Source organism: Medicago truncatula, chromosome 7, assembly GCF_003473485.1.
Source record: "Medicago truncatula cultivar Jemalong A17 chromosome 7, MtrunA17r5.0-ANR, whole genome shotgun sequence".
NCBI classification, from domain to species: domain Eukaryota; kingdom Viridiplantae; phylum Streptophyta; class Magnoliopsida; order Fabales; family Fabaceae; genus Medicago; species Medicago truncatula.
In genome coordinates this window covers 52,737,575-52,849,976 of record NC_053048.1, presented here as the reverse complement: position 1 = coordinate 52,849,976, position 112,402 = coordinate 52,737,575, and the positions used below count along the sequence as shown (strand labels likewise).

Below are 112,402 nucleotides of genomic sequence, written 5' to 3'. Positions count from 1 at the left end.
AGCTCTAAAAAAATAAAAACTTTGTCACTAAAATTCATTTTATTTCTTTCTTAAACTCGATTTTGGTACTTGATGAATCTGAAATATTAATTATTTTTACAATTTGGTTGTCAGCAAGCCGACTCCCTTTCATTCACCTTTGGGGATATAGATCTTTGTGAACTTTAGTCCTGTAAATATATAATTTTTTCGTTTTTAGTCGTATAATTTTTTTTCTTCAAATGATGATCTTTCAAATATTTTTTTTAAGCAAATTTGGTCTCGTATTAAAATAAGTAAACGTGTCATTGTATAAAAAGATTAAAAACAAAAGATGATATTTGTATAGGATCAAAAACTTAAAACTTAATTTTAAAACAAGTTTTTATCTCTATAAATACACCGTGTTTCGTTTTTAATCCATTTAGTGTCACATGTACAACCATGAAAAAAAATCGTTCAGATTCAAAACTAATTAATATAAGATATATGATATTTACATATAGAATGCAAACGAATAACAAACTGCGTTGTTAATTTTTTTGGATGACAAAATATATTCTAATGAAAACAACATTATTACATTTATGGGATACAATATTGCTATGCATGATCATTTGAACTCTTTTATAAGGGATGAATTATCTATGATATTAGGAAGTCAAAAGTTTCACAAACAGATAATATTAAATCACTCCCTAAAAAAAATCAAATCATATTAGAAAGGAAGAAAATCGGAATAGAGGCCTAAAAAAGTTTGGAAGTCAATGGTTCAAATTTAGGAAAAAAAAAATCGGGAGGGGGCTATGTGAACCTAAGGATAGTGGGGGATTATATATCAAAGATTTTGTAATTTTGAATGTGCCTCTTCTTGTAAAATGGAGATGGCGTTTGTTAAGTGATGATAAAACTTTGTGGAAAGATGTGCTAAAGGCAAAATAGGTTGGAAATTGTGATTTTCCTTCAAATCTTCTATTTAGATATACTTCCTCCGTTTTTAAATATAAGCAAATTTTACTTTTTAGATTCATTCAATTAATGATGTACGTAGTCCATATTATGAACCACATACATCATTAATTGAATGAACCTAAAAAGTAAAATTTGTTTATATTTAAAAACGGAGGGGTAAGTTCAAACTAACACCGAAAAATATAGCTTACATCCCTTTGGTGGAAGGATTTATGTGCTTTAGGAAAGGGGTTGAAAAAGTCATTTATTGGTTCGTAATAAGGTTATTTTTTCTTTCAAAACTTGGGAGGTGTAGGAGATCTTAGAAGTGATCAAGTCACATCTCTTGTAATTTTTTTTGAATTGTGAGATAAATACTACTAGATCCCCAACCCGTGCTGTCGCACGGGTCATATATAATGTGTAATAAAAGAAAGCAAAATATAAACATATAATATTTGCTGATGTCAAAGAAAGTCAAGTACAAAATAAGTTCAAAGGCTGTCATAAGGAATCAATGATAATCTTTGAAAAAGTATCATTTTATGCTAGGACCAAGCCATCACTACTCAGGTTATGTAAATGCTTTCACTACTTAGGTTATGTAAATTTATTTCACTAAAGAGAATCACAAATAAATCTATCCTCTTTTCAATTCACCACTTATATTTCAAATAATTAAAGGCAATGGAGCACTCTCTTTTTAATTGAATCATACTCAAGATAAAACAAAAAGAATTACACTCCCATTTCAGACAGTGTTGAAAAGTAAATATGTTTCCTTAATTGCTGAAAACCATCCCAAGTAAAAAATATTATTATACAGCTCCATACAAAACATAAAGAACAAAAATCAAATCCTTATTAAGAAACGCAAAAGTCAAACACTTACTTATCAATGATGTTTTTTTCTCTAATAATAGGGAGGCCAACATCCAGATTGATGGGTTCAATTGTTGACAAAATTGAAAAAAAAATCAACTAACTTGGAATCCAAATCAAGTTTACATGATTAATGACTTTAGATTAAGGAACTTTAGTTTACATGAAACTTTTCAAATCTCAAATATCAATCTCACAAATTTTATGTAAAGCATAAAAATTCTGATATAATTCTTCATAGATCTTTTAATTTGTAAACTTTTTCTTTCAAGCTGCATAATCATTCTTTTTTCAAGCTTCACAATATTGAATTTGGCTACTGCATAACCACATAACCTGCAAAAAGAATTAATGAAAGTGTTTATCTGAGATCAATAGATATGTCATAGAATTGTCAAAAGACACAAAACTGTGATTTTGCATAAATTCAATCAGATTTTTTAAAGCAATTGCTTCTTTAATTGGTTTCTTCATACTCCAAAAAGACTATTCCAATCCCTCACCAACCTGTATCATTTTGAAGTCACAAAATCCCTATGAATACTCTCTGTTGAATCCATATAATCTAAGTTAATTCCCTATTTGTTTTTCACCACAAATGTGGCAGATCCTGTTTCTTTCCATTACAATAACTGAAACGTTGAATCTGAATATTAAAAAGAAAAAAGCATTGTCAGTAGCATCAATGTAAACACTGTCAAACATATGATCAGAACAATATAAGCATGTACCTTTTGAGGCCTAAAATGTCTAAGCAAAGATACTTTTGAGGATGTGTTTGCAATTTTGATACAAATAGGGATTATAATGATATCGCATAACACATTCAAGGAGAAAAATTGCGGTTTACTCTAAATCAATCAAAGCCAACGAACCAAAATACACACTATGCCCATAATAGAACCAAAAAATATCAACCACAATATACAATAAATTTAACAAAGAAAGTAACACTTTGAGGACCATGTATTGTAGGTCGGCTCTCCAATTCTTAAAGACAAATTCATGAATAAATGCTTGTTTTCTTGGTAAATATCATACATAAATTGGAAACAAAAAGTTTGAACAGAAAATCCAAAAACCAAATTGAATATGTGAACCATAGAACTTAACCAATAGGATCACAAAGCCTTAAAAGTATGATATAACTCTTCGTATATCTTCTAATTGTAGCTTTTTCTTTCAAGCTGCATAAAAATAGAACCATAGAAAACTTTCGCCAATTCCCACTAAAAAACCAAATTACCTCTTTCTATTAAAACTATGAAGATGGTACAACGATACAAACACTGGCATGTTAATTGCTACATTTTTTAGTAGAAATAGCCTTTGCAATTTATCTCTCTTCTAAAAACCTTCATAGGTGGTGTTAACTATCCTTCTAGATGACTTTTCAAGTGTTTCAATATCAAATCCACATAAGATAAAAACAAATCTCATACATAAACCTAAAGGATAGTAAAACATATTACCTTCAAAGTCTGAAAGCCCAATGATAATTATTTGTTTGCAAACACAACAATATTATCAGAACAAAATTGAAGAGTCTCAGAGGTAGCTATATCAAAAGCAACAAAATTTATCAGATCAAAACAAATTTGAATGGAACATGTGCTGTCGGAAATTTCTACTAAATCATCTCCTCTCATCAAATGCTTGCATAACAAAAGGCAATAATATTCAATCTAGAAGTTAAAAAAAAGTAGACAATACCATACCTCTACATTCTGAACGTCATGAATTATGATCTATCAAACACAAAATGGCATTGATCCTCGAACTGCAGCAACACATTAAAAAATGATTCAAAAATTTTGTAATCTCAATTCAATATGAAAAATTACAGTCCCTTAATTAAACATGAAGAACACCTCGTAAAGAAGTAGGATTAACATATATACTCGTTGCAAAATGTAAGAACCTTTGTGCAAGAAACACCATCCATTTTGGAATCACATCTCATACACAATTTCTGAGTTTATTTAGATAAATCTTAACTCCACATTATCAGTAATTTGTAGGATTTAGAATTAGCCAAATTCTCATGATTTTTTTTCAAAGCACATGGTTCAGGCATGAAATAAGCTACTTCGGTGAAGTTTCTAAGAAAATTTAATGATACTAAGTAATTAAGCATCTCAACATAGTTCAGAGCCATGAATATTGGAGTTAAGACAGAGCACATATATAGTTTATAGTCATTGGTTGACACTAAGCCTCTAGTCATTGGTTGCATATATATAGTTTATCTGAGGAAAAATGTAATTCAAAATTCAGAGTCTTTTCTTGTATGATTTATTGTTGATTATATTCATTCAAGTGAAATATTTTACCATAAATTCTTTATAGTCAAGAACACCATTTCCATATATGTCGGCTTGGACCCACAACTCCTTTCTCTTCCTCATTCAACCCATGAGAATGGCCAATTAAATTGAGCTGCAAAGAATTGAAATAAGAAAAAAAACTTATAAACACGTGGATTTTCAGATAAGCATGTGCGCTAAATGGTCTTTTAGCGTGCTAATGGCACAGTTAATGCTGCAACAAACCTGTCGAAGTGCTTCACAGAACCCAGAATATGTAATACAATCTTCATTATCGGCCCTTAGAAATGCAAATGCATCACTTTCTGTCAGTGAAGCTCTCCTCAATAGACTGAAAAAATAGAGAAATTTTTGTCAATGTCCATTTAGTTCCATGAAACTAAAGAACTAAAGATTGAAATTCAATGAGACATTTCATCAAACACATAAAAGGGGAAGATATTGAAGGTGAAAAACTTACACAAATCTGGATTTAAAGATGAGGGAAAAAATATACCAACGAAGAAGGAGAAGGAGAAAAAACTTACACATGGGAGTGAAAAGGAGAAGAAATCATCCCAGCTCTCCTAGCCGCGACGGAGCGTGTCATATAAACCAAAGGATTGAATGATTCCGATATTAGCAGTGGTGTGTTAGGAGTCTTTCACTGTTATCGCGGTGGTTTCCGGTGAGGTGGCCGGAACTGTAGGCGATGAGGATGAAGAAAAACAGCGATTGAGAGAGGAGAAGAGCAGAGAGAAAATCGAAAATGAAAAGAAGAGCTGAGGTAGAGGTGTTGAGTTTTTAGTAGTTTGTTTCCTTAATAAATTCCTACTTGTAAGGAATACTGTTGCTTTTACTTATTCCTTAGGAGAATCCCATGTTATTAGGAATTGTCAAACGTGGGATTAGTGGTTCCTTTATTTTCTAGCTTTCAGTTACTTCCTCTTGTATTTAATTACATTTCAAGTCAATTAACCAGTATCCAATTCTACAGTAAAAGCTTAATAACAATTGGTATCAGAGCTCCCTACTGGGGCCTGATTTGAAAAAGCCGCAGCTTTCATTCTTGCAGCAGCAAGAGTTTTCTCTTTCCTCTTTCAATGACTTCTGAAAACAGCAGTTTTGTTCAACCTGCTATTCCACGCTTCAATGGTCACTATGATCATTGGAGTATGTTGATGGAAAATTTTCTGCGATCCAAAGAGTATTGGATTCTTGTGGAAAATGGCATCACTGAACCTGCAGATGAATCCACTTTGACAGAAGCACAGAAAAAGGTGTTGAAAGATCAGAGATTGAATGATTTGAAGGCAAAGAATTATTTGTTTCAAGCAATAGATCGTGCTGTACTGGAGACCATCCTAAAGAAGGACACCGCTAAAGACATTTGGGATTCAATGAAGAAGAAGTACCAAGGCTCTGCACGGGTAAAACGTGCACAACTCCAAGCTCTTCGCAAAGAGTTTGAAATTCTTCACATGAAGGAAGGAGAATCAGTCAATGATTATTTTTCAAGAACATTGTCAATTGCAAATAAGATGCGCATTAATGGAGACAAATTGGATGATGTTGCAGTCATTGAGAAAATCCTTCGCTCAATGACACACAAGTTTGACTATGTGGTGTGTTCCATTGAAGAATCGAATGACATTGATAGTCTTTCGATTGATGAGTTGCAAAGCTCGTTGCTAGTTCATGAGCAAAGGATGACTAGATATGATGTGGAGGAGCAAGCCTTGAAAGTCACTGCTCATGAAGGAACCATTTCTCCAGGAAGAGGACGTGGGGGATTTCGAGGAAGAGGCAGAGGTAGAGGACGTCAACATTACAATCAAGGAGCCCGATTTGACATGGCAAGGGTGGAGTGTTATCATTGTCACAAGAATGGCCATTATCAATATGAATGCCCAGACAAAGAGAAGGAAACCAAGGTAAATTTTTCTGAAACTGAAGAAGAGTTGCTCTTGATGGCTTACATTGACAAGAACAATTCACTAGGTAATACTTGGTATTTAGATTCGGGCTGCAGCAATCACATGTGTGGAAACAAATCTTTGTTTTATGATTTGGATGAAACATTTAGAGAAACTGTAAAGCTTGGTAATAATTCTTGCATTTCTGTCATGGGAAAAGGGGATATTAAACTCCATATGAAAAACAACATTGTGCATACAATTTCTAGTGTGTTTTATATCCCAGATTTGAAAAGCAATCTCATCAGTCTGGGACAACTGCAAGAAAAAGGTTACATCATCATCATCCAACGAAGTAGGTGTCAAATTCAACATCCAGAGAAGGGTCTGATAGCTGAAGCAGAAATGACATCCAATCGTATGTTCCCTCTACACATTCAGCATAGTGTTCAAAAGTGTTTGTCGACAAGAGGGCAAGATCCAACATGGTTATGGCATCTGCGTTATGGTCATTTGAGTTTTAAAGGCTTAAAAACACTATATGAGAAGAACATGGTGGAAGGACTGCCCAATATCAACAATCCTATAGAAATGTGTGAAGACTGCATTGTTGGTAAACAACATCGCGACTCTTTCCCGCGAGGGAAAGCATGGAGAGCTGAGCAACGTCTACAGTTGTTGCATTCAGACATCTGTGGACCAATCAATCCAACCTCGAATGGAAACAAAAGGTACTTCATTACCTTCATAGATGATTATAGTCGAAAAACATGGGTTTATTTTTTGCAAGAGAAATCTGAAGCTTTTATGGTTTTTAAAAGCTTTAAAGCTCGAGTTGAAAAAGAGTCTGGAAAGTACATTCAGATCCTTCGCACAGATCGCGGCGGTGAATTTAACTCACATAACTTTGCAAGTTTCTGTGAATCGCATGGAATACGGAGGCAGCTTACTGCTGCATACACACCACAACAAAACGGCGTGGCTGAAAGAAAGAATCGGACGATTATGAACATGGTGCGAAGCATGATGGTGAAAAGGGGTATTCCAAAGACTTTCTGGGCAGAAGCAGTCAATTGGAGCGTTCATGTACTCAATCGAAGTCCTACCCTTGCTGTGAAAAACATAACACCTCAAGAAGCTTGGAGCGAAGTCAGGCCATCAGTTGATCACTTTAGAGTTTTTGGATGTAGAGCGTATGCACATGTTCCAAATGAAAAGAGAACAAAACTTGACGATAAGAGTGTGAAATGTGTTTTTATTGGGGTTAGTGAAGAATCCAAGGCGTACAAGTTATATAATCCCATTACTGAGAAAATAATCATCAGTCGAGATGTTCTCTTTGATGAAGAATATAAATGGGATTGGAGCATCACCGAGCAGCAACAAACTTTAATTGATGTTGAAGAAGATGGCGAGAAAAGTCAAGAGTCCGAATCAGAATTGCAGCTTCCTACTCAGTCCCTTGGAGAAATTTCGCCAAATCCTTCATCAAGTGTCTCAATTCCAAATGAAGATCAGCCATCTGTTTCAGAACCACCACGACAAAGGACAAGGCCAGCTTGGATGATAGATTATGTGAGTGGCGATGAATTATCTGATGAGGATGCTACTGCACATTTTTCTTTATTTGCAGGTTCCGATCCTATATTGTTCGCAGAAGCAGTGAAAGAAGAAAAATGGAAAAAAGCCATGGATTCAGAAATTGAAGCCATAGAGAGGAATAAGACTTGGGAGTTAACTGATCTTCCTAAAGGACAAAAAAGCATTGGTGTGAAGTGGGTTTATAAGACAAAGCTGAATGAAAAGGGAGAAATCGACAAATTTAAAGCAAGGCTGGTTGTGAAAGGCTACAAGCAAGAGCATGGAGTTGATTATCAAGAAGTTTTTGCCCCTGTAGCAAGACAAGATACAATTCGATTGGTGGTATCATTAGCTGCACAAAACTCATGGCCTATATTCCAACTTGATGTAAAGTCCGCCTTCCTTAATGGTGAACTACTTGAGCAAGTTTACATTGAGCAACCTCCTGGTTACGTGGTAAAAGGTAACGAACATAAAGTTTACAAATTGAAGAAGGCCTTATATGGTCTAAAGCAGGCACCTCGAGCTTGGTATAGGCGTATAGAAGATCACTTTGAGAAGGCAGGTTTCATAAAATGCCCATATGAGCATACTTTGTTCATCAAAACCGGAGAAGGAGGTAAAATATTGATAGTTTGCTTATATGTTGATGATCTTATTTTCACCGGTAATGATGAGGCTATGTTTTCTGATTTTAAGAATTCTATGATGGCTGATTTTGACATGACCGATTTAGGAAAAATGAAATATTTTCTTGGTATAGAAGTAGTGCAAACAGGTGCTGGTTTGTTTATTGGGCAAAAGAAATATGCTCAAGAGGTTTTGGAGAGATTTCACATGGAGAATTGTAATCCAGTTGGGACTCCAACTGAACCAGGTTTGAAACTCTCAAGTGATCTTGATGGGGAGAGGGTTGACAGTACTTACTTCAAACAAATTGTTGGAAGTTTAATGTACTTGACAGCCACTAGGCCTGATATAATGTATGCTGTGTGTCTGATTAGTAGGTATATGGAAAGACCAACAGAGTTGCATCTCAAAGCTGCAAAAAGGGTGTTTCGTTACTTGAAAGGAACAATAGATTTTGGTATTTTCTATAAGAAAAATGGAGGATCTGTTTTGACCGGTTTCACGGATAGCGATTATGCGGGTGATTTGGATGATAGGCGAAGTACATCAGGTCATGTGTTTATGATGGGATCAGCTGCTGTATCATGGGCATCAAAGAAGCAACAAGTTGTTACTTTATCCACAACTGAAGCGGAGTTCATAGCTGCAGCAACTTCAGCATGCCAAGCAATTTGGCTAAGAAGAATTCTTGAAGAGTTACATTTTTATCAAGAGAGGCCAACTGTGATTCACTGTGATAATAGTTCAACTATCAAACTCTCCAAGAACCCAGTTTTACATGGGAGAAGTAAACACATAGATGTGCGATATCATTTTCTTCGTGATCTTGTTACTGACAGAACCATAGATTTGGTATATTGTCGAAGTGAAGACCAAGTGGCAGATATCATGACCAAGTCTCTAAAGTTAGAAGCTTTTGTGAAGCTGCGAGCTTTACTTGGAGTTTGTTCAAGTTTAGTTTTAAACTGATTCATAGATATGATTCAGTTTAAGGGAGGGTGTTGAGTTTTTAGTAGTTTGTTTCCTTAATAAATTCCTACTTGTAAGGAATACTGTTGCTTTTACTTATTCCTTAGGAGAATCCCATGTTATTAGGAATTGTCAAACGTGGGATTAGTGGTTCCTTTATTTTCTAGCTTTCAGTTACTTCCTCTTGTATTTAATTACATTTCAAGTCAATTAACCAGTATCCAATTCTACAGTAAAAGCTTAATAACAAGAGGAAGAAGCTTCTTCCGATAGAGAGAGAAAAAAAAGAGGGATAGAGAGAGTAAAGGTTGTAAATGACATAGGAAATGGAACAACATTTACTAATAGCATTTGAATCTGAACTGATTGGGAACAAATGGATTAAATGGAGATCTACACAGATGCATCCAACAACCGCCAAAATAATTTGGAGCCAAAACTATCAGAATTAGGGTTGGCACAAATTGTTAGCAATGCTATTGCTATTAGAAACTAGAACGCCGACAAGTTATAATATATAATTTTGACAAAAATAATAAACTGATACACCAAAACTATCAAATGTTTGGATACTATTGTATTACTAATAAAAAATAATAATGGGTTAATAGTGTTTTTCACCCCTGTAATATAGGATATTTTTGGTTTTCGCTCCTATAAAATTTTCGGTTAAAATTGCATCCTTGTAAAACTTTTTTTTTCGGGAAAACACCCCTACCCCATCCAACTCTGCAAATTCGCTTACGTGGCGCTGATTTGACATTTTTTTTAATTGGCCATGTGTAAAAAATATATCCACATCAGATTTTATTTTTAAAATATTTAAAAAATAAAAAAAATCATAAAAATATTAAGTTTTTTTTTCAAAAATTAAAAAAATCGAAAAATAAAATAAAATCTGATGTGGATATATTTTTTACACATGGCCAATTAAAAATAAATAAAAAATAAATAAAATGTTAAATCAGCGCCACGGAAGCGAATTTGCTGAGTTGGATGGGGGAGGGGTGTTTTATGGAAAAAAAAAAGTTTTACAAGGATGCAATTCAAACCGAAAATTTTATAGGGACAATAACCGGAAATGGCCTATATTACAGGGTGAAAAACACTATTTCGAAAAGTTTGAGATAGTCAAAACAACATAGATTACAACGCAATCATACCCTTACATTTCGAAAAACTTATTCGTATACTACGTTAAACGTCTCATCCGTATATTCATTTTCTTCATCAGTTATAAGTATCTTGAGCCCTTGTCTTGACGTAACTCTTGAAACAGCTACATATAACTGTCCATGAGAAAATACAGGCGTTGGTAGGTATACACCAACATGTCCGAGTGATTGCCCTTGACTTTTGTTGATAGTCATTGCAAATGACACAGAAATAAAAAATTACCTTCTTTAAAATTTGAAAGGAATTCGGACGTCGGAAGGTGATAATGATAATCGAGGTATATATACTTTGTCTCCAACATTACTTCTCTCTTTATCTAATAAATTTTTAGCAATGTTATTGCTATTAGAAATAAGTATGATATGCACTTCTCTCTTTATCTAATAAATTTTGGTTAAGAAAAAAAAACTTATTAAAAAGATAAAAAACGAAAAATAAATTTCCTAAAAGAAATATGAAAAATAAATATTTAGAAAGACATTAATTTAACGGTGCATTTAAAAAAAAAATACTAATAATTAACGGTGCAAGTTCCAATAATATCTTATTCGCGTATGTTTGGTTACACGGTGACAAAAATTGATTTTGATTGAATTGATTTCGATCAAAAGTGAGTTGAATGAAATGTGATTTATGTTTGGATACATTTTCGATAGAAGTGATTTATACTCCCTCCGTCCCAAATTGTATGTCACTTTAGAAAAAATATTTGTTCCAAATTGTATGTCGCTTTACAATACCAATGAAAAATTAATATTACTTTTCCTATTATATCCTTAACTATTTATTACTCTCTTCTTTCAATTCTTTCATTGTATCTTTCCCATATCATTTATTGAGGACAATTTTGTAAAACAACTCATAATATCTCTTTCTTACACAATATTAATTATATTTCTTAATATGTGTGAAATGTCCAAAACGTCGTACAATTTGGGACGGAGGGAGTATGAAAGATGTTTATCTTGTGTCAAAATTGCTTTTAGTTATGAAAATGACCAAAATGGGTTTTTTCCTTTATGTGCATTTAAAACAGATTTTATCTATTTTATTTTTATTTTTTTCCTACAAACTTATTTCCATTTTTACGTTTTGTAGTGCATTTCCATTGTTAGTTAGTTATTTAATTATATGTTTAAGTTTAATACAACTGTGTAAAGATTATTAAAAAAAGTTCTACGAAAAAAGATTATTAAAAAACTATTAGTTATATAGTGCCATTAAAAAAGGCTTTTTGATAGGCACCAAAAAATCAAACAGTCGCAACAAAAACCACCGTTTCTTCCATCCTCAACAGTGTCTTCTTCAACTTTGCCTGAGATTTCTGCAATAACACATACAACAATCAACTGATTTGTCATGTAATTGGAGGATTAATTGTCAAATATAAACAGAAATTTGAAAGAAAGTGATAAGATTTAAGGGTAGAAGAGACAAATGAGGGTGTCTACTTTCACGGCAGAGAGAATCGATTCTATAAAAATTGAGTTTGGAAATACAAACGTACGACGGCGTTGAGTGTTGGTGGAGAACCAAACACCTTGAAATTGCTTTTGCCAAGCAGAACAAAGAGTTTGACCGTTGAGTTGTATTCCCGCCAGCCCAGCCAGGTATCGTTCCTTTCAAACCGGATGTCATGTCATGTCATCGTCATCAATGAGCAGCAGCAGTAAAAGCACGGCTTCCAACTTTGAGAACCCTCCACCACCACCCACTTCCCTTGATTTATGGTCACAAATCGTCGCCGAAGAAAACCAACACTACGATAATCAAATCGACATCGTTTTCCGCAGAAGAAAACCTCGCAATGACCCAAATAATGTTAACTCGTTAGTAACTAACTCCTCATTCTTCCTCTTCTTCACTGTTTTTTATTTTATTTTAGGGTTATGAAACTGTTTTTGCTTTTCATTTTTGCAGAAAAAACTCCCATGATATTCCCCGGCGTCCAAGTCGAGTGAGTTTCGCTGACCCAATTAAGAGAGTTAGTTGGAAACGCTCTCTCTCTACCAGGTTTGTTCTCAATTTATAAAAAGTTCCTATTTTTCAGTAAACCCCATTTCAATTGTTGAATGTGTATGCTTGTTCCACTTTTGGAGGTGCACAATTGTTTTAACATGTTTGGATGTTTTTCCAGTAGAATTGATTTTAGGTTGAAGCTATGATTTGTAGCTTTTGATTCCAAATATGAATTTTGCACTTCAAACTATTGTTCAACTTACTTCTGTAGATATCTATACAAACAAAAACACTTTTCATTCAAAACTCTATCTTAACTGAAATCAATTTTAAATTCAAAATCAGTTTTTCTCATTGTGGAACCAAACTTGTTCGCTCTATTTCTTGTTTTTCTTTCTAATTTATTGGAAATTCCTTTCAACAGAGGGAGGACAAGTATAGCAGTTGGTGCTTCTTTGGTTTACCGACCTGAGCTAAAGAAAGACCGAAGAAAAGGCAAACCACCTACTCATCCCAAAGTATGCTTTTGTTACCTTACGCTTTTCTAACTTTATATTCTGCATCTGGTTTTCCAATTAATAATCTTAGTTTTTCTGAGGAATTTAACAACTATGAATTTCTTCTCATTTAGAACAATTATGTAAGATGATATCCAAATCCACGCTATTCTACTTTTGAAGTCTTAAACTATTTGTTTATTGTTATTTGTTGGTTTGGTATATATAGGGAAATAATGCTAAACCTGCAAATTTTGATAAGGAGAGATTGTACTTTCAAGAGGTTGATGCTTTTGAGTTGATGGAGGAGAGTCCCTCTCCGAAAAAAGTTGGCTCATGGATTGCTGGCAATGTGACGGATGATGTCCCATTACCATCAATATGCTCCAGATTAGAAAAATGGTTACATGCCAGAAGATTAAACCCCAGAAGCGGTCCCTCTAGCACACTATCCAAGATCCTTGACACCCCAACAATGAAATTAGAAACCATTTATGATCGCAATGATTCAGATTTCAGATTGAGATCATTGGATCGAAGTGAAATGGAATTCGAAACTATTTATGATCTTGATCACAGTTCTTCAGACTTCAGATTGAGATCAATGGATCAAAGTGAGCTAAGCAATTCACAATTACAGAATTTAAAAACCAGAGAAACTAGAAGTTCAAACGATGCAATTCTTATTAGGAGTGAAAGCTGCGAAGATATTGAAGCTGGTGTAAAGAAACTTTCTCTGACATCAACATCATCCTCATTTGATGACCATAATAATTCGTTTGCTGTTCTATTAGAAACTTGTGGGCAGTCTGCACCATCCATGTTAGAGGATCTGTTTTCTCGGTATAGGTATGTTTCTTGTTTCCTAGTAATGGTTTAATCTTGGTTTTTGGGCTACAAAGGTTTATGTAAGTTAGTGCTTAGAGAGACAATTTTTTTCTACTTCCTATGCCACGCACACAATAGATGCTTTTTTTTGGTGCTTGGTATTCTTATTATTAGTTTTCAGTTTCATGACAATTTTGTCTACAATATAATATTGGTACATGACATTACAAAGTTGATTTGATGTTCGGGTAACTAATTAGGTGAATATAATTTTCCTTTATGTCCATTACAGTTTTCTGATGACGCATCAGCTGTTAAACTGGAAATAAATTTCATTTTTCCCCTTCAAGATCACAGGGGGACTGTTTTACAGATCTTAATTTGTTTTTAATTTTTCCTGTTTGTGTAATTTCCATTAAGGTGCAAGGTTCATTCGTGTGCATTATTGCCCTTGGCGAGTTGAAAATACACTCATTGAAATCATGCAAAGCACCTCAAATCTAGTGTACTAGATCCACTTTAGTCATTTTCAATTGAGAAGTTCCTTAATTGTAATTAAGAATGCTATAAATCCCATTTTTTCTTCCATCCTAAGTATTTTTTGTTTGTTTTTATTATTATTCTTTGTCTTCATTCATATAGGAAAGCCATTTTTCGTTTTCCAGTGGTTCAGAAACAGTTGTGAAAGTTGGTGAAGGAACATATGGAGAGGCTTTTAAGGTTGGGAATTGTGTATGCAAAATAGTTCCTTTTGATGGGGACTTCAGAGTGAATGGAGAAGTCCAAAAGGTAATTGTAATTTGTAATATATCGTAATATTATTGTCCCCAAGAGGGATTTTTTAAATAAAACTATGTTTACCCTAATTCAGTTAGAATATTTGATGAAACATCTTGATCAATACATTGTTAAATTTGATTAAAGTGGTTGGATCTTGGATGTTGTGATCACAGGTAAACTACTAGTATTGTTATGTTAATGAACTATGTGGCTTTATGTACTACAGAGATCGGTAGAATTGCTGGAGGAGGTGTTTCTTAGCCAAACTCTTAATCAATTAAGAGGAAGTGATGGAGTTTCTAATAATCTATGCAGAACATTCATAGAATCCATAGAGTGAGTATCTGACTTAAATAATTTTAAGGTGCTGATCAAAACCATTTTCTATGGGAAAACTAAAATTTTGTTTCCAATTTTACCACTAACCATAATTTTTGACTTTTCCACCATTGGGTTTGTACTTTTGCCATTGCGGCATGGGTGACTATAGAAATGTGATGGTTAGAAGAGCCTTCTCCATAATGCATAGCTTAAAAGTTGTTTTGCTCTATATGCCCCGAGCACAAATTTTTACTCATTTGCCTATAAGTACTATGGTCTCATCTATATGTGGTTCGTCTTCTGTGACAGATTTAGGGTGTGCCAAGGTCTTTATGATGCGGACCTGATTCGAGCATGGGAAGATTGGGATCGCAAGCATAATTCAGAGAATGATCACCCAAAGGAGTTTCCAGAGCAACAGGTTTCCTGATTTACCGTGTTGATTATGGACTTGTGTGTATTTCTAATTTAAATTTCACTTGCCGTAATATATTGTTTTGAACGAATAGACATGAGGATGCTCTTTGGTTGCTCACTATATTTTTTGTATTTACCGAATAATCCATTATTCTATAGATTAAGAGCCAGTGTGGATAAACTTGTCATCACATTTATATTACGGGACGAGAAAAATAAAATATTACAATGACTATAAGTCTTCTATATAATAGCTTCTCGTCGTTGAAATCTGTTTTTGCACCTCAAATATATTCAAGTTTGTCAGAACTTTTTTTAATGTAAATTAGGAACCAAAGTGGGCCCTAGCGACTACATTTTCCAAGCAAGAATATTTGCATTTAACAGTTTAATGTGCATTAGTATACTAACTTATGGTCACATTTAGTGTTACATGGTCTTCGTACAACAACATGGGGGCAAGGATCTTGAAAGTTTTGTGCTCCTTAATATTGACGAGGCAAGGACTTTACTGGTTCAGGTATGTATTACATGTTATATTATTACTGTACCTGTCAAGTGCTTGCAGCTTAATGACGGATTATTTATTTTGATTTCCATTGTAAAATACAGGTTGCAGCTGGGCTTGCTGTGGCTGAGTCTGCATTTGAATTTGAACATCGAGATCTTCACTGGTGGGTGTTCATGTAATGACGTTATATATGCAATCCTTGTATTTGTAAGATTACTAATTTATGAATATTCAATTGGTTAGGGGAAATATACTTGTCAGCCGAAGTGATGATTCTGCAACGTTGCAGTTCACTCTTGACGGCAAAAACTTGTTAGTCGAAACGTATGGATTAATAATATCTATTATTGACTTCACTCTATCAAGAATAAGCACAGGTGAGCGCTGGAATTCTTGGTTTAGGTATGCTATTGGGCCTTAAATTTGTCACTTGCTATGATTAACTGCTGTCATATTTACACAGGTGGTAGCATACTGTTCTTAGATCTTTCCTCCGATCCTGACCTATTTAAAGGCCCAAAAGGAGACAAACAGGTAGGAAATGCTTATTTTGGGTTGTAAAAGTTATATCTGATTGAATTAATGGATCTAACTATTACATTCGCATGTATAGTCGGAAACATATCGGAGGATGAAGGCGGTGACTGAAGATTGGTGGGAAGGAAGGTTAGATTCTCATATTTATTTATTATAGCCAGTTTTCACCCTACTTGGATAACAATAGTTTGAATGCTTGGTTATAATAGTCCCATTTTGTGTGCGTGCGTGTGGATTGTTCATTTGAACATAAAAGAGTGATTAAGTGTAAAATACCTCTTTGTTGTACTATTCTGGGAAAGAATATACCTATGTGGTGTATATGTAGACTGTAGTCTTGTACACATGGGATTCTTCTCAAGTCAAGTCTTCCTTGTAGACGATAAATCCCCTCTTTTGACATTCTGTCTGCATGGAAATTTTTGGTTGTGTACCAAAATTTTTACATGCCATTCAACTGATTCAAGAATTATTCGACAACAATATGATAATTTGCTTTGATATTATAATATTCGACACATTGTTGGCATTAGTCTTGGTTTAGAATTTGCAATGTTCTTTATTGTTTTTTGTATTTCTCAGAAACTAAATTTCCGTTGCTTTTTCAAATCTGCAGTTTCCCTAAAACAAATGTGTTATGGTTGGTCTACTTGGTAGACATACTCCTCACGAAGAAATCATTTGTAAGTCTTGTCTATTTTTAGCAAACCATATGATGCTTGTTTTGCTTATTTTCCCTATGAACATTTTGGAATTGCAATTTTCAGGTTTAGATATAACACTCTTAATCATGCCATGCATGATTTTGATGTTATACAACTTTGCATTACTCGTTTTCAATATATGATTCTGTTATATTAGTTAATGATGAAAAAATCAGTCTTCTGATAGTTTAATAAAGTTTTTGGGTGCTCATAAACTAGTCTTAAATTAACTAAACAATGTCGCTCAACAGAGTGGCTGAACTGATTTCTGATGATAGCAAATGATTGAGCAAAAAGAAGGCAGTGTATAATGAACAATTGTTATTGCATTTGCAGGAACGAACTTCAAAGGATGAGAGAGATCTACGCTCCTTGAAGAAACGTCTTGACAAGTATGCTTCGGCCAAGGAAGCAATTCTTGATCCTTTCTTCACCAACATGTTTGTTGAGTCTGACATGGCTTAACAAGATAAACTGCTGCTATTTACTTGTTAATTATGACAGGAGTTAGTAGAGCTGGTGATTTTTTTGTTAACTTGTTAGATTTCTAGCTCATCTTTTTGTATATATGCATCCCTGGTTTTAAACTTATACGGGATCAACATAATTTACTGGGATTAATTTAAATTTCAACTAATGTAGGAATGTGTTAAAAAATGTATTTCATTCATGTTTTTTTCCCTTTATTAATTAGTTGGCATTATATATTTACAACTAATGTAGGAATGTGTTGATATCCCTCAGACAATACTTTTGCTTGGTTTTCTTTCTTGACTTGTAGATGTGGTGGCTTATTTCTTAATAATCATACAATTTCAATTGCTTAACTCAAGAGGAAAACGATTCATGGATAGTTGCCCTTGTTCTGTGTTTTATAGGATTCAGTGGACCCTTTTGATTGATACATATACCACTACATTGGTTCCATCACTTGCTTTGCTTTCGGCTAGTAGCACTTTTTTTTTTAGAAGGAGCAGCCCCAGAAATGTAGAATAGAATATTCCACGTGGGTCGTCCCCGTTCAATATGCATTTTTGGTAGAAGATTTTTATCATCTTAGATAGAAAGAAAAATGATATATTACCAGTTTAGTTCTAAATAATTTTGCTATATTGACCCCCTTGGACAGCAAGAAGTCAAGAACTAGTTAGCAAATTACTGATTGCTGAGCGAATATGACTTTTTATTTTTTATTTTTTTTATGTCGACCAAACTAGATCCTCAATAGTTATTATTGTCTACTTTTCGATCGAATCCTCAATAGATACTTTAAACCGACACCAATGCACATGCTATAATGAATCAAGGTCTCATCATTCAATTAAATTATTTTCTAAAATAGAAACTTTCTCCAATTTTATTTTATTTTTATCTTGTTTTTCCTTTATCACCACACCGCCCCATTACATATCTTTTTCTTTTCTACTTTTTCTATATTATATGTTTTCTATATCACTCAAGTGAGACATTTAAGAAATAAATCAGTATACAAAATGGCGAAACTATTATTACAAATTATTCAAGAGTTTAATTTTTCATTTTTTTGACAAACAGTTTAAATTTCATATATCCCTAAAAAAAAGTTTAAATTTCATATTCTTATTGAGTAGGATTACCCCAAAATAGAATTTATTTACTTTTTGTCTTAATTCAACACGTGCCACCACTTTGTTCATAAGGTTGGTACATTAGCCAGTAATCATTCATGACTGGGTCAGAAGGGAATCCAACGGCACATAACATAGTTATGTGTGCATACTCTATATTAAATATTAAGTGGTCTCGTATGGTTCTGCCTCTTTTAAATCGAACAAAATCGTCCTAAACTATCATGTTTTTTTGCAGTTTTAGTTCTACCTCTTATTTTCAACTCCAGAAACGCAGAGAATAAGAGGTAAGACTAAAACTGCAAAAAAACATGATAGTTTAGGGACGGTTTTGTTCGATTTGAAAGAGGCATGACCATTTTCAGCTGGTCAAAATGCAAGGACCAAAAGTGTAATTAAGCCTTAAATATATAAAAAAGAGAAATGATATTTTGACAACCATTTTGTGACAATATATGTGACAACTTTATCTCTCATACTCACATTATTTTTTTACTTTATTTCTCTATTACTTTGGGTTCCGTGTCACTATCTACTTTCCTTTGTAAATTAGTGGTCATCACAAAAGTTGTTACTCAAATGGTTGTTGAAATACCGCAACTCAAAAAAAATCTCAACATTAACCATTAACCATAAGCCACAAAGTGGTTTCTGTGCTCAACAGAGAAAAAAAACAGGCATGTGTGTCCCAGTCCCTCGTAGACCAACATCTGTTCAATTCAATGCACATGATTAATTTGTGTCAACTATATAAAGAGAAGCAGCTAGATAATGCACTTTGTATAAAGGAGTATTAAAGCTTTAGAAAATACAAAGAAGGAAACAATAAAGCCATTTTGATTTTGCTTCTTTGTGCAAATGGTACTGTGAAAAAAACCAGACCAAAAACATTTCCTTAGTATCAAAGAAACATATTTTTCTTTGTCATTTTACAACATAAAACATCGTTTTCATTCTCTCATTTCTCACTTCTTGTTTTACCTAACCTTTATACCTTTAGTTCAAGGATAGGCCTTTAAAAAAAATTCTGTCATGTTCTATTCTATGCTAAGTTTTTAAAAGCATTTGCATCATCTACATCATAAATCACACTAACATTCCAACAGCTCCATTCTAAATTCCAGAAACACTATTTCTTTCATCATGGCCAATGAAGCTTCTACTTGCCTCTTGTTCCTATCTTTTCTCATTTTCTTCTGTTCTGGTAAGTAATCTAATCACTAATCAATCATTATTCTTCTTGTGAACCTTGTTTAATGCTGTTTTTACACTCTAATTATGCTACTTTCAAATTCTTTTCAGGAACCAATGCATTTTCAACTTTTTCTGGAGCAAGATTCCTTCAAAAAAGCAAGATCTCAAAGTCTCAGATTCAGTTTCTTGTTACAAATCACAAGATTGGGAGAAAACTTCAAGACACAAACCCAGCACCAACAATCATCACTGTTCCTTCAACCAATCCTGTCACAACAGTTTCTCCAACAAATCCAGGTGCAACACCTGTCACAGTTCCTTCTACTACTCCACCATCTGTTCCATTATCACCAACAAATCCAGCAAATTCACCGGTACCTGTTACACCTATAACTGTTCCAGGAGGAACAACACCAGTGAATTCTTATCCACCACCATCACCATTATCAGGAGGAACAGGAACTGTTCCTGTCACAAATCCTCCACCTTCAAGCACAAGTCCTCCATCTTCTTCAGGAGGTAGCTGGTGTGTGGCTAAACCTGGAACACCACAATCTACACTTCAAACAGCATTGGACTATGCTTGTGGAACAAAAGGAACTGATTGTTCACAAATAAACCAAGGTGGTATCTGTTACAATCCAAATTCACTTCAAAACCATGCTTCTTTTGCATTCAACAGCTACTATGTAAAGAATCCTGCTGCAACAAGCTGTGACTTTGGAGGGGTTGCTACCATCACTAACACTAATCCTAGTAAGATCTTTAATAGTTTTATATCCTAATTTTTCATATTATGCTTGATGAAATTTTAAGATATGTTTTGATGAACTCTCTTTTGAATTGTGACTAGGTTCTGGTACCTGCATCTTCCCATCATCTTCAGGAGGAGGAGCTGGCGCAGGCGCATCCGGCGGGTAAGTCAGAACCGTGAAGGGAAAGCTTTCATTTCATTATGCAAAAATTCTTTGAATCCTTTTTAATCCTATAAGATACTTAACTCTATTCAAATATCTATGGATGTTTTAGATTTATAGGTTTATTTCAAAACTATTATGTTTTAGAAATTTAAGGCCTAATCAATGTTTTTCTTGTAACAAACTGTAGATGGAAAGAAAACTTAAAAATATGTAGTGCAATCAATGACAGATACTAGGGATAAATAAGCCTAATTTAGACCTTCTTTGGATTAAGAGCTTAATTAAGTCCTTATGCTATTAAGCACTTATAGCATAGGTGCTTATTTATAAGCTATTTCTATACCAAAAGATAAAATAAAGTCAACTTGTTTTCATATAATCTATAAGTTGTTTTCACTTTTCATAGGCTATCCTGGTGGCCTTGTGAAAATAAGTTGAAAACAACTTATGTCCATGTTTCAAACAGTCTCAGAATTGCTTATCTCAGTAGATCAATTCAAATTAACCAGTCCCAAACAGACTCACTTATCAAGTGTAAGTTGAATTTTTATTTCTTAATATGTGTACACTAAGCTTAAAACATCAATAGATATGGAACAACGGAGTATTAATCACGGTCGTCTTTATTTGCAGCTCTAGTACTACCTCATCTCCAGTAGGGTTTGGACCTCAAAGCTCTCCATTGGATTCCTCTCATTCAACTGGTCTGAGACCTTTGCTGAGCTGCATGGTTGTGGTGACATTATTGGTCGGTGGAAGACTCGGCATGAGCCCATAGTTAGCTTCCATGCTCTATCTCCTCGCCGTAGTTTGTTATACAATTCTACACGCAGGTGTAGAAAGACAGTAGAGTAGTAGGGAGAGTTTGTGGCGATGATAGCTGAATGTGTTCCTTGATCTGTTTACTCAAGCTTAAGTGAAAGAAAGAACTTCAACAGCAGAAATAACTGAGGACCTCTTGGTTATAATCAGATTCAGGAACTGGAGTAGTTTAGGACTTTATGTAGATCAGTGTGTGCATTGTTTGTTTTGGAAATTAATTTGCATATAGACTGTTATTCAAGAAAATAAGTTATGTGGGTACTGGTAGAGTTTAAATCATGGTACTAACTAGTAGATGGTCAAGAGAACAATTTCATATCATGAGAAAGAGACTAGTATGAGAGCTTGTCTAGATTAAGATGAGTTAAGAAATGATGTCACTGTTGTTATTATAATCATATGTAAATCAACAACTATGGTGTTGGTAAAATTTGGAAGACTTCTGAATCATCACTACAAACTGTATCAGACCACTACGATTTTACATCATGCCTTTCATTTTCGCAAAATCAGAAACAGTTTAAATGCATGCATTTTCTATTTCAATGCTGTCAGTATTACTGCATATTGTGTTAGACCAATATCCTATATTCCTTTACAAAAATTGCCATTGACAGTAAATTTGTTGCTAGATTTGATTTTCCCTGTTTATTCACAAATATGCTTTTGTTTCGAATGATGAAACCAAATCTCATTTGTAATTGTGTTTTGCAAATTACAAATTCAGGTTAAAAATTATCAAAGCATTTGACTTCAAAAATGTAAAAGCTGCACAAATAGAAGAAACCATACGTAGTTTACTATATTTAAGCATGCCATACGTATAAAAAAGGGCAACCCGTGCACTAAAGCTCCTGCATAAGCAGGGTCTGGAAAGGGATCCCACCATTTACAAAAAAGAATCTGTCATCTCTCAACAACAACAAAAAGTCAGTACGGTTCAACATGCGCATATTTGAACATAAAGTTATATACCTTAACAGTGTTTTAGCTGGTAAAAATTTGTATTAAAAAAAGTAATACTTTTTTATTTTGATTAAGATTAAAACAAGTACTGAAACAAAAAACTTAACGAGTGAAAGAAATTACTGATCGAACTTATATTCATATGTAGTGAGTAGCACTGAGTTCGCTTTAAAACCAGATAATCCATGTATGATCGAACTTATTATTCAAATCAAGCACAATAACGCAGTCATAAAGTCATGTTCGCATGATCTGGAAAATTACGGTACTGCTTAATTTTCCAATCCAATGCAATTTCACAACAGCAAGTTATAACACCCAAGTTTGATTCAAAGATGGGCTGACCATGAGAAACAATAAACATAGATGACACCTTTAAAACAACACAATCAAAACTTGTATCGAAGAGATGTCAAAATACAAACAGAGATTTATCTGGCCTAAGAAACTTGACTTCAGATTCAAATAAAAAGAAAAAAAAAAATCCATAATCAAGAAAGAAGTGTGATGTTTTTTTTAACAAAAAAAAAATGTGTTATTTAAAACCACTAATATATTAAGCAATATATAATTCACTATTACTAGTTATGACAATACTAGCAAAATTACCAACCCTTCCAAGATTTTTGTCTGGAAAAAGACTTGATAGTATCCCATGAAAAATAAAACATGCTAATCTGACAAGAATGCTAGTTAAACCAACAAACTTGAATAGCAATAGTTCACAAAATAACAGCAACGGTGATCTATGTCTTAGACTAAGCAAATTCTTTTAACGAAATCTCAAACAAAAATTGTCTTGCAAGAACTATCATAAGGGTAAATTAGGAACTCAGACTTCCTGAAGTTTTCACTTCTTGTCTTCCTTCTCTGCCTCAGCAGCCCTCTTCAGTCTGGCACCCAAATGGCGTTTGTTTGTTCGCTCAAGACGAAGCTTGTAATAAGCCTTAAATGCCTTCATTTCATCTGTAATCTTAACAAGCTCCACAGATGGCTTCTCCCTCACAATTGGTAAGTATGAACCTTGAACCTGTGTAGCATTTGCTAGTTCCTCAGGAGTGGAATCACCAGCCTGGAAATAAAAAACAGGGCCGTAAGAAATTAAGAATAATGCACAACTTTTTCTTTTTCAAATTTATTAGCAATGACAGTACCAAAATTAAGGAAAAGGTCATATATTAAAAGAATATAGCCGCAATTTGCATTACCTTGACCTTGCGTGCACGTCTTGGGAAGACAACCAACTTGGCCTTGTATGTCTTCAGCCTCTGCACGTTGGCTTGCAGACCTTCCAATGATCGGTTCTTGCGGCGATGATCGACAGAAATGCCAATAGTTGGAGCAAGCTTTTTGGGAATACCTGCAGACTACATTATAAAATAGAAGAAATAAGAAATAAACCATTGAAAAGGTAAAGTAAAAAAGCAGAACATCAAAGTACAATACATAGTTATACTCTATACTAGATGCACTCAAACTAAGGTCTTTTACTCATTTATCATCTTGAACCAAAAATTAGACAGAATTGAATATGAAACAGGTGACAGCTGGGAATATTCGGAGAACTCAGTCTCAAACTGTCTATAATATGATTAGTGTTTTCAGTGGTGTATAAGCACAGAAATCATGGATTATACAAGGAGGTTCACCTACATACATTGGAGATTGGTGTAATATCATAAGTATAATTGTACTGTAACAACTAAAGTAGATTTTGATCAGGGGCGGTTGCTAGTACAAGGGGGAGGTAGCCATGGCTACCACAATTTTTTTTATTTTTTTTTAGCGAGTAGGTATATTTTTATATTTAGCTACCCCCAATAATATATATTTGGCTACCCCAAGTTTTATTTTAAGTGAAATAATTTTTTCCATCTTTATTTAGCTTCCGGTCGAACTTCAAATTATTTAATCATGTCGTATAGGAACCGGAAGACTAACACCCAAAAGAGATAAATAATAAATAATTGTTGTGGATAAATCCAACTATGTTTGTTGGTTAGTTACTTGGTAACTAACTCGTTAGTTAGTTAGTTAGAGGCTTGTAGTGCAAGTTACTCAACTTAGCCTTGTACATGTTTTGTATTCAGTTGATACAACCAAGTATCTTGTATCATAATCAATAGAGAGTTTTCTCATCAATGAAAAATCTCAAGACAAAACAAAGAAACAAAATGAGCGATGATTTTCTTTCAAATAGCTTGGTTATTTACATTAAAAAAAAAAAAAAAAAGTATTGCAGGTCAGTTTAGCTCAACGCAATTATGGATGAATTTGAGTCTTTGAAGGGCCGCCGAGTTCAATTTTCATAAATAGCTACTATTAGTTTTTATTTCTTTTGTTGTAGCTTTTTTGGTACAATCCGTTTTTCTACTGTGTCTTTTTTGGTACAATCTGTTGTTGCCGCATTTTTTTGGTATAATCCGTTCATGTTGAATCAAGTGTATATTTTATGAAGAACATTTTATATAAGTAATAGTTATTGTGGTTTTTTTTTTTTTGCCTACTGGGTTAGATTAGTTTAAAAAATAATTCTTTATATGTGACCACCTCATGAAAATATTGTTAGCTTCGCCGCTGATTTTGATGGTCATGCTGGATAAAAACTAAAAACTCTTAAAACCGGGCATAGATCTAAAACGGTCGGGGTTCCTAAACGGCATATGATTTAAGGCCAGCCATGGGCCTTAAAAAACACTCAATTAAATTGGCTAGCCAATCCTATAGTTAAAAATACTCCATATGGACAGGTTCGTCCACTTGACAACAGGTTTGTCCTGGAATTAAGAGAGAATTTTGCAAACGCAATTCCATGTATTGATGTGGATTGCAAACGCAGAAGTACATCAAACAGAAAATACTATGCCAACCATCAATTGATTCTATAGGCAAATGAACACCAGTTTCTATATAGTGATATTAATAATCAATGCCAGGACACAGGGCACGTCAAGTTTTATCCAATAAGATTAGATTATATCTTTTAAATTATAATAATATCATCAGGTAGAGTTCCTACAATTTCACATAGAGCTTGTTTGTAAAAAATTCACTTTCCAAAGTTTTCATCCATTTATTACATAAACAACAGCATAATAATCAAAGTGAAGCTGTTTTGAGTAGCTTCTCTTGTAAACAAAAACAACAGCATCTATATATTTTCTTTAATAAATCTTCAAAAGTAAATATCTAGAATTATATAGCATCAAAACCACGTTTGCGTAAACTTTCAATAAACTACATCGAAAACAAAAATCAGATTTTACCTTCAACTCCTCAAGGGAGAACCCTTTACCAGCCCTTAGTTTCATATTGTATTTCTGAGTCTGTCCATGAACAATAGGCCTGAGAGGTCCAGCAGTAGGCCTTGGGAAAATCTTCACCGCCTTCTTCTGACGAGCTGAAAATGCAAAAACCCATCAAAGTTAACATTTTTATTTTCAATTTACAATAATACATCAAAATAATAGAATTATAGAGAAAATTACTACCTAAGCGTCTTCTTGTCTTCCTTGCAGGTTGGTTAAACCATGTCTTGACATAGTTTTGCCAATGCTTGCGGAAGTGTTCGTTAGGGATAACATTGTTATGCTTCACCATTTTTCACCTTACCTTCGAATATCAACCAAAAAACAATAATAAATCAGAAAGGTTTAATTGAAATCGAGTATTGTATAGAAAAAGTTGAGATCTACGATGAGAAAAGCAGCAAGAGTAGTGATTGGGATGTGAAAGGAGAAGGTGAGAGAGTGAGGTACCGTACCTGCGGCGATTTCACGAGCAGGAGCAACTGAAGAGAAGAATACGGAGACTAGAATAGGGTTAGGGGGAAGTTATACCACATACCCATACCCCTGCACTTATTATACTTTTACCCCCCAACATTTGGACACAAACTGACTAATTTGCCCTTTTTATGTAAAATAAAATCCAGCATCACTTCCGATTTTGTTTTTCTTTTATTAGAATCGATTTTGTTCCCTAAATCTAAATCATTGATTTAGTTTCCTGGAAAACGTTCACAACTGCTAGAATTTAGAAAATTAGAATTGCTCAATTTTCTGGGTTTGCCATGATCGATTACGACTGCTTGGTTTTAGAAAATTATAATTTCCGGAATACCACTGCTTCAGATTCTCTGCTCTATTGAATCCTGGAAAATGATTGCATAGCATTACAGCATTACACTTGATTGCTTCCCTTCAAGATTTTCGATTCATGCTGCAATTGAATCTACTTTTTTTTGACATATTTTTTATTTTTATTTGTTTTCTATTTTTTACTAATTATTTGTTTTTTTTTATTAATCTTGTCTTCTTTTATTCTGCAATTCAATCGTTTCTTGAACTTCCTATTAATGTACTTCCTGTTAATGTTCCATTTTACGTTCTTTCAAAAAACTAGTTTCAGAAATGGCATATTTAGGGCATGTTTGAAACACTTTTTTAGTTTTTAAAAATTAAAAAATTAAAAATTTGTTTGATTATCTATTTTTAAAATATAATTTTTTAAAAATGTTTTGGGTTTTTTAGTTTTAAGAACTAAAACAGTGAAAGAGCTAAAATGAGTTTTGCTTTTTTATTTTTAGTTTTAAGTTTTTAAAATAGAGTAAAAATAAGAAAAGGGAAAACACGGAGAGAAGTGCCAGTTTTCTTCAATGGCATAGTTGTAAATTGTAATTATGTTTGAAGTCCAGGGGTATTTTCATTTTTTTATCAAAAAAAATTGGATCAAAAATCATCACTCATTTTGCAGAAAAACTCACGCGAGAACACTGAGAAGCGAAAATGGTGATTTCCACCGCGATTCTTCTCCGATCTTCGCCGTGATTTTTCTTCGATCTACACCTCGCTTCTTATTCTCCACCGCGCTTCTTCTTCTCTGCGGTTTTTTCAAGTTACATCTCACACCTGATTTTTTTCATTTTTAAATTAATTTCTGTTCTTTGATTCAGAATTTTGCTTCTAATGTAGCGATTTTTTACTTGATTCTGTGTTTATTGGCGTTTATATCTATGATTTTCAATATTAGGTTAATTTTTAAATTTGAGATTGTGTGGTAGAGTTCGAAATTTGTGCTTGATTATGATTTTGATGTCGTTGTTTTGGTTAAGTAGATCTGGATTAAGTGTCTGTTTGGATAAAAAAAAAACTTATTTGCAGCTTATAGCATGATAAGCACTTATGTTTGCAGCTTATAGCAAAAGCACTTATCATAATAAGCACTTATGTATAAGCTTGCATAAGCTATGTTTATAGCAAAAGAGAAAATAACGTTAAATTGTTTTTCTAATTGCTATAAGTTGTTTTTATAAGCTACACTGAAGAACTAAGAACTTATGTGAATATAAGTTGAAAACAACTCATGAAAATTGTCATATATATAAGCTTGCATAAGCTATTTTTATAGCAAAAGATAAAATAACGTTAAATTGTTCTTCTAATTGCTATAAGTTGTTATAGGATTTAAGACAACTTAAGATAGCTAAGAACCCTAACAAGTGACACAGGTTGAAGAAGTAAAAATCCTAACAAGGATGTTACCTATATTGGCAAGTACAATTGTAATGAACACATGTTTAGCACAACTTCAAACATTCTCAGTACAACAAGGGAATGCAATGAACCTTAAACTTGGTTCCTTCACAGTACCTACATCATCCATTCCTGTCATCCCACTTATTTTCGTATGCACATTGATTCCTATTTATGAACTTTTTTCGCAAAACTTATGTTATACTTTGGTGACACAGACACTTATGTTATAGCTATGATTCTCATCGGTTCTGCTTACACCGGACCATCAATGAATCCTATCCTTGTAAGTGATTCATTTTTTCATTCGTCGTTTTTCATGTTATCATTGGTTTCGTCATGTGTTTAAGTGTACTGGTTTTCGTATGCTATACATCATCTTATCATGAGGGTGGCCTAAATTCTCATTCCTTTTTTAATATATTCTGATATGTGCCGAAGGTTTGAAACTTTGAAGTTGTTAATCTGTTTTAGCAACCTTTTTAGTTGTTAATCATGAGGGTGGCTTATCCTGTTTTACCTATGTATGATATCTATTTGATTTAAGGTATAACATAAGTTTCTATGATACATTCTATGAACTTTTCTATGAACTTTGAACTGTTTTACCTAGTTGTTAATCATGAAATTCTGCCACAGAGTCTCGCAAAACTTATGTTATAGGATTTTATGAATGCGAGGATTCCATGTTCGACTATGGCAGTTTCTGTGATACATTCTATGGTTTTATTTTTTAATAACTTTTGGTTCTAGCCACTTCAAATTTAGCTCTGTTTTGATCCATGCAAGTATGTAGAACAAGTTTGTTTTTGAAAACATGTTTAGGAACATTGCTTGAAACTTCATATGTATAGCTGGTGGTGTATTTGGGAAAACATATTTTATATTGAAGTATGAAATTTGATAACAACAAAGAAGGTTTCTTTGAAGCTGACTGTATTATTTCTGATTGCAGACTGTGCCTTTCTTATTCATTTATTTATTTTCTTTTGATGAACTAGAAGAACTAGAAGACATTTCAGACGAACTAGAACACATTTCAGATGAACTAGAAGACATTTCACATGATGCCTATGAAAAAACCTTGGAAAAGTTTAAGGATCCTGATTGGAGGGAAATGTTTATGGCCATATGACTAATGAGAGGAAGAGGAAGTTTGGATGGGTACTAAAACTCATATGTATAAATATGTGAAGAAAATGATTACTATTCATTATTATATTATAAAAGTCACAATTCCGTATGTCTGGACGTCGAGAAAAACATAATTCCAAGAACTCAACACAAATTTTATCTGATGATGATTAATTGAATCATCTCTCTCGTTACCTTCATCCACGAAAAGTATAAATTTAAGTGGTTCATCAGGAAACAATTCTAATGATGCATATCATATCTTATATGTATCTCTGCGTATCCGTGGAGTATCTTATATGTATCTGATAAAATATTTTTTAAAAAATTAAAATAATTAATTCCGATACTTCGTGAATACGTATCCTCGAATATCCGTGAAGTATCGGTATCTGATACGGGTACGTCTCCGTTTTAGAGTATTTGGGCTTCATAGGACTCAAGGGATGTGCTTGTTGAAGAGAAAGTTGCTGCATTTTTATTCATAATTGGTCATAATGTTCGTCATAGTTGCTTCAAACTGTTGTTTGGTTATTTGATGTTTATGTTATCGACAGTAATATGCTATAATATTTTGATGTGTTTTACATTTTTAAATTTTGTATTGCTTGAACAAATTTTGATTTCGTATCTAAAAAAATAATTTATTTTGTGACTAAATTCTACATTTAACTAAAGTACTTGAAATTTAATTTGATTGGTAACTAAGGATAAAATTGTAAGAAAAGAATAATTATATAAAGGGTAATATAATTTATATAGGTTATTAAAAATAAATTAAAAAAATTTGATTACCAAACAGGTTTTCTAATTTTCTATTTTCTAAAATTGTTTTTGAAAATTATGTTACCAAACGGATTTTTTAATTTTTTCATTTCTAAAACAGTTTTGAAAAGTCGCATTACCAAACAAGTTTTTTCCTTTTCTCTTATTAAAATCACTTTTCTAAAATTGATTTTTAAAACATATTTTAAAAACTAAAAACAAAAAGTGTTTCAAACAGGCCCTTAGTTTTCCCAATTTCATATGCCCCGAAAAAAATTTGTAGAGACTTCTAGTATAGATTTAAAAAATATAATCATGAATGTTACAAAAATTTGTTTAATTAAAAAACGTTTATACTGATTCGAGAAAAATACAAATCGGAAAATGTGGGGTGAACTCATAGTTTGTGAAATGTTGAAAGTGAGGGTGGAAAATTAATCAGCAAAATGTTAAAGGATAAAATTAGATTTTTCAAAGATTTGTAAGGGTGAAAGTATATACATAGGAGTATAAGGTAAAATTTCCATGTTAGAGTTTATTCGATAAATCGATTCTTAAAGGAAAGGGCCTAAAGGTTGGGTCACCAGGTTGAGGCTGGCTGGGTTAGGCCAGCCCAATTGACAGCTCTCTCTAGGAAGTTATACCCACAACCCTACATTAATATTTTGACCCCAAAGTTCCAGTTTTACCTTTTAAAATAAAATTGATTTCATTGGTGTAGTTTTGTAATTATTTTCCCTGTTGTAGTCGACGTGTGTATTTGTAGGAGAAGAGAAAGAACCTAATGAATAGGGTAAAGTACCTTTCAGAACCTACATCATTTTCTCTGTTCTATCACTTTGTTTTGGTAATTTATTTGTTCTCTAGGTGCTTCATCACGCATGACCTGATGCTTCCGAACCTACATTATTATATATTGGCTTAATTAATTAAATGGTCTTTGTAAATATTTAAATTTTTTTTTTTAGTCTCTATAAAATAAAATACATTTTTAGTCCCTATAAATTTTTTCATAAGTATTTTTAATTCCTATAAAAATTTTCCATCAGCATTTTTAGTACCGTAAAAAATTTCCATCAACATTTTTGGTCCCTAAAATGCTTAAGGAAAATGTCACAGGGACTAAAAATGTGATTTTATTTTATAGGGACTAAAAACAAAACTGTGAATATTTATAGGGACTAAAAACTTAATTAACCTTGTATATTTATATGATAACTATTTCCGAAAAGGATGAGTAGAATTTTTCGGTATAATACCTTTCGGAAAAGTAAAAGGAGTGTTCCGGGAAAATTTAGGAATCATATTGTAGAGGAGGAATAAATCAGAAATATATACCTGAACAAATATTATGTGGGGTGAATTTGAATGGGAAATTTTGAAACTGAAATTGAAAAATTAATGTGTAAAAGGTTAAATAGCAAATAGGATAAAATTAGAATTTTTGAAGATTTGCAGTGGTGGGGTATATGGTATAATTTCCCTCTCTCTAGCTTTGATTTTTTCTTTGGTGCTTCTACGGGGTTATTCCCACAAAAGATACTTGTGTAATAAGCAAAGAAGAGTCACAGGAGTTTAGGGGCTAAGCTAACAATATTAATCCCAAGAATAACACTAACGTTGTTCTCTTAAGTTTTGATAGTTAAGCCTAAAAAAACCTTATGCACGTAAAATAAAAAGGTAATGAGATAATTAGTCTCCATGTTTGAGACCACTATTGAGGGTAAAATAAGGATAGCTCACATGCACTTTATATTCTGAATAAGCCAAACGATAGGAAAGCCCCGTATAACACCCATGCTTGGTAATACGATGGATCACCGTTGTTGCAACACATTTAATGTCCTTCTAAGAACAATTTTTTTTTTTAAGGAAAGTGTTAATGATTGCTCCGACACTTTTTAAGAGTTTTATATAGTAAGTTTTTAGGAAATTTTGTAAAATCAATGCATTAAAAATTAAAATATTTTAAGTTTCTTAAGGAATAATTTATTATTTTAGAATCCTTAAAAAGTGTTCCGAGAACACTCGATAACTAAACCATTTTTTAATAATTTATTTAATAATATTCATTCTCATATAAGATTAAATCTATGTAAATCTTACAATATGTAAAAATGAATTCCACATAAATTTATATTGGTTTCATCTAATAAAAGAATAAATATTAAAGAAAATGTTAATATTGTTTCCGAAAATCCTTCTTATGGGTTGTTGTCGCGATTTGTTTGATCACCAAACAAACCATAGGCAACAAAAATATGTATGAATGATTGATTGGTAAAAAATGAATACTTTGGAGAAATATCTAGGAAGGTGCCTTGTAACAACAATAAATCCTAAGTCCCTTGTACGAAGTTAAGGTAACAAAATATATAAAAATAGAAGTAACTGAAGGGAAGCAAAGGGAAAGAATCAAGCACCTTACCCATACCCCACGAGTCCAAGATAATGACAAATTGACCCAAAGCCATCAACAAAGAATTTTCAGAGTCACTCATTCCAAACACTACTCTCCTCCACCTCAAGTCTCTCAATCCAACCCATGCAATACGCAAGAAGAAAACCCGACCCGGTGACTGACCCGTTGCATACGACAGCAATTGGAAAAAGGGTAAAAGAGTCAAAGCAAGTACATATCTTTCATTCACCAAAATGATAGCCATAAAAACCGATTCTTGTGCAGTCTCTTCAACTTCTCCACCATATATAGTTAACTAAGCAAACCAAAACAAAACCCTCTATCTCTCCACCATATCTATTTTATACTATGCTTTGACTCTATCGTTTCTTCTGTCACATAAATCATCATCGATCAATCAATGAGTGTATAATATCAAATTAAGTCAATTATTACATACATATACTTATATATATATAAATTAGGTTTTGTAATTTGTATAGTTACTTTGAATCGATCTTTGTGAAATTAAGATCGGAGATAAGATCGGTGATAAGATCAGATGGGCGGAGGTGGAGCAACAACTAACGCGGAGGCGCAGTATACGACGGCGAAGATATCGGTATGGTGGGATATAGAGAACTGTCATGTTCCTAAAGGCTCCGATCCACATGCAATTGCGCAGAATATCAGTTCAGCACTTGTTCGTATGAACTATTGTGGTCCCGTTTCCATCTCCGCCTATGGTGACACCACTCGTATACCTGCTTCTGTACAGCACGCGCTTTCTAGCACCGGAATTTCGCTTAATCATGTTCCCGCCGGTAACGAACTCACTTCGATTCTGTTGAATTTTGGAATTGTGATTTCAGTTATGATTTATGAACTGTCGGTTTTTGATTTCTGCGATTGATTCATTTGTTGATTGATTTATGCTTGTATGAGTTCATTTCTGTGATTGATTACTGAACTTGTTTTGACGAGAATCATCAGCGTGGACTGTTATTGAATTAAAAAGAATTAAATTCTGTTGAATTTTTTTCTCAGTACAAGGTGATTTGATTTGAAGCATGATTTTAAATTGTGATTGTGGTCGAGGTTGATGTGGCTATTGTGATAGGAGACATTGTGGCTGTTGCGATATGTGTTGCGGTAATTGTGCGGGAATTTAATTCTGCATAAAATATTATAGCCCTGACTTATTGCGGTTTTTGCGATGTGTATTGCTGTAATTTCGCGGGATTATATTTATCACGTGATGCGGCTTGCAATCTGTACGGCCTATATGGTATTAAAAATCTGATTTGTGGAATTATCTCATATTTGTTCACTTGTTTGCTTCCTTTCTCGAGGCTTTGAGGTGTAACGTAAACAAGTGAACAAATTTTAGATAAACTTGGTACATTTTTTGTGCCGAAGCTTGATAGCATGAAATTTTGAACAAATTTTAGATACATTTGTGTTCAGATTTTTAGAAACATGTGTATCAAATCACTTGTTTTCTTCATTTCTCGAAGCTTTGAGGTGTAATTTTGATAATTTGGTTATTTACTGTGTTGATTGATTGTGTGAAATTTTGATACATGTGGTAGTGTGAAATTTGTTCACAGTAAATACCACAAATCAATAGTGTGAAATTTTGATACATTTGGTTATTTTTGTGCTGAAGCTTTTTTCATGTTTGGTTATAGGTGTGAAAGATGCAAGTGATAAGAAGATCCTTGTCGACATGCTGTTCTGGGCAGTGGACAACCCTGCACCTGCGAATTATTTATTGATTTCGGGTGATCGAGATTTCTCTAATGCCCTCCATCAACTGCGAATGAGGAGGTATAATATTCTTCTCGCACAACCTCAAAAAGCATCTGCACCACTAGTTGCAGCAGCTAAGAGTGTATGGCTCTGGACTACTCTCTTAGCTGGAGGACCTCCACTAACCAGTGGTGATACACAACAACTCAGTAATAGTAGCTTCTTACCGTCTTCTGAAACTCTACAAGTTCCTGTCTCAAATGCTGCTCAGACACAGCAACAGGGGGGTCCCTATTCTGAAATTCATGCTGGAAATTCAAATGTTCAAAACGGAGGAAGGGGATTTGATTCTAGATATCAGGGTAGACCAACTTGGAGAAACCCGAGTCAACCAAATGGACCGAAAGCAATGAATCCACCCCCAGTTGGACTTCAAGATAACCGTAATAATGTAAACAATTATCGACCTGGCAACTATAATCCAAATGTTTCTCAAAGTGGATCAACCGCAAACTTTGAGCGCGCCAATTCTGATCCATTATGGAGCAATAATGGTAATCAACAAGGAAATCATCAAAATCAACAGGGAAATCATCAAAATCAACAGGGGAATCATCAAAATCCATATTCCCAGCCATTAAGACCAAACGGTTTTCCATTGCAACCTCCTTTTGCACCTAGTAATTCATATTCTCCAAATTCCCATACTTTTGCAACTACACCGGTGCCACCTAGGACTGTTGGAAACAATTTCAGTACAGGATCACCTAGAACTGTGCCAGATATTGGCAATCTGAACATATCTGGTTATCCCAATAATGGTCATAACCCCCGCACTGTTCCGCAACGGAGTGGAGATTTGAAACCGAATCCTAAGAGTAGTGCTCCACTTCCGGTAAGATCAACGAATGAACAAAATGGACATATGGTGCATAGCAGTACCACACAAGGCTATCCACATGGTCCAGAATATCAACCTACACACTCGACAGCAATGGGTAATAATAAACTTCCCTCTAATGGTAAGTGGGGATCTTCAGGTTGTCCTAAACCTTCTGAATATGTACAAGGCCTTATAGGTGTTGTTTTACTTGCCCTGAACTCACTAAAAAATGCCAAGATGATGCCAACTGAGAAGAATATAACTGATAGCATCCGTTATGGAGATCCCAAGCATCGCAACACTGATGTTAAGAAAGCTCTGGAGAGTGCTATGGAGCAGCAGATGGTGGTAAAACAAAATTTAGGTGCTTTAACGCTGTATGTTGGTAAGAATGACAAACTCTGGAAGTGTGTAAATCCCTTAGGTGGAAATCCTAAACAGCACTCCAAAGAAATTTGGGACGAAATTCAAAATTTTCTAACAACCCCTGCTGGTAGATCGGCAATAATGGATACACAGTGCAAGTAAGAATATTTAAATTTAGAATATATTAATTGACCAATAAAATAGACTATATTCATTTCCTAAAAGATGTCCCTGCGTTCTGATGAGTCTATTCTATTTCTCTAGGTATGAAGCAGGTATTGTGATAAAGAGCATGTGTTTTAAAGATCTTGCTTTGGGCGATGTCCTTCAGATATTGAACATGGTGATAACCCATAAAAAATGGATAGTTCATCAGCAGTCTGGCTGGCAACCACTCATCCTTACTCTTCCCGAGTCAAACCCCGATTCAGGGGTCACCTCTGACGCATAGCAGCACCCTGATTATGGTAATGGAAACTTGAAAGGCAGCCAGAGAAAACTCATAAAAGTAATTGAATATATCACCAGCCAGTTGGACCAGTAATTATTCGAATGATTCTCGTTTTTCTCGTATGAATCAAACCATAGGTAGTAATGTTGAACTCTAGTATTCAAGTATAACAAGTATCTTTTTTGGTTATTTCAATGCCTTCAATTCGTCGTCGGAGATAAATGAAAACAGAAAAATGAAAGCAGCGTTTTGACGATACCCGAAAAATACCAAATACTACAGTTTGGTATGGTTGCTGAGGTTTCTACTATGCCCCGTTATACATCACAGTGGATCTATCTTGGAATTAGTTTGCCTTCCTGTGTCTTAAGCTTCTGCTCAATTTCAGTCTTCCTACAAATATACATTTTGCTTGGGGAGTTCTTCCTTATTAGACTGAACTACTTGGATCCGTTTTAGTGATATATTTGATATATGTCGAGATATTTGCCAAATGTGTTTTCCCGAATTTGTTATGGACCTTCAATCTATCTTGGTGACCAACCTTGGAGCTGTTTGTTTAACATTTAAGTGATCTACCAAGTCAGATTTTTCAGGGTGTATTGTAAAATGGAAGTCCAGAATTTGTTCATTTGACACTGTCTTCGAAGTTTCAAATGTTGCAGGAAGGTTAATTACTGAAAAGAGAACACTTAAAATTGCACAAGATTGGAACTGCACTCGAACTTCTGCATCAAACTCTTAATTTGCTATCTGAACACAATTACAAGGTATGTTTATTATGATGGAATTTGATTATGAGAAATCACGTTATTGAGTTTTCAACATGATTCAAAATGGTGAAATAGCGCATCCCGTTGCATTTCTTGTTGCTGATGGTACCTACAGAGTTATGATGTTGAATTATTATCCGGAAATACAGCTTTTGGATGTCTGGCTCTATATACTCAATTTGGTGATTTAGTCGCAAATTGGTCTCTGGTCTTTCTGCTTTCTATTGCCTCTTAATGTCATGGTAGCTGCATGTATAATCCGTATTTAAATTTACATTTGTTTTGGATTTATAAATAAGTTGTTTAATGTTGTTTATTTTCACCTTTTTTTGTATTGGACATATCTTTTTAGATGTACTCAGAACTGGAATAGCGATCAATTTGTTTGATCGGATCAATTATCAAAACCTTGTCATTATCAGTTTTCACTTGTATTTGTTGTACCATTTTCGTTATTTGCAATCTAAATTTTTCATTGCATCATGGTAATGATATTGCAAAGGTATAAGCCAGCTGTTTGGACATGGAGATCTTCATTTCATTGCTTCTCCAACATTTGACAGGTTAATGGTTCAACGATAGAGATTTGTTTTTTGCAAATCAATTTATTTAAAAAGATATGAGGTTGATTAGCTGACTGAGAGTCCTTCTAACTTCTTGATATTGTTGATTTTATTTTTTATTTTTTTAAGTTGTTTGAGAAATCACTCATTCTTTTGCTTTTGCTAATTGTTCTTTACAACCAATGGTTCAGTTACCCAAGAGATCAATGTTCCAATTAAAACAAAGTAAATCTCAAACCTTGAAACTAGGGTGTATTTGATTTATAGATTATTTTCAGGGAAAATATATTTTTTTCACTAAAAATCACTCTTGTTATTTTTAAGTGCTTGTTTAGGATTAAAAATAAATAAATCATTTTTGACTCTAAAATGAAAATCTCTAGGTTTTTTCAACACAATCTACTTTTTATTTTTTAAAAGTTGTACCATATGCACCTATAATGCACGGGACATAGTATTTTAGAATTGGTTAGCATGAGCTGTTCGCATGTTTAATCCATTGGCTAAAATTAATACAGGCTTTTTCTATAAATCAATTTTAAAGGTTTGTTGCAATATTTTCCTGAATCAATAACAACATTTGGTAACAAAAATCAATAACAACACAAATCGTTTGAGCCAATCAATGTAGGATTACAAATTTCATACGTAGTGGTCTTGGTCTCAGATAAACATGCAGAAAAGTTTCAAGTAACATAACTTATGTCTATTCTTATAAATTTCACTAACTGAAAATAGCTGTTCTGTCAGTGTAGCTAGCGAAGACCACAAATGCACCAAACTTCTGCATATGATGAGGAAAACAAACCCATAATCATTTTAATCCTTCAACAAATAGTTCAGGATCAATCATATTGCTATCATAAAACCATTATTATGTGTATAGTAAATTAAATCAAGCACGTTGGTTTTTGTTTTTGAAAAATCACGTAAGTTAATTTGAATATGAAATATCGGGATCTTGGAAACGTTCATAATGAAATGGATGATGATTCAAAAGAGGATGAGGAATGGGTCTCAAACATAGTAATCATGGGTGTCTCAATGTTGCTTCTTGCATTGGTAACCATTGCTGTTGTTGCCAACGTAGGTGACTCCAAAAACGTAGCAGCTATGAAGAACCTTAACTCTGTCTGTGCAAAAACAGAAGCACCAGAATCTTGTCTCCATGTCTTAAAACGCGTAGGTGAAACCGCAACGGCTGTGGATTATGCAAAAGCTGCTCTTAATGCAACCCTTAAAGAATTATCGTTAGTTAACATGCAAAAACCATACCTTGAAAAAATCCTAACTCCTCTACAGGCACAATCATATAGAGATTGTTTGGAATTGTTGAATATGGGAAAAGATGAACTAGAATCTTTGTATAAGCTGGCAAATTCGTCTATTGAAGATATATTCCAAATATATCCAGATGATGTTATGAATAGCCTAAGTGCTATCATTTCATATCAACAAACTTGTGTAAATGAATTGGTAAGAACAAATAGTTATGAGATTTTGGCGTATTCTTTGAAAATACCAATTCTTCTTACAAGGATTACATTAGCCATTGTCTATAATTTTGTCGAGAGGCCGAAAATCGAAGTTCAACAACTTGATGGGTTTCAAAGATTGAACCTGAGAGCTGCGCACAAACTTATTGAGGTTCAACATACAAGAATAGTTGTGGCTCAAGATGGAAGTGGCCAATTCTCAACCATAACTGAGTCACTAAATTATTGTGCAAAGAATAGAAATAATTCATGTGTTATTTATGTGACCAAAGGTAAATATGAGGAAAAAGTGGCGGTACCTAAGAATTTAGACCAAGTTCTCATGTATGGTGATGGCCCTATGAAAACCATTGTCACTGGAATCAAATCAATAGACCCCAAGGTTACAACCCCCTTTCGGTCAGCTACTTTTGGTAATTAACTTAAATCTCCTCAACACTAAACAATATGCCTTTAATTAGTGTCACATTTTTTATTTCATTTCAATATATGCTGACCATTTGATAAACAAAGATCGACAACAGAGACTAAAGAAGATAATCATCTTTATTAATAATAAGAATTAGTTTTACAGGGACTAAAATAAAAACATTAATATCTACCGAGTACTAAAAACAACACATATAACAACATTTGATTTTCACTCTTGTGAAATGCAGTGGTAAAGGGCAAAAGATTCATCTGCAAAGATATGGGTTTCACAGCTCCAGCTAGCGTACCAGGAGCATCAGCACTCCTTGTACTTTCTGATCATGCAGCATTCTTCAGCTGCAAAATTGACGGCGGAGAAGGAAGCTTATACGCAGTCGCGCAGCGCCAATTCTACAGAGACTGCGAAATTCATGGTAGTGTAGACATCATCAAAGGAGACTCAGCAACTATAATTCAAAACTCGCAAATAATTGTGAAGCACCGAAATTCTTCTAGCTTAGCTCTGAGAAAAAATGTGGTGAGTGTTCAATCAAGACTAGACAAATATGAGAAAACTGGACTTGTGATCCAAAACTGCACCATCATAGCAGAACAAGGCAAAATCAATGATAAAAGTCTTGTTGGTTCGACATGTTTGGGAACTCCGCGTGACCAATATTCAAGAACAATCATAATGGAATCATTTCTTGGTGATGTTGTACGTCCAAAAGGTTGGTGTAAATTTAGTGATAACTATGGAATTGATACAGCAACGTTTAGAGAGTATAATAACAGAGGCCCTGGTGCAAGAAATGATATGAGGGTTCATTGGGAGAGTTATAGAACAAATTCTCAGAATTGGAAAAGTGAAATGATGAGTTTTACAGCTGCTGAGTTTATTCAAGCAAACCAATGGTTGACAAATACAGGCATTCCATATGAATCTGGTTTTTTCTTTCATAAATAGAATAATGTTAATTTTATTTATTTGACGGATAGTAGTCATTAAATTGAATGTCACAGTCTTAACCAAAAAAAAATAAAAATTGAATGTCACAGTGTTAATTTATTCTGTCCACAAATTGAATGTTCCAACTATATTAATATGAGTATTGTTTAAGCATTGTTTTATACTAGCAAAGTTAGTATGTGTATTTAATACACTGAGAAGAGGTATTTTACATTTTTAATGAATAATTATCTTATTTGAAATGCTTAAACAATAGTCATATAGCACTTGTGAGCAAACATAATTTTTTGCCTTGACTTGTTGCTTGACTTTTGGACTCCGGTCGTTGTATACTAAGTCACTGAAACAAGGTCTAGGAAGGAACAAAATAACCAGATAGGAGCTTTTAGGAAGCTTCATCATTTCTTGTTATTATTTTAACTTGTAAATAAATATGGATTATTCACAATATATGATTCCCGTTGCCATAAAACAATAAACTTGAGTGTGTATGAACATCATAATTAATAACCTTAAAAAATAGAAAGAGATCTAAAGAAGCTGTATGATCTAAAATAACTTGAGTAAATATGGATTGCTTAACAAAATCCTTTAACGTCAAAAACACGAGCTGTATGATCCATAGAAGCCGAGACAATGTAATCACGATTTGCAGACAAAGAAAGAGATTGAATGGGTTCAGAGTGCCCTCTGAATGTTCTTACACATTCACCAGATCGACTATCCCATAATCTCACAACTCCATCATTAGATCCAGTAGCTACACATGATGTGCCAAGCCATGTCAAACATGTCGCTCCGTACTGCCCACGATGGAAATTTTCACTCATCAGACATATAAAAGAAAATTCACATTTCCAAATAAAAGTATAGTAATTGCAGAGTTCATTCAGTCTCTAATGCATAAGTATGTCACTTGCACAAAGTGAAATTCCAACAAACCTCGTGCGTACAAGTGCTTCGAGCTAAGTAGTGCTGTACATCCCATATGATCATTTGGTCCATGCTTCCAATTGCCGCCCACGAACCACTGTCATACTGGCGGCTCATATTAAATTTGGAGAACAAGGTCCAAATCATCATTGCGTTAAAAAAAACACAGTTAATGAAATGTTGAAATAATGTAGATCAATGAAATTCAAAGCATTAAGCATATGATGAAAAGATGGCATAGTTTTCACTTGTACAAACTATTCATATTAAAGGTTTATTAGGTCACTTCGCAGTCTATTATTCTTTGAAAATACATGGAACTACTTTTAATATTTGTGTTATACCATAAATCAAGTGAGCTGGTCATGTTTCATTTTTATCAACAGACCCTGATTTTATGTTGCTTGTCACTGCCAAGTGCCAAGACTATTTTTTTCTCTTCAGTATGTTACTGTTCTTCAGACAACCTTTGAATCAAATAAAACTTCCACCATACACATGCATGAACCAAAAGGATACATGAAAATGTGCACGAATGAACATATAAACAGGTTATGAACAATTTGCCACTCTTAAAACATACCTTGGTGCGAATGCAACTGACTCAACGGAATTTGAATGAGAAGGCAGGGTATTAACAACCTGTCAACCAGGATATAACTTTTCTTAGAAACCAAGAAAAAAGCTAAATTTATATGCTCAAATCCCTTTAGAAAGAAATAAAGTTGCAGCATGCAGAGACAAACAAAACAATTAGCACAGGGATAAGTGATGAAAGTTTCAGGCCTTGATTAGTGGGATCTTTCAGTTTTGTTCCGGCGCTACACAGGCCACATTATGTATGAACATTATTTTTAGTAGTTATATTTGTATGGTCAAACCCAAAAACAGTTTGATGTGTTGGGGCGCGGGTTCAAATCCGCAATTCTCCACTTCTTCACACTTAATGTGTGGGACTCTCGCCACTAGGCTACTCAAGGAGCTCATGGTGCTGCTAGGTCACAGAGCCACCAAGCCAAACTTCTGATTAATCATTTTGATTGATCAACTAATAAACTATCTCCACATATTAGAGATAGAGGGTGACATAATATGGCATTTTTGTTCATATTCTGAGAATCATTTAGGCTAATCTGGTTCATGAAAACAAAATTATTTCAAGAAAGGTACCAAATGCTCTTTGATCTGATTCTCATGCATGTTCAAATGCCTTCTCTCCTTTAGCCCTTGAATAAAAGATTTCAAGCTCAATTATTTGCTTAAAGCAACAATTGTCTATGATGTTTAGGTAAACTTTCAAAATGTTAAAACTAATGTCAATTTTTAGAATTTGGGTTGGCCATAACAAACCCTACAAACTGGTTTGTAAAGTGAATAATGCTTCAAGTTATAAACACATTAAAGCCACATCTCAAACTATGTGGGACTGTCAACACACACCCTCACGATTGGAATTGGACATTTGGAGTGTGACTCAAATGATCCGATAGCTGATAGTGAATGATCTGATGGATCATGAATAGGCTCTGATACTAACTTAGGCAATTTGATTTTTTTTGTTTCGATTTACATAAAAAAATATGTGACAACACGTTTTTCGTTCCTCAATAATTTTACATACTATGTTAACCAATTTTTTTTGGTTACATCGTCACCTTTTATTATTTAAACCAATTATAATATCACATGTGTCATCTTTATATAATAAAAATGTCTTCTTTAAAATTTAAAGTACACCTAACATGTTTATTTGCTATATAAGAAAGTGTTTGTTTGTTTTTTTTTTTTTTTTTTTTGTGTTGATATAAGAAAATGTTTAATTGCGCATAAAAAACATTGATAAGCAAAACATTTTTGTTTATATATTAAGAAATGTTTAATTAGGCAGAAAAGTCAATGGTTAAGTTTCACACACACGTATGCATAAAACGTTGAGAATTGTTGTTGATAATTTACGGTTTTTATCAAAAAAAAAAAAAAAAATCAGATTTGAGGTTTCATCGACAGTTAACTGCCGAAGTTTTCACTTTTCCTCGGTAGTTTACTACCGAAGTTTTCCTCGGTAGTTAACTGCAGCCGGTTTCATAATTCGACAGTTAACTGCCGAAAGACATTTTAGTAAATTACTAGTATGACACAGCCAATGCATATGTGTCAACCGCAATCCTCTAATATTAGTGTGAAAGTATAATTTAAAAGAAAAAAACTTGAAATCCCTATTTAAAATTTTAAGATAAAAGTTCATACGTATCAGAGTCTGAACTGGAACTGTAGTTGCCAGGGGAGCCACCTAGATCGTCGGGGTCACCAGCATCAGGAAGAACTTGGAACTTCATGCATGATATGAGACTGATCAATGAAAACAGCATTTTTGTCTTCTTCATGGTCATGAGCATGATCACGTGGAAGACAAAGTAAGACAAATTTATTAAATAACTTTTGAATTCCAAATTTCCTTCCAATTGCTAATTGTTTTTGAAGGAAATAAAAGTCTTGGCACAACACTGGAAGTGAAATGAATATAACTCTTTGGCCTCAACCTTATAATATGCCTTGCTTCACCATTGAAAGAATAGCTATTTTGAAGAAAGTTATTTTTAACAGAATAACGAGAAAAACATAATTCATTCGTGTCTATACATTTTTAACTATATTAGCAATAAAAAACTATTTTGCCATGTATAGTATTTCAACATGAATGTTTTTCTAATCATAGTTTATGTTTATGTTTTTGTTAAAAATCTCGAATAATGTCCAAATTAGTTATATGAAAATCACTTTTAATATAATTTTAGCGCCTGTTTTTGGATGAACAACTTATTTGCAGCTTATACACAAGATAAGCGCATATGAATAAGCTTATAAGTTATTTCTATGGGAAAAGATAAACTAAAGTTAATTTGTTTATTTATAAGCTATAAGTTGTTTTTATAAACTATATTGGATAACTTATGAAAATAAGCTGAAAAAGCTTTTAAAAATTGTCATAAGTTATTTTCATAAGTTCTCCGAAACTCATAAAACTTATGTCAATAGATAAATTCAAATAAGTCAAAGTCAATTCGAACTGACCCTAAACTACAACAACTAACCGACCATATACTCTCCAAAACTCTTCTGAAAACGCAGCAACTTTTTTATTCTACATAATAGAGGTTTATGCATAACTTCAGAAAAAATAAAAAATAAAAACAAGAATGATTTTCTCACCGGGCGACGAACAACTCCGGCCACCAATTTGAGTTCAAAGTGACTGCGCGGCACTGAACGAACGTATGTGGGTTACTACTAACTTGCTATCCAAGTTATTAATTTACAAATAAGCCCGTAACCCAACAATTAAATATCAACTTAAATTGTTTTGTCAAAAATAAGTATCAACTTAAATTGTAAAATGAGTTAAACTAAAAGCTTAAATTTTACAAACAAAGTGTTTATATTTTATAATAAATTCTAAAAACATAATTATTTTTTATATATAATAAAAACATAAGTTTCTTTGAAGAAATAAAAACATAATTCTATTAAGCCTTCTTTTATAATATTAACAGTTAATTAACTCTTAGAAAATACTCTTTGAATTTTAGCACTCTTGTGAGATTGAGTAGGGCTGACAATGACAAATTGACTCTTTGAATTTGTTTCATTTATATTTTTTATTTCCTTCTCTTACATAGTCACTATGAAAAAGGTTGGCATTTTTGTACATTTTATAGTTATAAATATTTTTTAGAATTGTTTAAGAGATCAAATCATTCAGTCTACTAAAATTCAACACGAAGACAATTTTTTTTATAGGGATTGAGTCATATAATTGAATCCATGGATTCAATCTTATTCAATTTTTAAACACACTAATTTCAAGTAAAAGTTCATGCTACTCCCTAAGTCTCGTTATGACTGTCTTTTTTTAAGGAATTATAAGTGTCTTTGTTATAATATTTGTTTGTGTCAAATTAATTATCATTTTTGAATATTAGTGAATAAATATATATTTTTCATTAATACGCCCTTATTTATTGTATCTCAACTCACATATGTACCATATTAGTATTAGTATTATTGTTATTATTAATGACAATTAATAAGAGTATTTTTATAATTGAAATCAACAAAGTTATTCACTTACTTAATAACCATGCACAACTCAAATGAAAAGATAGATTAATATAGTAGGATGATAAGTGATATTTTTTTTTTAAAGTTCTTATATTATTATAATTATAAATGGTTTTACAATCTCACATGTAAAACTCTGACTGCAAAAGGTAAAATCATATAAAATAAGTTAAGAAGACACTTAATGGTGAAAATTGTAGTGATAAATAAAGAAATTAATTGACAACAAACTAAAAAAGTTAGAAAATTATCAATTTACTAAAATAAAAATATGTTTGTTATGTGCAACTACCAAAATATTTACTATATTTACTTAAATTCCCCTCAAAAAAATATATTTACTTAAATAAGATAAATTCGCAACCTCTTTCATTTCTATTTCTCCTCTAATAACCACATTGTTAATTATGTTGGCTGCTGGTGGTGGGCTGGCGGAGCCAGGTAGTAACCAGGGGGTTCAAGTGAACCCCCTCAACTTTTATAACTACACTTATTATCCTATGGTTTTTCTATCATGAATCCCCCTCACACATTTGTTCTGCACCTAAATGCACCAACGACCCAAAGTCTGTGTCTTTCTCACCTCATGTTATATTATTATAGTCTTAGTAGATCAGCTTTTTATATTATTATAGCTTTTAAATGTTCTTAAGGTTTACTTCTTTTATTTTACTAATGCTTGCTTTTAAGCTTTCATTTTTTAGAAGGCAAAATTGTGTGGCCCAACATTTATTATTATTTTTTTAATAATTTAATGAACTAAATTGACAAATAAAAAATACATTTAAATACGAAATCGCAATTTCAATACATTTATGAATCAAATGAGACTCTTCAAAAAATGAATCAACGTGAAAATGAAATATACATTCATAGATTAGCCAAGACTAATTACTTAATATTGATAATACTCATCTTCTAATTTTTAAGTGATACATATTAAACTTTATAATTTGTCAAAAAAATGTACTTTGAATACAATTTAAATTTTTAAATATATATTATTATATATATTAATTAAAGTTCGTAAGTTTGAACCCCCTGACTCAGGATCCTGGCAACGTCAGTGGTGGGGATGTTCTCCTATCATTTACTACTTTTAATTTCGTTAAAAACAGATATGTGATGTATCTAACGTTAGATTTAGTTAAGCATTTTGTCGTTTCGATTTCTTGTATCCCCTGTTTCTATTATTCATCAAAATTATTAGTGTGTTGCGTATGATTGTACTTTTTGTTACGAGTAAAAGGGATAAGCCCCAAACAAAAAGCTGAAAAGTTCTAAGAAAAACAATACATACAACATCTACCAACAAAACATTGAGAAAAAAAAAAGGAGAAAATTCAAAAAATCCTGAAATTTGTATCCAAACTCAAACTGTATTTGAGAAGTCCATCTCACAGATGATTGCATGGGGAATGTGGTGCCAACCATTGGATTACCCCGCCTCGTGATGTCTTTCCATGCCCTATTCGTTAAAAAAATTAACGACGACGATGATGATAATACTTTGTTAAGGACTGAAGGGACAAGGGGATCAAAAATTCGATCTACATCCTCACCATGATAAAAACTATCCATACTAATATTTGTTGATTAAAAAAATTGACAATAACATCATCTCAAATATATCACTAATTATTTCCAAAATTAACATAATATTATAATTATAAAATATACAACTTAATTAAACTTTGAATAACTAAGAGATTGAATGCAAATGATTAATTATCTAAAATAGAATGATCTCTTATAAATTTGCAAGTAATAACCATGATCCCAAGTTCCCAACCATTACACTCGTAAAATACAACCTTTCATAAGTAAATAACAAAAAGAGTAAACTCATTTGAATTGATTTAATGATATTTACTTGAAACCTGAGAATATGTTCCTCCTCAAAGTCTGAAGTTCGATTCCAAAGTGGACTAATTTAACTTTTGAAAATAAAAATAAAACAGTTAATTTTGCCAACAAAACAGGACAGTTAATCGACTTGTCAATCGAGTTCCCAAAATCCCGTCGTTATTGACTCAATAAAAAAAATGTTTCCCGTCATTAAAAGGATGTTACCACTTTAACACTAACATATGTCATTTTACTTTTTCAAAATTATTTTTCATTAAAAAAATTGTTTTAATAATTAAAATTAATTCTAAATATCAACCTATAAAACTTTGAAAAAAGATACATTACCTCTTTAAAATCATTTCCAAAACAAATCATTTTTTAACAACAATTTTTTTTTCAAAATCGAAACAAACAGAAATGTCAACCTTGAATTTCTGGTGGAATTTGATATAAATCTGAAGTAGCAGTTGACAACTTGGTATAACGACGGTGAGAATCATTAGACCATGAGTGAATCACAATTGTATTTACAATGATAAATCCATAGATCTCAATAGTGATGTTACTCAACTACAAGGGAATTCTACTCAGCAAAGCTAACATAAGCAATTGCTGGAGTTTACAGGCAAAACATGCAGTCCATGGTACCGAAACCATCACAACTAGCAAAGCCTGCAAGCAACAAAGCAATCACTAAACCATTGCTTTTATTCATCAGAAAGATGACACTGATACTTCTCAACTGCAAATAAACAGAATGTCGCTCTAATAAGAGTAAAAACAAATACAACACAGCTAAAGGAATAAAAGCAAAACAGTTAAACCAAAATTTATTACATGGATTCTTAACAATTTCAAATGAATTTACCGCCTCTATACTCAAATCACACACGGAAGTTTCAAGTATATAAGTTCATCAGTGGTAACAAAAACAAAAACAAAAATCTCTCTTTCCCATGTTTAGAAGTATGAGAACAGAGCAGCTACTTTCAATGATGGTTTTGGTTATGAAGGAATAATAATTATCCGCGATGAATCATACTTGTTTCCCTGACAAGTATCCTACACAAGTATTGGTTTCAACAGACAAGCACAGAACAGATCAATAAGCTACCAGTTTGAAAGAAAGCGACGCCAAGTGATCACGAGTTCACGACATGATCACAAGCCAGGAGAACAACAACCCGACAGAAATCATAATCAAAATTCAACAACACTAAAGGAATGTGATTAGTACAACTTATAAAATTCAAATTTGAATAATTTAATATTCCAGACATGTATTTTACACAAGCATTGGTTTCAACAGACATGCATAGAACAGAAAAAATAGTTTATCAGTTTGCAAAGAATAGGACATTAAGTGATCGCCAGCTAGGAGAACAACAAAATGATGCGATCACGGGTTCACGACAAACATCATAATCAAAATTCCACAACACTAAAAGAGTGTAATTAATACAACTTATAAAATTCAAATTTTAATCATTTATCATTCCTGACAAGTATATATTATGCATGTATTGGTTTTGACAGACATGAATAGAACGACAATAAGTTATCAATTTGCAAAGAAAATGACACTAAGCGATCACAGGTTCACAACATACATCATAATCAAAATTCAACACCACTAAAGGAATGTAATTAGTACAATTTTTAAAATTCAAATTTGAAACTATTAATACTCCTGACAAGTTTTTAAACATGTATTGGGTTTCAACCGGCATGCATAGAACAACAATATGTTATCAGTTTGCAAAGACAATGACCCTAAGTGATCACCAGCCACAAGAACAACAAAATGGCATGATCCCAAGTTTACGACAAACATCAGGATCAAAATTCAACAACGCAATAGGGATATAATTAATACAATATAAAATTCAAATTTGAATCACTTAATATTCCTGACAAGTATTGGTTTCAACACACATGAATAGAACAAAACAATAAGTTATCAGTCTGTAGAGAAAACGACGCTAAGTGATCACCAGCGTCACGACATATGATCACGGGTTCACGACAAACATCATAATCAAAAGTCAATAACAAAAAAGGAATGCAATTAATACAACGGTACAACTTATAAAACTCAAATTTGAATCATTCAATATTCCTGACAAATATTGCACATGTATTGGTTTTAACAAACCTGAATAGAACAACAATAAGTTATTATTATCCAGTTGCAAAGAAAAGGATGCTAAGTGATCACCGGCCAGGAGAACAACAAAACGACATGATCATGGGTTTACGACAACCATCATCATCATAATCAAATTTGAATCATTCAATGTTCCTGACAAATATTTTATTTTACACATGTATTGGTTTCAATAGACATGGATAGAACAACAATAAGCTATCAGTTTGGAAGAAGAACAAAAAAAGGACGCTGAGTGATCACCAGCCAGGAGAACAACAAAGCGACATGATCACGGGTTCACGAAAAAACATCATAATCAAAATTCAACAACACTAAAGGAATGTAATTCATACAGCTTATAAAATTCAAATTTGAATCATTTAAAGACCTAATTAATATCACCAATGTTGAAAATATATTTTATATCCTCTATAAACTGCAAAACTATAGGAACGAACTTATCCATTTATTTTGATAAATGGAAACGGTCTTTATTTCAATCACCAACCTAACCGTTGTCATTTATTAACGCTAAACAAACATCCTATCATGGAGCAATTATTACAAAATGGACAAATATTGTCAAAAGGGAATGTAAGCAAACCTCTTCATTTTGAAAGAAGAGTACAAGCAAACCCATTATCCACCAGTTGGTTAACAGCATCCCGAAACTTGTAATAGTCCTCAACCTTATTGTAAACCTGATAAGAAATCCTTGCATACCCCGTCACAGGATCAACTTCTCCATCTCTAGGCGGTCTATAATATATAGGAACTTCAACTCCAAAAACATCCCTCAAATGTGTCCTCAGCGTAAGTGCATCAGAATCACTTCTAACCCCAAAACAAGTAGGCAAACCAACCATAACCATACTAGCACACATATGTTTCGGACTTCCAAGATGAGTTCCCCAAGCTTTCACCAACATCTCTCCCATCTCAATAACAGCTTCATGATTCCTCTTCTTAATCCCTTCAATCCCACCTTCAAACCTATTGACAAATTCCAAAGCTTCAGGAACCACCAATTGAGCACTATAATCCCTTGTGCCAATCCAAGCACTTTCCACAGCTAATCCATTTCCATACTCATGAGACACAACAGGATGATGCAAATCACCACCACCACCAGTTTTAGGATTCTTTTTAGTATACAAAAAAGCGATCGAAGGTGGACAGAAGAACCACTTATGCAAATTACTGGTATAAAAATCAGCACCAATATCTTGCATATCAACATCAGTACAGCCAATTGAATGAGCAGCATCAACAAAAACCTGTTCAACACCTTCCTCTCTACAAATCTGAATCAATTCCTTCACAGGAATCACAACACAAGGCATAGAAGTAACATGATCAATCACAGCTAACCTAATTTTCTTCCCATCAACTTTCCCTTTTTCCAAAGCTTTTCTAAACTCAGTCACAATCTCATCATTGGAACTCACAGGAAAAGGTAACGGAACTTCAATCACTTTCCCACCAGCACGAGTGACGTAAGCCTCCATGGATTTCTTAACAGCACCGTAAGCATAATGAAGCATAACAACGACGTCACCTTTGTTGAATTTACCTTCACGGAAACACCAAGCGGTGTGTTGAAGAACGATAGCGGCGGCGGTGGTGGCGTTATCGACGATAGAGATTTCGTTGATGTCTTTAGCGTTGACTAGGTTTTGGATAATGGAGCGGGAGTTGTTGATGGCGGGTTTGAGGTGGTTGAAGTAGAAGTGATCGGGTTGACGAAGATACTTGAGCTGCCATTGTTGTTGAGCGGAGAGGATGGAGGAAGGACAGGAGCCGAAGCTGCCGTTGTTGATGCGAGAGACGGCGGAGTCGTGGTGGCTGAATTCAGATTGAATTTCTGAAGCGGTGATGAAATTGGAAGAAGAAGAGAGTTTAGGTTTTTTGGGGGTGGGGTGTGTGCCGTTGATGTCTGGGATTGAACGGTGGTGATTGTTTTTCTCAGAGGCCATTGAATTAACGGTGAAAATTTAGGAGAAAGAAAAGAGAGAGAGAGATCTGAAAGGGATGAGGATGATGGTTAATAATAATAATAAGAGAAAGAGAGTGAGTGCGTGTGTTGAGCTGAGTGGAAATGAAAAGGCTATGCTATAGTTTAGGAAATGAAGACAAGTGGGATAAGCACGCACAATATCAATCACTAAACTACAAAATTCACCACCTCCAATCCCGTTACATTCAATACACTAAGTACATTTTTTATTTTTTATTTTCTTGGGTTCTAATTAAATATAACAACTTGTTACGTTTTTTTGTATTAAATAAATTGGGATACTATGACTATGACTGCAAGTGAGTGAAGTCAGGCAACATTCCCTAGGCTAGGTATGGTATGACAAAACTTGACTACCACACTTCCTAGACTTTACCGAAAGAAATTAGTAATTCCATAAATCAACAGTTACATTTAAAAAATGAGCTCTTATACATCAACCACTTTAGGTGGCATACATCATTTTACACCCACACACATTTGTGACACGTGACAAAAACATTGAAAGAAGAGATGAAAAAGGGTGATGATATGATGTAAAATTACTAAAATACCCCTAACACATGGGAGTGTACATAAAAAGTGTATAAAAAAGGGTGTCTACCTATCTTTTTCCTTAAAAAATATGCTGTAGATCATGTCACTTGAGTTTTGTTAAGGTTAAGGTACTACGGTAAAATGGGATAAGTCCGCTTTGTTTTATTCGACTCTTTCTGACTGTCGTGATTAACCTGTCTCACCAGGCTAGTGGATTTGGCGAGTAAAATAAACAATTTTTCTGTCGTTTTTTTTCAAGGAATTTTTCTGTCATTTATATAACATAATAAAAATAATAAGCGTCATACATGCAAGTTGTAACCACAATTTGATGGTTTTTTCCTCTTTAAAGAGTTTACATGCTAATATTAATTCCATTAACTTTAACCATTCAATGCTTATCATATGTAAGGGTGGTAGGTAATATATGTAGGTTTAAATGCACTTTTGGTCCTCTATGTTTGCTACTGTAGTAATTTTGCCCCCCTAACAAAAGAAATGCAATTTTGACCCCTTAATTTTGCCATGTGTTAGGAAAATATGCTCTTTTCGTCCCTTATCTTTACAAAAAAATTGCGATTATGGCCCCTTTTTTGGGACACGCGGTGGCTTCTCAACATAGTTGGAAAAATTAGGGGGTCAAAATTGCATTGTTTTTGTTAGGGGGCCAAAATTGCTACGGTGGCAAACATAGGGGACCAAAAGTGCATTTAAGCCATATATGTATTGTGCACAGCCCTTGAAATTAAAGTTGTTCTGTGTTGATTAGAAGAACTAACGTCCGACAAGTTTTGTGTATGTACAAGTCAAATTGGGGGGGATACACAAGCACTCTGGCAGTTCAGTTAAGTTCGTATGTGGGCATAAGTGAGAAGTTAAGGGTATAATGCATCGTACATTGAATGATGTTAAGGTTACTCTTTTATATGCATCGATGTTGGGTTCCATGGAGTTATGGACGTATATCGTTGCAAAGTGGTTACAGACGGCGAGGTCTTGTAACCTTTGGTCGTTGCTCCTTATGACGGTACAAAGCATTACAAAAACAAAGGGTGTATAAACATCAATGGGGCTCAAAGATGTGCTTAATTAGGCCTTCCTCTTTTGTGTTTGGCTTATGTTCGATATGAGGTTGACGAGGACATCATGTTGGGACAATCCAAAATAGTTGCACCCCCACCTCAAGTCATAAGTCTTGTAACATCTTGAAGATAACGTTGACTACAACTTGGAATCGAGTGTTAATCGTTTGATCTTGTGAAATGCGTACAATATTTTTCACATACGGTGTCATTAATTCGGTTGGGTTAGAGATATGCGGTTTGAAGGTGACTATAGTAAGTTGAAGTTGGTGAACTTGAGCAGCATCACCTTCGTCTCATCGGAGGGGTGGTGTACCTGTAAACTCTCCAACCGTCAAATAAGAATGTGTTGAATATCTCGGTTTTTTTTGGGTAAAATGTATGCGTGTCATGATGGAGGCTATGGGTTAGCATTTACAGCGATGAACTAGAGTTTAAAGTAATACTAAATTAATTTAGACAACTATCTTGGGGGCACATGTGAGCGGATTAGAGAAACTTGACATATGATCCAGAATAGGCAATTGAGATTGGCTTAGACAATCATAACTCAATGCATCTATTACAAGTCCATGTGATGGTCCGTTTATAAACTAGTGATTCGGGGAACTTGAGCCATTAATGGAAAGGGCCTTGACCCACTCTGGAATAGAAGGCTTATGTTTGAAGAATTTTTTCATCAAGTGACAAACGACAGATTTGTCATGGTTGAAAGCTTATCATATACTCCCTCCGTCCCAAATTGTATGTCACTTTAGAAAAAATATTTGTCCCAAATTGTATGTCGCTTTACGATACCAATGAAAAATTAATGTTACTTTTCCTATTATATCCTTAACTATTTATTACTCTCTCTTCTTTCAATCTTTCCCATATCATTTATTGAGGACAAATTTGTAAAACAACTCATAATATCTCTTTCCCACACAATATTAATTACATTTCTTAATATGTGTGAAATGCCCAAAACGTCATACAATTTGGGACGGAGGGAGTATTGTATAATTTAATTTATGGTACATACTAACAAGTGTGACTTTAGAAATCTAAAAAAGGAATTTAATGTTAAGAATTATGTATGCAACACGTTAAAACTTAAAAAAATTGATTTTTTAACATAAAATTTACGGCAAATAAGTTTTTTTTTGGCTAAGCGTACATTTAACAATTCAACCTTAAAAGTAGGAGAATATGTTGTAAAAACCACCACCCTCTTTTCTCCGATCTCCTTTCTCTTGCCCCTCCCTTTATTTATCTCTTTCTCTCTATCTCTATTTCTTTTTCCTTCACTTACACATAAATATCTCTCTCTCTCTCTCTCTCTCTCTCTCTCTCTCTCTCTCTCTCTCTCTCTCCTTATCGGTCTCTCACTCTCTTCTTACTTCAAGATGGTGAGGATGTGACACTGGTGAAAATTCGCCTTGGTTGTTTTCCTCCTTTTTGTTGAAGTTGATGACAATGGTAGTCGAAAAAGAAGGCAGGTCACAAAAGGATACCATCTCATGTGACGTCGACGATTGAAAAAGAACGCAGGTTGGAGAGAGAGAGAGAGAGGGAGAGGGAGGGAGGGAGGGAGGGAGGGAGAGAGAGAGAGAGAGAGTTACTTCAAGATGGTGAGGATGTGACACTGGTGAAAATTCGCCTTGGTTGTTTTCCTCCTTTTTGTTGAAGTTGATGACAATGGTAGTCGAAAAAGAAGGCAGGTCACAAAAGGATACCATCTCATGTGACGTCGACGATTGAAAAAGAACGCAGGTTGGAGAGAGAGAGAGAGAGAGAGGGAGAGGGAGGGAGGGAGGGAGGGAGAGAGAGAGAGAGAGAGAGAGAGAGGCTCAGGTGACGATATGGGATACTAGACATGTGAACATTGGTGGTGCTGCTGAGAACAGTGCAAGTAGTGGCAGAGCCCCTTTAGGACTCGGGTGGGCCATGACCCACCCCACCAAAAAATAATCATTTTTTATAATGAAAATATGAAAGTACCCTTGACTTTTAAATAAAATTACATTGTGATGCATATTCTTCTCTATCTCAGTGTGTGTTACTATCACACATTTAAGTCATATATAATTATTTTGAATTTTTAAGGTATGTAATTTTACTTTTAATGGTTAAATTTGTGCTTAATGTTTATTAACACATAAATTTTTATGGATATATATTATAGTTTATATTTTTGGTCCAGCCGAACTTTTTTTGTTAACGCCGCCACCAGATTCAAGCTGTAAGCTGTTGTGGCGCGTAGTTGAGAGAGATGCCAATGGACAATGGCCGTGAGAGAGAGAGGAGTCGGGATGGTGGCCGAGGATGAAAGAGGTAGCCGAGAAATGTGAAAAAACATATATTTTTTTAAATTGATATTTTTGAAACAGTAAAATATGTTTGTGTCCCAAAATTTAAAAGTTTTGTTCCATCTCTAAAAAAAAAAGAAGTTTTGTTTCAATAACATTTCTGGAAAATTAATCAAGAGCGTAGCCTCTCGTTTGTTTGCGATGCAGATATTTTCAATTTTTGCTTACATCATCAATTATACTTTTTTTTTATTTGTAAAAAAATCAATTATACTTTACTCATTACATAATATTATAAATAAAAAGTGTTAATTTAAAAAGCCGTGAGAACTTTTTGGTGTAAACCAGGTATCCTCCATTCGCAACTGCGGAGACTAATCCCTCGAGTATTGTGAGACTCAAACGGACGACAAACAATCCCTAAAAGCTTTAACACCGTTGTATGTCCAAGACTGAATTCGAACCCATGACATTGGAAATAAATAAAAAGGTTGTATGAGAAAACAAAATTGTAGAAGGATGCATAACTGATATTTTTTATATTGAAAAATAAAAGTTATTTTTGTATTTTTTATAAGAGGAGTGCTATTCAGCACGAAAGATTTAGAGACGAAAAACGACAAATGAATACGTGTAAACAGTAGGAACAAATATAACTCCGTTTTTGGTGGATAACACGAGGGAGGGTTACTGGGGTGAATTAATTAGCCAACATGGTTCTCGTCAATGCATTTCTCGTAACATTTAGCATTTATGTTTTCATAATCCATAATCATTACAAATATTTGTTTTGTGGTTCGGTGAAAGACAAAAATTATGTTTTTGTCCAATCTCTTAAATCTATTTTGTTCATTGCCAAATCAAACATGGTATAAAAAAAAAAATCAAACTGGTCTTATAATTTTTAGCAAATCTTAATAATTTTAACAATTATTTATCATTATTAATTAATGATTGACAAGTTATCATTATTAATTAATGACTGATATATTTTCCAATATTATATTATTATAAATATAAAATGGAATATACTCCCAAGGTTTTTCTTTTTCACATTCATTTGATGTAGATAGAATGAGTACAATTTATGATATATTTAATTTACTACCTCCTCCGTTCCTAATTATAAGACAATTTTGAGAATGTTTTTAGTCCCTTTTTATAAGACCTCTTTGTTATTTCCAACTACATTAATTATTTCTTTACTTGCATACCCTTATTTATTTATTATACATATTTTCTTCAATCAACAATAAATAGCATGTTGAAAACATAAACTAATTCTTTCTCTTAAAAGATAAAATTATAAAAATAATAGTGATTACAAACATCTTTAATACAAATTTCAACTTTCTTAATTTTCGTGATTTTTTTAAAAATGTCTTATATATAAGGACGAAGGTAATAATAATAATATTTAAAAAAAAAAAAATTGGTAGCTGCTGGGACAAAAGGAGGTTAGCATGCCTTGTGATAGACACCATTACCATCCAATCCATTATTTTAGTAGTTGTAGAAGATCACACGACACCACTTTCCAACTTCTATGCCTATATTATACCTTTCAGACCTTCGTTCTTAGCAGCACACCTAAAACAACTTCTCAACCTATTAATTAAGGTATAATTTCTATCAATAAATCTCAGTATCATATCATACATACTTGATTATTTTTTTATTTTTTTATCTTTTTAACATAATTTTCTTGTAATTTTTACTATATTTTACCTAACCTATACTTTGGTTCTACTCAGTTGACTTATTTCTTTCAGATTTCCACTGGATTTCAAATAACATGATTTTCATCTTGATTAATCTGTTCATGTGATTCACATATGGGTATTAGGGATCTGTATGATTTTTTTTAATTTATTTATGGGTTCAAAGAGAGTTGAATTAACTTGTGTAGTGGATAAGGAAATTAATCAATTTTAAACAACCATGCCTATAAGTTATAACCTTTGTGATGATGAAGATCTTTGTAATACCATCTACTTTCTGCTTCCTTTATAGTATTGTTTGGATAAACAACTTGATCAAACGGTTATAGCACAAACACTTATCATATAAGTGCTTATTATATAACAAAAGATAAAATTAAGTCAAACTGTTTTCATATAAACTATAAGTTGTTTTCGTAGGCTATCACTTATGGAAACAAACTGAAAACTAAAGGAGCAATATCTTAGTCTCTATATTTATTGGTGGAACTTGTGGAAAGTAGACTACAAAGGAATTATGTGGGTTGGGTAGCTCAACTGGTTTAAGCTAAGCTAAGGAATTAAAAGAGTTGAGGAGTCAAAGGTTCAGGAAAAATACTAACATTTGCTGTTAAAAAAAAAAAAAAAAAAAAAAAAAGACTGCAAGGACTTAGTGTCGTTGATTAACTTGCCATTTCCTTTCATGTTCCATGCTTAGCTGTTTTATGTGTAAGATTATAAATTTTTGCAGCTGAACTTACTTGGGATTTTATTAACTTGTCAGGCAAATTTTCCGTCAACATGGTGCAAACACATTTTGTTGTGGTGTTCTGTTTGTTGGCTTTTACATGTTCCCTGCTTCCTTCTTTCTCCTTTGGGATGATGAGAATTGGTTTGCAGAAGAGACCTCTAGATCTTCACAACATGGATGCTTTTAAAATGGTGAGAGAACAACAACTAAGATCAGGAAGACCAATGATGCTTGCACATAAGTCCAGTGATGATGCTATAGTACCTTTGAAGAATTATATGGACGCTCAATATTTCGGTGAGATCGCAATTGGCACTCCCCCACAGACCTTTACTGTCATATTTGATACCGGTAGTTCCAACCTTTGGGTTCCATCATCCAAGTGTTACTTTTCTGTAAGCTTTCAACTTAACTCTTGTCTCCAAAACTATGTTACATATATAAGAGTATCCCAATGACTTTTGTTCTTTTGCAGCTTGCTTGCTATACCCATAATTGGTACAAGGCAAAGAAATCCAAGACATATAACAAAAACGGTACTTCTCGTTTAGCACATGATGCATATTTATGTGTCATTTAATGTAAGTTTAGTTACACTTTGTTACTCGTTGATCAGGAACATCTTGTAAAATAAGCTATGGAACCGGATCAATATCTGGTTACTTCAGTCAAGATAATGTTAAAGTTGGCAGTTCCGTTGTCAAGCATCAGGTGAGTATGTTATTTATGAGCTTCCTCTTCAACATAAACTGGACATGATTACAGCAGTACTTACAAATCACTATTATAAACTGTAGGATTTCATTGAGGCTACCCGCGAAGGAAGTCTTTCTTTTCTGGCAGGAAAGTTTGATGGAATATTTGGACTTGGATTTCAAGAGATCTCAGTTGAAAGAGCTTTGCCAGTATGGTATGTTTCAAGTTTCAACTAGTCTTTGGTGTTTCATATTTTTCTTATTTGTCCATTTTAGAGTGACATGTTGTGAATCTTTTCCGCGCCTTCAATTTACTGGTATATCATAAAATCACAGGTACAATATGTTGGAACAAAATCTTATCGGTGAGAAGGTGTTCTCTTTCTGGCTCAATGGGAATCCTAATGCGAAAAAGGGTGGTGAATTAGTTTTTGGTGGTGTTGACCCTAAGCATTTCAAAGGAAAACACACTTATGTTCCGGTTACTGAAAAAGGTTACTGGCAGGTTAGGAGATAAATTAGTTTGATCAGGAATTCCTATTAAACTATTTACCTGAAAAAAATTTATACCAAAGTTTTTCTTTTCAGATTGAAATGGGAGATTTTTTCATTGGAGGCTTGTCAACAGGTGAGACTTCATTGTTCTTTGAAATAAGAAATTACTTAGACTTTTGAGGATGTATTAAAAAATAAGGGAGTGATTGAGTGATTGAAAGAATTCGGAATTTGGTATAAGGAGCAAATCCATTCACTTTGAAAAATATGATATGTTAAGAATGTCCGTGTATTTCACCTCTATGTTTATTTGTTGTATACCCACTGATTCCAAAGTATTAAGTATATATGATTCTGAAATATTTCAAATGTTATTTTTAGGTGTTTGTGAAGGTGGCTGTGCTGCTATTGTGGACTCAGGAACATCTTTGCTTGCTGGTCCAACTGTATGTTCTATAATTTTTCATAACTTCTTGCCTTTAGACTTTTATTTATAATTTCTTCTGACTGTTGATTAACTTCAGCCTGTTGTGGCTGAAATCAACCATGCTATCGGAGCTGAAGGAGTTCTGAGTGTAGAATGTAAGGAAGTTGTTTCTCAATATGGAGAGTTGATATGGGATCTCCTAGTATCAGGGGTAAGCTTCCCTGCCTTCTCTATGAAGTTCTGTGTTGTACATGATCCGTAGCAGCCTGTTATCATTTCCCGTTTGCATTTACACTCTTTGGACCTGCCTAAATGAGTTTGATCTTGATCTGCAGGTAAAACCTGGTGACGTCTGTTCACAAGTTGGTTTATGTTCTATCCGCGGGGATCAATCTAATAGGTCAGGGATCTTGCCCTACTGTCTGCTTCCATTGTTTGCCGTTTTTACATATTTGTTTCATTGCACATCAATTGGATAATAATTTATACTTGTCATTTCTAGCTTATTAGTTTACTCTTTTGTCAATGAGAAAGTTTAGGTCTTAACTTTACTTGGTTGTTATGGAACATTTCTGGCGTGAAACAGATTCATAAATTTACTTACAATTCTATTTCTAACAGTGCTGGGATTGAGATGGTTACTGACAAGGAACAGAGTGAGTTGTCAGCAAAAGATACTCCTTTGTGTTCTTCTTGTCAGATGCTTGTTCTTTGGGTCCAGAATCAACTAAAACAAAAGGCAACCAAGGAGAGAGTATTCAACTATGTGAATCAAGTAAGCCCTTTGATATATCATGTTCTCAAGCCAAGTTGTAGTTTTATATTTCAATTTGAACGGTGTAGACTAGACATGTAGTGAGTTTTTCTGTTGATCATTGGCAGCTGTGTGAGAGTCTTCCAAGTCCATCCGGTGAATCAGTGATAAGCTGTAACGATATTTCTAAGATGCCAAACATTTCATTCACTATTGGAAACAAACCTTTCGTCCTCACACCAGAACAGGTTCGGATTACCTTCTAGCTACCATTCCAAAACAGAACTGAATATCTAACTGAACAACAAATTATGCTATTATTACTATCAAAACGCTATTTGTGTTTTTCAGTATATTCTAAGAACCGGAGAAGGCATTACACAGGTCTGCCTTAGTGGGTTTATTGCTTTTGATGTTCCTCCTCCAAAGGGTCCACTCTGGTATATTCTTTCTCCAAAAAATTTATCAACCTGAAATCATATATGCACTCACTTGAATGAATGATGAAGAACAACCATGAAGAAAGAGTTACATGAAATGATATAAAGCTTTGTTTGTCCATTTTACTAATTAATATCCTATATGCTATATGCCTGCAGGATTCTTGGTGATGTTTTTATGAGGGCATATCACACTGTTTTCGACTACGGAAACCTCCAAGTTGGTTTTGCTGAAGCTGCCTAGTTACCACTTGTGGATGAATGAATATCTTAAGGAATATTTCCATAATTTCGCTTCTGCATTGTAAATAAGCTGTTGCACTACTTTGTAACTACTATATAGCTCCAGTTCACTTTATGGATTCGCATGTGTTTATGTATTTAACTATATGCACGAGCGATGAGAGACACTCACAAACTTCAAACTTGTATGCTCTGACGTGAAGAACCATTTTCTTTTTATGTGTTCAGTTCTATATTGTAAAGACCCTCCTTTTGAGATTTTCTTTGCCAAAAGAACCGAAGGGAGAAATAAAAATGTAGAAATGATTTTAAAAAAGTTCCAGAAAGGTCACTGATTTGTAATTTGTTGATGCAGTAATTAGCTTCGTGTCCCTGATTTTTACCATTTGTTTCATGCATGCCAGTCTCTAACTCCGTCAAAATTTCAAAATAGTTCTTGACATTGAGCAATGTTAATCATGTTTGGCCCTTTGTCCCTTTCAGTTGTGCAAATTGCTTTTCTCCCTTTTAAAATTGCTCATTTCCTTGACCTAGTGGGAGTTAACCTATGCTCGGCATTTTTCAGTGTGAGTTTAACTTATGCTGACGCTTTTAAGATTGGTTGAACCGGCGTAAAAAGTGATTGAACCGATCTAAAAAGTGTCAGCGTGAGTTAACATCCGCTGAATGGGAATGAACAATTTTAAAAGGGTGAAGAGTAATTTTCTCAGTTGTTGAATTTAGCATGTTATCTCTCATTGAATGTTGTGGACCATTAGAGCATTCACGGTGAAGGTCCATGTGCGTGTGCACATATGTGAACGTTGAAACAGTATTCACAATTAGTGTTAGGATATAGAGAGACGTTATTTCTCTAAATATTCATCAAGTCTTTTTCTTTTTTTTGAGGAGATTCATCAAGTCTTTTATTGATTGTAAAATGGAATTGGATATAAAATACAATAGAGATTATGTTTATACTTATATATATAGCCATCGGTTACTGGGGAAGAAAATAACTTTTGAGTTATTCCAAGTAAACAAACTAAAACATATGGATAAGATTCAAGTAACTACCGAAAGGAAAAACTTTGGTGAAAGGGGAATAACTGAGTATCAATACAGGATAATCCGGTCAAGAAAGAAAGGTGAAACATTCGAACAAATCACACAATTGTACATTTCCTTTTGCTAGCACTCTTTGGTATACAAAAATTTATTGGTTAGGGGTTCCAAGGTTGTTGTTTCCACTTTAGGCGAGATAAGTTAGTAAAGGGTTCGTTGTTGATTTGACACTCTAATCTTTATGTATTCTAGCGCATTCGCAACCATTTTTTTCCTTCCAGAATTACATTGAGGATGAATGCGGGTTGGACGTGATCAAAAACACTTGTTGACAATGGCTTTTGGAGAAGAAGAAAGGAGACCCTTGCTTGTTTTACAAGTGATTTGTTAAACCGAATTGATAGCTTGGTTAAGTAGTAGCTTATATTTTTGGGTTTTATTGTTCTTTTGTTAGTGGATTTAGTACCATTTATACTCTCATTTTTTTGATTTGTATTCTTTTCCATGATCATTTATATGTAAGTTTTTTACCGGTAAAAAAAAATAAAAATACTTGTACTCTTTTCCATGATCATTTATATATGTAAGTTTTTTGCCGTCCAAAAAAAAAATAATCTAGTTAAGTTATTATCAAACCGTAAGTATCACATTTAACAAGTTTTCAAAAAGTTCGTCATAAAAACTTTAGTATGTCTAAAACAGCGTTCTCTGTAATCGAAATATTGCCAAAATTGAATAATAAACACGTAAAAAAAATACATGAGATAACGGCATAAACACTAAATGAATATCAAAATGAAAAGGTAAAAAAAAAAAAAGACGAAGTGAGAGGACAAGCTACTTCCCAAAGTTTAAAATATACTATAAATTTGATAATTAAAATGAGAAGAAATAAATAACCAGTTTAATTTAGAATATTAGAAAATTCTTCGAATTAATCTTACCCGATTGTAACAAAATAATAATTAATCTTCCCCAATAAACACCACTAAAATAGCTTCACTACCAATTTATCACTATCACGTGTCTACAAATTAAACGTTATTGTTCAAACGGAGAAATAAAAACAAACGTGTTCTTGAGTTTTGCCATACCAGTGACTGGCTCAACTTATTCTAAGGTTCTATGTGCACTGTTACATAAAAACAATCCTTACAATACACAATGTCACATACATTAAGCAGGCAATTCTGGTCTGTGTTCAATTCTCCAAAGTAAAAAAGAATCCCAAACTTTTTACCCATTTAAAATTGACAACGGCGACAAACACACAAACACAACGTATAACAAACCAAACCGAAACCACGGGAGTTATGATATTACACTGATTAAGAGCTGCAAAAATAAATACGCATCACTCTTCATCGCTATCGTTTCCAAATATAGAGGCCACTGGGAGATTTTGCTTCTTCGGAACATTTTGCTTCTTGACACCAAATGTGCTCTGCGGAAAAGGGGGTGTTAGCATATACTCAAGAATGAAAAGGAGCAAGTATTTAGGTACAAATCTGTCTTCATAAGAATGTAAAGCATCTTCGAGTACTAGACTAAGCAAGCACTGGGTTGGCAAAGTCGAAGAAGTAAAACAATGTTTTAAAAATCAGACCGGAGATCAAATCAGTGAGACCTCTAGATCATGGTTCACTAGGTTCAACCACTGTTGAACTGTATGACAAATATTTAGAAAATAAAAAAATGCAAAAAAATAAAAACCGGTTGAGTCAATTGCGGTTCAACTAGACTGCAGAATAAACAGGATCAAACCACCCAGCGAATTGGAGGGTTCCCAATTCAACCGGCCGGTTTGATTCGGTTATTAAAAACATTGGTGCTAAGACTTTAATTTGAACAAAACATCATGAAGTAAACGATGAAGTCTTGTTGTAAGCATTACAGACTCCATAGTAGTAGAAGGAAGAATACAGTTCAAAACCATGATACCAGTTGGACACACCTTGGAAGCAGTGCCTTTAGCAGAAAACCCAAACTTCAAAGTATTTCGCTGCTCCTGATCTGTAAGTGCAGTAGCAGTCTTAGATTCAGAGGAAACTGAAACTGCTGCTGATCCAGACTCTTGTTGCAGTTGAAGCCGTTGCTGCTTTTGAGCATCAGCGCTGATTGGCATTAAGGAAACCAAAAAGGAAGATATCATGGGAAGAGCAAAGTTGGAATTAAAAATTACAACAATGATTCCCTTACGTGGCCAACATAGAACTCCCCCCCCCCCCCCCCCCCAATAGCCAAAATAAAATGGGCAGACAAGGAATATTAAAATAATTTAACAGGCAAAAGGATACATTTGGGCAAACTTAGCCAATTCTCTTTCTTGACGCTGCTGTTCTCGCTTTTGCCTATCATCCCGGCTACTGCTGCCATGCATTTCCTTCATTTCTTTGAAACGCTGCATATTCAACATCAATGATTTTGCATTAGGTACGAGAAGAAAAAGAGCCAAATCGGAATCAAGTCAACAAAAGGGTCAAGTTAGTGTTATATAATATGTTTACCTTCCTGTGATTGTGATCATAAGAGCTCAAGTGTGCTTCAAACTCCATTGCCAATTTGTATTGCTTGTTGCAGAGCTCACAAAAGAACACCTTCCGAATTTCTTTCACCTCGGTTTGAATTTTTTGCTCACGTTCAGCTAACACCTGAATTTTCAAATTGTGCACGAAGCAGGCAGAAGAAGCCACCAGGTAATAAAAACTGCAGGAAATTCTCAAGATCTTCCAAAGTTGATGGTTCCTTATGACATACCAATCCGGTAAAAAGGCATGCATATATATTATATGCTGCCTTCTGCTACCAGGTGCAGGTTTGAGAAAATGTAAAACATCAACCTCAAAACTACTATATGATTTTTGCACTAAGAGTAACTACTAAAGGTTAAGAGTTATAAATCATACCTCCCGCTTCCTCACATTCTCCTCTGTCTCCTCCAACTCAATATCGAGTTTTTTTCGCTGGACATTTTCTTCTGCAGTGAAAAAATCATCTTCTTCTTGCTTGCCGACTCCTAGTCTTGGATCTCTAATCCCAGATTTTATTGGTTCAACTATTCCTGCATACATGTTCAGAAGGTCAATTAAAAAAAAAAAACCAAAATAAAGTATTTTTGATTCAAAACACCAAAGTCAAAGTACTTTCGGCGAAAGCATCCCTCCCATATATGGGTATATATAATATAGTAATATACTGTATAAATTAATACTGAAAGAAATAAGATATTTGAACTAATTGCCATAATGTAGAGGCAATTCAATAAGTAATCAAGCAGTAGACTAGAGAAAAATGCAAAACTTCTTCAGACATTATTTTTTTATAAAACCAGGGCACTTTAAAGAGCATTAGCGAGGGCGATAAAGTTCAAATCTCCAACTATCCCAATCTCAATTGTAAACAAATATAAATCAATTATACAGGAAGAAGACGGCAGACACCTATGCAATCAAATCCGAATAGGGGCACGGGTGACTGGCCACAAAAATGGGATGGCGGTATAGTATGTAGCAGGATGGGCGCTATTATGATGTTTTTATATTTATTGAATAATTAAGATTATAAATAATGAATACTGTACATGAGAAAATATTGTCTCTTATATTCTATTGGTGCAGCCTACTTGCCATTGCGGCGCATCTTCTCTGCTGCATTCATTTCTTCATGTTTTTCCCTCTTTCATGCTTCTTTGTTCCTTTTCTGCACGTGAAGGGGCTCACCGGAAAACCCCATGTCGTGGTCAGAAAGCCACTGAAAAACACTATATCAAATCAAATGAGCTGAAATTTAAGACAATTTCAGCATCGTAGTCATATTGCTCCCCAAACCTAGCAATAGCAGCGGCTATATGCCAGTACTAGGCATCACAGCAGAGGTCCATTCTGCACACAATTCTGCAATTGCTTATGACAAACTACTAGGTATTTAATCTATGAAGGCAGCAGGTCCAAAGACGGACAATAAAAAGGTAAGGTTTGTATTATAATTTGTACATGTTTATATGGAATGAGATGTCACAGAAAACGGTCAGTTTATGAGTAAAGCCTTATTAGATAATCTTAATTTCATTATACACATGGATTAGGAAGAAAGGAGAAAGTAATAATATAAAATGAAGATCTTGAATGAAAGATGAAAGAGAAAATAAGAAACCTTGTTCATTTTTGCCAAGACCCTTTCCTTTCCAACCCATTTTTTGAAGAAGTTTAAAACCAATATTAGAAGAAGTTATGTGTGTGTCAAGAGAAGCTTGTTCAACATTATCCAGATCAACGTTTTCAGTTGGCCTTTGATTTCTGGGCAAGCGAAAATCATCATCATCGTATGCCTAAACAATTTCAATTTCAATTTCAATTTCAATTTCAATTTATTAATAATGAACAGTAAATAAATAGAATTACCAACCTGATCCTTTTTGAATTGGTTTCTCCGGGAACCAGAAGAATCATGCTTACTACTGCTGCTGCTACCTTTGGTCCATCGGTAATCCATTTTTGACCTAATTAAGAGGAACATAATATGTTGTTATTATCAAATCAAATTGAAAATGAAACTAAAAAAAATTAAGGAAAACAAACAAAGACGACTTCCTCACCGTATCAGACGGCCGGCCGACGACGACTTCCAATTTGTCTGCGTTGAGTTCACTGCGACTCCAACACAACGAATTAATTTATTATTTACTAGGTTTTTTTTTTTTAAATGCGTTGTTCCTTTCTCTCAATCCCATCGGTAAAATCTTTCTTATCATTACGTTACCGCCACCCACGCAATTTTATTTTACACTAATTTATTTCAACAACTAAGTAATTCTGTAAGAGTATTGCTGTTCCCACATTTGTTTGGCTGTGCCACACGAGTAAAATACCAAAATACCCTTCGGCAGTTTGCTACCGAGGTTTTTAGGAAACCGGCGGCAGTTAACTGCCGAGGAAAACCTCGGTAGTTAACTGCCGAGGAAATTTGATTATGCAGACAGCAGGTTCTGCATAATTCTAAGTATTTCCAAGCCATTTTTTCGGCCAGTTTTTACCTGTAATTAAACCAGAGCATTCCAAAGGTAATATAATTCATATGTATGATTGAAACTCGGACATAATGAAGATAAATACAATATCTTTTACAATTGTTAATAATTAAATTAAACCGACATTTGGTTAAAATTAAACAGACGTTTGAAATTCATCAAAACATTACAAAGTGTCCATAATTAAACTACTCATTACACATCATTAAATTAAATCCCTACTTACATTCAATGCAATTACATATGGAACGAACATACATATATAATATATTGTCTTCCACCATATTCCGAAACATAAATCCGACGTCGCCGTCGTCGCGAATAAGCAAAGGCATATAGCTTGCCGTTTTCCATGCGTATTCATCTCTATCTTCTCCTAGGTCTATGCATGACATTTGACCAAACAAGTGACGTGTATATTGATTTTCACCAAGATGCTCAAAATAAGTGTTAAGTTGTGCTTTCAAATTGTCAAGAGAGTCCGTCGGCGTTATCATAACCTTAACCGTCTTTTTAAACGCGGAGTACCTAACCCGCCCTTCAATTTGTGCAACCTCAGACATGTCTCACTTGAAAAATTTTGTAACAAAAGAATCATATATTAGAACAAAATTAAATGGAATGTAATAACGAATAAATGAAATGCGGAAAACATTAAAAAGCTATAAATTAGTATTGCATTATTTTCTCCACATAAAAATCATATTATCATATATATATATATATATATATATATATATATATATATATATATATATATATATATCAATATAAATTACATAATGTTAGTTATATATTGGCCACCAAAAAATTGGCGTTACAATTTCGACCCAAAAAAATACATCGGTGTAATTTCTACCAAAAAAAAAGAACTAACACCGACAAAAAAATCACTCATTAAAGACCAAGTGATTGGAGAAGATCAAGTGACATAGAATCTTCCTCATCTTCCGCAATAACTTCAAATTGTTGCTTTGGTTTTTCGGGAGTGTCCAACAAAATAGGCGCCGCTTTGTTTGACTCCTTTTGTGGTTTGCACGGTTTGTTTCCACTTTCAATAGCCATGAGCTTTCGGAACAAGTCATGTCGATCCAAATACTCATCTTCCCAAGTCACCGCATCTTCTTTCTTGTGATTGTGCCACTCCGTAGATGATGGAGGTAGTGGACAACCATTCTTCAAGGAAATAAGCACAAAATGATTTGGAATTGCCCCAAGGCACAAGATGGGAGTTTTTTGATTATCCGGCGGTGGTGGCCCTCTTAGTGGGAAAAACGATTCCGATTTTCCAACTTCAAGATTTGTCAACACAACCACACACATTTTGTAATAATTAGCAACAATGTGTCCCATGTCCGAAAATGTCAACCACTTATCAACAAGATGTGCACAAGTTTTTGTATTTGCGGGAGGATGTAATCCGTTTAAAATGTAGTTATAACGATCCTCACCCGCAAATACTTCAACATAATCATCTCTATGATCCATCAACTCTTGGATAAGATGTGTACGGATCATGAGATGATTTTTTTCGGTCAAGCCCATGAACTCCGCTATAGCCCGGAATCCGCAATGTCCATCGCCGATAACATCCACCACTTTTTCAATAAATGGAAGCATGAAGCGTGGCATATAATCAATAGGACGCATAACCGGGATAGCTTTAGGCTTTGGATACCGAGTAGGTGGTGGAAGTGGGGAAAGTGATGTTTTACCAAGACGAGCACCTTTTTTCCTTTTATATGATGATGTAGTTGGTGATGGTGACGGTTGGCTATCCGGATTTTGGGAATCAACAACCTCCCAAGAAGAAGGGATCCGACTAGTCGATGTAATTTTTCCTTTAGACCTCGCAATGTCGACTTTTTTCTTTGCTCCCTTGGTTGGTACTTTTCGTGGTGGTGGAGACATCAAGGTGGTTTCAGGAAATGCCAATTGCCGCAAACCCTCTTTGACCTCAAGCTTCATTTGGAAAGGGAGTTTCTTTAGACGCTCTACAATAGCCTTCAACTCAACCTCGACACAAAAAGCATCTTCATTACTCTGTTCACCCATAGATAACCGAAGCCAATGGTGGTATATCTCATCTAATAAAATTGGCTTCTCTTGAAAGAGTTTTGTAGCAATTTCACATGCACATGGTAGTCCATAAGATGTCCTTTGAACACAACCACAAATGTCATTGTCCATGCACAATGTTTCCCTACAACGTTTTTCTTCCAAAGCAATGTTGTCCAAAGCATTTCTAGACACATGACCACCTAACCCCGAGTACAAAGTGACATCTTTGAATCTATGTTCCAACACGCAAACATTTTGACCAAAGGATGTTTGTATAGCGGTCAACTGGAGCAACAACATGTGATGTATTTTCTCCCAACAAGTACCCAAATCACCCACACTATTGTCCAAGTATTTCTTCAACAAAGCATGGGCCGATTCGACCCTGTTTGTGGTCCTGCAACCAAGATGCAACACATGGTCTGTCCATGCCCTCACAATTTTGTCCTTCACTTCATCCAAGGTGGTCATGGCATAATCTACAAAAATTGGGAAATCACTACATGAATCTTTGAACTCCACTAATGCATTTGCATATAATTGTTGATTGGGAGATTCAACCATAGCTTTCCATGCGTTCATTATCTTCTTCACCACATCCCGATTGCTCACCTCTTTCCCATCCTTTTTAAAGCCCAAAGGATATTTACAATTCAAGACACACCTTTGTTTAACATTAGCTTGCACATGAAAAAAACAATTCAATGCATAACTTTCCGGAAAAATATGTGCAACCGCTTTCATCAAAGACATATCCCTATCGGTAACAATCACCTTAGGCATATTCATCTTTGACGAAAGAAGTTTACGCAACATTGTTAAAACCCAAACAAAGTTTTCTTCTTTCTCATGTGTCATAAATCCAAACCCAACCGAATATGTCAAATCGGTTGAAGTCACCCCAACTACCTCAAACATTGGCATCCTATACATGCTGGTCTTGTACGTGGAGTCCATAACCAAAACCGTTGGAAAATTGTTAAACAATTTAATGGATGTTGGATGAGCCCAAAAAATATCTTCAATAGTATTACTTTCAAGTTGTGTTCTTGAGTAATAAGTATAGTTGTGCTCCTCCAACTTCGAGATTAGAAATTGCAACGGCTTCTTGTCACCCCTATTTGCCTTCCATATTTGTTGACGTTCATTGTACACTTGCTTCGCATTTGTCATGCAATGTGGTCTCTGGTTCTTCAAGTGTATCAAAATATTTCTTGGAAGCATCTTGCTCTTGGTCAAGTCACGTACGATCTTCTTGTCGTCCTCCTTTAATCTACCGGCAAGAATGTGTCATTCTAAAGCCGGCTCCATGGGATGGTTGTGAACTCCATTAAGAATGTTCAATCCCCATTCCTTTGTTTGCTTACTTTGATATCCACTAATCATGAATAAGCAACCGCATTTTCTTGAGCCCGTGTTCGCATGCTTCGGTTTTTTTTTTCGGAACTATGTGACTTCCACTCCTTTCACACACTAGCCGGAACATTGGATTGATCAAGCTTGATCTTTGTGTGACAATGGTAAATCCCGCCTTATTTGCTTGTCGGCGCACCCACTCAAGCAATTCATCTCTATTTTTCGACTTAACGTCGTCTGAAAAAAACTTAGCCGTGTCGACCTCGTGGGGTTGAAGTGGGAGTACACCGGAGCCGCCAACATACTTTGAAGCTTCAACATGGACGGAAGCTTCATCTATGTTTGTTTTCGCTTCAAAATTAGGCGGTTTGACATCTCCGGAATTTTCGACAAAATTTTCTTTTGTCTCTCCCGGAACATCTTTCGCATTCTTTACCATTACTATAATTAAACAACACATAAATATGAATTAACAACTAAGTAATGCATAAACATCAATGCCATAATGAATCAAAACAAAAAAAACAAAAAAAAAACAAAAGAAATTTTTTTTTGAAAATTTGGCAGTGGCTGCCATTTTTTCGTGGTGAAAATTTTCACCAAGAGTTCCTCGGTACCTAGCTACCGAGGTTTTCCTCGGCAGTTAACTGCCGAGGATTCCCATGACAGGGTTCTACGTAACTGACGTAGATACCCCTAAAACACCCAAAAAATGACTCAAATAAAACGCACAATACCTGTTTTTTTACGTCAATAGTGTGTTGATACCTCCTATGCTTGATGCTTGAATGATTTTGGATCAAAAATTGATTATAGAAAAAATGGATTTTGGGATTGAAATGAGGTTGGAAATGAGGGTGATGAAAAATAGTGTGTAGGGGGAGCAGGTAGCTGTTTCATCGTATGAAACATTTCCCTCGGCAGTTAACTACTGAGGAATTCCTCGGTAGTTAACTGTCGCCGGTTTCCTAAAAACCTCGGCAGTTAACTGCCGAGAGGGTATTTGCGTAAATTACTGGTGTGGCACAGCCATACTATATGTGGGAACAGCAAATCTCATTCTCTAATACCGCTGTTTCAAAAAAAAAAAAAAACTCTAATAACGTATTTATACCGGCTCGTCTTAATTTTTTTATTTATTTATACCTTTTAAATATCATTTGATGGTTAAAATAGTCATACTAGAGTTTCATCTTCTTATTTACGGAGTAATTTTCATTCCTATTTAAACACAAGGAGTTTTTTTCCTCTCTTTCACTCAAATCAATAGTTATAATGGTCTCTGGTGCATAATATATGCAAAGTCCGAGATTCGAATCTCAGACACTATCAAAAGTTATAATGGTCTTCGGTGAATAATATATGCAAAATCCGAGGTTCGAACCCCAGACACTATAAAAAAATAGTTGTTATAATGGAATATTTTTGTTTAATGTCAACAATAAGTTGTTTTTTTAGTTGTTCAAATAGTATTCTTCATTGTATAAATTTACTAAATTTCATATGACCAAAAATATTCTCTATCACTGTTACGACAGAGTTAAAAGAAGAGAATCATAACTACCAAAAATATATATAATTAAAAAATAAACGTTAATGATATATTTATTAATTAACATATAAAATTAAACAAATTTTGTTTACTAGAATAATAGGACGGATATTAGAATTTCAATATGGTTTAACTATGCAAAAGTTTGGTAGTACTTAAAGCAAGGTACTTTCCAACCTTTTCCCTTTTTGACTCAATCTCGGCCATATAACTCGAGTTACTAAATTAAGGTAATGAAGGAGTGTACAAGGTTGAAGATGGTTTCAATCCCTTCAAATCCAAAATGTACACATTAATTGTGGAAGATAAGTGGATGTTAATGATAGTTAGATGACATTTATAGAACAATAGGAATAATCAAGATATTAAAGCCTCATGAGATATGTTATATATGTTGCTCAAGTGAAATAGCATGAATTAATGGAATTCAGCTCAAGATTGTCACAACTCAAGATTGTCGCAACACTCACTGGCAAAATGTGGTCCAGGGACCAAGGCATTGCCAAGTGCAAGATGCGAGTTTTTACCATGCATCAAACATGACGTATTATAGATGCTGCATTCGTGCAGCTCATGGAGTGTTTATTTAAACACTTCTCATGGGTTGGATCCAAGGCGTGTGAACTTTTGGGCACCTAAAATAAATTTGTTTAACAAATACTAGAATTTTCTACCATAAAAAAGTTGATTTATAACCCTTATATCAAATGAAGAGCATAATTTTTAACACTATCCGTCTATCTCCTCCATCCCAACTGAGTGACTCATCCACCACCACCATCACTCCATCAGCAACAAACTCACCGTCCCAACTCTCTATTCATTGCCATCGGTTATGTTTAATAAGTCCACTTATTATTAATATTTGTGAAACAAACTTCTGAACTTTAGGGTGTGTCAACTCTCTTCTCGTCACCACAAAAACTTTTCAAGGGTTGAACATGCAGAACTTCAAATCCTAAAGAAAATCTCTTGATTTTAACACCAAAATGGGGAATTCTTTCCTTCACCCACCCTAAATGCCACCGTATTTTAAACTTAGGTCAAGTTCATTCCACACAGCCAAATATGATTGTCCATATTCTAGTAAAGGCGACAATTCTTAACATCACTCATTATATGTTCCTCCTTGTATTTAATAAAAAAATATGAGTTGAGTTTGGTTTGTTAAAGAAAAAGAAAGTGGAAAACCACCTTCAAAGACATTATTATTATTAGATTAGATTAGATCAATCGAGAGAATAATAATAACAGATTTGGTGAAAACAATACGACCGCTTGTTTCAGTCAAAAAGATAGGAGTACCTTTTTTGGAACCATTAAGCATTTTCCTATAATAATATTTCGTTGAAAAAAGCAAAAACCACTCCTCCATTGGTGCATATCGTGCAGTTGCAAGTAGCAGTTGTGTTTAGAAAAAGCACACTAAGAATTAAGAATTGAGTAATACGATTCGTGACAAATGGTGCTATCGTGATTTATGCTGAATAACACTTCTCTTGATCTAAATTAAACTCAAATTGTTTCAGAATATTGCAAAGCTTGTGTAGTAAAAATATGAAACATATATAGAACTCGCATTATTCTTATGTTCAGCATAATTTTAAAACTTGGGAAACATCACATCATCTAAAAGTACTTAAAATAGAAGTTCCAATTCAATTAAAGAAGGGATATACAAATAAAAGGGAATAATATAAAGAGAGTGTAAGTTTAATTTTGGGTGATATTCTAATTGAGATATTTTGCAAATCAACATTGCACAAGGTTTACAGCTTGCACACACGCAATAAAACATTACTCTTGTAAATGGTGGTTTTGTTTGTGAATTTGGCATATATAATATCAGCGTTTCTCTTCTTAGATACCATCATACCAAGTAGTACTTTCAATGGTTGAAGATAAAAGGTTAGTACAAAAAACAGAATAAACTTTGTATTAAAAAATTTCAGAAACACATAAACCTTACACTCCTATATGTTGAGCATGGTTGAACCAAATCAATAAAGCTATTTTTGACTACCTTTTTCTTCATTCTTTACTACATAATATGCAATTACAATTATTTTGGGCACTATCTAGCATATTACTAATGTAAGTAGGTGAGATACCCCACTTAATAAAATATAAGCGCAACTTGTTGTTCATTTTAGTTTTATTTGTAAGTTCATTTTAGTTTGTGTTTGATATAGCATTGATAAAAAATGATTTTAATTAAAATTAAATTGCATGTAAAATAATTTATGTTTGAATATATTAAGGGTTTGTTTGGTTTATAAAATAGGAAGGGAGATGAGAGATTTTATTGGAGGAAGGGAAAAAGGGAGAGATTTTAAAATATTTTGTGTTTGATTGGATAAGGGTAGTGAAGAGATTTTAATGAAGAAAAAGTGTAAGATTATATTTGTTGGGTTCAAATGTGAGTGTTTAGTTCAATAACGATTATGAATTGATTTTGGTCTCTTGTTCTAGGTCATTAGTCTGTTATTGTTTCGGGACCCCAAAAACATTTTCACCTTAGTCAAGGTTACATGTCCATGCTTCTATAGACAAAAAGTCCATTTGGACTGTCCTAATTAAAAACAAACTTCACTCTAATATTTCACATTTGTACCATAGAAGCAATTATATAATACATCAAGTAATGTGTGAGTTGATTAGGTTGGTATATCAATTTAAAAGAGTGATGATTAATTTTAATAAGTACCAAAAACCAATTGGTAAATTACATAACACATAAATTGTTTGCTAAAAAAAAAACACAAATTGATTTTTTATTTTATTTGGTATTGTCCCAATTATTGGAAGTGGAAATCATGCTAGTGGAAGAGATACACCAAGTAATGCTGACCCAATAAAATGTTTCGTACAAAGACAAAAATTGGTGAAGGGCTAATAGAAACCCAACAATTGTCAATTTTTCATGATCAAATAGAAAATAAGAAGTGTGCTATATGTGCTCAATGAGAACATATAGCATTAATAGCCAATATCAAACCAACCCTATAACTTACTGAAATCTGAGGACCACAAAAAATGTGCCTGTACCAAAAGTTGTAACAGTACACAAATGTTCCATGTCAGCTTTATAGACAATGGATATTAATCATAGAAATAGTTTGAATCAGATTCTCATAGTCTCAAAGTGGCCTAGCTTGCATGTTGAGCCTTGAGACTCCAACTATAAATTGAGACAACTACTTCAAGTTCCTTACAAGTCACTAACATTATTCTAACCAATAAGCCAAAGAAGGGTAACTCACTCACTAGTAGTGTCTTTCTTCACATAATGGGAGGCAAAAATAGGCAAAGGAAATCTTCATCTTTTCTATCTGTTTTTAACATTTTCAAATCAAGCAAGCATAATTACAAAGCTTATGAAGAAGGGCCAAAGCCAGTTTCCAAAATTTGGCCTAGTGATGAAGACAAAGGTACATGGGGGGTAGCTGATCCTGTTATTGACATGAGAGCTACAGCTTTTATTGCTCGATACAAGAAGCACATTTCGGACTCAGAAACTCATCATCAACTTCAAGCTTAAGCATAGCATTAGAATTTTTCAGGATTATGAAATTTTAATTACTACTATCATTACTGTACCTTTAATTTATTGTCTTTATAGGTATTGATCATAAATTCATATGTCGTGTTGACCACAATTAATAATGTCTATTAGTGTCTGATATGAACAATGTCAATTTTGTACTATGGACTGTGTATTCAGTAACATCTTCACTATATAACAAGAAATATGCATGTTAATTACTATCATAATCAGTTGGTATCTCATAATGGTTCATCTACTTTTTTCCCCTTGTTAATACCTCGTTGTTAGTTTTTTTTGTTAGATTTATTAAATGTTATTGAGGTTGTGAACTTGGGATCATCTTTGAATATTGCAGGGTGGAAATTGTTTTTGCATGTATGCGTTAGGATTTCCAATTTAGAGTTTAGAGCACAAAGTTTAACTCTTGAGGTTGCTTAAATATCTGCATTTGATTTCTCATGCCAATGATCCTTACCCAAACTCTTAAAATGATGAAAAAAGATCAAAATAAATCATGACTCACTTTTTTTTTTTTTAATGAAGTACACTAAATTGTTCAGTCTTCACAAAAGTTTTTTTTTTTTTTTTTTATGTAACCTTCACAAAAAATTTCTTGGTCATATTTCTCAACCATATATTATTTGCTAATGCCTTTTTCTTGGTCATATTACCCAAAATTTAAATGATTTATCATTTCGTTCTCACAAAAAAAATAGCGAGTCATTATTTAAAAGTTTTTTCTTCGATACATAGCATTCTCTTTTATTTATATTACATGAGTTAAATATGTTTTTCTCCCTATAAATATACTAACATTTGTTTTTAGTCATCACAAAAAAAAAAATCAAATTTTTATCCAAAACATAATTTTTTTGGCTTTCGCACGGGTTTCCGACCCACCAAAGGTGTGCGATTAATCCAACTCGTGTAGAGGCATGCGCACTGGCCAAGTGATACATTGATATTGGTGAGGCCTTAAAATATTGTTAACTAAACAAGTTAATCATTTCATCGCCAAGTGAAAATAAATAAAACAAAATTATTTATTATTTTATATATCGGATTTTTAATTTTGGGTAAACTATTATGTATCAATCAATTGCCTCTATTTCATGTGAGGTGACGTATAGATTAGTACACAAATTATTTTTTGTTTACCGATACAAAAATGGTTAATTCTCATATATTCTACTTGTTCATTGCTCTATATCATAATACTTCGGTGCTCTTCTCTTATTTGAGATGATATCTACAAAACTCACTCTTCCGTCATGTTTTGGTCGACCAACGACCTAACCGACAACATTGTCAAGTGTCCCACCTTGAGGCTGGATAGTGGTTGCAGTGTGGTGCCGGAACAGCAACGTGAAGGCGGTAATCAACCATTGTGTACCGTAGCTGCCATCATGGTGTAAAAGTTTTGCGTCATTAATTATTTTGATCAATTTATATTAAAATAAATTATTTTATTGTCCATATAGTACAACTTAGAACCGTGATATTCAACACATATGAATCCAACAACGCATAAGATGCACCGAAATTGAGTGTACGGAAACCGTATTTTATACGGTACATGTTTTTGTCTGAGAAGCATTTTTCTAAAATATAAACGTGCGTTTTTATTCATTAAGGCTTAAGCATTGTATTGTTGTGGTTCAGAAAAAAAGTGTTGCACCGAAGTGAATGCCAGCTCTTGGAATCCTAACCTACAGTGTGAGTTTGTGGTTTCTTTAAGGGGCAAAAAAATACCGTACGTTGTGCATTTTCGTATTCTTACCAACTCGAGAGTACTTCAAATCTTAAATATTGCTTTCCTTTCCTTTTGGCCTGCCCTTTATTCCTTTCTTTAATTTTGTCACTTACATCTTTTTTCCTTTTTTACCAAAGGAAGCCTTTGGAAACATTCGTAAGTTACAAGGAAATTGAGTTTGGGAATCAATCACTTTCCACGAAATAAAATGCGACCGTATAAATCTCCCACTATAGCTTATATTGATGTAAGGTAGGAAGCATCATTCTATGTGCATGTGCATGCGCCCAAAACATAATGGAAACATATTATATTATGCATGTTAAGATGTTCTATATTCACTAGTAGTAGTAATCTACTGTCAACAACTTATCAAGGTGGTCAATACAACAATTTGCCGTATAAAAATCCATTGGAACTCTAATTAGTGGTATGTTACCATTTTTTTTAAAAAGCACGTTACTTGTAGTAGATACGAAAGATCTAGAAGAAAAAAGAATAAGAGTAATAATAAGTTAATAATGGTGGCAAAATGCGAATATCTAATAAGGTGAAATCTTAATGTGAGAAGAACCAAACATTATTGACAAAAGTACCATCGAAAAGAATATTGTTCCAGTCAAGTACGACTGTACGAGACTAGCGGATCATATTCATAGCAAATGTTTTCCCAAAATTTAAGTTTGTTAGTACCATTTTGTCCTTTGTTTTTTTTGAAGAATTTTTTTTTTTTTTTTTGTTATACTCACATTTGAGCTCTTTATGTTACCACACATCCACACCTTTATCAGATTCTTTACTATTCATAATTAATTCACCAAAAAATTGTAATTTATTTTTTAAAAAAGAAAACAAACAAACTATACCATCTACCAACCATTTTTACAACACGGAAGCCTATAAATTGAAATCATGGCTTGTGAAAATATAACGTGCTCATTTCATTATTAAATTAAACATACATTAAAGAGAGAGTGTTTTGATTAGAGGCAAGTAGAGTTATAATGGCGGGTAAGAACAGACTGAAGAAATCTTTCTTTTTTGTTTTTAGTATGTTCAAATCTAAGAAGAGCAAAGTAGGAATTAAGAGGTGTGATCATGGATTTGAAAGTGGAAGTAAAATGTGGCATATTAGTGATTATGATGACAAAGAAAGATGGGGTGCAGCTGATCCACAAATTAACAAGAAAGCTGGTGAATTCATTCATCGCCAGAAGATGAAACTCGTTTCGGATCTTAATTAGTGCTTCAACTTCATTTACCCAAACGCATACATGCTTTATTATATAATGCCTTCTTTGTACTAATTGGTACTATTATTGTCAATAACTGGTACTCCTACAATTTAATTATTTTGGTGCCTAAATTGTATTTAACTCGTACTTTTTGGTCCATGCTTTCGTTTCGTTGCTTCATAATTAACACTAGCCTCCTTCAATTGAACCAATATTATCATTGTTATTATCATTAGGTGCATCTGAGGGTCTCGTTCAGTTGCATGTAAAAGAAACATTGGCACCAATGCGGAACAATATTGGCTCTACATAGTCTAGCTGAGCGCAAAACAAACTGCAGTGCTACTCATTTTAGGAGAGTGTGGATGTGCCATAGTGAGATTCTTTCCGACGTAAATCGGATATCATTTGTGTGCAATTGCAGAGACTAACTATAAAATTCTTTCAGGAGGTGCTACTTTTTCACGTGAGAAAATCTATGGTTCTGATAAAAAAAAACACCATATGGTTAAGTTTTTTTTTTTTTTTTAATATATAAAACAATATAATCATTTTTTTTTTTGTTTAATCTTTGAAGAAAAATTAAGGATAGACTAAAAGAACATTAACTACATATTTTGTGGTTGTTGGAATAATTAAGGATATATTAAAATAACACTAACTACATATATGGTTGAAGTTTTCACCGCTGCCACATATGAATTAAAGTCCTCTTCACATGTTTAAGGGGCGTAAGTCTCTTACCAATGGGATCAATCTATCGTTGGTAGTTGATGGAATCACTTTTAAATATATTATTTGAATTTATGGTGAGTATTGTAATTAAATACACATAAATTATGCAAAAGTTGTAATAAATTCTGTGAATATTGTAATTAAATACACATATACTTGAAATAATTGATTAAAATTTTGTATTTGACAATTTTTTTGTTGCGATGAATATTTAACATCTTAAATACTATTTAAACAAATATGTAAGTTTAAAAAAAAAAAGTTTTTTTCTCTTTCAAAAAAAAAAAAGTTTTTTTTCTTTCAAATAAAAGTATTAAAAAAAATTTAAAAGTAATTTCAAGAGGCAGTAGAAAGGTAGTTGGTGTTAGTTTAGAGTAGTCTATATAAAAAAAAAAATAGAACACTAAAAATGCACTCAAAGAATAGATGATGGCCACCTTTTAGGATTTTCCACAATCTCGAGCGACCGTCATATCGAGGCTTGAACAACCACACAAGTAAGGGAGACACCACACTTTTACCCAAAATTTTAAGGCTAGAGTTTATTCCGCAAACAGACCGACACTGCTTTGTACCGTCTTTGCTGCTTTCTGTACAAACGGACTGGCTGCCTCGGTCATACCCTTCGCCGAACGGGGCTCTGATACCACTGTTGGGTCATTGGGGGAGCTCGAGTGACCGCTACATCGAGGCTTGAACAACCACACAAGCAAGAGAGACACCACACTCTTACCCAAAACCTTAAGGCTATGGGTTTATGAGTCATCTTACTTATAAGGTGTTCAACATTTACTATTTTATCCGATGTGGACATATAACTCACACTTGTACACAACAACAATCCTAAACATAATACAAAATCAACATCAATAATACCACGACACATCAAGTTATCTTTCGTCGATAATCTATTTGAGAAAAGTCGCCAAACAAAAATAGAGCAACTTTAAGAGGGACCATTTTGTTCCAAACAAACTTAGTAGAAACCGAAAAATTATCTATCATTTCTTGTGAAAGCATATGATAAAACCTCTTACCTCTTACACGGTACATGCCAATGCTATTAACTATTAAGCCTCCAAACCCACCTATTTTGAATATATTTTCCTGCAACAACATATTATCCAGCAAAGAATGACACTCTAGCTAGCATCAACGCTAGCTCCTTCTAATTGCTTAATAATTGTCAAATACATCAATTATTGTGGAAAAAAAAGAAGGTAAATTTTTAGTTACTCAGAAGTTTTGTTGGATATCTTAATAGTTCTAAGAGGTAATAAACTAATAATGGATGTGCGTTATATGTTGTTATCATGCCAGCACAGGTGTGATGAAATTATGACCCACCTCATTGATGTCTTTTTTATTTTTTTATTTTTTTTATTTTATTTTTTATAAACTTTAGGTAGTTTAGCTACGTTTCTTTTTCTTTGTTTGCATGAGGCAAGTTTCGTTTTATTTTTAATCTTGAAAAATGATTATTAAATAAACAAGGTTTCGTTTTATTTGTCAAACAAAAAGGATTAGTGTATTTTTTTAAGTCAAATTATTTTTATCAAAATTAGCAAGGGAGATAAGAGATATTAAGATGAACACACTTCAAGATCCACCATCAAACTAATCCAACTAGGTTGTCAGCGCTATTTTTTAATACAATCGTGATGATATATATATATATATATATATATATATATATATATATATATTTATATTTTGAATAATCGTGATGATGTATTATTGGTTGGCAATGGTTTCAGGTTGTCACATAAGAAAATAACTTGATCACGAGTTCTGGTTGGGATAACGAGTTCTTGTTTCAAAATCTTCCTGAAAACATTGCAACTAGAGTGATTGCGCTACCCGCGCCTATTGAGGTTGATGGTCCTGACACCATTGGGTGGAGAGGAACTAGTACGCATCAATTCATAGTTAAGAGTGCTTACAATTTGCTTGTTCGGGACCAATCGACTGTGGATGGTGATTGGAAAATGCTTTGGGAATGGAGGGGACCACATCGTATTCAAACTTTCATGTGGTTAGTAGCTCATGGTCGTATTCTTACAAACTACCGTCGTAGTAGGTGGGGTACGGGTGTTTCGGCTACATGGCCCTGTTGTGGAAATGCCGACGAAACTGTTCTTCATGTGCTTCGTGATTGCAGACCGGCGTCTCAGGTATGGATTAGACTTGTGCCTTCTGATTGGATAACTAATTTCTTTTCCTTTGTTGATTGCAGGGATATATTGGGTTTTCAAAAACCTTAGCAAAAGATCAATTGGAGTTTCTAAGTTTAGGTGGCAGACAATTTTCATGATTACATGCTGACATCTTTGGACTTGGAGAAACAAAACTATTTTTGAAGAAGGATTTCAAATACCAAATAACCCAACTTATGTCATCCAAAATTTCATTAGGGCCATTGAAGAAGTTGTTCAAGATCATTTGCAGAAAAATCCTCATCATAAGGAAATTGTGTATATTGACTGGAAAAGACCATTGGATGGTTGGGTGAAACTTAATTGTGATGGAGCATGCAAAGGTAATGGTGAGCTTGCAGGTTGTGGCGGGCTCCTCCGACAATCTGATGGCACGTGGATCAAGGGTTTTAGTCGTAAAATTGGAGCTTGTGATGCTCTGCATGCTGAGATGTGGGGTCTTTATCTAGGGCTGGATATGGCTTGGAGAGAGGGTATATCTCACTTGATTGTTGAGAGTGACTCAAAGGTGCTTATTGACATGGTTACTCCTTCGGCGAGAATGGCATTCTCAAGTTATTCACATTTGACGTGAAGGCAACATATGTGCTGATTGGCTAGCCAATTTTAGCTTATCTTTGAATTCTTGGAATCTGGTAGCTTTGGAGTCTCCTCCTAATGAGCTTCAAAGCCTCATGTTTGATGATATTTTTGGAATGTGCATGCCTAGAAATATGCGATTAGCTCCTTAGTTTTTTGTTTCCTTCTTTTGGGCCTTTGGCCCTCTTTTGTACCAAATAAAAAAGAAAAAACTTGATCACGCAAGTGTCTATAGTTCGTTACACAAGATTTTTTTTTGCTGATCAAGAAATTTTCAATAGTTAAGCATAATAAATTTTAAATCATAATCCTTTCAAAAAAAAATAATTATAAATCATTATAGACACTTTTTTTTATTAATTTAAGCCGACCTTTTTTTTTTTGTGTGTGTTGAAGGTAAGTAAGTTGGGCTGCGATCATGCCCTATTTCAAGCTGATTGGTAAAATTTTGATATATCCACATTTGTTTTTGCTATCTGTACCTCATGTTTCGTTGTCAAAATGTGACCATTTTGATCGATGTCAAAATTTGAACGATTTTCAATCACTAACCCTACATAGATCTTATGCGACACTTTTTCAATCTAGCAGTTTCCTTTGAATAAATATGCAATTACGAAGTTTTGTCAAATCCAAAGTAAAAAATACACTAATCTTAACTTAATTTGTTGCGAATTCCCACATTTTATTTTTATAATAAAAATGCATTTAAAATAACCGTATTCTCCCTCCTCAACACCCAACCTCTGATGACGTACATCTGCTCCGGTGAGGTTCCGACGGGGGTTTATCCCCTCGCTTTTCTTGGTTTTCCTACCTATTTCAGTCGATCTACCCTTTTTCTGTGTTACTATTGCTTTTCCAGTTTGTTTATTCCCGATTCACCGTTGAAGCTCTTAGCTCCAGGAGGGTTTCTGGATCTCCTTCAACTTCTCTGGTTTTTTTGGCTCTTACTGGAGCTGTAGTGTCATGTCTACTCCGATCTGTACCTGGTCGTTCCTCTCTTCTCTGGTGACGGCGCTACCGGAAAACTTGGGGAAATCCTTCGCCCAGGCCGTCACAGCCTCTGATGAAGCTCAGCCAAACCGTCTCCCTCCTAGAATTCGCATGGGGGACAAGGTTTACATCAAGATCTCACAGAAGGTTTATGAAGCTGAGATTGTAGATTGCCAACTTCATCTTCACGGTCGAGTTACGCTTCAAAAAGGGGATCCTTCGCTCACTACAAGAGGCTTGAAACAAAAACTGGTTGGAATATGGCCACAACTAAGGAATTGGTTTGTGACTCCTCTAGGCAGAGGGTTCTTTGAATTCAAATTCCAATCTATGGAGGATATGAAAAAGGTATGGGCGATGAACTCTGTCAATCTTAAGTCTGGAATCTTAAAAAATTTCTATTGGTCCAAGGACTTCGACCCTCTAACTCAAACTCAGTCACATGCTCAATTGTGGATTAGGCTTATGCATCTCCCCCAAGAATATTGGAGGCAAACTACTCTTTTTGATATTGCTTCTGGATTTGGTACTCCTATCTCAATTAATAAAGCAACGCAGTCTCGACTGTTTGGTCATTATGCCCGGATTTTGGTAGATGTGGATATGTCAGATACGTTGTTTGAAACTGTTGTGGTTGAATGTGAGGGTTATGCTTTTCCGGTTATAATGGAGTACAAAAGGAAACTTGCATTCTATCAGCATTGCAAGCTTTTGGGTCACTATATTCAACAATGTCACCGACTGAATTCTACTCAACCCCAAGTTTATTCGGGATACCAACCTAAGAACTTCACTAAGCAAGAAGTTCAGAAAAGCAAGGATGCTTCTGTTTTGTTGGTATCACAGAAAGTCACAACAATGATAGAGTCCCTTCAATTTAAATATACAACAAGCATACGACCAAGAATCAAGCCTCAACCTCTCATAGTATTGCTATGGGTGTGGTTAATACCGATCTGATTCTTGGTAAGAAGCAAGTCCAATCCCTGAATGATCCTGAAAAGGTTACTGATTTTGATGTTTTGGCCATAGAGGATGAAGCTCGTCTAACCTTGCATAATGCATTTGATATGCTTGTTCCTGAGACTGATAATGTGTATGGGGAGGCTTTACAGATAGACCTGAATACCGAATCACCCTCTGCAGGGAAGTTGGCTGCTAAACAGACGATTGATTTGGCTTTTCCTATAGATGTTTGTCCAGTGAGTGACACTGATTCTGAGGTACCCATCCCTAGTGGATCAAGGCCTGCAGCTACAGTGATTACTTCTGCCTCTGTCCATCAAGCTTTGGGTCTTGCTGATGTATCTAGGTGGGCTGCAATGCCTGTTTTATCTCCGGTCCCTATGCATGTTCCTCAAAACAAAGAGCAGCTTGTCTGCAATATAACAAAACAAGCTGATACAAACATTTTGCAAGCCAACAACAAACTCTTCAGCACCGTTGTTTACCCCTCTTCTACTGTGTTGCTTGATAAAGTTATCTGTGATCAGGCTGCAAAGGTGAATGGTCCAGGAAAGCCTATTGAAGACTCAAAGCAAGAGGAACTTACTCTCGAAGGAATCCCTATTGAAGGTTCTAATAATGCAACTCAGATTGAGGCTTTGGATCATAACAAATTTGAGGTCACTCAAAGAGATAAGGGTTGGGAAGCTAGAGAGAAAAGTTTGTCTTCTCACAATGATATGTGTGACTCCTTGGTTACTTGTACTGCTATGGCCATGCCTATCACTAGCTATTCAGCTTTGACCTTGGACAAGAGGCCTTTTGCTGCTCATACTGCTATGGCCAATGCTCCTTCTAAGAAAGCAATGGAAAGTGTTAGAGTGCTTAAGAAGTTTTGGGGGGACTTATCATCTGATGATCAAGAGAGCGAGGTTGGAAGTGATAGATATGTTGTTGTCATCACAGAAAAGGATGAGGAATACACTCCATATACCTCTAAAAGACAAAAAAAGAAAGAGAAATTGCAAATGACAAGAGTTAATAGTAATGAAGAAATTCAAACCCGGTCGAAAAAAGGTGCAAAAAAAGACATTCAATGAAGCTTTTGGAAGATTTAGGAAGCTGGAAATTTGGTTGTCCTTTTTATTTTTAGAATTATTGTTTCAGTAGCAATGTTGGCTTCACTGTAATAGTTGCTTCTCATTCATTGCTTGTTTCTTATCTTTTAGGCTTGCCTTTCTTTAGACTTTCTTGTGTATTCGCTGGCTGTATCAGGTTCAGCCTCTCCTAACTTTTATTGATTTCTTTTGCCTTTATCAAAAAAAAAAAAAAAAAAAACTTAATTTGTTGCAACTTAACACACATGGAAACTTAAATTCGTATCTTTGCCTTTTACAATATTTATTTATGAGAATTGATATTTGTACAATTAATATGTGATAGTTTTATAACAACATTCATGCTCTCATTTTATTCTTATCCTCTCATCTTTTTTTTTTTGTCCATTTTGCTTTTGACAATAAGAAGATAGAAGAAAAAGATTGTCTCAAATGTCACATAGTGATTGTATAAATATATATATTTTTTTCTTTCCTACCTTGTTAACGTCTTCGATGGTATTGGTGGTTGCCGGGTTGGTGATAAAATCAGCCCCAGTTGCTACCTTTATTGTATAATTGCTTTAAAAGCCCTCTACTTTGACTCATAGATATTGATTAGAAAATGCCAAACATGGTGGGGTTCGAAAGAGTAGTGCATTACTAACCACTGTAACAAACTATCTTGAAAAACATTCCTTTTTTTTAGGAAAAGGTCTGCCACACGAGATACACAACAAAGTAACATTGTATACTTGCTTACACGAACCGGTTGGAAATGAGGTTAGGGCAACCAGGAAAGAGAGATGAGATGTCAACACAAATAGTCCTCTACCTCTAGTGATGCTCATTTGTATAGAACTACGAACCAAGGACATTGTTGGGATTGCATTTAGTCCGGCTTAAAATTTTGGATTTTGGATTTTCAAATTGGTTGAAAATATAATTTTTATTTATGTAAGTTGTTCCTAGATTGAATTACGATCAGGTTGCATTCTTTAAAACCTTTTGTGACACTGTCTAAAATTGTGCAAGCCAAACAATCAACCACGTTGCTTACAATATAAAAACAAGTTCAACTACAACTATGCGATTAACTACTGCACTGTAGAAAATCGTCGTTCGAGAATTATACTTCAAATATGGTACTAAAATCACTCATATGCAACCATTATACTATGGTATTGTGACAGCTCAAACATGTGTTTTTCACCATTCTAACTTTTACCTTCTCCAACTATGGCATTGTGACCACTCAAATATGGTGTTTCCACTCTTCTAACCTATAACTTCTCCAAGGGAAGAAAGTATTGAAATGATTATACTTTTAAGATCATTCTTAAATTCGAAGAGACATTATTCTTTAAAAAAGACTTTGATCTTAAAAATACTCTTTATTCCGAAGAGACATATATTATCAAATTGACTATATTTTTAAGATCATTCTTAATTCACACTACACTAATTTAAAACCTCTCTTTTAAATTGTTGTGAGTATTGATTTAAAAGGAGTATATGGTAGCACACACGCAGTCACGATAGATGATTAAAAGGAAATTTCCTTTCACTCCACCAGTAATAGATAGACATTATTATTATTGGATTGGATATTGAATAAATATTTAAAGGAGTATATTCTTATTAAAAAAATGAACTGTAAATGAATATATATATATATATTTTTTTTGTTACAACTGTAGATAGAAATTTCCTTGACTTTATTATTATTATTATTATTATTATTATTATTATTATTATAACTAATAATAAAGTCAAGGATACATATTTTTTAACAAAAAGTCAAAAGATTCATGAACAAGAATAGATTATTGAGAAGGACTATAATATTATTGTTCAAATCGTCTACCATTACTAGAGTTCATAAGCTTCAGTCACACAAGACAAAAACAGAGCAAAAAAAGGAATGTTGACACCGAAAAGACATAATAAAGAATAACTTTGGTCCATCACTAAACAAAACAAAGTTTACACGAAACCATGTAACATGTTATCTGAATTGAAAGACATGCATGAGGCCCCTGACAACTATGTATGATCCACCTGTGACAAAAACAATGAATAAAGTTAACAAAATGTAACGTTTCCATGTTATTGAAGGAAAATTAACAAATCAAAAAGCAAGATAAGCATCACAATTATTTAGGAAACAGACAGCATATAATGATCTGGGCGAATGAAATTATGAAATCCACACGTCTTCTTCTTTTCATGTACTATTTTTATTCGTTTTCCAAATAATGAAACTGAGAAATATAAATTCCCTTTTCACATATTTTCCCCTTTTTAACATAAAGTGTTTTGCTAAGATTGTGAATTTCATTAATTTTGAGCCGGTAAATGCTCAATAGAAATAACCCAGGTTTGGAATCACAATTTGATTTTGTTAAAGATATAACTTTTACAAAATTACCAAGTTCACAACTATTTTACAAAATTTACTATGAATCCAAACATAAACTAAAAAGCAATTATCTGTAAAATCAAGAATTTTAATGCAATTATGAACAATCACATATCTCGTTATAACATACTTCCAATTGATTATTAATTAATCAGGCCTTGAGATTTAATACAAGAGGAAACACTTTTCATAATCCCAAAACGATCGTCTAAATTATTTTTAGGCAAAATTATACAATTAGTTTCTTAATTTTATTTTAGGTAACACTTTCGTCCTTTATCTTTTTTTTGTCACGATTTAGTCTTTATGTTATAAAATGACAATATCTTATCATTTTTTATGAGATTTTTTTTCAAAGAAATTTGATTTTCTAGGCTTGTATGATGAAGATTTGCGTTTGCCTATGAGTTTGATGATTTTTTTTTTGGAGTTTTTGATTTTTTTTTCATAAAAAAGGATAACTATGTTGTTATTTTATAACATAGAGGATTAAATCGTGACAAAAAATAAATAAAGGAAGAAAGTGTTACCTAAAATAAAGGTAAGGGACTAACCATGTAATTTTGCCTTATTTTTACAAAGGACTTTACACATACACTTTTTTTTACTAAATTATTTTTTGACTAAAATACTATTGTTTTACTAAACTTAAATGTTTTTTGACTAAACTTTTTTTGTTTGACTTTGACTTTGCACATACATTTGGTGTGGATGATTAACGAATTTTAATGTGTAAGTAAAATACACCTCCAAACAAATCTCATACAATTCATCACATACTTGGATCTATGAAATAAGTCAGTTAACAATTGAGTATAATAGAAAAACCACAAAACCAGGGTATCGTGCATAAAAAAGCATACGACACAAGGATAATTTATTTTATTTGAATGGAAGCACATCGCTCAAATTTTAACATATTGTTGCTGTAAAAAAATACTATGATTTTATTAAGAGAGCAAGAAATAGATAGAAAAGGGTAAAATCGGTACTTACAAAAGCTAAATTGATCACTTGGTAATAGCATAGATAGCATAGAGAATTCCAGGGAGATAGCCAAAAAGGGTTAGCACCAAACAGAGCCAGAACTCCACCTATGTAACACATTACCACCAAACAATTGATTAATTAATTAAGCATGAAAAATTTACAAAAAAAAAAAATGAAGAAATAGAATTTTAGATTTTTAGTTACATGGCAGCCAAACTTGAGGAAGACACCGAGAGGAGGGAGGATGATGGCAACAATGATATCGATGCATGTAGCTGTGCCCATTTTCGATCTTTTGGAGAGAGAGACAATTTAGTTTACAGAACAGAACAGTGTTTTTTTTTATAAAGAAGAACAGAACAGTGTTGTTGGGTACGATAATGCCTAAAGACAATGTAAAGCGATAAACACGATGGTGGCAACGGTTCCATTTATAGGACGTGGAGTGGACCCACTGAACCAACCTTTTCCTTTTATGTCATCAACCACGTGGCTTCTACACGTTATTAAGCAAACAAAGCCAACTAATATTATTTTTAATCAATTTTGGCATAATTTTTTTCCATCATTATAGACCAAATCCATTGAATAAAGAATGAGTAAATAGTCAAAAACCCCCTCGAAATTGCATGTTTCATCAATTACCCCCTCCGCAGTTCACAAAACGTCAATTACCCCCCGAAATTACATAACGTCGGTCAATTTGTTAAGTTGTTCTGTGAAAGGTGATGATGTGGCTATTTGATGTTGACGTGTCACTACTTGCTGGCAGGGAGGTAAATGACTTAATGTGAAAAGTTACTTTTAATACTTTTTTATTATTTTCCCCCCAATTACATCCCTACTTTCACCCTTTCACTTCCAAAAGAACAAAACCCTTCAAGTTCCAAAATTACCTTGTCCCTTTCTCTCCCTTTCAACAGTGTACACCAAAAGTCACCGGAACCACCGTAATCGTCGCCGTTATGCTCGTCGCCGTCGTGTAAAATTGCTTTTGCTCGCGTTTATTCTTGCTCGTGTCACCGTTGTCATTCTATCACCGTAAGGCAACACGTACGAAAGGTACACTTCTCATAATTCTAAACTTTGTTGCTCTGTTTTTGCTTTAAAAAAACCTACCAAAATGGTGAAAATCTTACTGTTTTATATATGAATCTTACCGTTTGAATGAGTTTGCATGTTAAAGATTAGATTTTTTTTACAAATAAGGTTGATATGAAAATGATCTCTTTTACCATTTTAATCATCCTATTATTGTTTATATGTAAATTATAGCATTTGAATGTTATTAATTTCTTTGATTTTGCATGTTTATTAGATGTTTGTTTTTTTAGGGTTAAGCTGTTATTATTCTGATTGAATGTTATTTTTCTGGATGTATAGGATGAATGGGGACATATCACTTATCATGTATCATGGAGGGAGGTTTGTAAGAAATGGAAGAGGTAACCGTGAATATACAGGGAAAGGAAGACGTGTGTGGGATGTAGACCCAGACCTTGTTTGCATACCTGATCTTAAAAAAATGGCTGTGGAGTGTGCTAATTATGGAAATGTTGAGGGTATGCAGTGGATGAGGAAAGAATTTGGTGAAGATTATGATTTGGGGTTGAGGCCATTGTTCGTTGATAGTGACGTTATCAACATGGTTGACGCTGCAAAGCGAAATGGAAATTGTGTTGACGTATACGTTACACATTATGTTATGGAGGGTGTAGAGGTGGAGCATATCACTGAAGCTGAAAGGAAAGAGATTGAAGAAGCGATGATGTTGGCTGAAACTCAGACAAGTGCATGTAAAGTATCCAAAGAGCCGGTGAAGAATGTTGACATGGAATTTGTCGAAGGTCTTGTTAAGGAAGTTCAAACACGTACTCAAACAAGAGTTGATTTAGAGCCAAAAGATGTATCTGGTCAAGAGTCTCAAGCAAGGCAAGAAGGTCCAGAACAAAATCAAAATCCAGATGATTTTCCATGCGCTGATGAATTAATCCAACAATAGCAAACTTTTAATGAGGAGCTTTCAAAGATGAGAAAGGAGGTTAAACGGAAGGGGAAAAAAAAGGTGAAAGGGGTTCGAAGGAAGAGGTCTGTGTTACCACCAAGTGATATTGATTCAGATAGTGGTTACGAGGATTGCTATGTTGAGTGTAGAGATGCACCAGGTCATAGAGAGAGTTATTATGAAGATGCTGATGAGAATGGTGGTGGAAGTGGTATTGTGCAAGGTAGAAGGGAAGGTGAAAGTGAAGGCGACGATTCATATCATTCTGAAGTGCTGAAGTCTCCAATAAGTACAGATTCTGATAGTGACGGTACTAAAAAGACCATTTTCCCTCAGTTCAATGAAGGTGCATCATTTGGTGAAGTTGTTTTGGAAGTGGGTATGGAATTTGCATCATTGGCTATTTTTAAAGAAGCTGTTAGGGACTACACAATCTGGAAAGGAAAAGATATACGTTGGGTAAAAGATGAGTCATACAGAGCGAGGGCTAAGTGCAAGCAGGATGTTAAAGGATGTCAGTGGGAAATATACTACTGCAGGAATGATCGAAGAAAAAGCTTTCAGATTAAGACATACCATGAACGCCATACTTGTAGTAGGGATTCTTACATATCGGCAGCAAATAGAAAATGGGTGGTTAAGATGCTAGTGGGTAAAGTTAGAGTTCAGCCAACTATTTCACATAAAGAGGTATATGATTACTTCAAGCTGGCTTTTAATGTGATTCTTTCTGACTCAAAAATAACAAGGTCATTAAGGGAAGCTAGAGAAGTTGTTGAAGGTTCTGAAAAAGAACAATATGGTCTAGTTTGGGACTATGCCAAAGAGTTAGAGAGGAGCAACCCGGAATCAACATTAAAGATAGATACCATACCTAGTCCTAATTCTCCACCCCAGTTTCAGAGGTTCTATGTTTGTCTTGATGCATGCAAGAGGGGTTTTAAAGCTGGTTGCAGACCATTCATAGGTTTGGATGGATGCTTTTTAAAAGGTTATTATGGTGGTCAATTGTTGTCTGCTGTTGGCCAAGATGCAAATAATCATATTTATGTGATTGCTTATGCAATTGTGGATATTGAAAACAAAGATAATTGGAAATGGTTTCTTTCGTTGTTGCAAGATGACTTGGGTCAACATACTGAACATGGTTGGAACTTTATATCTGATATGCAGAAGATATTATTACTAGTTTTGACTACTTCTGTTATTACTTGTTTTGAATATGTGTAGAATAATGACGTTGCAGAAATATATAGTTTATGACTAAAGTGAATAATTACTAGTTTTGAATATGTTGCTTGTTCTTGTTATATAGTTTATCAACTAAGAAATATAATGCTCTAAGTGCTTCTGTTATTACTATATTAACTATATGTGCAGTTTATATAAAGTGATTATGTTATTATTAGTTATATGTGCTATATATTTAGTTACTAATGAATAATGCTACAAGTGACTAAATATATAATGTGCTATATGTTAAGAGGCTATGTGCTTCAGTTTTAAATATAATGTGTTATATGTGCAGTTTTGAATACTTCTGTGAAGTGACTATGTGCCTATAAGTGACTAAATATATAATGTGCTATATGTGCAGAAATAAGGTGTTATCATGGTTTTTGGGTGCCAAGCCATTAATTGGACTTGAACCTTTTGACCGTTGATATTCTCTATTTTTTTCTTGGGAAGGGCAAAATTGAGAAAAACCCTTAGATTCTAAGTTCGGGGGTCGTTTTCGCTACGGGAAGGTGTTAGGCACCCGGAGCGATTATGGTACTCCATAAGAGCCGCTCTCCTAAGTTGATTTCTACGCTTTATTTTTATTGCCTACTTATTGAAAGAAAAGAAGTTTTATTTGAGTGAAGAATGGGGGTGAGAAGAAGTAGAATTTGATTTTATTTCGGCTTGGAGGGGTTAAAGTCCCTTGCCTACGTACCGTTTTACGGGATCAAAACCGGCGTAGTTCTTGCTAAAAAGACTTGTTGTTTTTTGTTTTAATCGTTTGATTTTAAATTTTGAAAATGATTTTGAAGAAAGGGATTGAGAGGCTTCATGAGCATTAGAGTATGAAGAAGTGAGGGTTTGTTTAGTGATTTTGCAAAAAAGTCTTAATGATTAGGTTTATTTGAGAATTTGATTAAGAAAATAAAAGGGAAAAATTGTTGGAGTTTTGACTCCATTTTTTATGAAAAATATTTGAAGTGAATTTGTTTGCATATTTTTTGGAAAAAATTGGATTTTCTCTAAGTGTTTAAACCTAAGCATTCATCTAACCATGCAATCCTAGGCATACATCTAGGGTGAGTGTGTGCGTGCCGGTGCGTCATAGTGTCCATGGTCCATATTACAAAAATTGCCTAAATACATTCTATGGCCTCTTTGCCAAGCTACAAACCAATGATAACAAATTACATCACCGAATGAATTAAAATTTGCAAAAATAAATGCTAAGCTAAAGAAAGTGGAGGAGATAGTGAAATGCTATGAGTGAAGTCACATAAGGAACAAAATGTTAGTGAAACAAGGAAAAATATAATGGAAATGATGAAAAATGCACCAAATGAATATGCAATAAAAAGGGGTAAAAACATGAGAATTTATCAATCACAATATGTAAAAATGCATCAAGAACATATATGGAATTTTAATGAGCAAAAATTAAAGAACGAAGTAAAGGAAATAAATGCAAAAATAAGCAAATAAATTCTAATACTTAGAGGAAAAATTAAAATGATAGGGAAATATTTTTAGAAAATTTTTTAGAAGCATAAAACACCAAGAAAGTGTAAAAAAGGTATTTAAAACGCAATTAAAAAGCAGTTAAAAAAAAACTCAGCAGGATTTAATCTGGACCGTTGGATGAATCCAGAGGTCCAGATCTAGCCCTTAAGATCACATCACAGCCACTTGATCAAAGATCAAAGGGTCCAGAAAAAGGCACAAAAGATAGTGTAAAATGCAGGAAGCACAGTGACCGTTAGATCAAAGATCTAACGGTTCAAACAGAAGATATACCATATTTCACACAAAAAGTCATGCACAGGATTCAAAATCAAACACACAGCAGCCATCAGATCTTGGAACAATCCAGATCTGATGGTTCACAGAGCGAGGGAACACAACAAGAGCACGCACACGCGCGCGTGGGATCGGAGGGAGTATAAAAAGGATTTCTCTCACAAAAATCTCACAATTTCTTTCCTCTTCTCTCTCTAAGTTAAACTTAGAGAGAGAAGCTCTCCCTTCTCTCTAAAAACAGCCGGTCGGAGCTGATGTGGAGGTGGCGGCCGGAGCTTTTCCGGCGCGGTGGCCGGCCGGTTTCCGGCGGCGGCGCCACCGCGTCGGAATTTTTTTTCTTTTTTTTTTTTTAAATTTTTATACCAAAAGCTTCGTCTCCTCCTCCTCTACTCAAATTCGGTGCTAGTTTTAAAAAGGGGTGAGAGATTCGTCGTAGATCTACGTTTGAACTTTCGGAATTTTTTCACTCTTTTTGTAAAAAAAGCTTACGGATCTAGATATCCTTTTCGCTCTAGAGTCCGAATCCGGCCTCAAAATTTCAAAAATCCGAACGTACAAGCCTAGATCTACAAATCTTGATTCGTAACAAACTTTTCACATGTGTATATGCGCGAAAACGAGGGAAAAAAGTGTTACCGTCGTCGTGAAACGGAGAAAAAAAATCCGAGCCTCCTCTTCTCTCCGCCGCGCGCGCGCGGATTTGCTCCGGTGGTGCCGCTTTTGCTCGAAAATCCGGTACGGATTTGGTGTTGGTGTGATGATTCGCGGTGGTTTTGAATGATTCCGGTTCGGATTTGTTGATTTTGTGATGATTTGAGTTGGTTTTGAGTGAATCCGGTTCGGATTTGTTGATTTTGTGAAGATTTGTTCTTGGTGTTCTTGGAGAATTTTTTGGTGATTTTCTGTTTTGGATCTAACTGATTTTGGAGAGAGAAAGAAATTTATGTTTTTGTGATGTGACTGATTCTGATTTTTTTATTTGGATCTGACACATCTATTTATAGCCTGCCATGTGTATTTGTGGGCCAATGAGAAAATGCCATCTGGACTGAGACTGAAGTGTGCGAAAATTCTGGACAAAAATGCCCCTGGGACCTTTTCTGCAAAAAAAATAATAAAAAAGGACTGGAAAATGAAAGTAAGGACTGAAATGAAATTAAAAACTGTTTGGACAAAAAATGCAATTTTGGGACCTCAATTGAGGGACCAAAATGCAATTAAAAATAAAATTGAATAAAAAACGTAATTTGACCAAACGTAAAGCGAAACAAAAAATAAAATTGACAAAACGAATCAATGGCTTAAATGAGGTACTTCAAAGTAACCTCTCTATGCCGAAATTTTGTGTGAAATGACCAAAATGCCCCTAGGGCTAAAAATGACCTAAACAGATTCAAATTGACTTGACACTGACTCAGATGCAAGTTTGAAATGAATTTAACAAGGTTTACTGATGAAATGTTAAAAATCAATCTGAAAAGACTCAGAGACAGTCACAAGGATGAAAATGGGTCCCACTGCAGGAAATGACCAAAATACCCTTCTGTACGACTTTTTGCAAATTTTGAAATAAACTGTAGAAAAAGCAATGTAATGATTCAGAGACACTTTTGAATGACTTACAAGCCAAGTAAAGACATTTCGAAAAGTTTTATGCAAGAAAAACATAGGTAAAATTGTGATTGAAAATACTGCGAGGCGGAGACAATTTGAACTGTGCAGTTGAAATTGATAATTGACAAAGTTTAAAATGAAACTGGGCCCAGTATTTTTAGGTCCAAAAACAGGGTATAACAGCTGCCCCTATTTAAGTTTCTTTGTCTGGAGAGTCAAGAGACGGAGTCTTTGGCTTGACAGGACGAAGATACTTAAATATTAGCATTTGCACTGTGTTTGGACGTAAAAATACGCCTACCCATTTTCAAATAATATGCATGCCATGCATCATTTGGATTATGAATGCAAGACCTCATGGGGATTGGAATTAACAAAATATGTCGTATCCATTGCGGGATTGGTAGACATTGACAAAGATAGTGAATAGCAGAGTAACGGGAAACTAGAAACAAGTTGGACAGGTACAAGCTGTTCTTGGATTCAAACTAGCCACTTGACCGGGGATGAAACAAACAGACAACTGCGAGTTGTTCTTATGGATTCGAACTGGTCACTTCACAGGGGATAGAGGTTACTGGACAAACATGAGTTGTTCTTATGGATTCGAACTGGTAACTCACTTGGGGATATTGGAAAGCGCGAGTTGTTCTTATGGATTCGAACTGGTTACTCGACTGAAAGCAAGGCAAATAGACAGGTGCGAGCTTGTTCTTGGATGCGAACTGGTTACTCCACCGGAGACAAATACAAAATAGACAGGCGCAAGCTGCTCTTGGATCGAGCTAGCCACTTGAGCGAACAGAAACAGATAGACGGGTACAAGCTGTTCTTGGACTTGAACTAGCCACTTGACCCAAAATCATAGACACATAGACAGGTACGAGCTGTTCTTGGATTCGAACTGGTAACTCGACCGGGGTCATGGAAAAGTAGATAGGTACGAGTTGTTCTTGGATTCGAACTGGTCACTCGACCGAAAGCAAAGGCAAATAAACAGGTGTGAGCTTGTTCTTGGATGCGAACTGGTTACTCCACCGGACAGAAACAGATAGACAGGTACAAGCTGCTCTTGGATTGAGCTAGCCACTTGACCAAACGGAAACATATTGACAGGTACAAGCTGCTCTTGGATTGAGCTGGGCACTCGACCGATAACATAAGCAAATTGATAGGTACAAGCTGTTCTTGGACTTGAACTAGCCACTTGACCAAACAGAAACATATTCACTGGGGATTGGTTTTTTTTTGTTGACAAAATATAGATTGAGATTGACTTGACGTCGATTTGAATTGAAAGGCAGAAATTGACCGATATTATTGGCTCACAAGGTTTTGACAGAGAACCTGACATGAGTATCGAATTGAGACTGATGTTGACATTGGAAATGCAATATGCACGGATGATATAACAGTTTCATTAAATGCATGGGCACGTAATATGCATGATTATGCATGTATGAATGCTTGTAATGCATGACTGTTGGCATTTTGTAGGCACGACTTCACGGGGAAGACAAGACATCAGAGTATTGGGCACGTAGTGGCTCGTGCTATATTACACATTCTTGGAAATCCTCTTTGGAGATGACGTCGTTGGGAGACGTTTCGGGACCTAGGCTGAGGGCCGGTAGCTATGCAATTTGCTGGGGATAGAATCTTGGGAGACTCTACTGGAAATAATGCCGGATGTACCGTGGATGTCGCATCTGTGGTCAATGTTTTTTGCATGTTATTTTCTCAACTTTCATCATTCATTTTTTGCATCCCATTTTTGCCTGGATCGCCCTTTCGGGTTTTCGACCCACCGGGGAAATAAATTCTTTTCAATGCCCCATTTTTGCCTGAACTGCCCTTTCGGGTTGTCAATCCAGCGGGGTGCTCATTTTTGCCTAAGCCGCCCTTTCGGGTTTTCAACTTAGCGAGCCTATTCAATTTCATGCATTTTCATTCTGTTTTTTCATTCTTGCCATTGACCACAGACTATCCTGGAGGAGAACCTGCTTGTAACATATATTGAAATAGATATCAACATACTCTCGCTCATGCATGTTTCATTTGAATGTACCCTGTTGCTCAGGTTTGCTTTTCAAAATAGACAAAAAGTTTTCAATTTTCAAAAAAAATGTTTGTTTCAAGCATTGTCATTATCAAAATAGAAGGAAAATGTTTTGTATATAGCTTTGAAAGTAGAAGAAAATAGAGTTTTAAACAAAAGCACAGGCTCAATTTGATGTATAAGAGGGGTGGTCAGCCGAAGGCGTGACTCCACGGATTTACAAAGCTTGGAAAATGGTAATTTTATTGGTTGGTGGTACATTGAACACAGTGATCATGACATTTCCTAGAAACTTTGAATTCGCAAGCATTCGCTTTTGATGAAGATGGTCATTAACAGCTGCAGATGCCCCAAGGGGGACGGTGGTTGGCCAGATATAGTTACTTGCCTTTTGTTTCAATCTCATTTTTGCATGAACCGCCCTTCCGGGTTTTCGGCTCATCGAGACGCTCATTCTTGCCTGAGTTGTGTACAATCTCAGCGAGCTTTTCATATATTTTTTTGTCCCTTACTTTGCCTGGACCGCCCTTTCGGGTTTTCGATCCACCGGGAAGCGCATTTTTGCCTAGGCCGCCCTTTCGGGTTTTCGACCTACCACGCTGTTCTTTTCATATTTCTAGGCAAAGTATTTCTTGACTATATCGGCATTCACTGGATTTGGAAGTTCTACACCATCCATGTGTGTAAGGATTAAAGCACCACCGGAGAAGGCCTTCTTGACAACATAAGGACCTTCATAGTTAGGCGTCCACTTGCCCTTGGGTCGGGTTGCTGGCTTATCCTCCTTTTCAATACAAGTTCCCCTACCTTGAATTCTCGAGGATGGACTTTCTTGTCAAAGGCAGTCTTCATTCTTGCTTGATATGACTGTCCACGAGCCATGGCATCCATACGTTTTTCCTCAATCAAATTCAACTGATCATACCGGCTTTGGCACCATTCAGCCTCGGATAACTTTGCTTCCATGATCACACGGAGAGATGGGATCTCCACTTCCAAAGGAAGAACTGCTTCCATACCATATACAAGAGAGAAAGGGGTTGCCCCGGTTGAACTGCGCACAGTAGTACGGTAGCCATGCAGAGCATAGGGTAACATCTCATGCCAGTCCTTGTAAGTGGTTACCATCTTCTGGACAATTCTCTTGATATTCTTGTTGGCGGCCTCAACTGCACCATTCATCTGAGGTCTATAGGGAGAAGAGTTATGATGCTCAATTTTGAATTCTTCACAAAGAGCTTGCACCACATTATTATTCAGGTTGGTACCATTGTCGGTAATAATCTTGCTGGGAACACCATATCGACAGATGATGTTGTTCTTGATGAACTTAGCTACCACTTGCTTGGTCACATTAGTATAAGGTGCTGCTTCAACCCACTTGGTGAAGTAGTCAATTGCCACTAAAATGAAACGATGACCATTTGAAGCCTTCGGTTCAATTCTTCCAATCATGTCGATGCCCCACATTGAGAACGGCCATGGGGATGAAATAACATTGAGGGCGTGCGAAGGCACATGAATCTTATCAGCATAGATTTGACATTTGTGGCACTTTCTGGCGTGCTGGTAGCAATCATGCTCCATGGCCATCCAGTAGTAACCTGCTCGTAACAACTTCCTTGACATAGTATGCCCTGTAGCATGGGTCCCAAAGGTACCGTCATGTACATCATGCATTAACTGCTCTGCTTCGTGTTCATCAACACATCTTAACAATACTATGTCATAGTTTCTCTTGTACAGAATATCTCCATCTAACAGGAATCTACTGGCCAATCTTCTCAGGGTCTTCTTGTCTTGTTTGGAAGCACCCGGCGGATACTCACGGCTTAGCAAGAACTGTTTGATGTCGTAGTACCAGGGTTTATAGTCAACCACATTTTCGCCAGCCTGATCGATCACATCCCCAATAGCAAACACATGCGAAGGTCTTTCAAGGCGTTGCACTTTGATTATTGGCACATCATTCCAATGGTTTACTCGAAATATGGAGGATAGAGTAGCAAGAGCATCAGCCATTTGGTTCTCATCACGAGGAATATGGTGCAGCTCAACCTTTGTAAAATATGTCAGCAAACGTCTCGCATAATCATGATAAGGAATCAACTTAGCATGGTGGGTCTCCCATTCACCCTTTATCTGATTGATGACGAGCGCAGAATCTTCATAGATGTCGAGGTGTTTGATTCTCATGTCAATTGCTTCCTCGATCCCAAAGATACATGCTTCATACTCAGCCATATTGTTGGTACATTCGAACAAAATTCGGGCGGTAAAAGGAATGTGATGCCCCTGCGGGGATACAATGACTGCCCCAATTCCTTTACCATAAGCATTGACAGCACCATCAAAGATTAAACCCCACTTGCTATTGGGATCTGGACCTTCATCAATCAACGGTTCTTCGCAGTCTTTGGATTTCAAATACATGATCTCTTCATCGGGGAAATCGAATTCAATTGGTTGGTAATCATCAAGAGGTTGGTAAGCAAGGTGATCGGCAAGAATGCTACCTTTGATTGCCTTTTGAGTTTTGAACACAATATCATATTCAGACAAAAGCATCTGCCAGCGTGCAATCTTCCCAGTAACAGCAGCTTTCTCAAAGATAATCGGATCCATTCTGGATATCAACCAAGTTGTATGATTCACCAAATAATGACGCAGGCGTTTAGCGGCCCAGGCCAAAGCACAACAAGTCTTCTCAAGCATTGTATACCGAGTTTCGCAATCGGTAAACTTCTTGCTTAGGTAGTAGATAGCATGTTCTTTCTTTCCAGTCTCATCTTGTTGACCAAGCACGCATCCCACAGATTCATCAAACACTGACAAATACAAAATCAAAGGTCTTCCTTCCACGGGAGGGACAAGGATAGGTGGTTCCAGCAGGTAATTCTTGATGCTATCAAAAGCTTCTTGGCATTCATCATTCCATACAATAGGCCGATTCTTGCTCAAGCAGTCGAGTGATCTCATATGGTATATCACCATCCTCTTCATCTTCGGCTTCATACACAGGGAATTCAAAATTTGGAGGAACTGTAGGATTACTGTGTTCAACGGGTTTATTATGGTTCAAACTGCATAGAATGGTTGAATGATTTTAGAAAATGGTTTTTTTTTCTTTTTATGCAGTTCTTTGAAATTGATAAGAAAAATAAAGATGTTTTGGTTTTTTCTGGTATTACCATTATTTCCAAAAAAAAAAAAAAAAGAACTAAAAAAAAAAAAAAAAATAAAAGTCGTGAAAGAAACGACAATTTTTATTAATAACGGCGATGCCGAAACAAACATGCCCTTACAGAAAATATTACTGTCGCTTCGGGCAGAGCGAGAGGATTGTTATTTTTGAAAAACAAAACACTTAAGCAACAAGACACATTACTCGGAAACATGCATGATTGAAGGAATGATGATGGCATCCCAATTTCTCGCAATGCCTCCTGGTATAACAAACATAGGCCTAGGACTACATCCAGTCGCCTCTTCAGTAATTGCATTGATAAACTCAGCACTGTAGAAGATTCATGTGGAGACTCCTGAAGTTGGGGAATATCCGAGACCCTCTTTATGCTTATTCTCAAGGAGTTGTATTAACTTGCCCCAGCCAGCAGCTTGTCCTTCTTGGATGTCATTGACAGTCAGATAATTGTCGTTCATCAGTTTCTGGATGTCATTCTGAACAACGTAGCAACCCCAAGGATTATGGAAGCATTCTGGGCAACTGGCATGATCATGGTCAAACAGAGAGGCTTGGCATAACTCGATGTGTAGTGGCACCAGAGGAGTTGCAACGTTACAAACGTCCGATCTGGGAGCTTCCTCATATACCTCAATCATGTTTACAGCAGCGTGATTCGGAAGAGGATTGTCGACGACATGAGGGACGTTATTCTCAAAGGTCAATTTTCCTTGGTCTATGAGTTTTTTTACAATGTACCTCAACGCGTAGCATCCTTCGACATCATGACCCATAGCACCTTGATGGAAATCACACTTGAGGTCCGAACGGAACTTGGGAGGCGATGGATCAGGTGGAGGCTTGCCCTGTCTGGTTGTGCAGTGCCCTTTGAGAAGTAGAGTTAAGAGTAATTCAGCATATAACATTGGTATCAGAGGAAAGGTAGGTCTAGCCTGTTGCTGCTGTCGTTGTTGAGCTGGAGGCTGTTGTTGCATTCGCTGGACGACGGCATTAACGGGTACCTGAGGTTGACCCGATGGCAAAGGATACTGATGATAGAATGGTGGAAAGAAGGGATGCTGAGAGTATTGCGCATACGTGTACGACGGAGGTAGCTGAGCAGCATTGATGTCCATGACCTGGAACGTGATCAGAAAGGTTTCGGGACAGATAGTTATTGGCAGATCTATCTCCCCAAGAATGTTCTTACGGGATCCGTCGAAGGCTTTAACCAGAAAGGTGCTCATTCCCAAGGGAGTTCCCCGATAGCTCAATCGATCCAGAGTGGCCGTTGTCTGAGGCAAGGTGGTATTGACAGAGACATGGTTCTTCCCAGGAATCTGGCCATTATTGACAGTACCAGAAACGCCAGCTGCAGTACTGGGAGTGAAGAACGGTGGAAGCCCATACGGAAACCCAGCTGTCATAGCAAAGCGAGCGTCTGCAGATGTGGTTGGGAGCACGCTTGTAGTCACCGGTGCAGCTGTGGCTATAGGGATAGCCGTAGCTGATTGTTCTTGAGCGGCTAGCAGAGCAGTCATGACATCATTAGCTTTAGCCAATTCCTCCCTTAGAGTGGCTAACTCGGTACGGAGCTGAGCGTTCTCTTCTTCCATAGCCTTTTTCCTTCTTCTGTACTCTCTGGTTCGATCGATTCTATCAGGTTCGTAGACCTTCTGAGCACGAGCCACTTTTCAAACTGTGGCAGAGGAACCAGGAAGTAGTGAGCAATTGGAAGCCTTTGTGACCGATGTATGATGCATATGATGCATGATATGCAGATGCAAATGCAAAAACGACTCTTTTTAATGTCATCGAAGGACTTTTTAAACAAATTCGAAACATTGTAAACACTGTTAAACAAGCAAAATAAGGTTTTACAATGGTAAACTTATGAATACAAGTTCACACCTGCGGTGTCTTACAATGTTTCGATCTGTCTAAAAAAATCTTCGATGTATGCGTGAAAAAAAACTTATTCATGAATGCATGTATGCATGGTTGTTTTGTTTAGTTACAAAGAACAAGGTGGGTTGAGATTCAAAGTAACAGGGCCACGGATGGACACGGCGTCCGGTGAACTAAGGCTTTGGATAGTAGTAACCAAGGTTCTAACACAGTTCCCAAACTGCAACCTCTCTCACATATATCATGGTAGTACAGGACGACACCCGTTCCATGATTATTTGTGAGAAGGTCTAGTTTGAGTGTAGTATCGCGTGACGACTAAAGTTTGAGACAACACTCAATTTAGCCACCGCACTACGTCCTAAAAAGGCTAGGATGGGTTTGGTAACTACGGTTCATAGCTTCGTCGAACAATTGAAAGTGAAGTGCCTAAGCATGACAACACACGCCGACAATATCACCTTCAAAATGCCTCAGCTATGTGAGATTGATCGCATAATCCAATACACGAGGCAACCCCCGGATCGAATTGTCGATTATATCTCTACCTAAACATAAGTTCACTCAGCCCGGGTATAGGACTTTTGATATTCTCACCCCACACGTCAAATGAAAATAAACAAGTATTCACATATGTAAGCAATAAAACAAAGCGTAAATATAAACTAAGGAAAACTAGGCGCGACCCGCTAAAAAGAATCCCCAGTGAAGTCGCCATTTCTGTTATCATGGTTTTTGGGTGCCAAGCCATTAATTGGACTTGAACCTTTTGACCGTTGATATTCTCTATTTTTTTCTTGGGAAGGGCAAAATTGAGAAAAACCCTTAGATTCTAAGTTCGGGGGTCGTTTTCGCTACGGGAAGGTGTTAGGCACCCGGAGCGATTATGGTACTCCATAAGAGCCGCTCTCCTAAGTTGATTTCTACGCTTTATTTTTATTGCCTACTTATTGAAAGAAAAGAAGTTTTATTTGAGTGAAGAATGGGGGTGAGAAGAAGTAGAATTTGATTTTATTTCGGCTTGGAGGGGTTAAAGTCCCTTGCCTACGTACCGTTTTACGGGATCAAAACCGGCGTAGTTCTTGCTAAAAAGACTTGTTGTTTTTTGTTTTAATCGTTTGATTTTAAATTTTGAAAATGATTTTGAAGAAAGGGATTGAGAGGCTTCATGAGCATTAGAGTATGAAGAAGTGAGGGTTTGTTTAGTGATTTTGCAAAAAAGTCTTAATGATTAGGTTTATTTGAGAATTTGATTAAGAAAATAAAAGGGAAAAATTGTTGGAGTTTTGACTCCATTTTTTATGAAAAATATTTGAAGTGAATTTGTTTGCATATTTTTTGGAAAAAATTGGATTTTCTCTAAGTGTTTAAACCTAAGCATTCATCTAACCATGCAATCCTAGGCATACATCTAGGGTGAGTGTGTGCGTGCCGGTGCGTCATAGTGTCCATGGTCCATATTACAAAAATTGCCTAAATACATTCTATGGCCTCTTTGCCAAGCTACAAACCAATGATAACAAATTACATCACCGAATGAATTAAAATTTGCAAAAATAAATGCTAAGCTAAAGAAAGTGGAGGAGATAGTGAAATGCTATGAGTGAAGTCACATAAGGAACAAAATGTTAGTGAAACAAGGAAAAATATAATGGAAATGATGAAAAATGCACCAAATGAATATGCAATAAAAAGGGGTAAAAACATGAGAATTTATCAATCACAATATGTAAAAATGCATCAAGAACATATATGGAATTTTAATGAGCAAAAATTAAAGAACGAAGTAAAGGAAATAAATGCAAAAATAAGCAAATAAATTCTAATACTTAGAGGAAAAATTAAAATGATAGGGAAATATTTTTAGAAAATTTTTTAGAAGCATAAAACACCAAGAAAGTGTAAAAAAGGTATTTAAAACGCAATTAAAAAGCAGTTAAAAAAAAACTCAGCAGGATTTAATCTGGACCGTTGGATGAATCCAGAGGTCCAGATCTAGCCCTTAAGATCACATCACAGCCACTTGATCAAAGATCAAAGGGTCCAGAAAAAGGCACAAAAGATAGTGTAAAATGCAGGAAGCACAGTGACCGTTAGATCAAAGATCTAACGGTTCAAACAGAAGATATACCATATTTCACACAAAAAGTCATGCACAGGATTCAAAATCAAACACACAGCAGCCATCAGATCTTGGAACAATCCAGATCTGATGGTTCACAGAGCGAGGGAACACAACAAGAACACGCACGCGCGCGCGTGGGATCGGAGGGAGTATAAAAAGGATTTCTCTCACAAAAATCTCACAATTTCTTTCCTCTTCTCTCTCTAAGTTAAACTTAGAGAGAGAAGCTCTCCCTTCTCTCTAAAAACAGCCGGTCGGAGCTGATGTGGAGGTGGCGGCCGGAGCTTTTCCGGCGCGGTGGCCGGCCGGTTTCCGGCGGCGGCGCCACCGCGTCGGAATTTTTTTTCTTTTTTTTTTTTTTAAATTTTTATACCAAAAGCTTCGTCTCCTCCTCCTCTACTCAAATCCGGTGCTAGTTTTAAAAAGGGGTGAGAGATTCGTCGTAGATCTACGTTTGAACTTTCGGAATTTTTTCACTCTTTTTGTAAAAAAAGCTTACGGATCTAGATATCCTTTTCGCTCTAGAGTCCGAATCCGGCCTCAAAATTTCAAAAATCCGAACGTACAAGCCTAGATCTACAAATCTTGATTCGTAACAAACTTTTCACATGTGTATATGCGCGAAAACGAGGGAAAAAAGTGTTACCGTCGTCGTGAAACGGAGAAAAAAAATCCGAGCCTCCTCTTCTCTCCGCCGCGCGCGCGCGGATTTGCTCCGGTGGTGCCGCTTTTGCTCGAAAATCCGGTACGGATTTGGTGTTGGTGTGATGATTCGCGGTGGTTTTGAATGATTCCGGTTCGGATTTGTTGATTTTGTGATGATTTGAGTTGGTTTTGAGTGAATCCGGTTCGGATTTGTTGATTTTGTGAAGATTTGTTCTTGGTGTTCTTGGAGAATTTTTTGGTGATTTTCTGTTTTGGATCTAACTGATTTTGGAGAGAGAAAGAAATTTATGTTTTTGTGATGTGACTGATTCTGATTTTTTTATTTGGATCTGACACATCTATTTATAGCCTGCCATGTGTATTTGTGGGCCAATGAGAAAATGCCATCTGGACTGAGACTGAAGTGTGCGAAAATTCTGGACAAAAATGCCCCTGGGACCTTTTCTGCAAAAAAAATAATAAAAAAGGACTGGAAAATGAAAGTAAGGACTGAAATGAAATTAAAAACTGTTTGGACAAAAAATGCAATTTTGGGACCTCAATTGAGGGACCAAAATGCAATTAAAAATAAAATTGAATAAAAAACGTAATTTGACCAAACGTAAAGCGAAACAAAAAATAAAATTGACAAAACGAATCAATGGCTTAAATGAGGTACTTCAAAGTAACCTCTCTATGCCGAAATTTTGTGTGAAATGACCAAAATGCCCCTAGGGCTAAAAATGACCTAAACAGATTCAAATTGACTTGACACTGACTCAGATGCAAGTTTGAAATGAATTTAACAAGGTTTACTGATGAAATGTTAAAAATCAATCTGAAAAGACTCAGAGACAGTCACAAGGATGAAAATGGGTCCCACTGCAGGAAATGACCAAAATACCCTTCTGTACGACTTTTTGCAAATTTTGAAATAAACTGTAGAAAAAGCAATGTAATGATTCAGAGACACTTTTGAATGACTTACAAGCCAAGTAAAGACATTTCGAAAAGTTTTATGCAAGAAAAACATAGGTAAAATTGTGATTGAAAATACTGCGAGGCGGAGACAATTTGAACTGTGCAGTTGAAATTTGATAATTGACAAAGTTTGAAATGAAACTGGGCCCAGTATTTTTAGGTCCAAAAACAGGGTATAACATAAGGCTATATAAATGACATTGCAAAATAATTCTATATGTGTTGACGCATAGTAACTCATTACTGAATAAGTCCAGGGTTTTTTGACCATTACTGAATAACTACAGGGGGAGTTTTGACCATTACTGAATAACTACATGGGGGTTTTTGACATAATATTTTCGTGTACCTGCAATCCATTTTAAATTTTTGTTTTGTTTGTGCACAGGGACTTATACCTGCTGTTCAGGAAGTGATGCCTGGTGTTGCACATAGGTACTGTGCAATGCACTTGTGGAAAAACTTTACAAAGAACTGGAAAGATAAGGAGTTAAGAGGTGTGGTTTGGGATTGTGCTAAGTCAACTACATTGTCTCAGTTCAATAGGCATATGGATAGAGTTAAAAGGCTGAACTCGAGTGCTTGGGATTATTTAAACAAGTGGCCAAAAGAAGCTTGGACAAGGGCATACTTCAAAGAAAACTCAAAGGTTGATAACATTACAAACAACAACTGTGAGGTGTTTAATGCAAAGATAGTGAACTACAGATCAAAGCCTATTTTGACAATGGCTGAAGAGGTTAGATGCTACATCATGAGAACTATGACTACAAGAAAGGTTAAGTTCGCTGGTAGAGTTGGGCCTCTTTGTCCAATACAAGCAAGTCGTTTAGAAAAGGAGATAATTGAAAGCAACAAGTGGACACCGACTTGGACTGGTCCTCCACGTTTAAGGTACCAAGTCCAAAATGGAAGCATCAAGGTTGATGTGGACTTAAAAGCTATGACTTGTGCATGTAGATATTGGCAACTGTCAGGTAAACTTTTGTTTGCATGTATTCTGATGTGACGTTTATGAATTTTGATACAAGTTTATGTTTTGAATCTGATACACATTTATATTGGTTGTTCTGATATGGCATTAGGTATTCCTTGCATGCATGCATGTTCAGCTATTGCACATCAATGCAGAAAACCTGAAGACTATTGTGATGGGTTGCTATCTTTTGGATCGTATCATGAAAACCTATAAGTTTTTTATCAACCCTACTAACTCACAAGAATTTTGGGAAAAGACTCCATATGTAAAACCTATTCCACCGAAAATTAAAAGAAGTGCAGGCAGGCCTAAAAAGAATAGAAGGAAGGATGGTAATGAATGTGATGTGGTTGGTGGAAAGTTGAAGAGGTCATATAATGCGTGGACGTGCTCAATATGCAAACAAGAAGGTCACAACAGTAGGGATGTCCTCATAAGCCATCTGTACCAGTAGAAGAAGAGCAAAACCAACAAAGGGAAGCAAGAGCTGAAGGAGTTGAAACACAAACTGAAATTCCATTATCTCAGTCTGGACCATTAGGTGACCAACCATCTCAGGAGGCCGAAACATCAAGGCTTAGCAAGAAAGTATAAATGTTTCACCAACTAATCTGATTTTTTTTTCGTAATACATGGACTGATTTGACTAATAATTTTCAATTTTGCAGAGAAATACTTACGGCTTAAGAGGCCCAGTTGTAATTCCTAATGGATTTGCTGCAAGACCACCCCCAATCAGAGGACCACCACCACTTCAGCCACCTATAATTAGAGGACCTCCAATATTTCAGAATTCTCAAATGAGAGGACCACCACCACTCCAGCCATCTACAATGAGAGGAGCATCACAAGTTCGGGCATCCACACACATTATGGCAACATCAAGTCTAGGAATACCACCAATCAGAGTTCCATTCCCTAAGTCGGGTCCTAATACAAATGAGCCTGATTACATGTTCTTTATCCCTAATCCAGGAATGCGAGATCAAAATCCATCACAGTAGCTATTTCAACAACCATTGTGCCTTTTTGGAATTAAGTACCTAGTGGTATTGTGGTTTAAACTTATTTTGGAAGTTATACTATTTTGATGATGTATTAAGTACTTTATGACCTGATGGTTATACCTTATATTTTGTAAGTTATCATGTATTAAGTACTTTAACAACTTATGGTTTATGAGCTTCAATAGAAGTTTTATTGTAAGTTAAATATTCCAATACCCTGATAACATCAGGTGTCAACTTGATTGTAAGTTAAATACTCCAGGGGGTTTTTGACCATTAATGATAAACTAGAGGGGGTTTTTTGACACGAATTTGTTGGAACAATAACAACACAAACAACTTAGAACAATAACAACAAAAACAGCTTAGCATAATTGCCTCTTACATTTGTTTTCAGTACACATTATAAGAAAATACTTAGAACAACAATACATATTTCATATAACTATTGTGAACAAAGAATTTTATTCAAAACTACCAAGATACACAACAATACTATCATGTACTTCAATAACTTGACTTCATTCATCAATGCATCAATTCTATCCAGCAACTTTGTCTTCCACACCTCTTCATTGTTTCTATCTTGACTTAAAATTTGCATTTTCTCCATCAAAGGTGCCTTCCAAATATCATCACCACCATTTTGACAATCATTACATGCATTTCTTTTCTTCAAATTATCCTTCTTCCTCAACAGTCCAACCTTCCAGACATCTTGATCAAGTGTCCCATTAAGCAGCCCCAAAGCCTCAGCCTCATCAACCCATACAAAAAAATTACAATTGTACTTATGATCCTAAAAATCAAAATCAAAGTTACCCAACATATCAAAATTAACCAACAACTTAATAAACCTCAAATTTGGGTATAATAATGGGGTAAATCCCTAAAATTATAGAAATGGAACGAATTTGGGAAAAAATGGAAAAACTAAAATTAGGGTTCAATTACCTTTGGAAATGGGCATGAGAAAAATTCTCTACCAAAATTATATTCAGTTCCAGCAACCCTAACCACAGATGCTCGTTCACAGTGACATTTTAGGGTAATAAGGTTCATGCTTTCACCCATGGAATGAGAACTTTTTGTTTCTTTCATTTTCCTTTGATTTGTACATCCAAATCCACCACCCATCATTTTCAAACGATTTAGAAGGAAGAAACTGAATTGAGATGGAGAAGAATGAGGAAGAATGAGGATGAAGATGAAATTATGGTTATGTATATAACAAAGAAGTTACCGTTGCAGATAAAAAAACTGAAGAAAAAAAAAATCAAAACTAGGCAAAAACCCCCTATGACGTGTCTTAATCAAGTGTCTCACGTGGATGTGCCATTTGGTCAGTTAACGGCCACGTCACCATTCAAACGGCAGAAATGGACGGCTGGACGAAATTGACCATTGTTATGCAATTTCGGGGGGGTATTTGACGTTTTGTGAACTGCAGGGGGGTAATTGACGAAACCTGCAAATTCGGGGGGTTTTTTGACTATTTACTCAATAAAGAATACCCTATGCATTTGGTATAGGTATATAACATAGACTAAATTGCCCCTAATTGGCAACAAGAGATAATTTGTGCAGGGGTCGGGATTCGAATCTCGAATTACTCACTTCTCTACACATAATGTATGTAAATCTAGCCACTAGGCTACTTGACAAAAAAAAAAAAATAGTGTACTAGACTACTTGACAAAAAAAAATAGTGTTTAAATTATAAACGTGATCGGAGGAATACATTTATATATTAAATTTCATCCAACTTGATTATTCCACCAACTAAAATTAATAAAAATAATTTAAAAAGAATAGAGTAATTTATTTGATCTTAAATATAATCAAAAGTTCAATGCATTTAATTTACGCTTGAATAAGAAAAATGCTAAAGAGAAGGAAATTGGTTAATATTGCATTGGGAAATGGTGAAAAATGATTAATTTGACATTTTCAAAGTGAAAATATTGTTTTTCTTAAAGGTCAAATGTATTTACTTCAAATTTGAAATGTATTTACTTCAAATTTGAACCAATTACATTTTTTTTCTTATATTTAAGATTGCTTTATTTATTTTTAAGGAAAATATAGTATTTATTGATTATGTGATAAATTGGTCCTCGTGAGCTTAGATCAGATGGTTGGGACAATGTATAAAATATGCAAGATGATTTGGGATTCAAACTCCAGCCACTAAAAAAAATTATGTGAAACATTGAATATTAATAAAATTTAAACACTAAGTCAAACCTATCAAACAAATTCTATTCAATGTAAATACAAGTCAAAATATTATCAAATATTAGTTAGAGGATCTTATAGTTAATATTTGAATATTTAACTATAAGATCCCGTAGCTACTCATATCTCACTAAATTCTCACTTAAGTCCCTGAGAAATTTTGCAAGACCTAATTTAGTCCTTGAGAAATACAAATCGGGAAAAGTTAATCTTTACCCTCTTTATACTTTGTTTGATAGATGAAGAAAAGATGTAAAAGAAAATAAAGTGAAAATAATATATTATTTAGCAGTTTAATATGAGATAACATGAAATAAAATTACTTAAAAAAAAACATGAAATAAAATTATGATAAAAAGAAATTTATGTATATTGTCACGAAAAAAATTATGTATATATAAACTGTTATAAAGATATCACAAAAAAATGTCATAATAACATTAAAAAAGGGAAATTAATTTGAAAGAAAATAAAATGAATTCATTGCACCTTATAATTAATGCAATTTTTTTCCTTTCAAAAATGTTTGAAATTTTATTAAGTAAATTCAATTCAATGTATATAATTCTCATGAACTTAGTTTACTTGGTAAAGATTAATGCATAAGATATATAAGGGTCGGTGTTCGAACTCCAGATACCCCACTTATTTACCTTTAAGGTGAATTTTTTCTAGCCATTAGGTTATTTGACAAAAAAATCAACGTATATAGTTCTTTATAGGTCAAATGCATTTAAAGATCATTTAAGTTTTTCGTTTTTCTCAAAGTTATTCTTTAAGTTTCAAAAGTCCCAAACAAGTCATTTAAGTTTCAAAAGTCCCAAAGAAGTTCTTTTAGTTTTTGAATCGTTTCAAACAAGTCATTTTAGAGGATGATGGTGATTATTTAGATGATAGCAACAAAGAGCATTATCCACCATTTGTCATGCCTAAAAAGATGACTAATTTTAAGTGGGTGTTAGGAGTCAGATTTGGTACCAAAGATGAGTTCAAGAAAACAATTACTAATTATGCTATCTACAATATGATTTGTTTGAAACGATTCAAAAACTAAAAAGACTTGTTTGAGACTTTTGAAACTTAAAGAACGACTTTGGAAAAAATGAAAAACTTAAAGGACCTTTAGATGCATTTGACCTTCTTTATAAAATAAAAGTTGTTATGAATATTATAAATGAATGTCTGTTTAGCAATTAAGTTATTGAATCGTACTACTAGCTTATTCTTTCCATAGAAGTACCATATAACCGAGTCTTACGGTGTGTTTGTTTCAAGTTATATTTGTTGATTCCCGAGAATAAAATGATAGGAATATATATGCCTATCATTCTTGGATTGGATATCGAGTTTTCAAAAAAAAAAAAAGGAATATATATGCCTATGTTTGTCACAAGTTTACTAAATTTTATTCCCGAGTATAAAATGTTCTTGGGAATAGAAAAATTTTCCCAAGAAAAATGGTGGGAATAAAGTTCCCATGAAAATAGAAATAAATTCATAAATAGTTACCTATTATAATCCATATTTTTATGATTTCTAGGAATATTATAAAGTTAATTAAACATATTTTTTCTGGAATAAAATTTCCATCTTTATATTTCAAGGAATGTTATTCCTAAAAATAAATTTGGTAAACTTGAAATAAAGACACCCTTAATACTTCTTTGTATTATGAACGGTAATCATTTTTGTAGTGATCGTACTTCTTTCCATAGTCTTAGTTCTTTCAAAGTTTAAAAAATCATTTTGCCAATTATATTATATCTTCTTGAGAATTCTTTGCAAGTCGAGGTGATGAATTTGTATGCTTCAGAGGAGGTTTCTTTTTTATTTTTTATTTTTTTATTTTATTTTTATTTTATTTATTTATTTTTATTTTTTCTTGAGAGGAGGTTTCAAAATGGTTGTTTTCTCAATCATCATATAAGAACGGATAGGTTTGTTGGTTAGAAAACACCCAATTAGATTAATGTTTCGATCAACGGTTTGTATACCTATAATGTGAGGTTGCAATTGGACTTGGTTCTCTTCATCATCTTACATTAATTTTTTTGTATACTTCAATGTAGTTTTTATTTTTTTTATTTTTTTTTTATAAATAGATGAAATGACAAATTCCTTAAAAACTCATACATAAATGGATAATTTGAATTCAAAATTGAATCATGTTATCCAACTGAACAATTTTAGTATATTTGTCAGATGCTTTATGACTATATAATATAATTACTACCTCCGTCCTTAAATATAGGAGTTTTTTTGCCAAAATTACACGGAGATTAAGAAAGTTGGTTGTAGTATTAAATTTGTATATAATTACCATTATTTTTACAATTTTATCCTTAAGAGAGAGAGTTAATTTATGTTTTCAACATAATATTTATTGTTGATTGAAAAAAAAGATGCAAAATAAATAAGGGTGTGTTAGTAAAGAAATAATTAATGTACTTGAAAATACCAAAGAGATCTTATAAAAAGGGATAATTTTTTTTCCTCAAAAGAGTCTTATAATTAAGGACGAAGGTAGTAAAATAAGTTACTGTGACAAATAAATTCAAAACTATAAAAACCAAATTTTCGATTAATATTGCAATTTCCAAAGATGTTTTAACTTAATAATCACGTCTCACCCAATTATTTATTCTTTAG

The 112,402-nt window shown here is 34.6% G+C and overlaps 11 protein-coding genes and 2 long non-coding RNA genes across 17 annotated transcripts; 8 read left to right on the top strand and 5 right to left on the bottom strand.

Annotated features, from left to right (window-relative positions):
• Positions 1-1,870: 1,870 nt before the first annotated feature.
• LOC11432807 (uncharacterized) lies at positions 1,871-5,018 on the bottom strand. 3 transcript variants are annotated; one of them, XR_003006521.2, is made up of 6 exons: positions 4,667-5,018; positions 4,365-4,470; positions 4,146-4,251; positions 3,531-3,592; positions 2,320-3,370; positions 1,871-2,148 (listed from the first exon to the last, which is right to left on the bottom strand). It is a non-coding gene; the product is annotated as an uncharacterized lncRNA (long non-coding RNA). The 3 variants fall into 3 exon arrangements; XR_003006520.2 differs by having other exon boundaries at positions 2,320-2,458; positions 3,285-3,592; positions 4,667-5,015; XR_003006519.2 differs by having other exon boundaries at positions 2,320-3,592.
• A 6,600-nt stretch (positions 5,019-11,618) lies between these two features.
• Positions 11,619-17,634, top strand: LOC11429763 (serine/threonine-protein kinase haspin homolog). Its single transcript, XM_003626106.4, has 14 exons — positions 11,619-12,219; positions 12,311-12,403; positions 12,774-12,867; positions 13,076-13,695; positions 14,340-14,463; positions 14,681-14,790; positions 15,085-15,196; positions 15,620-15,712; positions 15,805-15,866; positions 15,947-16,080; positions 16,167-16,237; positions 16,317-16,369; positions 16,857-16,923; positions 17,281-17,634. The coding sequence occupies exons 1-14, from the start codon at positions 12,032-12,034 to the stop codon at positions 17,407-17,409; spliced, it is 1,950 nt and encodes a 649-aa protein (XP_003626154.1). The 5' UTR covers positions 11,619-12,031; the 3' UTR covers positions 17,410-17,634.
• A 1,707-nt stretch (positions 17,635-19,341) lies between these two features.
• LOC11435305 (glucan endo-1,3-beta-glucosidase 1) lies at positions 19,342-21,976 on the top strand. Its single transcript, XM_003626105.4, has 4 exons — positions 19,342-19,755; positions 19,854-20,501; positions 20,599-20,662; positions 21,299-21,976. The coding sequence occupies exons 1-4, from the start codon at positions 19,695-19,697 to the stop codon at positions 21,441-21,443; spliced, it is 918 nt and encodes a 305-aa protein (XP_003626153.1). The 5' UTR covers positions 19,342-19,694; the 3' UTR covers positions 21,444-21,976.
• Positions 21,977-23,007: 1,031 nt separating this feature from the next.
• Positions 23,008-26,366, bottom strand: LOC11426640 (60S ribosomal protein L13-1). The gene is made up of 5 exons (XM_003626102.4): positions 26,217-26,366; positions 25,945-26,065; positions 25,720-25,853; positions 23,662-23,820; positions 23,008-23,525 (listed from the first exon to the last, which is right to left on the bottom strand). Exons 2-5 carry the CDS (start codon positions 26,051-26,053, stop codon positions 23,304-23,306), a joined length of 624 nt encoding a protein of 207 aa, XP_003626150.1. The 5' UTR covers positions 26,054-26,065; positions 26,217-26,366; the 3' UTR covers positions 23,008-23,303.
• An 803-nt stretch (positions 26,367-27,169) lies between these two features.
• LOC11433108 (uncharacterized) lies at positions 27,170-29,300 on the top strand. The gene is made up of 3 exons (XR_003006562.2): positions 27,170-27,349; positions 28,206-28,273; positions 28,989-29,300. It is a non-coding gene; the product is annotated as an uncharacterized lncRNA (long non-coding RNA).
• A 3,250-nt stretch (positions 29,301-32,550) lies between these two features.
• On the top strand, positions 32,551-36,946 carry LOC11427228 (uncharacterized). The gene is made up of 3 exons (XM_003626100.4): positions 32,551-33,111; positions 33,979-35,446; positions 35,553-36,946. The coding sequence occupies exons 1-3, from the start codon at positions 32,850-32,852 to the stop codon at positions 35,737-35,739; spliced, it is 1,917 nt and encodes a 638-aa protein (XP_003626148.1). The 5' UTR covers positions 32,551-32,849; the 3' UTR covers positions 35,740-36,946.
• Positions 36,947-37,082: 136 nt separating this feature from the next.
• LOC11433107 (pectinesterase) lies at positions 37,083-39,949 on the top strand. The gene is made up of 2 exons (XM_003626099.3): positions 37,083-38,984; positions 39,231-39,949. Exons 1-2 carry the CDS (start codon positions 38,021-38,023, stop codon positions 39,947-39,949), a joined length of 1,683 nt encoding a protein of 560 aa, XP_003626147.3. The 5' UTR covers positions 37,083-38,020.
• Positions 39,950-47,275: 7,326 nt separating this feature from the next.
• On the bottom strand, positions 47,276-51,120 carry LOC11432056 (probable L-cysteine desulfhydrase, chloroplastic). 3 transcript variants are annotated; one of them, XM_003626097.4, is made up of 2 exons: positions 49,609-51,120; positions 47,276-47,597 (listed from the first exon to the last, which is right to left on the bottom strand). In XM_003626097.4, the coding sequence occupies exon 1, from the start codon at positions 50,978-50,980 to the stop codon at positions 49,613-49,615; it is 1,368 nt and encodes a 455-aa protein (XP_003626145.1). In that variant the 5' UTR covers positions 50,981-51,120; the 3' UTR covers positions 47,276-47,597; positions 49,609-49,612. The 3 variants fall into 3 exon arrangements, with proteins under 3 accessions (XP_003626145.1, XP_024626246.1, XP_039683483.1); XM_024770478.2 differs by having other exon boundaries at positions 47,276-47,527; XM_039827549.1 differs by lacking the exon at positions 47,276-47,597 and adding an exon at positions 47,899-47,917.
• A 5,270-nt stretch (positions 51,121-56,390) lies between these two features.
• Positions 56,391-60,752, top strand: LOC11432055 (aspartic proteinase). The gene is made up of 14 exons (XM_003626094.4): positions 56,391-56,551; positions 57,416-57,777; positions 57,858-57,918; positions 57,999-58,093; positions 58,180-58,292; positions 58,414-58,582; positions 58,666-58,705; positions 58,954-59,018; positions 59,097-59,210; positions 59,335-59,399; positions 59,621-59,774; positions 59,882-60,001; positions 60,105-60,193; positions 60,353-60,752. The coding sequence occupies exons 2-14, from the start codon at positions 57,433-57,435 to the stop codon at positions 60,435-60,437; spliced, it is 1,515 nt and encodes a 504-aa protein (XP_003626142.1). The 5' UTR covers positions 56,391-56,551; positions 57,416-57,432; the 3' UTR covers positions 60,438-60,752.
• A 1,709-nt stretch (positions 60,753-62,461) lies between these two features.
• On the bottom strand, positions 62,462-66,228 carry LOC11432054 (G patch domain-containing protein 8). The gene is made up of 8 exons (XM_024771366.2): positions 66,075-66,228; positions 65,885-65,978; positions 65,633-65,807; positions 64,387-64,541; positions 63,988-64,131; positions 63,778-63,881; positions 63,435-63,594; positions 62,462-62,924 (listed from the first exon to the last, which is right to left on the bottom strand). The coding sequence occupies exons 2-8, from the start codon at positions 65,969-65,971 to the stop codon at positions 62,835-62,837; spliced, it is 915 nt and encodes a 304-aa protein (XP_024627134.1). The 5' UTR covers positions 65,972-65,978; positions 66,075-66,228; the 3' UTR covers positions 62,462-62,834.
• A 15,855-nt stretch (positions 66,229-82,083) lies between these two features.
• Positions 82,084-84,879, top strand: LOC120577125 (uncharacterized). The gene is made up of 2 exons (XM_039828151.1): positions 82,084-82,884; positions 82,998-84,879. The coding sequence occupies exon 2, from the start codon at positions 83,472-83,474 to the stop codon at positions 84,579-84,581; it is 1,110 nt and encodes a 369-aa protein (XP_039684085.1). The 5' UTR covers positions 82,084-82,884; positions 82,998-83,471; the 3' UTR covers positions 84,582-84,879.
• A 1,507-nt stretch (positions 84,880-86,386) lies between these two features.
• LOC11433105 (hydrophobic protein RCI2B) lies at positions 86,387-88,404 on the bottom strand. Its single transcript, XM_003626087.4, has 3 exons — positions 88,195-88,404; positions 87,997-88,094; positions 86,387-86,639 (listed from the first exon to the last, which is right to left on the bottom strand). Exons 1-2 carry the CDS (start codon positions 88,273-88,275, stop codon positions 88,011-88,013), a joined length of 165 nt encoding a protein of 54 aa, XP_003626135.2. The 5' UTR covers positions 88,276-88,404; the 3' UTR covers positions 86,387-86,639; positions 87,997-88,010.
• A 1,615-nt stretch (positions 88,405-90,019) lies between these two features.
• Positions 90,020-91,225, top strand: LOC112416743 (uncharacterized). The gene has a single exon (XM_024771104.1). It carries the CDS (start codon positions 90,020-90,022, stop codon positions 91,223-91,225), a length of 1,206 nt encoding a protein of 401 aa, XP_024626872.1.
• Positions 91,226-112,402: the final 21,177 nt, after the last annotated feature.

Excerpts from the sequence above, each read along its gene's own strand:
- LOC11429763 (XM_003626106.4), top strand. The coding sequence starts at position 12,032 with ATGTCATCGTCATCAATGAGCAGCAGCAGTAAAAGCACGGCTTCCAAC. Across the intron at positions 14,791-15,084 it reads ACATTCATAGAATCCATAGA|ATTTAGGGTGTGCCAAGGTC; the intron begins GTGAGTATCTGA and ends CTTCTGTGACAG. Across the intron at positions 16,924-17,280 it reads TCCTCACGAAGAAATCATTT|GAACGAACTTCAAAGGATGA; the intron begins GTAAGTCTTGTC and ends TTGCATTTGCAG.
- LOC11435305 (XM_003626105.4), top strand. The coding sequence starts at position 19,695 with ATGGCCAATGAAGCTTCTACTTGCCTCTTGTTCCTATCTTTTCTCATT. Across the intron at positions 20,502-20,598 it reads CATCACTAACACTAATCCTA|GTTCTGGTACCTGCATCTTC; the intron begins GTAAGATCTTTA and ends AATTGTGACTAG. Across the intron at positions 20,663-21,298 it reads GGCGCAGGCGCATCCGGCGG|CTCTAGTACTACCTCATCTC; the intron begins GTAAGTCAGAAC and ends CTTTATTTGCAG.
- LOC11426640 (XM_003626102.4), bottom strand. The coding sequence starts at position 26,053 with ATGGTGAAGCATAACAATGTTATCCCTAACGAACACTTCCGCAAGCAT. Across the intron at positions 23,821-25,719 it reads TCTCCCTTGAGGAGTTGAAG|TCTGCAGGTATTCCCAAAAA; the intron begins GTAAAATCTGAT and ends TTTATAATGTAG. Across the intron at positions 23,526-23,661 it reads GACGTGCACGCAAGGTCAAG|GCTGGTGATTCCACTCCTGA; the intron begins GTAATGCAAATT and ends TTTTATTTCCAG.
- LOC11427228 (XM_003626100.4), top strand. The coding sequence starts at position 32,850 with ATGGGCGGAGGTGGAGCAACAACTAACGCGGAGGCGCAGTATACGACG. Across the intron at positions 33,112-33,978 it reads GCTTAATCATGTTCCCGCCG|GTGTGAAAGATGCAAGTGAT; the intron begins GTAACGAACTCA and ends GTTTGGTTATAG. Across the intron at positions 35,447-35,552 it reads ATAATGGATACACAGTGCAA|GTATGAAGCAGGTATTGTGA; the intron begins GTAAGAATATTT and ends CTATTTCTCTAG.
- LOC11433107 (XM_003626099.3), top strand. The coding sequence starts at position 38,021 with ATGAAATATCGGGATCTTGGAAACGTTCATAATGAAATGGATGATGAT. Across the intron at positions 38,985-39,230 it reads CTTTCGGTCAGCTACTTTTG|TGGTAAAGGGCAAAAGATTC; the intron begins GTAATTAACTTA and ends TGTGAAATGCAG.
- LOC11432056 (XM_003626097.4), bottom strand. The coding sequence starts at position 50,980 with ATGGCCTCTGAGAAAAACAATCACCACCGTTCAATCCCAGACATCAAC.
- LOC11432055 (XM_003626094.4), top strand. The coding sequence starts at position 57,433 with ATGGTGCAAACACATTTTGTTGTGGTGTTCTGTTTGTTGGCTTTTACA. Across the intron at positions 57,778-57,857 it reads CATCCAAGTGTTACTTTTCT|CTTGCTTGCTATACCCATAA; the intron begins GTAAGCTTTCAA and ends GTTCTTTTGCAG. Across the intron at positions 58,293-58,413 it reads GAAAGAGCTTTGCCAGTATG|GTACAATATGTTGGAACAAA; the intron begins GTATGTTTCAAG and ends ATAAAATCACAG.
- LOC11432054 (XM_024771366.2), bottom strand. The coding sequence starts at position 65,971 with ATGGATTACCGATGGACCAAAGGTAGCAGCAGCAGTAGTAAGCATGAT. Across the intron at positions 64,132-64,386 it reads AGAATGTGAGGAAGCGGGAG|GTGTTAGCTGAACGTGAGCA; the intron begins GTATGATTTATA and ends TTGAAAATTCAG. Across the intron at positions 63,882-63,987 it reads ATGATCACAATCACAGGAAG|CGTTTCAAAGAAATGAAGGA; the intron begins GTAAACATATTA and ends TTGAATATGCAG.
- LOC120577125 (XM_039828151.1), top strand. The coding sequence starts at position 83,472 with ATGGGTGTGGTTAATACCGATCTGATTCTTGGTAAGAAGCAAGTCCAA.
- LOC11433105 (XM_003626087.4), bottom strand. The coding sequence starts at position 88,275 with ATGGGCACAGCTACATGCATCGATATCATTGTTGCCATCATCCTCCCT. Across the intron at positions 88,095-88,194 it reads TCCTCAAGTTTGGCTGCCAT|GTGGAGTTCTGGCTCTGTTT; the intron begins GTAACTAAAAAT and ends TGTGTTACATAG.
- LOC112416743 (XM_024771104.1), top strand. The coding sequence starts at position 90,020 with ATGAGAAAGGAGGTTAAACGGAAGGGGAAAAAAAAGGTGAAAGGGGTT.